The sequence below is a fragment of the Heterocephalus glaber genome, unplaced genomic scaffold (genome assembly GCF_053883595.1).
Source record: "Heterocephalus glaber isolate CG9 unplaced genomic scaffold, H.glaber_assembly_v1.0 deba00001472, whole genome shotgun sequence".
Taxonomy (NCBI): Eukaryota; Metazoa; Chordata; class Mammalia; order Rodentia; family Bathyergidae; genus Heterocephalus; species Heterocephalus glaber.
This window is the reverse complement of record NW_028258315.1, coordinates 24,730,058-24,851,953: the sequence shown is the minus strand read 5'-3', so window position 1 is coordinate 24,851,953 and position 121,896 is coordinate 24,730,058. Positions and strand designations below refer to the sequence as shown.

General features: G+C 39.8%; 3 protein-coding genes and 1 pseudogene across 18 annotated transcripts; 1 reads left to right on the top strand and 3 right to left on the bottom strand.

The window, feature by feature from the left end:
- Positions 1-6,323: 6,323 nt before the first annotated feature.
- Positions 6,324-7,944, bottom strand: LOC110349742 (cell division control protein 42 homolog pseudogene; annotated as a pseudogene).
- Positions 7,262-23,287, bottom strand: Tatdn3 (TatD DNase domain containing 3). Of its 6 annotated transcripts, none has more exons than XR_015439391.1 (7): positions 23,179-23,287; positions 21,204-21,236; positions 20,343-20,416; positions 20,049-20,133; positions 14,929-15,080; positions 11,468-11,548; positions 7,262-8,852 (listed from the first exon to the last, which is right to left on the bottom strand). XR_015439391.1 is itself a non-coding variant. In XM_087181877.1 (6 exons), the coding sequence occupies exons 1-6, from the start codon at positions 23,242-23,244 to the stop codon at positions 8,709-8,711; spliced, it is 483 nt and encodes a 160-aa protein (XP_087038003.1). In that variant the 5' UTR covers positions 23,245-23,287; the 3' UTR covers positions 7,262-8,708. The 6 variants fall into 6 exon arrangements, 2 of the variants coding, with proteins under 2 accessions (XP_087038003.1, XP_087038004.1); XR_015439392.1 differs by having other exon boundaries at positions 11,468-11,545; XR_015439393.1 differs by having other exon boundaries at positions 7,578-7,684.
- Positions 23,288-23,306: 19 nt separating this feature from the next.
- Positions 23,307-71,103, top strand: Nsl1 (NSL1 component of MIS12 kinetochore complex). 11 transcript variants are annotated; one of them, XM_087181868.1, is made up of 6 exons: positions 23,364-23,645; positions 26,581-26,659; positions 30,545-30,675; positions 32,513-32,567; positions 55,963-56,152; positions 60,573-71,093. In XM_087181868.1, exons 1-5 carry the CDS (start codon positions 23,403-23,405, stop codon positions 56,055-56,057), a joined length of 603 nt encoding a protein of 200 aa, XP_087037994.1. In that variant the 5' UTR covers positions 23,364-23,402; the 3' UTR covers positions 56,058-56,152; positions 60,573-71,093. The 11 variants fall into 11 exon arrangements, with proteins under 11 accessions (XP_087038002.1, XP_087037994.1, XP_087037993.1 ...); XM_087181871.1 differs by lacking the exons at positions 55,963-56,152; positions 60,573-71,093 and adding exons at positions 33,005-34,021; positions 34,496-34,593 and having other exon boundaries at positions 23,365-23,645; XM_087181873.1 differs by adding an exon at positions 54,146-54,236 and having other exon boundaries at positions 23,366-23,645; positions 55,950-71,095.
- LOC110349743 (butyrophilin subfamily 2 member A1-like) lies at positions 41,954-44,094 on the bottom strand. Its single transcript, XM_021260485.2, is given in 3 exon segments — positions 41,954-42,524; positions 42,526-42,628; positions 43,372-44,094. Coding segments are annotated over 3 exon segments (510 nt in total). The 5' UTR covers positions 43,454-44,094; the 3' UTR covers positions 41,954-42,199.
- Positions 71,104-121,896: the final 50,793 nt, after the last annotated feature.

The window sequence follows — 121,896 nt, the reverse complement described above, 5'->3', positions numbered from 1 at the left end:
GGTCAGTCATTCTCCTTCTGAGGCCTCCAGCAGATTGGATGAGGTCTTCTCACACTGTGGGAAGCAATCTGCTTTCCTCATAGTCCACTGATTTAAATGTTAATCTAATTGAAAACACATCTTCACTGAAACATCTAGAATTATCTTTGACCAAATGTCTGACTTCTGAGGCCTAGCCCAAGTCAATACATAAAATTAACTGTCACAGAAGCTGTCCCCCAAAATAGCCCTTTATCTTACTGGGATTTTGGGGCATCCAAAGGACCATGATTCCCACTTCTCTACTCCTGAAATCTCTCTAGTATGGATCCGGTGGAGTGTGGCCTTACACATACACTGTAGAACCAGGAAGAAGAGTGGACCCCATGGGAATCCAACTGTCCTCAGCTCTGGAGGTGGCTTGGGAGTCCACAGGGAAATCTTGGAAGGCTTCTGGGTAAACAGGTAAAGACCAAGGCGGAGGAACTGTGAGAAATCAGCTATCCATTTTACTAGTGATTTTAGATTTTTCAGAGATAGTTTTTAGACTTCTTAACTTAGGTCATTCATAAATACTTGAAGCGGACCCAAGATAAGAAAGGTAGAAGAGGCAGGTTCATGTGGCATTTGGAGGTAGAGTCTCTCTACGGGAAGCTGATTTCAGGCCTGTATTAAAAAGGATCTTCTCTGACGTGTGTGTCCACCAAGCAGTAAATATCTGTCTGGTGACAGCGCTGTGTTAATGAGCCTTGTAGTGGCATTGGTGGCATAGAGCTCCGCATCTAGAGAGGCACCTTGGGAAATGCGTGAATGCAGAGCTCTTATGAACTGTGGGGACCAGGGGGAAGATTTCTGTTTTGTATGAGTTTGTCAGATACCATTTTACAGGCTTGATCTTTAGTCTAATTCCAAAGTTGTGTTCTTTCCAGCCAATTAATTCGTGGTTTTTCTTGTGAGTCCCCAACAAGAGGTCAAATGAAAGGACTATTAAGTAGGCAGTGAATTGTGGCTCCTGAAGAACAGAAAGGCCTAAGCACCCCAACTAAGTTGAGCTGACATCAAATTTTTCTTCTGACATGAATTATACAATTTCAAACCATTTCCTTCAGTAAGGAAGGTCACCATATGTTGTGCGGAATGGACTGGATTCCGCCTTTCAGCTGAGGGGGAAGGCTATACAGAACTACTTGTGCTTCAAGCCAAGAGGGTTTATTCCTTTGGTTCAACATGAGAAAATATCTGAACGGTATTAGTACATTTATAGACAAAAGGTGAAAACTATGTATCTCAAAAAAAATGATCAGAAGCAAATAATATCTAATATGTATTTCAAGTAGATTGAAAGATGAAATATTTGACATTTTCAGCTGTAGTCAGGCTTACTGCGTTCATGCCCTTATTTTTAAAATATTTGAGAGCAGATGACATTATAGACCTGTTTCAGTCCGTGTAGAAGTTGTAAAAACAAACAAGAAAAAAGGGTTGATTCTCAAAAGGCCTGCAATTTTATTTATTTGTTCATTGATTCATTCATTCCTGTACTGGGGATCGAACTGAGGACCTTTCGCTTGCCAGGCTCAGCACCACTGAGCTACATTCCCGGCCCCAAGGCCTGCGATTTTAAAGGTGTAAAACACACAAACAATATCTACATTAAAAAGGAATATAAGTGTCATCAGACTAGTTGATAGCACTGTTCATTGTTACAGCATCTCTCATGCTGAGTAGAAATGATTTGGCATTTGGCTGTCTTCTTTATTAAGTGTAAACTGAGGGTAAACTGTGTCTTCTGCCTCTTGTAATCCATAGTCCTGGACTAGTGGGCCACTTACAGAGGGGCCCAATAACTGTGATTAAGGTGGAAGCTCAAGCCTCTCTCTCTCTCTCTCTCTCTCTCCTCTCTCCTCTCCTCTGTGGTTCAACAGAATTTACTTGTATATTTTCCATTTTCTATACTATTTGACGGCACAGGATAGCTTGTATTGGCTTTCTACAATACAGTACCATGTTTTAAATTTATCCATTTAAAGTAACATGCAGTACAACTTTTATACAACTTAAGGAGATTAAAAAAAACCCCAAAAAACCAAAAGCCTCCACAAGAGAAATTAACTCAGCAGGCTCTGGCATTAACATTTTTCTTAGAATGTAACAGATATGCAATTCCATTAACAGTAGTTTTCAAATATTTAAATTACACCAAGATTCCTTCTAAATATCTGCCTTGCTCAAACTTATGTGACCAATTCATTCTAATATTGGGACATGAATTTTGGTAAATGCTTGTGGTTTTACTTTCTTTGCTAATCAAAAGCCTTTTAAAGTGCCACCAAGCAGCAGAATAGGTTGCATCAGTTCTGTACTCACAGTAGAGGTGCTAGTGTGAAGTTGCAAAAGGCGCAGTTTAACAGTAACAATGCATGACGAGACTGTAGCAAGTGGCCTCAGTATAGTTGGATACAATCAAACCAGTTACGGCTATAATTACTCAATTGCAACTAAGTCAGGTACATTCACAATAAAGTTGGAGATTATAATTGGTATTTACAATCAAATCTGAAGACTTTCTTGATAAAATAGAAACATGCTCTTGGGATTAGAGATGAAAAACCATCAATTGGTGGAGAGCTGGACATATTAACCACTTCTACACAGATAAAGAAATAAGTGACAAAGTCTCTTGCACTGAAGTATGCATGTTACATGTATTTTAACATTTTTACACGTACTTACATGAAGTTTTGTGTTGTTTCTTTTTTTGGTACCGGGGATCGAACTCGGGATCTTGTACTTGTGAGGCAGGCGCTGGGACCACTGAGCTAAATCCCCGACCCCTAGTTTTGTGTATTTTAACAACTTTACGTGTAACAGTCCTATAAAAACTTTAAAATGCTTTTCTTCAATTAAAAAATCTGAGGAATTAAAAAGTAAGGCAGTTAAATATAGTAATCAATAAACAAAGGTTTTGTAGGTTCTGAATGATTTTTCCTTCTTTTTCTGCAGAATCCTTAAAACTTATGGCACTTAAAATCTTTTAGCTTGTCTACTTACTGGGAGGTGAATTATACACACCAACCATGAAAAAAGACTAAGACCATTGTCTATTATCAATCATCCCAGCTTTGTGCAACAATGGCTGGAACTCTTTTCTCGCTCTCATTTGTTTTCCTGATAAAACTGGGCTGACTGGCTACTGGTTGGAGTATTTGGATTTGGTTTATCCAGCAAAGGTTAAACTGATGCTAGGCAATACATCGTATGTTGGGCTCCATTAATTCTGAAGGATATCCAAACACGCTCCCATCAGGATGCATATTTGGATGAAATATTTTGGACAAAACCCTAACAGCTCACAGTTTATTTCAATATTCGCCAGAAAATTCTATTACCAGTTTCAAAATGCCATCTCCAAGGTGTCCCCTCTGGTTCAGATATAACCACATTCCAGGCACGGTGTTGTTTTCAGATAGTGCACCACTGATGCCCACAATTGCCTGAAGTCCCACAAGCCTCCTCTGTACTGTGTTGACATTCTCCTCAGCTGCTCCACAATTGGTTGGAAAGAAGGGTCCCATGGCACACTTCTGAATGTGTCTTGGAGGATCGTAGAGGTGTGACCGTGGGGTCTAGTCTGGTCCCTGACCCCTTCCTCTCTGGCACTGTTCCCCTGCTCGGCTTCCTGCCACCATAAACTGAGTATCTTTTCCCCACCATGAGCTAACACCACGATGATCCTGCTTTGGAGCCTGTGGATCATTGACTGAATCCTCTCAAACCATGAGCCAAACATAAGGACTAATCTGAAAAGATAGTGTGCATTTAAATAAAAAAATTTCACAGTAAAAGTCACATTACTATTACTCCCCCTCAAGATATTCCCTCTTGCTTCAAACACACTTATCTCAACATTCTTGCCATGTTCTGAAGCAGTCCTGAAAATCCTCTTGTCTTTTCATGGGTGCCCAATGTCCTGAATTGATTTGAAACATTTACATCAGTTTCAGTTAAATAAAAACATTACTGTGTGTCCTCATCCACCATATGCATGAAATATGACACCATGCCAGCAGTTCAAGCTGTTCGCCAAAGTCAAAATGACTATGAACAATAAAGGTTTTGAATTGTTTCAGGACACAGAGGCAGACACCACAGTGCAATTAAAAATTTTCAAGATAGAAGACTTGCAGAACTGCTTTAGAAAGTAGCAAGAACAATGGGATGTGCTTGAAACAAGGGGGAGGATTTTGAGAGGGATTAATGGCAGTGTCTTTTACTGTAATATAACTTTTATTTAAATATTCACCATATTTTTAGATCACATCTCATATACCTCTTCTCCTTTAACAGGCTGGGTATTGTATCCTTGGAATGGGAAAGCTAGTAGAATAACTGTTTATGGAATACACAAAACAAACAACAGGTGGGTAAATGAGGAAAATGGCCGGACACTCTCGTGGGCCAGGATCGTGTCTGCCTAGGGTGACCAGACAAGGGGAAGCCATTTAAGTTGAACATTTACAGACTCAAAGGTGAGAGTTTGACAAAGGGAATGTGGACAAGGTGGTAGGAAAGAGGGAAAAGAAATGGAGAGTTGAGAGCTCACAAGACTGGTTTTAACATAACCTCCTGGTAGACGTAGGAATTTTGCCTGTAATTCCTACAGTGATGGGGATGGGGTGCTATGTCATCTCATTGCTATAGTTTGGGTCTTAAGTGTCCCCCCAGGGCCCATGTGTGGGAGACCTGGTCTCCAGCCTGTGGTGCTGGTGGGAATGTTAAGAGGTGGAGTGAGTGTAGGGGAGGCTTTAGGTCAGTCTCTTCCCCTCTTGCATCCATGAGGTGACTTCGCTGCACTACACACTCCTCAGCACGATGGGCTGCCTCACCCAACATCCATCGACTGGAACCTCTGAGACTGTGAGGCAAAATAAACCTTCTCTTGAAATGGTGATTGTCTCAGGTATTTTGTTACAGTAACAGAAAGCTACATAATATACTCATGAAGTATCCTATTCTGTTTCTTAGTTGCTTTGGTTTGGACAATGTGCCCTAGCACTTCTATAAATGAATTCATTTTGAAATATCTACTGAAGATCTGTTATATAGAATTACTTTCTTAGGAAGCTGTATTTTCCTCTAAGTACTTCTCCAGCATTGGCTGCCTGTGCCAACTAATCCTGCCGTGTTGACTAGATTACGAGACTCCTGGAGAGCTGACTGGATCACGGCCACCATACTCCTGTGATTAGCCCACTGATGTTCACAGCAGACTGTGCTGTTGGGGGGTGGGCCCAGTTGGAGGTGGGTCCCTGCTGGGGTGGAGGGTGTAGATCTCACTGGTGCTCTTCCCCTGTGCTGCTTCCTGGCCACCATGAAATGAGCAGCTTTGCTCCACCAGGCCCTTCTGCCATGAGGGTCCTGCCTTGAAGCCAGCCAGCCATGGACTAAAACCTCTGAAAAAATAACCCAAATAAACTACATCCTCCCCTTCAAACCTGGATGTTAGGATTTGGTCCCAGTGTTAAATACCCGGTGTTTGTATGATCACAACACCTGGTAAACTGCAAATATTGATATACATTTCACCATCCGGTCCTTTCCAGCCTGGGTCTGGCAGAATGGCTCCCACAAAGGAGGGTGGTAAGATGAAGAGACTTGCTGCCACCAACGAGGCTGTGACCCAAGCATATTATCATCAACGTTCATTGACAAATTCATACATGGAGCAGGCTTCAATAATCAACATGCTCCTCGGGGACTCAGAGAGACCTGGAACTTTGCCATGAAGGGTATGGAAACCCCAGATATGAACATCAATACCAGGCTCCACAACGCTGCCTGGCCAAAGGAATAGGGAACGTCCCACATGGTAGCCAAGTGCTGCTGTCCAGAAAAGGCAATGAGGGTGAGGATTCACTACACAGCTCTGTACTCTGGTCATCTACGTTCCTCTTACCACTTTCCAAAATCTATAGTCAATGTGAGGGGTGGGGATTTAGCTCAGTGGTTCCGGCACCTGCCTCAAAAGTGCAAGGTCCCGAGTTCGAGCCTCAGTACCAAAAAAAGAAAGAAAGAAAATATAGTCAATGTGAATGAGGACTAACCACTAATTATCAAAGAAAGTTTTAAAACCATAAAAAAATTCACCATCTTGACCATTTTTTAAGTGTTCAGATCAGTGGCCTTGAGTACATTTGTAGGGCTGTACAACACTGCCACCACCAATCTGCAGAACCGTTTTTACAACTAAGATTTTTTAAATGTAAAAACATAAAATACTATTGCATAACAGAAAAGTCAGATATTTTCAATAAAGCCATTTATATTTTAAATATGGGACAATATTCAGGTTGGAACTTAAAATCAGTTTATTAACTAAATGTTTAGGCCTGGTATTTAATAATGATTACATAGAGTGGCCTCCTAACTCAAAATCAGAGTGAAAACTTTGTGTATTTTTCTCTTAAAGAAAAATAACTGAAAGTATTAAATGTTCAGTTTTACAGGCTCAGAAGAGATTTCTTTTTTTTTTTTTTGATGGGGAAAATTTTTAAATTACAAACTCAATCCATTTGGTGTATTTCAAAAGATGCAATACTTTTCTTCATTTATCAGTGAAAGAAGTTAAAATTAACTTCAAAAAAGAAATTAGCAAGTGGCAAACAAATTTCCTTGAAAGTCACAGTCACATACAGAGCACAGCCTAGAAAAGAGGAGGGGCAAGACAGCTTCCACCCACTTTCATGAGTTTCATCAAATACTGGATCTACTCAAGGGTGGAGAGAAAAAAGGCAACTTTCAAAAAGGAGTATAGTATTAAATGAGGCATTTACTATACTCCTTCCTAAGAGCACCAGGTAGGGAACACGTTTTTCTAAACTAGATCTAGGAAGTGGAATGTGGAATCAATCCATCCTCCTCCCCTAAGGGCTTTCCACTACTTAATGAATTAAAAAAACAAGACTAAAAAATAAACCCCCCACACACTCCCCCCAAAAAAGAAGGGGAAAAAAACCCCCTAAGATGTCCCAGGTTATTCTCAAGTGGAACCAGGGAGCAGCTTCACCAATTCAAATTCGTCTGTTACAGAGTCACCACAAGCATGCCTTACTTTTTAAAAAACAACAAAAAAAGTTCCTTTGAAACAAAACAAAAACTAGTACTGATCACTTTCCTGACAATCACAATTACTCAAAATTAACTAGTACTGGGAGGGGTGGGGGGCATACCTATTGGCCTTGTCTCACACGAGTGCATGTGGGTAGGTGAAGGGCATCTGTCATTATTGCAGAAACAAATTTTAATTTTTAATCTTTAGTTTGATTTAAACATTGCTTTTAGTATGATGACGACACCAGCTGTGCAAAGGGATCTGGAAAGATGTTCATAGCAGCACACATCTGGGGCTTTCTTCAGTTCTGGAGGTTCCAGGGCAGCCAATATTGCTTCATCAAACACACTCTTCAGGCCTTTCCGTGTGAGTGCAGAACACTCCACATACGTGACAGCCTTCAGATCTCGGGCCAGCTTTTCAGCAGTCTCTGGAGTGATAGGTTTGTTTGTCCTTGGCAAGTTTCTCAATAGTAGAGGGGTCATCTCTGGGACCAATTTGGGTCCCAACAAGCAAGAAGGGAGTCTTTGGACAGTGGTGAGTTATCTCAGGCACCCACTCTTCTTTCACGTTTTCAAATGAGGATGGAGACCACTGAAAAACGGACCAGAAATACATGTTTGTGAATAACTCAATGGTCGTAGTCTGTCATAATCCTCTTGTCCTGCAGTATCAAAGAGCCCAAGAGTATATGGCTCTCCACCAATCATAACTGTGACTGCATAGTTGTCAAAAACGGTTGGCACATATCCAGATGGAAATTTGTTTGTTGTAAAAGAGATCAGGAGACATGTTTTACCAACAGCACCATCGCCCACAGCAACGCACTTAATTGTCTGCACTGTGAAAATAGTTTAAATATTTCAGATTTGGCGTTGACCTCAGCTTCTCTGCCTCAGCTTCTCTGCCGGGGCGTTGGCAGCAGTGCGCGGGGTCTCCTTGGCGGCTGGACAGGGGCATGTACCTAGAGATTTCTCATAGTGTAAGAAACTACAGTGGTTCCTCAGTTCTTGAACTCAATTCATTCCATGATTCTGGAAAAGAGGGCCACGTCTGTGTCTGTCCAGGAAAGATGGCTATGGTCATGTTCATCACCCCAATGCTGAGTTTGCAAACAAAAACAAAATTCTGCCAAATACTTCTGTGTGTGAGCCAAACTGTTTGCAAATGAAGGTGTTCATGAACCGAGGCATCACTACAGATGTGTGGCATGTGCTGGTTCAATCCCATGGAAACAGAACTCACAGAGGACCAGACCTCAGCCTCCTCGGCCCTCTGACGGCACGGTGGCCCTGGCCTGCAGGAGCCCCCTCTCCTAGAAGCAATGGCTGTGGTTCAGATGGCAGCTCTAGTTAGTGGCGAAAGGTGGGAAGTATCAGGTAGCATTTTCCTCATCTCCTGCCAGGACTTGGCTAACAGAAAAGGAGCACCGGGAGAGAGTCAGAACCTAACCTTGATTCAGGACCCCAGCCCAGTTTAATTCCCCCTCCCCGTTACTTTATTTCTAAGAGAAATACTTCTCTATCCCTATGCACAGTTCAGGTTCCTAATCAGAACATTTCTTTTTCTTAAATGTTGCCCCACAGCTGACGTGGCTCTGTGATGCATGGCTCCGAAGCTACTTTGGGAGCAGATGTCGCAGGTTGGGAAACAGTTTCAGTGCATTCTGTGTGGTCACTCGGATAACTTCTTCCACTGGGACCCCTTTCACTTGGGCAATGTATTCTGCAGAGATGGAAATGTTGCAGGGCTCATTTCGTACCTGAAACAGAACAAAGCAGACAATAATTCAAACGAGACACTCAAGGGAAGAGGATCTTTGGAGACTATGGCTGAAGCAGAAGAAAATGACTGATGAGCTCCTTTGTTTCTTTTCTCTTAAAATTACTTTCTTATTTTAATTAGTGCTTTCTTAAAAGAGAGGGATAGGCGGGCCTGGGATTCAGCTCAGTGGTTCCATCACCTGCCTTGCAAGTGCAAGGTCCCGAGTTCGACCCTGATACTGAAAAAAAAAACAAAAACTAAACTAAAAGAGAGGGATAAAGGCAGGGACGGGGGATACGGCTGCAAAGTTGATTCGAGGTCTATGTCGCCCCTGAAAAGAACTCGAGGTATGGACAGCTGAAGCCCAAGCCAGAGCACAGGAGGCCATCTGGGAACGGACCACCTGGAGCCTGCTGCCTGACGGATTAAGTGTCCCTGGGTTTGTTGCTTAAGTGACCTCAGAAAGGTCACTGCACTGCTGCAGGGCCCCTTACCTACAGCTACGTGGCAGTTTGATTCCAAAACACCATCAGGTGGAGGAAAGACTAGATGATGTATTTGTAGTTCATTGATTCTAAAATACCCCCATTTCAATATCTCTGAAACTGATAGGCATTTTACTCACACTTGGTGGGATGTCTTAGTATAACTGACAGCGATTTTTCTTCCTTAATGGTCAGAAAATAATGGTGTATCCATAACCAGTAAGATTTAAATTTGACGAAATAAATTATCACTGTGAAGAAGTATCTACTCAGGATAATACTTGGAGCAATAAAATTACTATTGAGGTTAAAAAAGAAAAACAAAACTCTTTGGCCTAACAAAACAATGAAAAGTGTACATAAGGGTTTATGTTCAAGGATGTATATCACATTGTTTATAATATACTCTAAGTGACCAATATCAAGTTTTAACACTGGGATATTATGTAATTATTAAATATTATTTATCATATATGCAGACACTGTATGAAAGCAAGTTATGAAATAACATGCTCAAGCTAATCTTATTTTTATGAAACATACATGTATGTAATATATAGATATAAAACAATCTGATAGGATGTAGAATTTATATTTGCTTCATGCTTTCTTTATAGGTAAGGCTTTGTTCTAAGCTTTACATGGACTATCTTATTTGCTCCTCAAAACAATTCTATGAGCCAGGTACAGTTTTAGCTGTATCATCCTTCATAAGCAAGAAGGGATCCTAAACAGCCAGTAAGTAGCGTGGCTGAGATTTACACCCAAGCAATCTGATGTCAGAGTTTATCTAGCTATTGTAGTGCAGGGATAATCAATCAGAGTGGCCGATGGTTTTATTTTTCTTATTTACGTAAACTGTGTAACTTTCTAGGGCATATTTAACTTGGTAAAAAGCAGATCTGGCTAGAAGTGCACTTATTCCATAAATGTTTATTGAGTATCTACTTTGCGCAAGGCGCTGTGCCTCAAGCTCACAGTTCTGTCTGACCAACTAGATACAAAGAGAAAACTAGAGTTACAGCAGCACTTCAAAATTATTCTTGTTTAGAGAGAAGAATGCTAAGTTCTTTTCCTTCTATTTCACACTCATCAGGACAATTCAATGCCATTCTATGCCCAAACAGCAAACAACGGGGTTTTGATCCTTTCCCATTCTTCTATCTTTTATATTCTTATAAAAGCTGATTTCTAAATATATATAATTATTTAGATATCATCACATTGAAATCACAAATAATGACAGTTTGTTAATAATCACACAATAATCTCTACTGCTTCTAAACCTCTGAATTTTGAGTGCCTGCTCTCTGAATTTGGCAGACATGGAGATGCTGGGCACTTACTAAATTATACATAGGCGGTAACAGTGACAGACGCTGTCTGAAAGATACTGAGGCTTCCCTTCAAAATATTGTAATTTAAAACAGTAGCAATATGAAAGAGTATATGAAATTTAAACTATGATTCCTTGTGATTATAAATAATGAAATGAGATACTACAGCAAAGGGTACATAAATATATGGTTATATCACTACTTGTACTTTAAGAAATAAAACCCCATTATAACATGCCAATTAAAAGAAAAATGAATATTTATTGATCACCTACTATATATCAGTCACTGCTATGCACTTTCACATACATTACTTCATGTAATCTTTAAAGTATTTTATTATTTAACCTATGTTTTATTAAAGAAAGAAGAGTCTCAGAGAGATTTAGTTTGGTTAAAATCAACAGTGGATAAGAAACGGAGTCTAAGTCTTTCTGATTTCAGACACTACTTTTTTTTGTTTTTTTGAGACAAGGTCTCACCATGTAGCCCAGACTGGCGTTGAACTTGTGATGATCCTCCTGCCTCAGCCTCCCAAGTGCTGGGAAGACACTACTTTTTACTACACTCTCATTACTACATAAATCAAGATGTGCTCCTTATTAAATATCAAATAATATTCTCAGCAGCAAAATAGCTATGTTTAAGAGAAAATACTCAACATGAACTCTCAACCTCGCATTGTGATTCCACTGTATTTACACTGTACTGCACTGGCAAACACAGATAATTGAAAACAGCTTAAATGAAAGATACAGTCTAAGTAACGTAGAAATTAGAAAGTCGTGTACCTGTTTTTCTGGCCCTAGTGCAGGTGAATCTGTTTCTAAGCAGATAGATGTCAAAGGCAATTGTTTCACGAGTTTCTGCTTCTTAAAGAAAAGAGAAAGCTAGTTAGGTTTAAAAGCCGAGAACATGAGAACCTACACGCGAATGCATTTTATTCTGCAAGAATCTAAAATTCATGTTTCATATTCAATTGATTAATGCTATCCAGGTGCCTAACAGTTATGTTAAAATATAAATACTCATTGCCAAAAATTATCCAAAGCTTCCAGGGAGTCAAAAAAATAACCATAGCAAAAATGAAGTACACCCAACAAGAAAGCCAAACACCTGACACCAAATGCCCACTGGAGGATCCAAGGAAGAGCTCTGTCATTTCCCTACCATTGGTTCACTCAGTTTCTTTCTACCATTCGCTTTAAGTCACTCAAGGGTTTATGTATATATAAATCTAAAGTTGTTTTGGACATCTCAGTTTTAGATCAGGTAGTGGATGCTTTTATTTCTTGTTTATAATTCTTGAAGTATGGAGTTTAAGGACTGCAGTGAGTTCAATCAGTTTTATGCTAAAAATGCAACTGTTTTGCTGACACTGCACTTGAAAAAATGGTAAGGGGACACATGCTGCACAGTGGGACATTGTTAAAATTTCTTAAGATTATATTTCAAAAGCACACAAATGAGTACTCTCATGCGCTGTTGATAACGGTGGAACTGCTACAAATTTCCCTGCAGGAAATATGACCATTTAGATCAGAATTTTAGAAATATATTCTCAGTGCTGGGCGTGGTGGCACATGCCTGTAATCCCACACTCTGGGGGGCTGGGGCAGGAGGATCTCCACTAGTCCGAGGCCAGCCTGGGCTACACAGTGAGTTCAAGGCCTGCCTGAACTACATAGTGAGACGGTCTCAAACACACACACACACACACACACACACACACACACACTCAGCTATTTCATTTATAGGAGACAACTGGTCAATTGTGCCTATGTGTTTGTGTGTGTTATAAACCTTGTTTATACCAGAAAAAAAGTGGAAAAACTCCAATCTTTTTTAAAGGTAATATTTAAATTATGGTACATCCACACTGTGATTCAGTAATCCCACTGCAGTTAATAACATGAGAGAAATGCAAATATATGTCCAAAGACCTCCATGGATATGTTTATCGTTGCTCTTTCCCTGATAGTCCCAAACCGGAAACAACCCAAATGTCCATCAGCTGGCGCGTGGGTAAATGACGGTACACCCATGTGTCTATTACCCAGCAATCAAAATTAAAAGGACTACTTATTCATGCAACAGCACACATAGGTCCAAAACCATTAAGTGAAAGAAACCAGATCACAAAGCACACAAAAAAGCTTTCATTTATACAATGTCCAAAAATGCAACACTAGGGGAAGAGGAATCAGAATGGTTGCCAGAGACAGGGAGGAGTGTACGGACTAGAAAGATGCATGGGCGGCTACAGGGATGACAGAAGTATTCTGCATCTGGGATGTGGTGGTGTTCACAGCAGTACACATTCGTCAGAACTCACAGAACCACACACCTATAAGGGGTGAGTCACCATGGATATGGTCTTCAACATATCTGCTTTTAAAAATTACAATTTAAAAACAACAACAAAAAAGATAAATGGTTGCTAACAAAGATGTTTTTAAAATCTTGACTGTTTCAGTTCTGCACTCCCAACCTACACTGGTTTTTCTATACTGACAGACCACTTACTGCACCTCATAGAACCTTAAGTCACCATTGATTGTAACATGCATAATTTCACAGATAAAATAGGAAAAAGTGATTATCTTAAAATTGATGAAGTACAGTAAATTACCTTAGTTTTTCTAAGCTATAATTCACATGCCATATTTACTCATTAAAATGTACAATTCAGTGTTTTCACTACACTCACAAGGCTGCACAGACTTGGTCATCACCCCCAACAGAAACTCTTTACCCATCAGCAGTCATTCTCCCTTCTCCCCTCCAAGCCCTGGAAACCACTAATCTACTTTATCTCTGGATTTGCCTAGCCTGGGTATTTTGTATAAATGGAATCACACCACACCCAGTCTTTTCTGTCTGGCTGTCTTCTCCTACCACAGTGTTTTCAAGGTATATCCCATGTGGTAGCATGAGTGGGCAGTTCATCTCTTTCATGACAGAATAGTATTCCACTGTATGGGTATATCACCTTTTGTTTACCTATTCATCAGATGAAGGACATTGTTTTGGCTATTATGAATAATGCTGCTATAAATATTCATGTATGAGTTTTTAGGTGGACATGTTTTCCTTTCTTTTGGGTGTTCTCCTAAGTGTGGAAATGCTGAGTCCCATGATAATTCTGTATTTAATTTTTTGAGGAACTGCCAAATTGGGTGGATATGAAGTGGTGTCTGAACATGCCTGTTTGTGTTTTGTTTTAGTACTGGGGACTGAACTCAAGACCTTGCACTTGCAAGGGAGGCACGGCCACTGAACTAAATCTCCAGCCCTGTTTGTTAAGACATGGTCTTGCTATGTAGTTCAGGTCGGCCTCAAACTCACAGTGGTCCTCCTGCCTCAGCCTCCTGAGTGTTGACACTACAGGCATGCGCTACCACTCCTGGCTTCAATATGCCTTTGATCTGCATTTCCATAACAGAAAATGAGGTTGCACATCTTTTTATGTGTTTATTGCCTATTTGTATGTTTTCTTTTCTTTTCTTCTTTTGGTATTTTGAGACAGGGCCTCGCTATGTAGCCCAGGCTGGCAATCCTCTTGCCTCAGCCTCCCAAGTGCAGGAATTATGGGCATGTGCCACCATGTCCAGCCTATTTTCTTAAGTATCTACTTAAATCCTTTGCCCATTTTTAATCAAGTTATGTATTTGTTTTCTTATTGTTGAATTGTAATGGTGCTTTATAATATTCTGGATATTTGACCCTTATTGAGTACATGATTTCCAAATATTTTTTCTCTTTGTGTGGATTGTCTTTTTGCTTTGATAGTGTGTACTAAAATATAAGTCTTTCTCTCTCTCTCTCTCTCTCTCTCTTTTGGTACTGGGGATTGAACTCGGGTCCTTGCGCTTGTGCAGTAGGTGGTGAAACCACTGAGCTAAATCCCCAGCCCCTCAAAGTCTTTTTTTTTTAATTGTGGAAGTTTTAAATTTAGATGATACCCAGCTTACCCATGGTTTTCTTTGGCTGCTTGGGCTTTGCTGTCATATTTCGGAAACTATTACCTAATCTCAGGTCAAAAAATGTAGACCTGTTTTCTTCTGAGAGTTTTTGAATTTTAGCTCTTATATTTAGGTCCTTGATACATTTTTTAGTTAATATGTGTGGGATAGTGACCTAAGATTAATTGTTTAATGAAACTAGAGTAGTATCACAAGTACACTGTCAAAGCGTATACTTTAAATTATATTTCTCAAACAGTTAGCTACATTTTAATGAAAGAGCCTACCTGTCCACTCCTTATGATAGATGGTGGAATCGAGAAGAAGTACCCAGCTCTGACGCCCTCCATGGCCACAGACGGTCGACCGTCAAATGCATGCAGCAGTACCCTGTCAGCATCTCCCAAAATTCAAGAGAAATCCGAGTCCATTTTATGTCCTTAACAAGAGGCTTTCCCATTACTTAGACTGAACACAGATCTGACATTTTAAATAAATGTTGGACACAATGATAAAGATGAGATTCTATGATAAATATCATAGAGGTGGATAAAGATATAGTGTTCAAAGAGTAGGATAAAAATAAATTCTTAATCTTCAGAATAAAATTATTAAATAAAATTCAAATACAAAATTTAAAACAATTGCTTAAACTTCTTATACCATTAGATCTTTTCTAGAAGTCTGTGAGCTCTCAAATGATTATTCCTAATAAGAGATTTTCAAGCAAACTGATTTTCCAAAAAAAAAATGCTAGTGGAAAATGAAATGGAAAATTAAATGACTCATAAATTAAGAACCCAGAGTTGGCTTCACACAACCAACTCCAGTTCTGAAAGCATGATTGCTCACCCTGCATAAAAATTACACTTTCAGGGCTTTAAGAAGGGTTCAGTATTCATCACTGAGAAATACAGTGCTTTCTAGTTGCAGGTAATTAGTATTTATTTTTTAAAATTATTTATTTTTATTTTTTTACAGTATCTTTTCAAATGGTAAGTGTGACAATTAGTAGGTTATGATACTATGAGTCTTGAAACCAACTTAGTGGGTCATAACCAACCAATGTGTGCTTTTATCTACACAAATACCTACACTTAAACATGCCTATACACATATACACAATTATAATTAAACTACTTTGTGGATTTTAGTTTAGGACATGTAAATTGCAAAGTACTTCTGATGATAATCAGAATAAGAGAGAATTAAAAGGGAGATAAAGCAGATAATAGAGGGACAGGAGGAGAGTTGGGGGAGAGAGAGACCCTGAGAGAGCGAGAGACCTTAGAATATATTCTAGTGGACCTGATGAAGAATTAACACTGTCATGAGAAGCAATGGGTGTATGTCCATAGGTATCAGAGAAGTTGTCTGACAACAAGGTGGGTTAGTGAAATCATGTCAGACAAGCTTTTTCCAAATCAAATATCCAAATTAGTCCATATCTCTTAGATTTGGAGAAGTGGGTATAGTCTTTATCATTTATTTTAGTAAATGTAAAAATATTTATAAGGATACTTATATCTATTGTTTGTTTTTGAGACAAGAGTCTTGCTATTTAGTCTTGAACTCACTATGCAGCCTAGGCTGGCCTTGAACTCAGTGATCTTCCTGCCTCAGCCTCCTAGTGCTGGGATTATAGGCATGGGCTACCACATGTGAACACAAGGGTCTATGTCTGACCTCATTTCTATTCCCATTTCCCTACTCCCATAAGGTCTCAAGTTCCTTAACTACAGGAGACCAGATAATGAGGAGCGAGGCTTAGCTGACATTCGCTGGGAGCACAAAAGAAAAAACAAGAAGAAGCGCCTCCTTGGGCGATGTGCAGGCTGACCAGCATGTGGCAAGTCCCAGAGAAAAGTCAGCACAGGTGAGAATCTGGGTGTTTACCTGGGCACGAGAGGCAGATGAATCGTCTCTTAACCCAACTGTTTGCTCCCATGTCTAAGTGAATAAAAGCGATGCGAGGGCCAGGGTTGTAGCTCAGTGGTGCCTCCCGCTGTCTGCCTCACAAGCACAAGGATCCAAGTTGGATCCCTGGTACCAAAAAAATAAAGTGATGTGAACCAAACGCTCAGGGTTCTTTGTCCACTAGTAGCAGAGGCCCCTGGTCCCCTCACTGTAAATTATCTTTGTGTCTTTTGTCTTTCATTCCCCACCCTGCATCAGGGATAAACTCATAGGCTGGTTCTCACACTTAACAGCTAATGATTCTATTATGGGTTTTTAAAAAATTCTTTTCTCCATACCCTATGCTTGAGGGGTAATAAAACTACATAATTACTGAAGATTTATAATTTTGGAAGTTGAGACTTGGCAAAGTAAATGCCACAAATCACAGAAGCCAGGAAACCAGGCCTCTCTGGCTTCAAAGCTCATGCTGCTGAAGGGAGGAGGAAGGTAGAAAAAAGGGCAGTCAAGAAAGAAGGGGGAAAAAAAAGAAGGAAAGAAGGAAGGATGCGAAGAAGGAAGGACAAAAGGGAAGGAGGGAGGAGTGTATAGTGCATTCCCTGAAAGCTGAAATCCATCAGGGTCCTAATGAGCTCTCCACCCAGTCCCTCTGACCCACCCACCATCACTTTGCCTTTCTTCCAGCCACACTGGCTTTCTTCCCACTTCTTGGTCTAATCAGGCTTGAGGATCTTTGTGCTTTGAGGCTTCCTTTATCTGCGACCCTCTTAACCTCTCTCTGCACTGTCATATCCTTTGTGGCATTTGGGTTGTAGCTCACAAGCCTTCCCTGATGACACCATTATTTACATGTGTTTGGGTTTGGTTTTCGAGATAAGGTCTCTTGCTCTGTAGTTCAGGCTGGCCTTGCTTGCACTCACTATATAGCCCAGGCCGGCCTTGCACTTGTAGCAATCCTTCTGCTTCAAGTTCTGGGATTACAGGTGTGGAAAATCATTAAAAATCAACAACCCCTACACATAATCTTGTTTTTGGTTTTTTTTCTTCAAAGCACTTAGTGCTATTACACAGAAAGTTAGTCATTAGCAGGCCTGGAGACAGGCGGCTGGGCTAACTGAAAAGTGAAGACCTGCCTTGGCTTTCGAATTATTAGCTGTAGATAAAATCCATGGAAGTTTGTGGTTTCAAACTTTCTCTTAGAGTCTGTGTCAGCCTCCAAGTCTGCTGATCAAGTCCAGACCACGGGTAAAGGGTTAGAAAAACCTAAAGGCTTCAAAACCAACTAAATGGAGACATTCACCTAAGGAGTAAACAGGCACCCACTTCTCTATGAAGTAGGTCAACAGGGCCCATTTTATCTGCACAGGAACAATGACCTCTGAGGACATAAAGGACAGTCCTTGGAGGACTCAGTCAATCACATAAATGTAATCTCAAGGGTCACTCAGTGCCACTGCCATTTTGGCATCTGCCCACCTTCATGCTTGAAGGTGTATCCTTTCTTGCTCTCTGAAAATCTATCATTTTGCAATAAACCCTACCTATATTCTATATGATAGTCTATGTGTCTTATTTAAAATCTTTCATCAAAGACACACAGAATCAAGGTGTGTGGCCAGTTCTTTGCAATGTCAGGACCCCACCGTGTTAGGACCCGGCTTCCGAGTAACACTGTCTCATTTTCCTTTTTGTGTGAGCGCTGTCTGCCCCATCTAGAATCTTGCTTCCAAGAGAAGGCTCTCTCCATGCTGAGAGCAGTGGCTGGCACATAGGAGATGCTCACCAAACACTGGCTGACCAAATAATGGATGCTTATGAGCATAAATGTCTACATAAACAGTACAGGGACTGCCGAGTACATAGTGTGCTCCTGCCATGATTCTCAACATTTTGCGAATTGTAACTCTGTGGCAATAAAGCTAATTGTATCACACTCAACAACTCAGGAGGACAACAGCATAAGTGTTTTTTCCCTGAAGTGAATTACAACTAATTTTGTTTTGAAATAAGCAGAACTAGCCAGACATAATGATGCATGCCTATAATCCCAGCACTCTGGGAGGCTGATGCAGGATTGTAAATTCAAGGCAAGCCTGGACAACTTAGCAACTAGTGAGACTGTATCTCAAAATAAAAAATAAAAATGGGCTGGGGATGTAGCTCAGTGAGAAGGCCCTGGAATCAACCCCTAGTACACAAACAAACAAACACAGAGCTGTCCTGGCTATCGTCACAGAAGGACAGAAATATATTATATAAAAAAGTGGCATGTACTTTAATTTATTCATAGGTAACAAACAGTAATTACATTTCTGGAATGGAACTATCAAATCCATTACATAATAAAGCACCCAAGAAATTAAGCATCTTTGTGATGCTAAGTCAGGACATGAGCATGAAACATAAGCCATATTGATAGCTGTCTTAGTTACTTTTCTCTTGTTGCTGAGACAAAATACCTGACACCTAAAGTTAAAGGGGAGAAGGTTTATTTGGCTTGTAGTTCAGAGAGGTTTCAGTCCACAATTGGCTGTCTTCAAGGCAGGGATGGCAAACAGGTATCACAGAGAAGAAACAACATGGCACATACAAGCAAAGGTAACAGGGACCTTAACAGCGCCTTCCTGCCCCTTCTGTCTTAGTCAGGCTTCTTAGGGCGGGTAGCACTGATGCCCTTATTCCTAGTGCCCTAGGGCATTGCCCCTCCATGAGTCAATTACACACTCTAGATCCAGCCACTTCGGAGAAAGCATGAGGCTTTGGGGGACATCTAGACACAGCCCTAACAGTGGCTGAGGGTCAGTGACACCCGTGGGAGGTTCTGCAGAGTACAAACCCAGCGCATTTTGGCAGACCAAGCGCACTCCGGCAGTGATGCCTCTACCTGCAAAGAAGACACCCCTGACTTGAACTCACCTGTCCCCTTAACGTACAGCACCTATGAATCCGTATCTTCCTTTTCCCAGATCACTTTTTGTTTTGTTTGCAAAAGCAATATGACCCCAGGACCAAAAAATGTGAAAAAAGTAACCTATAATTACCATCACTTCTGTGTTTTATCTCCAGTCTTTTCCTTCATAAACTATGTTTTCATGTGTGTTTCTAATATTCTAGAAACTATTTGGTATCCTGCTCTTCTCCCTGTTACGACAAGCATTTCCTATTAATGTATTATATTTAACACTGTGAGTTACATAACCATTCCTTTATTTCTGAAGCCCTAGGCGGTTTCCATTTTTCTCTATTACATTTATCTCTACAGACAATGTTGCAATGAACATATTTGTAAAAGAAGGTAGTGCTTCTTTTGGGTTATTTTCTTAGAATATAAATTAGAGGAGGATTATTGGGCCAAAAGTTATCTTTTTTTTGGTACCGGGGATTGAACTCGGGACCTTGCGCTTGTGAGGCAGGTGGCAGAATCACTGAGCTAAATCCCCGGCCCCAAGAGTTATCATTTTTAATGGGTTTTGGTTTACATGACTGTTACCTTTAATGTGACACTTCTTTGGTCTTCTGGTGAAAGCCCCTGCACTGGATGAACACCTAAGCATGGCAGGATGAACCCACTATACCTAAACATGGAGAAAAAAAGTAAGAGGAATAATAGACAAGGAGACTGTGATGTCATTCTGAAGAAACAGCAGAAAACAATCTCTTTTCAGGGCTATGTTAATAGGTTTTTTTCCTCTTCACCCTCTAAAATAGGTGTCTGATATTATACATCTAACATCATAACCGTGTCCTTATTAGAAACCCTTTAAAAACTTAACTAAAGTAGCACCTTTCTGAAAGTTGAATAGTCTTTTCAAATTCTCTCGAATGTTCAGCAACTGCTACAAGGGCCACAATGTTAGCCTGAAAAAAATACAGATAGTTAAGAGTCCCAAATAACACACACAGTTAATATAAATCAAGTGAAATATAAATATTACCTCATTTAATCTACATAAACCTATGAATTAGATTTAGAATGTAATCAAACAACTTGCCCAAGATCATGAGGCTTATGTGATCCCAAAGTCCATACATCTAATTAACCTGAAAGTTGCTGTACGTAAAAGTGCATTAATATACAACCATTTCTGGCTCTATATATCAATTTCTGAGAAGACTACAAAATGCTAGTTGCAATAAATTTCATAAACACTTCCAAAAATAATTTTTCCTAACAAATCGAAATGTTTCAGAAAACTTTAATAATATAGCCAGAATTTTCTCCAGAATTTTAAGGACAGAAGGACCAATTTGTTCTGTACTGGTGATAACCAGGTTGGCTTCAGGAACACATTCTGAATTCAGATTAATCTGTCTCTGTCACTTCACTAGCATGTATCTTCAGACCCATTACTGATTTTTAGGCCTTAGCTTCCTCACTTAGTAAATGGAGGAACAGCTGGCTATAAAATAGTAACTTCTTCAGAAGACTGAAACTCTATAAGAAATAAAGTTTAGAAAGGGCTTAGATCAGTGCTGGCACACGGTAAACACTTAGTAAATGCAACCTAATATTAACTACAGATGCAACATCACCATAGTATATATAAAAATTGCACAGCTAAACAACATAGTATGCCAAGCTAAGACAACTTGATGTTAGCAGGAAAAACAAACAAAATGAGGGCCATTAAAGATACTGACTTACCTTCTTGGCTTTCTCCAACACATCATCCAGATCCTAAAGTAAGCATAGGTCATCACCATTATTTAGATGAGTAAGTAACTGCTCTCTGCATACATATATCAATGCAATTGAGGTACCAAGATGATAATGTTAACATAGAATGGGGTGGTGGAAATTCCCACTGTGTTAAAACAGAAACTTCTCTGTCAAATATAAAAGATATTGGGCTGGGGATTTAGCTCAGTGGTTCCGGTGCCTGCCTTGCAAGCCCAAGGACCTGAGTTTGATCCCCGGTACCAAAAAAAAAAAAAAAAAATAGGGCCGGGGATTTAGCTCAGCGGTTGCGCCGCCTGCTGTGCACAGTGCACGATCCCTGGTACCAAAATAAATAAATAAATAAATAAATAAATAAAAGATATTTCTCTGTCCTCCTCTTATTCTGCCCCTCAGCAACATTTGGTCCCCCTCATTTGCCTACTCTTTTTAAAATACTGTCCATTCTTGGCTTCTACAACACCACTCTCTCGCTGCTGGCTCTGTTTTACTCTCCTCCACTGGCTCTCCCTCCCCTTTCAGACCTAAGGACCCTCTCCTCTTCTCTCTGCACTAGCCTTAAGTAATCGCTTTTGGTTTTTTGGTACCAGGGATTGAACTCGGGTACTTGCGCTTGCGCAGCAGGCAGCGAAACCACTGAGCTAAATCCCCGGCCCAACCTAGCTTTAAGTAATCTCATCTCTTCTCATGGTTTTAAATATCACTTTGTTGAACCCCTAATTTTTATCTCCAGCTTATAACTCTCCTGAACCCATGACTTACATTTTAAAATGATCATTTGACCTCTCTACTTGGATGGAAACAGGCTTTCCAATCTGTTCCAAACACAAGTCTGTTCTCCCCACAACCTATTCCTTCTGCCCATTTCCCCCCTCCCCAAATCTTGTTCTTCACTTATCTCAGTAAACAGGACTACCATCTTTTCACAGCACAAGCTAAAAATGAGCTAACCTCAATTCTTCCCTTTTTCTTGTTCTCCACATCTAATTCCTTAACATGTTCTGTGGATTCCATCTCTAAACTGTCATCTCTAGTATCCCATGGACTCCATCTCTACAATGTATCATGACTACATCTACTTCTCTCAGACTCTCCTGTTCTGCCATCATAGTACAACTCACCTCCCTCTTTATCTATATACTGCAACAGCCTCTAACTCCCCTCCCCTCCATTTGCTGTAGCGCAGCTGAACAGTCTTCATCCGGTTCTCTGATCTTGTCTTTCTCTTAAAACCCTCACCTTTAATCGATCAAAACTGTGTGTCTTATTCAATCCAAATTCCTTACTGGCCTATCTCACTGATATTCCCCATCCGGCTCTCCTGCAAACTTCTCCAGTCTTGTTTCATTCCTGCTCCTAAGCTCATCAGGCTCCTCCAGTCTTTTGATAACAGGAACGGCCCAAATTCCATTCCTTCTGGGACCTGCAGCCTACCTGCTTTCCTCACCACCCTAACTCACCCCTTGCTCAGCTGCCTATTTTCCTAGCCTCTTAAGAAAGTTTTCCCCTGAAACTATGACACCTACTCTTCCTTCTCTATTATTAGTGTTTAGCTTCCAATCAAGCGTGCCAAAACACTTTGTAACTGATTGTGTGTGTTCCTGTGCGTTTTGTCTCTCTCCCCATTAGAACTGGGGCGCGCGAAAGCAGTGGGTGACCAATTCCCGGGGATAAATAGCTCAACCCCCAGAGGGTAAGAGAAAGGACTAGAGGAACCAGGAACGGCCAATACAAGCTTTGTGGAGATAGACACTTTACTGGGTCAGAAAGAAAACTCAGTGTGGTTGAGGTTAAATACGAAATCAGGGAGGTCACAGAGGGCCATAGACAAGAGCCTGAGGGGAATGTGGGGCAATGTGGTAAAAGAACACAGAAAAGAAAATCTGCAGGGAAAAGACGGGGACCTCCCCACTCCCCTAAGTCCCGCCTCGCCCTCACATACGCTGTCGAAGTCCGGGTCGGAGAGGTGGCAGTGACAATCCACCAGCCCCACGCTCGCCGCCCCCATGGCCGCTGCTGCAGCTGCCGTCCTACCCCCACCCCCAAGTCTACGGAGCAGGACCCGGAACTCTTCTGTGGCAATGCCCGCCGTTTCCGACCGGAAGTGTGCTGTTGCACCAGCGAGAACACGCCCTTCCGCTCCCAGAGTCCCCGCCCCCAGTTCAAATGGGAAAAATGGCGGGGTCTCCTGAGCCAGTTGTCATCGCCCCTCCGCTGGACGAAGCGTTAGCAACAGCGACAGCCAGCCAGGCCTCCGTCCCCACCACTCCCCGAGAGGACTTCCGAGTGCGCTGTACCTCGAAGCGGGCCGTGACGGAAATTCTAGAACTGTGCGGCCGCTTCGTGCAAAACCTCGGAGACGCGTTGCCAGAGGAGATTCAGGAGGCCGCGCTGCGAGATTTGCAGTGGGTATGGACCGAGCCGCACCTTTATCACCTCCCTTACCCCACAGCCCGAGACTCAGGGCTCAGTTAGACTATGCCAGGCCTTGGCAGAGTTAACGGTGTTCCTGGCTGTTGACGAAGCAGCTGAGAATCGCGAGTGGAAGGACGAAGCAGGTGTTCACGCTCGCTGTGTGCGCCCAGTGACTTAGACCAGTGCTGCGGGTGTAATGTTAAAAGCTAGAGAGGCGAAATTAGCATTTTTTGAAATAAAATAGTTTAACCCTGTATATCCAGTATATCATTTTAACATATAGAATAATACATAAACGAATGACCTATTTTTACATTCCTTTTTCGTACTAAGGTTTTCAAACCTGATGTCACAGTTATGGCACATCTCCTTTCGGGTGAGGCCGTAGTTTAAACCTTCATTACCTAGGGAGTGGCTAGTGGCTGCTGTGTTGGACAGCGTGGGCATGTAGACTTTATGACAAATTCTCGTGGAAAGAGTAAAATCCTGGAAGTCAAATCATTCATCAGCTTTTGGTCTTTCCCTTGGTCTGTTTTAGACTCTTACAAGTAGAGTGAAAATATTTTCCTTACAAATCTAAAATAAGTGAAAAAGCTGTCTTGTTATAAACTTCACTACCTAAGATCACATGTTGACCTTTATAAAACATTTCCTCTTCTTTTCTCAAATATTTTGAAGGTGATAGTTTTGAGGGGAAAGACACAGGAAACTGAGGGATTCATAAGGAAGCACACAATATGTAGGGGGGAATGTTTAAAAGCTTATAATGCATCTTGGTTGTGAATGTGAATGATCAGTGCAAAGAGTGAAAAAATAGAGGCTAAGTGGAAGAAGAATGAAAAAACACTCTTTGGGTTGTAATTCTGTACTCTAATTTTGAATACAGCGACTCCTGTGTCGTTCCCTCCTTGCAAGCAAAGCAAGAGTAGAGATGTGCCTCTGGACATTTTTAGTAGCTTTTTTGGGAGAAGGCTGCAATATTAGGGTTTGTTGGATTCTAGGTACCGTTAAAGTACTTAAGACATAAAATTACAGAAAAAGAGTATGGCTCAACCATTGTATCCTATTTAATGAGACCCTAAAGTGAATCAGAAGATAAAGATCTGAAGACTTAGACTAAATATCAAGGAAATTCACTTGTGTTCTGTTTTAGACTTTAATTATGTTGATGTATCTTTATCAAAAACTGTATAATGAGGGCTGGGGATTTAGCTCAGTCGTTTCGCTGCCTGCTGTGCAAGCTCAATGACCCGAGTTCGATCCCCGGTACCAAAAACAAAAAACCAAAAAAAACCTGTATAATGTTGTAGCATATATTTTAAGAAAGAGTACTGGTAGGACTGTGTAATGAATATTACCAATTTGTATTGTAAGATAATCCTTGGAAGTGCATGCATACATACAGTACATAGTTTATTTTAAATCATTTAAGTATAGAATATAAAGGATAAAGAATAAGTGTACTTTAAGTCATAATGTCACTCATTTGATTTATGCTTATTTTTAATAATACAAATGGAGGGCCAGGGATTTAGCTCAGTGGTTTCGCCACCTGCTGTGCAAGCTCAAGGACTGGAGTTCGATCCCCGGTACCAAAAAAAAAAAAATACAAGTGGAACAAAATACATACTCATCTTAAAAATTTAAATGATAGTATAAAGCAGAAGTTGTCTTTGAATTTCCCTTCCTCACCCTTCTTCCAAGCTTCCTAAAGATAAGTTACTAGTTTGGAGACTTGTTGCCCACCAAGCAAACTTTCTATTCCTTCTTACCACTCTCTATCTTTGCCTATTTATTTTCGTTAATAGTGTCATGCTGATTGGTATGACTTGCATTATTTATTTATTTATTTTTTGCTACCAGGGATCGAACTCGGGTCCTTGAGCTTGCGCAGCAGGTGGCGAAACCACTGAGCTAAATCCCCGGCCCGACTTGCATTTTTTTAAAAACCAAATAAATGTCTTTGACTATGACTTGTCAGTGTTTTGTATAGTTATTCATTCTTTTTAAATACCACATGATATGGATTTTTTTTAGTTTGGATTTTATTTTTTCCTCAATTTTTCATTATTTGAAACTGCTTAAATGTGCTTCCTTCCATAGAATCCATCCTCTGCATGTTTTTATGAGAATAAAATAGGATACATTCCTATAACTGAAATTGTTGGATAGTAAGGAATCCATATTTGAAAATTTCATGATATTACCAAATTCCTTTAGTTCTTTATTTTGTAATATATTATGAACATTTTTGATTTTCCAAAAATAGATTAGTACAGAAGATATCCATATGTCCATAACCAAATTGACTAATTGTCAAAATTTGTTGCCCTTGCTATTTTAAAGCACATTTCAGGTCATTGCATGTGTACATATTTCATTGTACATCTCTAAAAAAAATATAGTCCTTTATAAAATAGAAATAAATTTTTCTTTATTTTAAGCATGTATCTTTCCACTTGTTAAAGCTGACAGTCCTTCAGTAGTATATAAACCATTTGTGCTCCTGAGATTCAACTGAACCCAAATTTGTTAGGTTTTATTTTTCTTTCATTTATGAAATTCATTTTTTACAAGAATATTTTAAATTTGTACATCAAACTTCCTCATGGGTAAGTGTAATGGCTATCAACTAAAATATAGCTAGAATCAGTGATTGAAATGAAATTTTAGGGCCAGGGATTTAGCTCAGTGGTTTCACCATCTGCCTTGCAAGCAGAAGGTCCCAAGTTCGATCCCCAGTACCAAGAAACAAAACAAAAAAACAAATGAAATAAAATCTTCATTGAAAGGAATAAATTTACTACTAGGCTAAGTCGGCTATGCTTCTTTATATCTCTCACAAGTTTGAAATTGTTATCTTGTCAAAACACTTGAATTCACTATTTCAAATTGTTTGTAGTGACTTGACTACTGTGACTCATTGCAGACTTTTGAATCAGCTGTGCAGGAGAACGTCAGCATTAATGGGCAAGCTTGGCAGGAAGCTTCAGACAACTATGTTATGGGTATGTGACTTAACCTTTTCCTTCATCATCAATTTCTGAGTTACTTTTTGTAGGTAATTTTATTTTGAATGCTGCTTTTAATCCCCATTTTTAGTACCACTTGTTTAAAAAATTCTTTATTGGAGGAATAAAAAGTTAACATACAGAGCACTATTAAAATCACAATCTGAGAGAAACACAGTAGGTGCCTTGATATATATGCAATCTGGCATTTTAAGCAGGACTTAGATTTGTTTAATTCTGAAAGTTACCTTTGTCAGTAATTCAGCGGGAAATACTGTAGAACTGTGTATCTTTAGATGAAGAAACAGTTCCAGAAAATTCCAGTCATTCTTTCTAAAGCAAGTTATAGTTTTGCAAGTTATCCCTAGAGTGAATAGTGAGGTACTTTTTGAAGTGTGAAGTTAAAGCATACAAGTACCATGCAAAGGATCAGATGAAATATCTGTCAGTCTTCTTAAAAAGACAGAATATTTTCTTGGGCCAAAGAAGATTGATTGTACACTAACTAATGGCATTGACATAGCTAAAGAAATCAAAGCTTTAGTAAAAAGAGATTGACCAGTGTAGAAAGGAAAAAATTTAGAAGAAAGAGAGTGATGGATTGGTGTGGAAAGAGGCAGAATTCTCCAGTGGTCATGCAGCAGTGTCTAGAGAAGGGCTACCTTGATAAGAAAGCCATGGATGGTGATATTCCTCATATCTGACCAGCATTCCCAGATATAAGTGCTTTATGTTCAGATTAACCAGTTATGCCCTTGAGCTGATTCCAACACCACCAAGCAACCCTACTTGGCCCAGAAGATGTTACTGTCCAATCTTTGGAATTGTTATATTTGTCCCTTTGAAGTCACCAAAATTCACTCTATGGTTTACATATCAAAACTAATTAGTTTTGCCAAATATTAACAGAATAATTTCTAATTAGTAGGAGAGAGTATAACAAAATTAGCTAGGAATACTTTCAGGCTATACAACTTTTCGTTGTGTCTTTATCTGACTCCTGTTTTATGAACTTGCTTTGAAATTGCCTTATTGCTCAGTTCCAGACTTCTTATAGTAACATAATTCATTGATTTATAGATTAAGAGATGAGGTTTTCAATAGGTTAATAGCCTAGAGAAAGAGGCTACTGATTTATTGGAAACACTAATAGGTTAGTTGCTGTACTTTTTCCCTTTCCCCTATGACAATGAAGAGAAATAATTGAGAGTACTGCAGTGTACTTCTACTTTTTTCCATGGTTACTGTTAGATGAAAGGTCCTATGCCAGATGCTGGGAAATAGGTGGAAACATGTGGCCCTTCCTATTTAGGAACTTATTCATGGGAAGAAGTGATCAAGGAATCTCTCTACTCTTTGGAAAGTGGGAAAAGACCTAAAGATAGCTTAAGTTAAGTGCATTTAATAAATGGAAGTGTGCTAGAAAAAAAAGATTTAGGAAGGATGTTTGAAAGGAAGAAAACAGCAGTGCAAAGACACAAAGAAGTGATGAGTTTCAAAAATGTCAGAAGTGAATTGGGAAAACTGATGGTAGGTGTGGCCAGAGAGATAAATTGAGGCCAGATTGTGAAGTGGCTGAGGGATTTGTACTTCATCCTGTAGACAGGACATCTTGGGTATCTGGGAAGGGTTTTGAAGCAGAATTACATGAAAAGGTTTATGTTTGAGGAAGCTGACTGCTGGCTGTGCGAAGGATGGGCTGGAGAAGGGAAAAATTCAAGGCGGCCAGACGTTAGGGAGTTTATTGTAGTATTGCAGCAAATACAGTGAAGACTTGCGCTGAGACAGTGGAACAGAAAGAGATCCAAGAGATATTTGAAAATAGAATTTGTTGCTGATTTAGTACACAGGCGGTAAACTTCACAAGGCAGAAGTTTTCTGTCCTGTTTACTGAGATTCCCTGGGACATGAAGTCATTGTCTAAATGAGTGAAGGAATGAACGGACAAGAATGAACAAATGAATTAATATATGAATGAAACCAACCTCTTCTTTGGCCTGTAACTACCCTGAAACGATCTGATTATAGACTTGTCAGGCAAATTTAAGATTTAAAATGTGAGTCCTTTGAAAGCCGGGAATATATCTGTTTTTCTCATCACTGTTCTCAGCTCAGCTTGGCATATAATAGGCACTCTTTTTTTTTGGTACCAGGGATTGAACTCAGGACCTTGCACTTGTGAGGCAGGTGCAGTGCCACTGAGCTAAATCCCTGACCCAGCCCCCATTAAATATTCACTAAATTAATGAATAATTTTTTGCTCAATGTTTGTTTATACATTTCAGTTTTGCAGAATTATCCTTAGGTGTTGCTAAGAAACTATTTTCTTATATAGAAGATTCAGAAGGGAGATTTTAAAAAATTGTTGTAAAATAGTACATTATTCTTTTCAGGCTAGTGATCTAATTTTTTAATGGATATATTAAAATTTAGAGTTGCTTATTTAAATGAGTATTAAAAGTAAGAAATGATTGTCTCATAATACCTGCAAAAGAAGTAGTTTAATTGGGTTCAAAGAATATTTGTTATATGATTGAAAGACTATACCTGACATACTTCATTAATCTTTCTTGCTATATATGTATATGCTGGTCATATCAGCAGTTTCTCAAAATATTTCAAAAAGTGTTTCAGATTTCAGACTTCTCTGTTTTTTGGTACCAGGGATAGAACTTGGGACCTTGTGCTTGTGAGGCAGGTGGCGCTGCCACTGAGCTAAATCCCCGGCCTGTCTTTTTTTTTCTGGTACTGGGGATCGAAGTCAGGACCTTGTGCTTGCAAGGCAGGCACCGGAACCACTGAGCTAAATCCCCAGCCTTACCCAGCCTGTCTTTAAAAAGATTTTTAAAATAAGATTGAGTGAATCACCTGCATTCATTTCATTTGGCCTATTTCATTTCTGTGCCCCACCCTAGACCTGCTAAATCAAATTTATGTACTCCTCATACTTCCTAGGTGATTATTTGTTTGCTAAAGTTTGAGAATCATAATTTTAATCAGGCGGCTTGTACCACTGATGATACAAATGACTCTAATCACTTTTATCAGTCTTTTTACTAATAAAATTAATAAAATCCACCCGGCGGACAGTCATGCATGTACCACCAGTGGTTCAAGGCTCCTGGCAGCGAGACATGAATTACGGCCCCATCATGACTGTGCTAAAACATAGCAAAACATCTGATTTTAGCTAAATGAAAGAAACTCTAAAGTCACCATGTCTTTCATCTTTTCCTACCATCTATCCAGTTGAGTTCTGTTTCAGATCTAGCCACTTCACTCACTGCTACTGCTCTAGCTTTGATTTGGCACATAATAAAACTAAAACTTGTTAGTGTCTCTGATACAAAATGCCTTTTACGGTCTAGTTCTTATGTAAATATTTTTATCCCTTTTTCCTTTAGGTTGTCCTACAGCCATTTAAAACTTTCCTGTTTCCTAAATATTCTGTGATCGTACAAATAATATTTACTCTGCCTAAAAGACTTCTCCCTATAATTTTTTTCTGACCATTTTCCCCCAGTGGATTTACATTTATGTTTGAAGCTCAAACTTTACTTCTTTTTTAAAGTCTTAAATTCCCTAGGATTATGTAGTTCCATTGCTTGTCTCCTGATAACATTTTGTTTTGACCTCTAGCGCATTTATTGAGTTGCAATTACCTGTTTTTTGGGATCATCTTTGTATTTCTCTGTTTTAGACTTGACTTCCCATAGGTGCTCAATAATTGATTTTTCAGTGAGTAAATGAATTAATCATCAAAGTAAGGACATCTATTAATTTGCCATATTTGTTTTCTTTATTTCATGTTTTCTAAATTTAGTTTATGGATATCCTATTTCCATACAAATACAATGAGTTTTACCTTTTTTTTTGAAATAGATTCTGACATCAAAGTACTTGAAGATCAATTTGATGAAATCATAGTAGATATAGCAACAAAACGTGAGCAATATCCCAGAAAGATCCTTGAATGTGTTATCAAAACCCTAAAAGCACAACATGAAATTCTGGTAAGATGACTTAACTTTAAGTTTTTGTGTATATTTTACCACAGTAAAGATGTTAAAGTTTAAGAGCCGTATGGAGATAGATGACATTTTGTTGTCTTTATCTTTTTTGTTTAATTAGTACTGTATTTTGTAAGACCTTTTCCTGTTTTAAGTCATGCAAAGACTTGAACACAGCTGATATTAAAATTGGAGATGGGAGACTGACAGTGACTTATAAGATTCTGAGATCAGGAAGGGAAAGGAAATTCATCTTTCTTTTTTGCTGCTGAGGATTGAACCTATGGCCTACATCCCCAGCTCCAGAAAATTTATCTTTTAACCATTTTCTGTTTCATTATTTTGGCACATTATTTGTATATGTTTGTGTATTTCGGAAGACTTTAAGTAGCTGGAGAAAATTGTTTGAATGCTTGTTCATAACACTGAAATTTGCTCTAGGAATTGTGTGTAATTTGTTTTGCTTTAAAAATCAGAACCTTGGGCCAGGGACTTAGCTCAGTGGTTCCAGTGTCTGTCTCGCAAGTGCAAGGTCCCAAGTTTGATCTCTGGTACCAAAATAAATAAATAAATAAATAAAATAAAATAAAAATAAAAATCAGAACCATCTGGGTCAGAAGACCAGGAAGTCAGCTCCTTCAGCCTGAGCATTTTGTAGGTGCAGAGCCTTAGGCTTGCTTCTTAAAATTACTGTAGAGATCAGTGACCAAGCAGGTCACACCCCAGTCTTTCAGGGTTATTACGGCTGTAGTAAATCTAAAAAAGCCCACAGCAAATCAGATCAAAATCTTTCCTTGCAGAGTGTGGAGGGCGTTTGTTTGTTGACAATGATAGTGCCCCCTGTAAGGGATATGTGCTGCTTCTAGATTATTCCATAGTATTCACCGTTAGTTTTTGAAACTAGAATACTTACATATATAAATTTTCCAGTTGCTTCTCTTTCAGGGATTATTTTAGGGAATTAAGGCTTTATACTTACAGCTAAAATATTTAGTTACTCTATGTAAAAATTCATAATGCAGAATGCTTTATTTTTTTCCTTCCAAAGTAGTTAGTCCTCAGAGAAATACCCCACTCCCTACTGTTCTACAGTTTCTTCAGGAAAAACATTGAAAGTATATTTACTCTCCACTGCCTCCCTCTTTACCCCCTCCCCAAAACCCCTCAAAGCAGTGACTACTGTTGCATGCAGTAAAGAAGGTGGCAGGCCTAGGTGAGTTACCCCTGTACTAGTTAAAAAGTGAACAAAAACATGGGCTTAGGACACTTACAGAGTCTTTTATTTCTGTGAACTCTTTGGCTCCTGTTGGTTTTAGGCAAGAATAAGGAGGAATATTTTCCCCTTTCTTTTCTCCCAAGTGTGGGGTCTGTCCCGGTGACTCTGCTGGGTTTCCAGGGCACCACAGGGCATACAGGCTCCAGTGTGCTGCTGTGGAGCTTGGCCACTGGTCTAGGACAGAGTCTCTGTGGAAATAGGAATATTGAGTTTTGACCACTTGTCCTAGATGAACTCTTGAGCATAGTTCATAATTTGGAGACTACCTTGTACTTTAAACACAATTCAATCTCTGTGCCTGTAATTCGTGCTATTTTGTTGTTGTTGCTGTTCCATAGTGTTTGCAGTAGGTGGCAGTACGATAAAAGAATAATTCAGTAGCCTGTCCTAACCTTTTTCTCTCCCTTCCCTTCCCTTCATATTTCTGAATCTTAAAAAACCAGCTTTTTCCCTTGAAAGAATTGTACCATGGCATTGACTACATATTATATTTGCTTACATTAGATGACAGAAATTGAGGCATGAAGTGATTATTAACTCCGTTTTGATCTGTATTGTGTTTAGAAGCAGTACTGCCCTGTTGTACATCCATTGGACTTAAAGTGTGACCCTGATCCAGGTGAGTCAGTGTTCATTCATGGGAACAATGAAGTATCACTTTGATTCTCAGGAGTTCTTGTCCTTCTGAAGGTGTCAGCATCGTCCTTCTGTTTGCTGCTTTAACTCATTCCCAGTCATCCATATTAGTTCTTCATTTAGAATTATGAGAACTTGCTCTAAACCTCCTGCCTCAGAATCTCCAGCCATGAGACCTGGACTCTGAACCCTCTCCTGACCTAGACTATTATAACATTCTCCTTCTCTGGCTGCTCTTAGACTGTTCGTTCTTTGCATTACAGCCAAAGTTATCTACTAAAACATTCTCTCATAGGGTCATGCCCTTGAATAACCTTCATTGGTTTTGCCTTGTTTGTAGTCTAATAAAAACCATAATGTTGAATTTAGGAGATAAGTATATTCAAATATACCCTTGAAAACAGTTCTGTTTACATTTAGATGCATCCATTAGGGCCGGGGATGTAGCTCAGTGGCACCGCTTCTGCCTGGCAAGTGCAAAGTCCTGAATCCGATTCCTGGTACTGGAAAAAAGGGAAGGGAAGAAAAAAATTAATAACAGCTTACATAAATCTGTCAACACACCTGGTGTTGGTAAAAAAAGATCATATTTATTTTAAAATGGCTCTGTTGTCACATTTAAACATTTTAACAATTTTCCTAAGAGACCTTTTGGAATTTGTCTTTGGCACTAAAAATGCCATTTCTAAAATAAAGATACAGTTAATCTTATAAAAATCATATTTGTACACCTTATTTACACTTGTAGCTTTGAAAACCTTATTGTTGATGGATTCTGAACTATTTCTTTTAATGGTACTGAGTATTGAATATAGGGCCGTGTACATGCTAGGCAGGTGCTCTACCACCAAGCTCTGTCTCCCTGCCTTTTTAAAAATTTTGTTTGAGGGCCAGGGATTTAGCTCAGTGGTGCCGCTGCCTGCCTCACAAGGGCAAGGTCACAAGTTCGATGCCCTGTACCAAAAAAATAAAAAATAAAAAATAAAATAAAAATTTTGAGACAGGATCTCGCTATCTAGTCCAGGCTGGTCTCAAACTTACAATCCTCCTGCCTCAGCCTATGAAGTAGGTGTGATCACAAGCATATGGCACCACTCCCAGATTCTGAACTGTTTTTTAACACAACCTCCATGACCTAAGCCAGAAGGATAAACTTGAGAGGGGTAAGTGCAAGCATCAAAGCCCAGGTTGGTTAAATCACAGCAGTCTGACCGAAGACTGACCAGTGGCCTTCCTGCTGAGTTAGTTTTCACGGTTCACTAAAAATGGATGGACTCCAGAATGCAGTGCTTGATATATATTTGTTTCAAAATAGTAATTGAGACTTATGGCATCATAACATACTCAGGTATAACTTTTTAGGCAGTTAATTTTCTCTAAACAAACTTGGTAACTTTATCTTAGGGCAAGCAGATTTACTTGAATGATTCTTTGAAGGTATGTATGATTTTACTCTCACCGTTGTGGTTTTGTAGCATTGGTAGAAAAATCTGGATCATGGTTCTGATTTCAAAAATGAGCAAAGGGATAATTAGTATATATCTTTTGGATACATTTGAGATATTGTCATTTTCATAATCTTTACAAACTTGGAATAACATCGGTTTGTTAAGGACCACAAAATTAACTTACAGTTATTAACTTCATATCCTTGACCAAACTACTGTACTTTGTTAAGCTTCAATTTCTTTACTAATAAAATGGTAAATTAATTTATTTAAAACGTGATGCTTTAGGTATGAATTCCAGTTCTGTTACTAAATTACAGAATTTCTGCTTACTTGTTGAGGGTGTTTTCTAAATCAAATAAGGAGTTTTACAAACAATAGCTAAAATGGTACATAAGTACAGTTTATGAGCTATACTATATAATAACCTAATTATAAATTTCTTCCCTGGCTGGGGATTTAGCTCAGTGGTTTTGCCGCCTGCTGCACAAGCGCAAGGACCCAAGTTCAATCCCCGGCACCAAAAAAATTAAAAAATAAAAATAAATAAATTTCTTCCCATTTACAATAGTATATCTTACAGTATTGCAAATCTTATAATATACCTAACTAGTAAAATTATATGAAACTAATTAAAGTGATTTAGGATATTGTATAAATTTCTGTGTACATAAAAATCTGAAAAAGCTACATGGGAAATTGTGGGAACTTATCGAAAAAAATTTTTTCTTTTTGTTATTAGAATATTAAGTAATATCACATTTTTTGAAAACTGTCACTTTTAAAGGAGGTTGTCTGTTTTTTTTTAAATGCACTGCTTGAGCACTGTGTATAACACTGATTCGCATAGTTATCTTAGGAACTTTGAGAGATACAGAGATAAAGCAGACAAGAATCCCCCTACGAGCTGAGGTGTAGGGAGCAGAAATAAGAGATAAACAGAACAGAATTCTCTCATCTCCCCAGCTGCTTTTTTCCTAGTTTTATCCCCATCTGAGTAAATGGCACCTTCACCTATGTATTATGTTAGCTGAAGTCAGTTTTTTTTTTAGTAGTATGTGTTTGTAGTACATTGTGTTTACATCCTTGGGTGGCTTTGGCACACGTAGATAACACATCTTCATTACTTTTTTGTCCCTTCCCTCACTCCCTTCCCCCTCCCTCCATCTCTTCCCATCTGAGAAAGGTCTGTCTCCCTTGATTGTTTGCTCTGCCACACTCATGTCCAGCCCACTGATGTCTTATAAATTATCCCTTGGAATGTAATGTCACACTCATCCACTTCTCTTCGTCTTGGCTGTTGTCACCTGTGTTCTAGATCACCATCTCTCTAGCCAGGATTTCTACAGACAGGAAGACTTCTTTTTTTTTTGGTACCGGGGATCGAACTCAGATCCTTCCGCTGCAAGGCAGGCGGCGGAACCACTGAGCTAAATCCCCCGTCAGAAAGACTTCCTTCTGACTCATTCCATATACATTTTCCGTTTCATTCCATATACATCAGGAAGAGTGATTGCTTTTGATTATTAAGAGTGATTATTTCAGGCATTTGGAAAAGATGGACTATAACATAATAAACGCCTTTGTACCTACCACTCTTATTTAGGAGTTATCTATGTTTTGTCATACTTGCATCAGATCTTTTTAGGAATTAAAATGTATGGATGCAGTTGAAACTTTGTGCCACCACCATCCCATTCTACTCCCTCTTTTCTCAGAAGTCAAACCACCATCCTCAAGTTGTTTGTCTCCTTTCTCTAGAGACATGTACCTACAATGTATGGTATTTATTTTAAAATGTTTATATAAACTGTATCATACTGATCATACCATTTTGCAACTTTTCCCCCCTTCTACAATGTAGACTGAACAGTATTCCAGTGTAGGAATACACCACTATTTATCCTTTCCTCTAATGAGGAGCACTTACCCCCTCCCCCCTTTATATCTTTCTCTGGATTTCTTTATAGTTTTTTTTTTGAAGTTAGCTTTTAGTTTTGCTGAGTTTCTCCATTGTCTTTTTAAATTTTTTGATTCCTTGATTTCATATCTTCAATATGGCCTCCTGCTTTAATGGGTTTTCTGTTGTTTTTAGTTTCTTGGAGTTGAACACTTTAATTCATTTATTTAAGTCTATTTTGGGGGGGTGGTACAGGGATCAAACTTGGGACCTTGCAATTACGAGGCAGGTGTCGGAACCACTGAGCTAAATCCCTGGCTAAGTCTTATTTTTTAATATGTGTATTTAAGGCTAAAATTTTCTCTCTTAAGTTCTGATTTAGGCACATATCACAAGTTTTGACATATAGAACTTCCATGGTTCAGCTATAACTATTTTTTAGTTTCCAAGATAGGAGTTTTCTTTTACCATTTCATACTTTATAGCCTTCCATTGTATTGGTAAGATTTTCTTTATTCTTTCCTTTCCCAGTTCAGAAGCTGTATACTGTGTTTCTATTCCTTTAGTGTTTCATATAAAATTTGAACTACTCTACTAAAGTTACATAACAAAGTATAGTGTTATTTAGCATTTTAAGCCCTTCTGAGCAAGACAGGGACCTTCATACACTTTACCCACTGTATACGCACCTTTTCCCCCATTTTCCTTCTTGTTTTTCTCAAGAATTTTAATTCTCTTGTTAGAAAAGTTTTACAGTTACTACTTCTTTTTTTTTTTTTGCACCAGGGATCGAACTCGAGTCCTTGTGCTTGCGCAGCAGGCGGCAAAACCACTGAGCTAAATCCCCAGCCCAAGTTACTACTTCTTTGTACTCAGTGAACAAACATATGAGATTTTCCCAATTCTGAAATTACTGTTGTTTCTTGAATTTCATGCCTTTTTGTAGGTTTACTTTTGTTTTTGCCAAAGTTCTTTAGTCACTTTAAGTAAAAAGCTGTAAGTAGCAGACTTTTTTATTTCATCTTTGGATTTTTTTTTGTACCGGGGATTGAACTCATGATCTTGCACTTGTGAGGCAGGCACAGAGTTTCTAAGGCCAACTTGACTAATAACATTCAAGGCTGCTTTTAAAAAAACATCAGTTTTTACTCCTTGCTTAAAATCCTAAGGTCCTCCAGTTTAAACACATGTATGTATAATAAACTTTAAACTTCTCAGCATTCCCTCCCATGAACTGTGTTTCAAGCAGTTTCCTTTTTGCTGTAGCCCCATCTTTCATTTCTTGCAAAGTGCTCACTTATGTGGGCCCACTTCTAAGACTGCTGTCTCCTTAAGTTTTCTTCCTCATTACTACCACCTCAGTTTTTTACTAACCACCCCAATTAAAACAGACTGCCCCTGGCTCTTTATCATAACATTTATTTATTTCCTTAATAGTGTGTTACAATTTAGTTATGTGTTTGTTTCCTTGTTCATGGTCTGTCTCATACACAAAACTCAAAGTTCCGTGAGGTTTTTTTCCCCAACATATTTACATTATGTGTAGCCAGGATTATTGCATCACGCTTAGTAATACTTAGTGAGTGATTATTATTCATCTGCCCATTTATTCCATCCCACGTGCTTGCCAGACCGTTCCCCACATGGAGGTTGTAATGGTGAGCAAACTCCTTGCCTTGTGGAGTTTACATTCTAGTGGAAAAGAAAAATAATCAACAAATGTAAAAATGAATAGGTGATATTGGTGCTAGGACAATATGTTTAGGTGATGAGAAATACTTTTTGAGGTAGTACAGCATCTGGTGATGATAAAGTCGAAGAGCCCTCCAAGCAGAGATGAGATGTGGAGCAAAGTTCCTAAGTCAGGAGTGAGCTTGGGTAGTCTTGGTGTACAAGACCCTGGAGCAGGAGTGGGTGAATAGAGGGAGAGGGCATCAGGAGAGCAGACCCAGGACTGAGGCCCCTGAACTAGGGTCAGGGAGTTGAGTGCCTCAGGGAGGGACCCGCTACACTGCAGGGGGCACTCTGCCTCAGTGGGAGTGGCTGCAGAGGATGAAGTCTGCCACATGGTGGGCCCAATGGCTCTCCAGTAAAATCATAAATCACTGCTTAGTTTTTTGCTTTTTTGTTTTTCATTTGCATCGGGATGCTGTTTTCTCACTCATAGTTCTAATTCATGGCTTTATTTACCTCTTTAGAAACCAGTACAAGAGCAGCTGTACCTTCTGTGCATGGTCACTTGCTCATACTCATAAAATGCACGGGGAATGGGAAGTACTCAGTTAATACATTTTTGCTGAATTTCTGAATTTGTGCAGGCCTTCAAAAGTTCATGTTTCCTAGTTTACTCAGTGCGGAGACCCAAAAGCCAAACTGGGCTGATTACTCAATCTTTCATTTCCACTTTTTCATTTCCCCATGTTTAGAAGGCAAGTGACGAGGGAAGGCAGTATTCTCAAGGGTGCCTAACTTCCACATTTTTAGGAGCAGATTTTTGTTTTTTAAATATCCTTGCAGCAGTCTACTGGTGAGTTGTGTACCAATAAGACCCAATAAGATGTGGTTCTCATTTGTCAGTAGTAACCTTTTATAATCCTATTAATATAATAATTACTTCACATTGTCTTCTCTTTTGTAAAGTCCTTGAAATTAATTGAAGAGATTCTCGTTTTTGTTTTCTTGTCCTTCACTAATGATGTAGTGATGGCAAAGAGCTATTTTAAGTTTTTCTGCAGTAGACTTACTGATACTTCCAGTTCCTTGCTGATCCTACTAGCAGAGGATTTAAGGCAGTTCCTCTTCTTTACTGATAATGTGTCCTGCTTGACCCACTGCTGTAGTATTTGTAGTAGCACCCAATTATAAGCAGTTGTGTTTCAAAGCTTATATGTGTGTCTGAGCTTTGGAATTTGAAATGCATTTCTTCATGAAAAAACCATAAATGGTATAGCTGGGCAAGTTTCCAGGCTGCCCTTTAAAGGCCTACTTAACGTACATGAGTAAAGGAGAAAAAGAAAAAGGTTTACATATTTTGAAATTTCCCAAGTAGATATTAATGTTGGAAAATGACGTTTATGATGCGTTTACAAAATCATATTCTCATATTTAGTGATCATTTTAAATTGTGTGCCTCATCTCTATTTTTAAAAGTATTTTTCTTTTCCTAAAATTATTGATACTTAGATTTAAATGCAAAGGATTTAATTTATTTAAATAAGAAGGTATTACAAAATTGATACTTAAAATAGCTATCCCTAGACTTGTTCTACTGTTAATTCTCCAGGCTTAATTATTTTTATTTCAAGAGATTTTCATTATGTTGAAGCTAATTTTCTACCATTAGTTAGCTTATATTCTTAGGAAGATAGTATAATTCCTGGCAAAATAACACTTTGGAAAGTTATATATATAGAATGTAGAAGAATGCATGCTTTGGATTCTAGGAGATGGGGGTCCTAATTCTGTTCAATTACAGATTCATTTCTCGCATCTCTTCATCTATAAAATGAGGCTGATGAAACCTGCTCACCTCACAGTGCTGCTAAATTCCCACCCAGGTGAATTTGCTGGGAATGGATGGTGACCGTGCTGCTAAAGGGTCGGTGAACAAGTGGAAGAGCTTTCATGGCTTTGTATTTCTCTCCTCAACTCCTTCCTTTCACAGCCAAGTTTCTCAAAAGAATCATCTATACTTGCCAGCTTTACTTTTAGTCTTTCAGTCATTCTTACTGAAAAACCGGGAATATTCAGTATTTACATGACATAATTAGGACTATGTAAATGCTTTTCTTTTTGAGTCAGGTGATTATTACTGTATTTTCTTGAACAGCTTCCCACCACCTTTTGGAATGATAATTGCTTATTTTTCTGTTTGCCTTTGTTCCTGTTGTGCCTACCACTGCTTCTTTCCCAAACACTTCAACGGAACTGTAAAATCCCTCCCTGTGGAGTAAGCATTTCAGGTTAGCCATCAATGCATCTTTGAACCCTTTTTCTTTTTCTTGAAGATACTTCCTATTCCAGTCTGGACCTGCTGCAGGTGAGGCCTGCTGTAGAGCTTTCCTGTCTGCTCCTTTCATCATCTGGGAATTTCCTTTATTTCTCTCCTGTTTTGGGTCATGTTTCCTGGTTCCTGTTTTCTCCTGTTTCTTGATTTATTCCCTTGTTTTGTTAAAGCACATCCTCTACCATCCAACTCCTACCCTTACTCCGCCGCCCCCCCGCCCAACAAACTCTTAGAATGCCTGTGGTTTTCCTCTACCTTTGATTCTCTTCGGGATTAATCTCACCATCCTTTTTGCGTCCACACCACCCTCCCATGGCTTGCTGCAGCATAACTACTGAGTACAAACTCTATATGCCAGGCACTGTGCTCAACATTAGAGATCCTAAGATGTGCGAGCGAGTGAGATTCCGGTGCCCAGGGAAGTTCTGGAAGATGCTCAAGAATTCCAGAGTTCTCGCTGGAGTCCACACTGCCCCCTAGTGGCCCTTTCTAGAAAATGAGATATGTATCTGATGAATATATATTTATCTAGAAAAAGACTCAAAGTCTTCAGTTAAAAAAAGTATTGGAGGGGGGAAGAATATTGGAGGAATACTCAGGAGATGGAGGCAGGAAGAGCATAAGTTCAAGGACATTGTGAGCAACTTAGTGAGACTCTGTCTCAAAAAAGGGGACAGGAATGTAACTCAGTGGTAGAGCACTTGCTTAGTATTCATGAGACCCTGGGTTCAGTGCCCAGTATAGCAAAGAAAAAAATAAAGGTTAACATGGTAAATTTAATGTTGTGTGTTTCTTATTACAATAAAAGTAAAACACTAACAACAACAAAAGAATACTGAGTGTGTGAAGAAGCTGAAGGTGCATGGTCCTGGGCGATTTCTGTCTCTTAGCCTTGTGTCAAGTGATCATCTAAACTTTTATGGAGTAGTTCCTTTGTTAAGTCTATCCAACAAATTGTACTAAATTCAGAAAATTAAAATACTCATGTCCAATGCTTCCTACACAATTTAATTTTTTTTTTTTTTTTTTTTTTTTTTTTTTTTTTTACCAAGGTGGGAGGAATTAGCTGTACATTTGGAGACTTACACAGAAAACTGGAAGTAGAATAAGATTTAAAACAACTTGGCAGGGAGAGGGGGGCCGGGGGCCGGAGATTTAGCTCAGTGGTTCCACTCCTGGCTCTCAAACGCTAGGTCCTGAGTTCGATCCCCCACCACCACCATAAAAGGGGGGTGTAGCTTAGTGGTACAGCACCTGCCTCGCAAGTGTGAGACCCTGAGTTGGATTCCTGGTACTGGGAAAGCGAAAAAAATTGGGAACAGTCCTATAGAACATTCTATGGAGTTCAATAATCATGAGACAATGAACCCAACAAACAAAAAAAATCAGGGAAAGACAGGTTAAAAAATCCTACAGAAACCTAATTTAGAGTAGGGCAGGGCCAGCAAAGATAATTACAGGGAAAGAGGAGAGTTCCCGGTACACAGAAACCCTCAAGAGGCAGGAGGCAGGTTGTAAACATCAGGAAACCTTCCCTCCTTTATATTCTGGGTTCGTCAGAAACAAGACTCCCTCATGAGTTATGAAGGTGAGGTCTATGAGGTCTACAGGGGAGTCACACTCTCCTCAAACATCATCCCCACAGGTCTGAAATGTCCCTATGAGTTCAGGTTCTCCCAGTCTTCAAACCTTTCTTTTAAAGCGTAATACTCATATACTGACCCCAGGTAGTGAAGTCATTCCTTAAAGCTATTATTAATACACTCCTAGAAATCCCATTTTCATTGCCACTTCTATTCTGAAGCATGCCAAATCGCTCTGGTAGAATTCTCACTCAGTTCTCTGTTCAACCGTCAAGCTCAGTACACAATTTTTCTCTAGTCATGGCTTAATGAAATGATCTATTTACATGTCAGCATTTTCACTACAATCAATATTTGGAGAAAGGGAAAGAAGACAAGATTAATATTAATGATATATATTGTAGTTCTCTGTTCAGTTCTTTTTTCCTCTAGTTGTCCCAGTGCAGTTACTGACATGGCTTCTCTCACTTTCAGAAGTGCCCAGTTTCAATAATAAAGCCGGCCTGGGAATTATCCTCAGGAATTACTTGTTCTCTCTGCTGAAGTCCATAGCTAAGTTCTGTGTGCCTCTCAAGAAGCAATGCCCATAGCTTATCAGAGCAAACACATTCATGGAGCCCCTGAGCAAGAGGAAGCTACCTTCTTTGTGTAGAGGGATTGCAACAAAAATTGGCTGGTTTACAATGGCCCAGGGTTAGGAGATAAACTTTCCCCAAAAGTCACACTGGGAAGAGGCAGCAGAGCAAAATGAAGTGACTTACCTGCCACTCTGAGGTGCATGATGGCCCTGTCGTAGGACCTGCCCTCCTGGAAGTAACAGCGGTACATACCATTCTCATGTGCTGTGACATTGTGGATAACCAGTGCCACCTTCCCCTGGCTGATGTCTTTACTCATAAAGGTGGTTCTTCCTTGGTACTCCTCCATCTGCTCTTCTGTCCTCTTTCTCCTGCCCTTATACAAAAGCACTGCAGGGGAGAACTGAGACCAATACCACCGTATCCATGTCCTCAGCATTTTTGTCGGGTGATAGGTGGCAGGGTAATGTGGTGTTTTCTCCCACCACGGCCAAAATTGGACCAGCTGGCCCCACGACAGTAAACTGACCTGTCCAACAAAAGGAGAAAGTCAAACAGGGACTCTAGCCATGAAATATCTGAGGTAGTAAATGGATACTCTAGGGGATATACAAATTCTTCCCAAACAACAAAGGCTTCCTGGGCTGAAGATTCCAGGGACCAGGAGCCTTAGCTGTGACAGCATTCTGGAAGCCATTCCTGTCGAGGCTGCTAATGTTCCATGGACAGAACCCCACCACCCTCTGTGCTCTCATAGCTTCTCTACTCCCTGATCCAGCCCAGTGCCTACATGGAGTATAAACTTGAACTGTCTCATCAAGTACCCACTAGCTAGTTCCAATTAAAATGAGTTGTTAGGGCTGGGGATGTAGCTCAGTGGTGCTCCACTTGCTTGGTAAGCACAAGGCCCTGAGTTTGATTCCCGGTACTGGATGAGGGTTTATAATCTTAAAATGTTAAATATCTCATTGGCAATATTTTGCATTAAGTAAGCATATAAATAATAATTTTCAGTTATTTGGGATTAAACAAAATACTAAACTTTTTTTTTTTTACTTTTTAATATGGTGGGACTTGAAAATTTATAAGGGTATATGCAGCTCTCCTTACAGCCCTTGAGCATTTCTGTTGGACAGAACTGGTATAAACTCAACAAGTATACTCAGAATCAGTTGCCACACAGGCCGGTCCCTGTGGCTCTTCCTCTGCAGATTGCAAGCTGATAGTGCTTTCTGACCAGGAGTGGACAGAGAAAGTAGCCCCCAGCCCTACCTGAGACCAGCACAAGTAGGCTGAAGATGGGGAGGATCAGGGAGGTCGCCTGGCTGAAGTGCAGAGAAGCTGGGGGCTCCATAAGCACCCAGCATGGAGTCACCAGGGTGAGAAGGCACCAAGCCTGGGGGGAAAGAGGGACAAGTCAACCGAGTAGACTGGGCCCCTCTGTTCTCATCAAGGTCAAGCTTTCTTGTGACATGTTGATCTCATGAGCACACCAACTCTGTCTGGGCAGACTACCCCAAGGCTAAGGTACCCCCCCTTGATGGAAGGGTCCGTGAATGTGCCCTGAGATAAAGCCACAGGCCACCACCAGGCAGGTGAGTCTCTGTCTGCCTCGGTTTTCCTCCTCTCCGGAGTCCAGTTTCTCAGCTATCACCTGATACTATGCACATCTGCCTTCCTACCCAGACCCAGGCTGCTCCACTCAGGTGAGATCAGGTGCAGGGTGCCTCCCCTGTCCCAAAGACCCCACTTTTCTCCCCTACTCACCATCCGCACTGGCCCTGTGGCATTTCCCCTTCTTTTCCTACCTTCTTCAGTTTCGTACCTCCCAGTTTCCTCTCTGACCCTCAGATGATGATTTTGTGGCTGCCATTCTTCTCTGTAAGCTGCCCATGGACACAGCACCAGAAACTATTTACTTCAAAAGAGGGGCAAGAACTTTCCTTTTCCTCTGTAATCAGTTTCAGTGTATAGACATTTGAATCGTGGGCCTCAGACCCGGGCTCCTCCGCCAAGTCTTAGGATTTCCCATGAGTGGTTCTGAGCCCATGACTGGCTGACTGCAGATCAGGAGCCAATGGTGTCCCCAGCTTGCCCATCACCAGTTACTGGGTAGAATATACAGAAACAGTTCTAAGGGAGAAAACAGCACAATGTACATGCGCCTATAAGCCATTTGCTAACTTTTTATTTTCTTGCTCAGAAATAAGGGACAGTACTGTTGTGGCAAGGTGAACAGCTATCTGGAATGGAAAGCCAAAGTCTAAGAAAGTAAGATTTACAGTATTTGTAAAAAGGAAAAAACGGGACAGAAACAAGCTGCCCTGGAGAGAGGGCAAGGGGTCCTGAAAAAGATGGGTATCCCTGAGCCCTTGTCCCTGTCTCTGTATCCAGATTAAGATTAAGAGGCCTTTCCTTCCAGGTGGATACTTGGAACTTGTCACAATCTGATTGGTTTCCTGGGCTATCTTGGGACTGGTCCAAGATGCTCTATCCTTTTGGTGGTCCTTTTTCGATCTCCTCCTGCCCTTTTGTCCTTGTCTACCCATATTTTTTATCTTGAAGCAAGGTCTTTTTTTTCTTTTTTCTTTTTTTTTGGTACTTGGGATCAAACTCAGTACTAAGCAAGGTCTTTTATATCAAACTGTCTGGACTTAAACTACTGATCCTCCTCCCTAAACATTATGAGTAGCTGGAAGTACATGTAGTTGCCATCTCACCCAGGATGTTTTCTCAAATTATCTTTATGTCATTAAGATTTTTCTTTTCTGGTGCCTGGGATTGAACTCAGGATCTTGCACTTGTGAGGCAGCTGCAGGCATCACTGAGCTACATCCCCGACCCAAGATTTAATTTTAATTAAAGTAACCATGTAATACAATGAAAGAATATTATGCAATTTCTTTCTACATTTTTGAACTTTAAGTATCTTTGTGAGAGTCCATAAATGATGAGAGATCTAAGCAAGGACATCAAAGGAAATTTATCCTGACAATTGCATGTACTTCAAAATCAACTTTCTGTAACCCAGCAGGACAATCCTAAATCCTCACATAAAAGACTGAAAGTTCCTCAGTTTCATTTTGCAACTACATCATGTCCAAAATTCAATTTTAGTATATGTGCTGCCAAAGCGAGCACCATCATATCCAAAATTCAATGTAAAACTCGTGAGACTTGTTACAAGACTTTAAAAGCCAAGCACAGTGGCACATGTCTAATTCTAGGATTTAAAAAAGCTGAGGCAGCAGGGTCACAAGTTCAAGTTCAGCTTGGGTAATGTAGAAAGACCCTATCGTAAAATAGCCAGATACATAGACTGGCAGGTAGATAGACAGGGCTAGGGATATGGCTTAGTAGTAAAGAACGTCTGAATTCATATATAAAATATATGAGAAGTGGGCCGGGGATTTAGCTCAGTAGTTCCAGCACCTGCCTCACAAGCACAAGGTCCCAAGTTTGATCCCCAGTACAAAAAAAAAAATTATATATATATATACATACACACATATGAGAAGAAAGCACCAAAACAAGATTTAGATATAGAAAGAATGTTGGACTCATCAGACCATAAAATTAAAGGAGACCAACAAGATTAATATGCTGATGGGTCTAAAAGGCATAATGACAAATATGGATGAACAATTAAATAATTTCAAGCAGAGATAATATTCTAAGAATCACAAGGAAATACAAGAAATCATACTTCAACAGAAATGAAGAAGGGACTTTAAGGACTCATGACATCAGTGCAATGTGTGAAGAAACACTGATTGTTTTAGTCACTTTCTTGTTGCTGAGACACAATACCTGGCACAACTTAGAAGAAAGGTTTAATTTGGCTCATGATCTGTAGATGTTTCAGTCCAGAGTCAGCGGGCTCTAGGACAGAAGTAGCATGGTGGAAGGGCCTGCTAGGTTGGAAAGCTGCCCAACCCATGGGGGTCAGGAAAGCATACAGGGAAAGGAAGGAAACAGGAATGAAGTCACACTCCCATTGAACTGTATCTTCTAACCAGCCGCTACCTCACAACACCAAGCCAGCTGAAGTGCTCCAATAATTCAATCACCTAGCATAAATCCTGCCTTTGAGCTCATATGAGCCCCCAAAAGACCCATGTAAATCTTTTTATGCAAAATGAATTTAGTCCATCTCTACGAGCCGATAAAGTCCTAACAGGCAGTGAGCACCCATAAAGCTAAAAAAAAAAAAAAAAAAGTTAAACAATGTTGATGTTCAGTGGCACAGGGAAAATATTCCCAGTTCAAAAAGGGACTAACGTGGGGGGTGGGAACAAAGTAAGACAAAGCCCCAGGGCAAACATTAAAGCCTATAGCTTCATGTCCAGCACCCAGGGCAAGCTGTTATGAGACAGGACCTTCAGAGGGCTTTGGTGGACCCACCACTAAAGTATTATGATTGTAGCCCTCACAGCTTCGCTTCTCTCTTGGGCTACATTTGCTCACTCCTTGTAGCTTTCTTCAGACAGTCCATATTTCTGGCCTTTCCAACTTTCACATTCACTCTCACAGCTTTACACACTGCCCTCTCATGGGCACACCACCCAGCCTCCCAGACCTTTTTCTGAAATCTTAGTGAAATCTTCCACATCCCCTAACTCTTGCATTCTGCATACTTATAAAACCAGGACCACATGAATGATGCCAAGGAATGCCACTGACTCCAAAAGTACCCATGCCCTTTTGCATCATGGCTGCACAGGCTTCCCAGTGCCTGGATGGTTGAATTAAATTCTCTAGGCAGCCTTTCTTCTCAGAACAGTCTTTCACTTTCCTTCCTTCCTTCCTTCCTTCCTTCCTTCCTTCCTTCCTTCCTTCCTTCCTTCCTTTCTTTTTTTTTTGTACCAGGGATCGAACTCAGGACCTTGTGCTTGTGAGGCAGGTGGCAGAACCACTGAGCTAAGTCCCCAGCCCTTGTCTTTCACTTTTGCAGCCAGCAAGGTGGGATATTGCTATTTCCTCTGATGCCATCAAGACCTTATTTCTATTGTCATGTTGTAAATAAAGTACACCCTTGCTTTTTTGTTTGTTTTTGTTTTGTTTTGAGGGAGTGCATTGCTATGTAGTTCAGGCTGGCCTTGAACTCACTGATTCCAAGCTGGCCTTGAACTCCCTGACTCCAGGCTGGCCTTGTGGCAATCCTCCTTCCTCAGCCTTCTGAAATGCTGGAATTATAGGCATAGGCATGTGCTACCATGCTTGGCTTCTGATTAACATAAACATTTTAAACAACCAAGCTCTCCTCTGCCAAAAGTTTATAACTTCTAACTCTTTCAAGAGCTTACTTCCTGAGGAAAATGAAAACTTTAAAAATGACTCAGCCATGCAATGTCCTTTTGATTCTCAGGTAGAGCTGGCTAAAGGCATCCAACCACACCCATGGAACAGCCTGGACATTGTACAGCTGTGAAATTTCCTCCACCAGATTAATTTGTCTGCCACCCTTAATCTCAGTATCCAACAAAGTCCAAGGACATGTACAAAATGTACACAAATTTTTTGCCAGAATGTAATACATATGGCCTAAAATCCAACTGCCAATGCAGCTCTTGTTCCCAACTGAAAGCTCCTGAGCCTGGTCTTTACTGGCTGCATTATGGTCAGCTTTCTGGTCTTCTGAGCTTTGACTAGACTCTACCTTCAAGCTCAACTTACAGCACCAAGACTTCTCTACTTGCATCTGCAAACCTTTCAAAAGTCTTCCTGCAAACCAGTTCCAAAGGCTTTTGAACCACATGCTCAGGTAGTACCACAGTGACTACCCCTCTATTCTAGTACAAAATCTCTCTTAGTCACTTTCTCATTGATGAGATGCAATACCCAATACCCACAACTTAAAAGGGAAAGGTTTATTTATTCACAGTTAGTAGAGGTTTCAGGCCCTGACCCAGGTGGAAAGGCTTATTGTGGAAAAAAGCTGCCCAACTCCTAGAGGTCAGAAAGTAGAAAGTGAGTGGGGAAACCAGGAAGAGAGAAACACTCTACTAAGTCATGCCTCCAAAAAGCATAGTCAAAAGCCATCACCTTGACACCAATTCTGATTGGAGAGAATTTTGTGATTTTTTTTTCCTGTCTGTGTGTCACAGTCTTCTTAACTATGGGGATCAACATGAATCTGGAGACAGCATTGTGCATTTATTTGGAAAGTGACACTTTTTTTTTTTTAATATAAAAGATGCTTTATTTGAAGGTGGGGAAAGAGACAGAGACAGACAGCTACTTTGTATGAATAGGATGCATTTGAAGGTGAAATACTCCAGCAAAGTGACAGTTTTGCTATTCTTCAGTTTGTAATTCATAAAACCTTCAGTATATGAAGGTATCAAGGCATTTGTGTAAGGCTGTGTAACATGTAGTGTGAGACTGAACAAAAGTTACTCCATTTTGTAATAAGGCCCCATCTGGTCTGCTTCTGTTACACTTCACCATGGGGACGTCGAGTTCCCAAAATGTACTTGTTGCTGTTCCAAGGAAACCACAAGTTAGCCTTACGCCTGTTATGTAAAGATTGGTCACTACACTACCCCAACCGCCAATGTCTTGCTTCTGTACTTTTGCTTGCCAAGTTCCCTCTTGCGACCCCTATAAAAAGACCTCAGTCCCTGAGCCAGGCTCCTCTCTAAGCTTGGTACTTAGAGGGTGCCGTCTGGCCAGACTAATAAAGGTCTGTTTTACTTTCACAACTTGTCCAGTATGTTCCCTCCCAGGTGATCCTCACTATAGTCAGCTCCTCGGAGCGTTTGGTGAGACCCACGGTCTTACAGTAGTGTATTTTTGGTCTGTCAATGAAGCCATTTCTCTTTCCTGTATTCTCCACTCCTGTCACCTTTTCTACAGCACTCAAACTTTCATTCACTCTGTAATCCTCGCTGGGCCAGGAGCTTAGAGGGCTTTCATGACAGACAGTGTTGCAAAGTATCTCTTAATAAGGTCTGTAATAAAATGAATTCAATGTGGACATAATAAAATCAAATGGCAAATGATTCTACTTTGCAGAATAAAAAGAGACTGAAGGAAAGACCAGAAGGCAGAGAAAAGATTCATGAATCATGGCTCCTGGGCCCAAGAAAGACAAAATAGGGGCAGAAGAGAGGGAAGTTATAGACAAATGCCTCAGTGAAGAGTACTGAGAGGCATGTCAAGGTGCATAGAATCGACCCCATGCTTTGTCTCTCCAATTCTACTCTTCAAGAAACTACCCTTCCTATAATATTCTTCTATAGAGTACTTATGTCTTGCAAGGGCTTTATAAAGATGCCTTAATAAATAAAGCATGTATTGCATTGTATTCACTTCTAGCAAAGATGCACACCAGTCTACTAAAGTTTCTGCAGAGTCATTCATTAGACAAACCCTTTTGGCATTCACAGGCTATATTGGTTCTTTTCACTCAGTCATTGTATTTTTGTTTGAAATGTTGGCTAAGTTTGTGTAATGTACTGAAAAACATATATTTAAAGTAAAGAAAAGTAACACATACCAAAAATTGGATCCTACTCAGGTTGTTGACAATAAAGCTATAAATGGACACTGACCAGAACTGAGGTTTCTGTATCTAGGGATGTGGCTATTCAAGGTTAAGTGCAGACATCCATGTACTGTGGACTTTCTACTGGCTCAAGTCAGGGATTTCAAATCAGTCACCCATTGTGAGATTTACTATGTTTCCTAAATTTCATATATTGGAAACTGAATATCTAATGAACAGCATTGCCTTATGGGTCCACTAATATGTGATAAGCACATGAGTTCTTTGCCCACATAAATAGAATGATGGTATCAGAGTGAAAGTAGATGACTTATGACTAGGGCCAGAATAATCTTCTTTTGCTCTTTTTTACCTCACACATAGTTAGTTGCCATTCAACAATGTATCATGTATCACAAAGGCCTTCACTAGATTTTTGTGCCATGCTCTCTGATCTGAGCTCTCACCAGAATCTCCCATACTGTACAGCCTAAGGCATTTCAGCTCTACTTTTCAGCCAGCATCTCCAAATCTTTCCCAAGTCTTTCCCCTCCTTCAAGCCAGTGCCAAAGGCCCTTAGGCCACATAGCCAGGTAATGTCACAGCAGCGACCCCATTTCTCTGGCCAAATTTCTGTTTTGGTTACTTTTCTCTCACTGCTGAGACAAAATACCCAACACTCAAAGTTAAAGGAGGAAAGATTTATTTAGCTCACGGTTTGTAAAGGTCTCAGTCCATAGTCAGCTGGTTCCAAGGCAGAGTGCCACAAAGCAGAGGGGAATCATAGAGGAGAAAGTTAATGGTGCCCACAAGGTAGTAAAAGTAAAAAGGGGCCTTAGCAGCTTTATTCTGCCCCTTTTATACTCTATCTAGGGTACTGAAATTAGGGCAGTTCCAAACCAATCAGTGGATTGATTTAGTAATCACACATCCTTAATCCCAGCATTGCACTATGAATCAGTCACACTCTAGATCCAGCCACCTCTGAAAAAGACTGTGTGAGGCTTTGGGGATCATCTAGATACAAGCCATAACACCCTCTGAAATTGTTTCTTCAATGTTTATTGTTTTTATGTCCTGTGTAACAATTTTCAACTATGATTTTGAGGGCTTAAACTTCTCAAGAAGCAGTAGCTACTGATAACATCAGAAATTATTTTATGAGCCAGGCAAAGATCTTGCTTTATTGTTTACTTTTTAATATATGCTTTTCAGGTTCTCAAAATTCATGGTGGTCAAACTTGTCTTTCAGCAATACTTTGTGCTTGATTCAGTTCATAACATCTACAACTGCATTATTTTTTCTAAAATCTAAGTGCAGAAGCTTGCTTAAGTTTTTATCCTTCAAGAACTTATAAGTTTGTATTGTGTATCAGCATATAAATTATTGGGGATAATAAAGACTCACGCAATCCACAACACTGTTCAACACATAACATAACCTCATATAATGGTTCCTGTGCTCTCAGTGTTCATGTACCCCAAAATATATGTTTTGGAACCTAATTCCCAAGGTGATAGTATAATGAGGTGGCATCTTTGGGAATTATTAATGTAACTGAGTTGAGAACCCTCAATAATGAATTACATATATGCACTTTAAAAAGAGGCCAAAGACACCTTGTACACCTCCTTGGCATCTGAGAAGTCGCACCATCTATAAAAAATGTTTCATTAGATATTTAAGCTGCCAGTGCCTTGAGGCTGTATTTCCTAGCCTTCATCACTGTAGAAAACAATTATTTCATAAAGTGAACAATTGTTCGGTATTTTGGTTAGGTTGGCTGCAACCTAACCAAATACTAAGTGTCTATAAACAATTTTTGGTGAATGATATAGTACACGGTAGCCATGATAGGAGCCAAATAGCAAAAAACAAAACAAACAAACATTATATATTGATTTGCTCACTCAATCTGAATGATGTACATGTCCCAGTGCATGTGTATACCTACATCCTCTCCCTCACATAGTCATTGCTGTGAGTAACCAGTGGAAGTTCATGCAATGGATTGCTGCTTAACTCAGTCAGTGTCAATACATTCAGTTGGAGGATATGACAAAGATAGATCTTTATATGGAATTCAAAACTAAAGAAACCAGCAACATGCAGATTGGTTCCCAGAGACCCATGGGCATAATTACATAATACTTTTAATACATCTGCTGAAAAATCATTAGGATGCAGAAAGAAGTATGAAATATCTCTAAACAAAAATATTTATGCTTTTATTAATTTATTAATGTGTATTTGGAGTACATGATGTTTACATCACCTTAGGGAGTAGGTATATATACTTAACATATCTTGATTCTTTTTATTACCCTTTCCTGCCACACCCACCACCCTCCCTCTGCATCTAGTTGCTCTTCCCTCATTTTCATTACTATTACTATTATTGTTTAGTTCATGCTTGTGACATATAAATATTACATTCATTGTGGGTAGTTGGCACATGTACATGACACATCTTAAATATTTTTTACACACCCTTCCCTTTCCCCTGACCCTTGGCCTCTTGGTCCAGTGCCTATGTGCCAAAATTCTGTCTCCCTCTTTCTTCCTGTATGTCCATCAACAGATGAATGGATAAAGAAAATATGGTATCTGTACATAAGAGAATACTACTTGGCTATAAAGAAAAATAAATTTAAGACATTTATAGGAAATGGATACAATTTGAAAACATGTTAAGTGAAATAAACCAATCTTAAGTGCCTTTAAAGTGTAGAAATTTTCTGAACACATGTATAACATCTTTCTGTCATGAATGGGAGAAACTGAAGTTGTGATAATGTCAAATGTTTATCAATTTATATCCTCAAAGAAATTATTTTACATTTCCAATGAGCTATGTATAAATTTTATGAAAATACTAAATCCTTTCAGAAATAAATACACTGCAAACTAAATTATCTTTGTAAAAATTGAAGAAAGGCAAGATTCTTCAGACACATCATGGAACCATAGTCATGTTAATTTTGCTTAATTTGATATTTTGTGTTTACTTAAGCAAAAAATAATAAAATCACAAATATTGAAAGTGTACAATGGAATTTGTTGCTATGCTTATCTTGTGAAATGATTACAAGTGTATGGAGAAAACAATAAAAACAAACTTCTTAGCAAATTGTAATGCTATGTGTGGGTCACTACATCAATCACTGTCATCACTATGAGATCTACAGCACTTTTTGTACTGTACAAGGGAAACATTGTGTTTTCTCACTGACATCTCTCAGTTTCTCCATGTCCACACATGGTAACCATCATTATACTCTCTGCTTCTGTAAGGTTGTCAATTTTACATGCTAAATACAAATATGGTCAAACTTTAATTTGTTTATGCATGGCATATTTCACTTGCTGATCTTTTGGTTAATCCACATTGTCACAAATGAAAGGAGTTCCTTTCTCTTAAGTCTAAGTAAAATTTCATTGTATGAATAAACTTCACTTTATCCATTCAACTATTGTGATTTGAGTATAAAAGGCCTTAAAGGCCATGCATTGAAGGTGTGGTTGCAAGGTGCTTTGTTTTTCTGGATTTAACATTGTCATACACTTTCTGAATCATCAGTGTATTAATCCATAGATATATTGGAGGAAGAATGTTCCTGGGCTGTGCTCTGAAACAATATATCTCATTCCTAACCCCCCTTCTTCTATTTCATCTTCTTTTTCTACTTCTCCTCCTATTCCTCTTCAAGAAGAATCTTGACTTCATGAGATGACCTGCTCTTTTTTTTCATGCCTTTTGTAATGATGTTTCTGCCTTGCCACTAGACTATTATAATTAAATAAGTTGAACAAGGATGGAAACCTCTGAATCCAAGCCAAAACAAAACTTACCTTCTTTTAAGTTACAGGAGCTATTTGTGACAGCAACTGTGTCAAAACTGTCTAACACAATATTGATGATGATTTAGGTTGTTTTTACACCTTGGCTATTGAGGATAGTGCTGCCATTCACGTGAGAGTGCAGTTAAGTGCACATATATGTTCTCCAGATTGATTTCAGTCCAATCCACTTTTAATTTAGCTCAATTATTTTTCTTAATCTTCCTTCTTCCTTCCTTCCTTCCTTCCTTCCTTCCTTCCTTCCTCCCTCCCTCCCTCCCTCCCTCCCTTCCTTCCTCCCTTGCGATAATGGTATTTAACCCAGGTCTTGCATATGTTGGGCAGGTGTACTGCATTCTTCAAGCTACACTCCTAGTCTTCGACTCATTTTGGAAGTAAAAATCATAAGATTACAACATGGCACTCTTTAGCATATTCACACATATAAGGCCTGACTCAGAATCATGGCTGGCCAAACTCACCACAGCTCTCATTTCTCTCTTACTGACTGGTCTTTTCTCCTCAAGTTCTAAGAACAGTGTATTTTTAACTGAGCTCATGGTATTGATGCTGGCTCAAATTTGGCTCATTTGTCCAAGTATGACTTTTATTTCTGGGATAGTCTGGCTTTCCCAACACATCAGAGGTAGAAGCAAGTGCTTCTGATCCTCAGCTTCAAATTAATAATTGGTTAATTTTTACACTTTCCCTTTCAGGTGGAGGACAGTTACTGAACTAACATCATATCTCTTCTCTGTTTCCTCATCTTTCACATGGAACCGATAATAATCCTATCATCTTTGGGAGGTAAGAATTTATGTGTTTGAAATTCTTAGAACCATGTCAACACATCAGGTCACAATAATACCAGGTTAAAGAATATTGCCAGGAACAGTCACAACTTTTGGTGAGGATGTAAAGAAAACTCACAAACTGATATGGCAAATATAAAGTGGGGAGTCATGTTGGAAAATGATCTGACAGTTCCTGCAGTAGTGAAATGTAAAGTATTGTCAATCCATTTCTTTTCATCAACACAATATTCCACACTCAGTAAGTTATAAACAGGACATTTACCTTGGCTCATCATTTTAGGTCAAGTTTGAAAACTTATATCTGGTGACAACATTCTTGCTTAGAATCCTGATATCATACAGAATAAAAGATAAAGCGTGCATATGTATACTCTGTTCCCTTTTTAAATCTATTTTTGCATTCAATAACAGGAAAGCCCACTAAGCCAACATGTCTATTTGTCATCACCTCTGAAGATTCCAGCTGTGCATATCTTAGATAATAAAGTTTTAGTGTCTTACTATTTCTCCCTGGAGTTTAGATTTCAACATGTGCATTGAATGGAAATTTCCAAATACATATTTAAAAAATTTTCATGTTGCCCATCATTTCCTCTCCTAGGTATACCCATTAAAATACAGAAGTATTAATCAAAACAGATGTTTTGTTTTTTTGAGACAGGGTCTCACTATGTAGTTCAGGCTGGCCTTGAAATCACTAGGTAGCCCAGCCTGGCCTTGAACTCGTGATTATCCTCCTGCCTCAGCCTCCCAAATACTGGGATTACAGGCATGCGGAGGGTGGGGGCACCACACCCAGCTAAGCATTTGGTTTTTTGGGTGTTTTTTTTTGGTACTGGGGATCAAACTCAGGACGTTGCACTTGAGAGGCAGAACAAATGTTTATATGAATGCTCACAGCTTATTTTTCATCCAAGCTAATAGGCAGTAAGGATTCAAATGTGAATAAATTGCTGAATAAACAATAATGTAAGGTATCTATGGAATAGAAATTTAAACATAAAAATGAGGTTCTATTTCATGATAAAACATGGAGGAATCTTGGAAATATGATAAAAAGACAGATGCAGAGATAAATGTTGAATTATCCAACTTTTATAAAATGGCAAGAATAGGAAAATCTATTGTGAGGCACAGTATGTTAGTGGTGCATACGACTTAGAAAAAGTGGAACGCTGGTGAAAGATGACACAGTTTCTTTAGAAGGTGATGAAAATGTTCTAAATCAACTGCGGAGATATTTATGTATATTTTAAATGAGTAAATAAGGGCCGGGGATTTAGCTCAGTGGTTTCGCCACCTGCTACGCAAGCTCAAGGACCCAAGTTTGATCCTTGGTACCAAAAAAAAAAAAAGATTAAATGAGTAAATAACAAGGTAAGTGGATTATACTTTACTAAAGTGGGCTGAAGAAACAATCTTCAACTGAAGAGAGAATGCACAAAGAATCAGAGAGGCTATTATCAGTGTAACTAGTTACTATAAGCCAAGGAGGAAAAGTAAAGAAAGGGTGAGATTGAGAAGAAATGGTTAGAAGAGATAGTTGATTGTAGTTGCAAATTCTCACACAGAGTTAAGAAAGGCAATTTATGAATTGTGTATTCTTATGTACTTTATATTCAGACATTAGATATATTAAGAACGGAAAAATAGAAAAATGTTTATTCTGACTCCGAGGTAACTTTTACAAAATGTTCTGTTACAGAGAATTCCAACAGCAATGGAGGTGACTGACAAGTTGTGTCCTGGAGCTTCAGTCAGTGTGCCAGGAAGCAACAGAGCAGCCATGAGGGACAGGCCCAGTACCTTATAATGACTGTTTGAAAAAGAGGACCTGGGGCTTTCCATCATGGCCAATTTGGGGCAGCACTTCATGAGGAAGACTCCCAAGATACACTGTGGAAAACAGTAAGTGGAAATGGAGGTGAAAAAGAAAGACTGATATGGCAAGACAAACTGAAGGAGAAACCCACTACATCCAAATCCAGAATCAAGGGTTTTACAGAAGAAGCTGGACCATCCTTGGTCCATTTCCCAAATATAATGCACGTCTGGCATACACACCATCTCGGGAGAATATCTAACAATCTGAGGAAGGGAGCCTGAAATTCATCAGAGGCAGGCCACTGAAATAGGCTTCTAATAGGCACTAAATAGGCTCCTACCTTCCCGACACAAAATAGGAACAGTAAATGAGGTATTTTCAGACCAGAGTACCAAAGAAGCTGAAAGCAAGACAGAAGTTTGATGGGTCTCAAGGAAAGGTAAAAATTAGAGGATATGCTGGTTAATATCCCAATTTGAATGCAGAGAAAAGTCAGGGCCCTGTGTATTATGTGCGTAGCGACAGTAGCAAGTGACAACCCATTAGGGAGTAAGAAAAACAAATCGTCACTCATTCATTCTTCCCCAAACACCAGGAGGGTTGTGCTCCCAGGATACCCTGCGCACTTCCCCACCACCCATCATTAGGCACTCACCAGGGAGCCCTGCTCTCCCCCACCTGGGGCCTGCTGGATTCAGTGGTGGACCCCAAGGAACCACCAAATTTATGGGCAGATGAGAGATGCTTTTCTGAAAGTGACAAAGGGACCACTATGAGAGGAGAGCAGAGTGGTAACTTAGCCAGAGAGCAACATGCAGTGTGTTTATCAGAAGGCTTATGGAAGAACACAGAAGCAGCTTCAGGATTGGTATGCAGGGAGGAAAATGGAAATCAAGAAATCCACATAGAAATCAGCAGACAGCTGGGTGCTGAGCCTATCATACAGCATCTTTCCCTCTGTGAATTAATTGAAGGAGTCTGATTTTAGATCAAAGGCAAAGGTCTGAAGTTGGTCATGCTCAAAGAACAGCTTGCAAAAGAGTGGAAACTCAATATTCAGTTCAGATCACCAAGCCTCTGCACACACAGACAGGCAATTGAACAGATCAAAACAGGAACCAGGCCAGAGACCAGCAGGAGCTAGCTACAGATGAATGAAGTTGAGGAGGACCACACATTGGTTACTGTGACTAAGGAGGGTGCAGGTGGAGGAAAGAGTCAGTACAGAAATCCATCCAGATGCCCCTTACAGATCAAAGCTTTCACAGTTTCAATGTGGGGCAATAGAAACTCAGAATGCAGTATAAAGAGTTCTGTCACAAAGCTTTAATTGTATATTTTGCTGTGGTGTAGGTTTTGTTTTGTTTTTCTGTCTTCTTTCTTTCACGTTTATCTTTCTTCTTTTTCTTTCCCCCCTTTCATATAGCATATATATGGGAGATCTCTGTATATGTGCAAAGGAGAGCAAGAAATAACCTGTGCCATATTATAAATAGTGCCTTTCAAGGGCAAGTCAGTATAAATTCACAAATATTGTGGTTTTTTTTTTTTACTTTAACTTAGTGAAATTTGTTGTACAAAAGTATATCTCTTTAAAGCTGGAGAAAAAGGGGGTATTGATATAGGGCAGCAAATAATCCAAAAATTATATAGGGCACCAAGTAAAACAAATAAGCAAAAATAATCCAAACAATGGAAATATTATAACTCCCAACATGCTAGGTATTTAAAATGCAAGTTCATGTTCTCTGAAATAGATGAATGAATTGCAGGAACAACAGAGGTTAAGAGTAGGAAAAGTTTATTGAGAGAAAGATAGCTTCTGTCTAAGAGAGACAGAAGGGGGACTGGAAAGTGGGTTGCCCACCCACCTAGCTTCTCAAAGGCGTTTTAGTGAGCAAAGCCATGAGGTGAGGCGGGTTTAAGGTGGGACAAAACTACAGTCAACTGATAAGATCCAATAGGAAATCACAAGGTGGGCACAAGGTGGGACAAAACTATGATCAACCAATAAGATTACAAGTACAGTCACCCAGGTAATATTGATTAAATGAGAATCAAACGGGGAAGCTAGTCATGTAGCAAGCATACTGGGAAAGTACAAGGAATTTCAAGGAATTCCTATTTAGAATATCAATCACTGCTATTTATCCCCAGGGGAAGTAGGTGGGTGCTGTACCTTCTCTCTCTCTCTCTCTCTCTCTCTCTCTCTCTCTCATTTTTTAAATAGCAAAACATTTATTGGTACATTTTAGGCATACATAATGATAACACTCATTATAGGGAATTTGCACCTGTCCATGGTACATCCTGCTCCTTTTTTCTCATTTCCCCCCTCCCCTCAACTGCCCTCTTCTCGCTATGGACAAAAGCTTTGTTTCCATTTTTCCCTTTTATTTTCACTTGTTTTTCTTGTCCCTTCCTTCCTTTCTCCATCCCTCTAACCTTGTTCCCATTTCCAGTTGAACATTTTCTTCCCATTTCCCAATATCTATTATATATTTTAGTCCTTATTTCCACTTTTGGTTTCTCACACCAGAGAAGGAGTGTGATAGTTAAACATGTGTGTCTGTTTTATTTCACTTACAAGTATGGTACCAAGGTCCATCCAATTAGCTATAAATGCCTGAACCTCATCCTTCTTTACGGCAGAGTAATAATCTATTGTATTAAAAACCCACATCTTCTTTATCCATTCGTTGGTTGATGGGCACTTGGGCTATTTCCAAGATTTAGCTATTACAAACTGTGCTGCTATAAACATGAGTGTGCATATATCACTGTGGTATGATGCTTTTAATTCTTTCGGGAAGATACCAAGCAAAGGAATAGCTGGGTCAAATGCAACCTCTAGTTTTAGGTTTTTGAGAAATTTCCATTCTGATTTCCACAGTGGTTGCACCAGTCTACACTCCTACCAACAGTGGAAAAGGATTCCTTTTTCTGCACAGCCCCTCCAGCATTTGTTATTGGTTGATTTCTTGATAGCAGCCATTCTTTCTGGTATGAGATGGAATCTCAGCGTTTTTAAAATTTGCATTTCATGAATGACCAGTGATATTGAATATTTTTTCATATATTTATTTGCTGTTTCTACTTCTTCATCTGAGAAGTGTTTGTTCATTTCTGATGCCCATTTTTGGACTGGGTCTTTAAATTTGGGGGGCCTGGTGGGGTTTTTTTTAGTTCTTTATATATTCTAGATAATAGTCCTTTAATGAACAGCTGGTGAAAACTTTTTTTCTCATGCTGTGGGTTGTCTCTTCACTCTGTTGGTGGTTTCTCTTACTGTGTAAAAGCTTATTAATAAGATGAGGTCCCAGTTGTTGATGCTTTGTAGTATTTCCTGTGCAGTCTGGGTTTTGTTCATGAAGTCTTTGCCTACCCCTATGCCCTCAAGCATTCTCCCTATTCTCTCTTCCAGCAGATTTAGTGTTTCCACTTTAATATTTAGATCTTTGATCCATTTTGATTTAGGTTAGTGCACGGTGAAAGATACAGGTCTAGGTTCAATCTTCGGCATGTGGAAAGCTGGCTTTTCCTGCACCATTTATTAAAGAGGCTATCTTTCCTCCCAGTGAAGGGTTGGCTCCTTTGTCAAAGATTAGGTGGGTGAGTATGTCTGAAGTATTTTTCTGCGTCTTCTAGTCTGTTGTGTTGATCCTAAGGTCTATTCTTTTGCCAGTACCATGCTGTTTTTATCACAGTAGCTTTGTAGTATAATTTTAGGTCAGAGATTGTGATATCCCCTGCCTTGCCTTTGCTATTCTAGGTCTCTTTTGCTTGGAATTTTTTTTTTTGTACCAGGGATTGAACTTGGGTCCTTGCGCTTGTGAGGCAGGCAGCAGAACCACTAAGCTAAATCCCCAGCCCTGCTGTTGGAATTTTAATCAGGATTGCATTAAATCTGTATAACAATTTTGGAACTATGGCCATTTTCACTATATTGGTTCTTTCTCTCCAAGGACAAGGGATATCTTTCCATTTTATGATATCTTCTTTGAAGATCAGGTTAACTTAGACTTGGGCGTGGAAGAGTGGCTCTTCTTGAGCAATGTAGATGCTACTTGTCTTGGAACAAGTTGATCAGCCACATGTCTCTGCTCTCACTTCTGTCCTGTCCCTTTTCCTCTTGATGCAGTGCAGACTGTCTGACAAGAGTGGTATACCTCTCTGTTTTAATGAAAAATAAACACAGTAGTACTCCCTTATCTTAGAGGGATATGTTTTTGTTTGTTTGTTTGTTTTTGGTACCGGGGATTGAACTCAGGTCCTTGTGCTTGCAAGGCAGGCGGCGAAGCCACTGAGCTAAATCCCCGGCCCTTAGAGGGATATGTTTCAATGTTCCCAATGTTTGCCTCCAACTGTGCATTATATTAAACTATTCACATCCATGGTAAAATTTAATTGATAAATTGTATACAGATAGAGACTAACAATAGTACTTAATACTGAGATACTAGTAAAGCACACTTCTGGGTATGTTTCTGATGGTATTTCTAGAGATAACTCACATGAGGATCACTGACCTGAGTGCAGAGAACTTCCAAAGAGCAAAAATTGGCACCTCCAGGAGGACTGGGAATGGTGAGTTAAAAAACAAGTAGAAAGGAGAAGCTTCAACATATTTGACCCTTCTTAAGCAGGTATGATTTCTGCTGCTGCCATGGTCCATAAACTTCAGACTCTGGACAGTCAATTTTTTAACACATATATTTGTCAGTAGCTCCCTAGGGGGCTTCAAAGTCTTCATGTTTGGACAATGGCTGAACTATTGCTCTTTCTTGTTCTGAGGATTCTAGCTCCTTCATTTGAGCAGTCACTGATCTTCCCAGCTTTCAAGCCCTCAGACACACACTGAAGAAGTATTCGGCCCTGAGTGCACAAGGAAGTCTAAAAGTCTCTCTTGTAACATGAGACTGGTAGGAAAGACACACACATATACATTCATATTCATGTGTTCCCCTGGAACTGTTCCATGATACCACCCTCACAAACATAGCATTTAACCCAGGAAATATTATAATGAAGATAGTGTTTTGTGCACAAAAGGTTCACTAGAGTTGAGTTTACAGAAGTTCCTTGAAGTACAGTGTGGCTATATTCTATCAACCCAAAGAAAGTTGCAATAAATATGCAAGCTGGATATGCATAATCTAGGGAGTATTATAACCAAGCCCTTTCTATATAAACAGGTTTAGTACACTTACATTGACCCATAGTTAGAAAAAAACTGTGTCTATTTCATAAAAATACTAAATATTACATGTAATATTGCATACAGTACACTGAAGAGGACTTGTTATTTACTCATAGTAACCTGTAGCTCACAGGGCAGAGCTTATTGCTACTGCCCAACCATATGAGTATTTTGTAACGTCACTACTGAGCAAAAAGGATAAAATTTAAAAATCAGAGTATGCTTTCTGAAGAATGTGTATCGGTTCTTCCTTCATTCTGAAGTGTTGGAGATTGAGCTCATGACTCTGGACATGCTAGACAAGTTCCTTAGGGTGGAGATACATTTACAGACCTTTTAATTTTATTTTGAAACAAGGACTTTCTCAGTTTCCCAGGCTGACTTCAATCTTGCAATCTTTGTATCTCAAAGTCCAAAGTAGCTGTGATTACAGGTGTGCACTACCATACCCGACTGTATATATTACATTTACATTGTAAACAGCCAATATATTGTGAGTGAAATGAATATATCTCTGCCCCATGTGATGAGAGGAAATGGTACACTATTAGATATTATACTCTACACTATACAAACTTCCTGAGAGTCTTCCTCAGGAGGCTAGAGAAGAGAAATATGATGTTCTGGTGCTTTTGGAAATTCATGGAATAATTTTTCAAAGTTGGGGTATCAGAGTAGAGCCTCTGACAATGAAAACTAGCCTGGTACTAATGATACCTACTGACCTGGAAGATTCACTGCCTTTTCCCACATTGCATTCTTCTCCAAGAAGCTGACTTGTAAATACCACAGCATTCAGTCTGGCACAATCTCTGGATTCTGCTTGCTTTAACTAATGGGGAGTACCAGTTGAAAAGCAGCCAATAGGAGGCAAGAGAAGGCAGGGTATTTATTCTCCCGCCAACTACCCTGCTATCCTGAGATGATGGCAATCCTCCTGTCCTCTATTGGCTATATAGCCTGCTGAATTAACCTCTGCTAGCTCTAGGGTTCTGGCAACTTCAGATTTTGCCCCTTTAAGTTCACTGCATATTTCTGCACATTGATGTTTCTGACATTGTCATTTTTCACATGACATACAGGTTTCCTCTATCACCATGTGTGCTTTTGTAACTAAAACTTCATGAATCTCTCACTATAGTTTTGAATGCATCATTCAGTTTTTACCTGTACTCTCTGCAAATCATATTTTTGTTTTTATTTATCATTATTATTTTTTGGTACCGGGGATTGAACTTTGGACCTTGCCCTTGTGAGGCAGGCGCAGTTCCACTGAGCTAAATCCCTGGTCCCTCTTTGCAAATCATAAAGGTATTTATGTTAGAGTTGTGAGAAAAAGTGTAGTACTTGGTATAACTTCATGTAGGTCTACATGTAAAAGTTATATATATATATATATATATATATTGTTGTTCTTGTTTTTGTTGCTGTTGTTAGTACATTTGCGGTACATATTGATTACATTCATCATAGGAAGTTGGTACATGTACATAACACATCTTAATATCTTTTTTATCCCCTTCTTCTCACTTCCTTCTCCTCACCCTCTACATCTTAACAGTCATACAATATAATAGATGTTTTAGTTAATTTAAAGAACAGTGGCTGGAGGGGATAGAATATCAAACAGATGTAACAAAATTTCTTGAGCTGAGGAGCACAATGAACATTTTATTTATGTTTCTGAAGACTCAGAAACAGTGCAAGGCATGTTTGTTGACTAATCTGGCTTTTGGTGAAGGTTATCTTCTTGCAGATGCCTCTCTCTCTCTCTCTGTCTCTCTCTCTCTGTCTCTCTCTCTCTCCTAGTAGGTATTACAGGTACAAGCAAACATAGCTATGTGATCAGGTAAAAATCTAATATACTTGAAGATATAATATCCACATAATATAATATAGTTGTTCAGGGCTTCAACACATGATTTAGGGGTGTTTATTCCATTCATCACAAAGCCAGAGTAACTAGAAAGACATTTATCAAAGATGATTTCAGACCATGATATGAAGATAGGATTGTCAACTAACAATTGATGAAGCTTCAGCAGAGGAGAGAGGTAAAAATTTATAAACTGGTAAGAAAGGGACTGAGGGAGCAGTATACTTTTAGAAGGACCAAACATTGAGATATGCTAAGTCAAAAGTTAGTGTTTTTAATCAATATAAAAGGAAATGCTAATCAATGCAAAGAGTGGTATTGAAAATGAAAAACAAAAACAGAAAAGAAATACTTTTGATCAAGTACAACCTCAAAAAAAAAAAAGTACAACCTCATTGGAATGTAATATTTAGCAATTCAATCATGATGGAAATTATGTCTCTGGAATCTTTACTTAAATATTACAAAATATGTTCTATGACTACTTACTCAGTAACTATTAATGAAGTAATGAATACAGCCAACCTGGTCAAAAATAGTCAACAGATTAGAATTAATCATTCTTTTCTTTTATTCTTATTTTACCCCTCAGGATGACTCTTTTCATCCTGCTCTATGGTCACAGCTATCTCCCATGGCACCTCTCACCCAGTTACTATGGGAATGTAACACTAGGAGCCCTGCAGTGGAGCTGGGTAGCTCTTCTGGGTCCTAGGTTCAAACAACCCTTTACCAGGATGGTGTCTGACCAAGATCTCTCTCTAGGGATGTAGTAGGCACTTGTACTAGAGTCATTCACCAGCCACTGCTTATAGAATGACTCACTAGGAGCAGTGTCTCACATTCTTGCTATAGATCTTAGCAGCTGCCAATCCAATCTGTTCTACCACCTACCTCTCTGAGGTCCCCTTTGGTCTACAGCATTCACTTGGTCTCAGTATTCACTGATGCCTTGAGCCATCATGAGTCATAAGCCACAAGCCCCCATGGGCTATGAGCCACCATAAGCCACAGAAAAAGTACAGATAGTCTCCTCCTTTATCTGCATTGTTTTCTTTTTCTTCAGTTTCTCTGTACCTTTTAATTTTCCTGTCAGATCCTTCTGGTTCCTGGAAATCTACTTCTCTCTTTTGTTTTTTGGCAAGTGGTTTTCCAAAGTCTGGATTCCAAATCTCAGAGTGGTTGAGTTGTTGTTGCACACTATTCTGCCATATTTTTTCCATCCCATCTAATTTATTTTATTTAACATTATGGTCCTGAGATGCATCCATATTGCTACAAATGACTCAAATTTATTCTTCTTGACAGAAGAGAAGTACTCCACTATGTATAAATACATTTTCTTTACCCGTTTGTCTATTGATGAATATACAAGCTGCTTTCAATTTCTTTTTCTAAATCTACATATTCTCTTATATTTCCTAGATACCAACATTTTCTGGTTTACAGTGATATGCGACAAAGTTATTTATTTGTTTTCTTGGATGCTGGAGACAGACATCTTTATTAAAGATACTACCAAAATTTTGGCAAACATTTCACAAACAGATTTGTAAACATAATGCTTTCCTTTTCAACTGGCAGCACTTTGAAAAGAATATAAGATAACACAACTTGAATAACATTAGTTAAAAATCCTATGTTTTTGACCATATAACTTGTGTTCTCACATGATAAAACAAGTGATAGTTTAAATCAGCATCAACAGATAAACTCCATGAAATGAAAGTTTGTGCTATTTGATGAATCACAGTATGTTATGGTTAAATATATCTGCTTTTTAATATTCCTGGAAGCCAGAATGAAAAAAAATCTTTAAATATACATCTCATGTAGGTAATAGCTTCTTTGCATATCTCTCTTCAAAAAATACTTTATAGCAGTATATTAATAGGTTACCTACACATTTAATTTTATAATTTTGCCTCAAAACTATAGATCTGTTTCATTTTTATAACATCAGTTTTTGTCCAACATTAATAAAGCTGACAAACTGTTGAAATGGAAATGCTTTTGTCTTTCATAATAGAAGTAGAAATTTGACAGGAAAAAAAAAAAAACCTACAGTAACACTCGACAGTTGTTTAACCTGAGTGTTTGGCCTACTCAGAGTGCTGCTTCCAATCTTTAGCTAGTATGAGTTGTGCTCCTATGAACATGGGTATGTACTTATAATGAAGTTCTGAACACTTCTGGGAAGATACTCAGGAGGTGAATAGCTGGGTTAAATGGAAATATTATTTTTGGTTTTTTGAAGACTCTCTATACTGATTTTCATACTTGTTGCACTAGTTTACTTTTCCACCAGTAATGTAGAAGGGTTCTTTTTTCTCACATCCTCACCAGCATTTCATATTATTTCATTGTTTGATAATTCATTCTGGAATAAGATGGAATCTCAGAGTTGTTTTCATTTGCGTTTACCTTATTGCCAGAGGTATAGAATATTTATCCTCCAACTCTCCAGCCAGCTCATAGATAGCCATTTTGCAGTCTTCCACTTCTTACTCTGTAGGCAGACATTATAAGCCTACTTGATAAATCCTTTATATATTGTATATGATATGAAACTCTACAGAGAGCATGTGTGGTATAAAAAGAGAGCTCATGACTGAAGGCCAAGGAACAGCAGTACTTAAGGAGCTAGTAGAGCAAGAATTCTGAGAAGCAGGTCCCTGAGTGTAAGGAAAGACCAAGAGAAGCCCTGGGACTTGGCAAACAGATGCCAAATAGGGAAGAATACTTACTCAGGGAGGCAGGTTTATGAAGAAAGGACAGTAGGTTTGATGGCTGGGAGACTATTCTTAATAACGGGAAGTTTAAGGGCTGGGTGGAGCACTAGTATATCACCATAACCAGTAAGGAGAAGAGGCTTTGTGGCTCTCTTTTCTGAGACTTTATGTGTATGGAATGAAGACCTAGGGAGAACCAAGTGGGAGCATGTGCTCAGGGAAGGGGAGAGCAGGGTCTTTGGGTTGGGAGAACATTTAGCTTGTTATACAGTAGAGAAAAGTCTCTAGTGTGGTGCCCCCAGGGACATGCCCTTGAATGTGGACTAAACCTGTGACTTGCTGCTCACTAGTGAAAGTGAGATGCCCTCCATGATTGAATATTGCTTTGTAAGACTCTGCCTTGCTATCTGACCTGTTCTGGAGGCTTTGTTTCCCAACTGGCTTTGAAGGGGAAAGTAGTCATGTTGGGACCCAGCATGGCCAAGAGCTGAGGGTGGCCTCTGGGAGTGCAGTACAGGATCCAGCAACAGCCTGTGAAAATTTAGGGCCTTCAACCCTACAACTGTGAAGACATAGATTCTGCTAACAACCCAGTTCATCCTGGAAAAGGACTCTTCCACAGCCAAGAGTCCAGGTAAGACTCCACCCTGGCCAACACCTCAGTTGCAACCTATGAAACACTGAGTGGGGGGTCCATGAAGCTGTGCCTGAACATCTGATCCATAGAAATGGAAATATATAGGTTGCTGCTTTAAAACACTTAGTTTTCAGTAATTTGTTTTAAAGCAATAGACAACTAATGTATCAGGTAAATGAAAAGAGACTATTACACAAAGGTGAAGATACAGAAGAAGAAAAAGAATAATGATATGTCTGGCCCTGGCCCTTCTCCTTGGCTGGGCCTTTGTTATTCACTTGCCTACTCAACATCTCTATGTGCCTCCTTGTGGGCTCTTCAATATTCATGCATCCAAAACTGAGCTTCCTGTTCTGTGCCACTTCCTCCCTTTCCTGCCCCTCCACAACCTACTTCTCTCTTAGTTTCCCCATCTGAGTCAATGGCTGCTCCATCTGTACAGTCTTTTAGGACCACACCCTAAAGTTATCATTGACCCACTGTTTTGTTCATGCTCCCCATCTAAGTCCATGAGCAGAGCCTTTTAACTCTGTTTTTAAACTAAATCCACCATCTGACCACCTCTCATCACTTCCTCGACTTCACACTGGTGTAAGTCACCCTTGTCTCCCAGCCTTGGGGCTCCAAGCTGGCCCTGAGGCTTCTATCTGTGCCCCTTTCCTTGACACAGTAATCTCAGTTACTAGCTGAAGTAACTTCTGAAAGCATGAGTCAGCTCCAGTCCCTCCTCTGCTCAAGAGCTTACAATGACTCCCCTCTCATTGGCAAAGACAAGGAGGGCACAACAGCTTTCAAGGCCACATGTGGCCTGGCGGGCACTCAACCCCTCATGATATTGTCCCCTTACTATGCTCCCATCACACTAGCTTCTCTGTTATCCCTCACAAAGGTCAGGTATGCTCTGGGCTTTGCCATGCTGTTCTCTCTTTGTGGAATGCTTTTACCAGGGATTCCTGTAGCTTGCTCCCCTACTTCCCTACTGCATTCTTTTAAATAGCAACTTCCCATATTCCTTAATCTGATTTATTTCTCTCCTGAGCACTAATCCCCATCCAACTTCCAATATATACTACTACTTATTTTGTTTTCTGTGTCTCTGCTGCCACAAGTTATATTCATTGTGAGGAGTTTATCGTTTGTTCACTTCTGAGACTCAATCACCTACAGCAGTGACTGACTGCCACCTAGTGCTTGTGGCTCTTTGATGAATGAATGAATGGCCAAATAAAAGAATGCAGGCTCAGGATTAGACTCAGATGGAAGAAAGTACACCTGCCTTTATGAGGTAGGAGGAAACAGATCAAGAGGGGCAGGGGCAGGAAGTCAAGACCTTCCTGGGTCCTTTCTCTGTGGGGAAACAGATGCTGATCATCTGAGACTTGGGGAGAGGATGTGGTAGGGATGTGGAAGGGATGTGGAAGGGAGTAACAACCACATCCACCATCATATCCATGTGCTCTGTGTCCTGTACCAGGTGTCTCCATACCTTACCTCATTTCCTCACATCTGCTCAGAGAAGCAGGCATAATTAGCTCAATTTCTAGGTAAGGAAAATAGCTCCACAGAGGTTAAGGAAGTCGTCCTGGTTTGAAAGAGCACAATAAACAAGGGCTAACCAGCTACAAGAAGCAGGCAGAGAAGGTGGGCACAGATCCTTAGGGCTATGTGGTGCACCTGGGGCCTTGCAGACAGTGCCAGGGAGGATCCAGAGACAGTTGAATACAAGGACTGGATGTGCGTGCCTACAGGCAGGAAAAAGTTGAGGGAATGAGACTATTTTAGACCAGTGCTTCTTCAGCTGGGTTATGGAAAAACTCTAATTTCTAGTATACAAAAATTTCCAGGTGTGGTGGTACATGCCTACAGTCCCAGCCCTCAGAAGTCTGAGGCAGGAGGATTGGTGTGAGTTCCAGGCCAGCCTGGGCTCCATGAGTTCAAGGCCAGTCTGAACTACACAGAGAGACCCTGTTTTGAAACACTAAATAAATAAATAATAGAATACACTTCTGGGCCACCATACCACCACTCCCAGTGCAGAGGAGGCTTCCAGGCTGCCATACCACCACTGCCAGTGCAGAGGAGGTGAGCCCCGCAGGTGCCAGCAGCACACACACACCCCATGCCCCCACACTCCCACCACCCACCCCATCAAAATGAGAAGACACATAAATAAGTCTCAAAAACAGGCTTCCAGATCATATAAAGCAACCCCAAAGGGAAACAAGAGAAACTCTGATACTCAATCACCTGGACTCCCTGAATTGGCAACAAAAGAGGATCTGGAAAAAATGAAAACAGAAATAATTTCTCAGATAACAGCAGAGACTGTGGTCATAGTGCAAAACATGATTAATAAATCTAGAGAGGAGCTGAGGAACATAATGGAATCCCAACATAGGAAACAAATGGAATCCATAAAACAGATACAAACAGATTTCCAGGAGATTAAAAACTCCATTGAAAGGCTACACAGCAGAATGAGCCAATTTGAGGACAGAGTTTCAGATATAGAAGATAAGATTGCAATTAGTGAACACGAAAAGAAAAATTGCTTTAAAATAGTAAGGGACCATGAGAAATCAATGCAGCAGCTGCTAGATGATGCGAAGAAAAATAACATAGACTGATCAAAGCCAATGAAGAAACAGGAGAGAGTGCAGATGACATAAAAAACTGTTCACAGAAGTGATGGCAGAAAACTTCCCAAGCAGGGGAAAAGAACTTGACATATAAGATAAGTGACAGATAAGTGAGGCATATAGGACTCCAAATAGCCTTGATCAAAAAAAAATCTACACATAGGCATATAATTGTTAAGATTCCAGAAACTCAACAGAAGAACAAAGTTCTACAAGCAGTTAGAGAAAAGAAATCACATACAAAGGAAAGCCCATCAGAATCACAGCAGGACTTCTCAACACTAACCCTCAAGGCAAGAAGAGCTTGGAGTGATGTATTCCAAGCCCTAAAAGAAAACAGCCTCCAACCCAGATTGATGTACCCTGCAAAACTATCTTTCAAAATTGATGGAGAAATAAGATACTTTCATGACAAAGAGCAGCTTAGGAATTTCACGAATACCAAACCAGCACTCAAAAAATTTTTAGACAATATCCTAAGAAAAGACAACGAGGATCACAACCCCAGGAAGGCCAGCAGAATGAATCTATCAGGTGTAACAAGAAATTAAATGCAAAGGGGGAGAATCCAACAAAAAGAAAAAGTCATGACAATGATAAGTCAATATGTATCAGTTATAACCATCAATGTTAATGGTCTCAATTCAGCAATCAAAATAAATAGACTGGCAGAATGGGTCAAGAAGCAAGATCCAACAATATGCTGCATATAAGAAACACACTTAATTCAAAAAGAAACTCATAGACTGAAAGTTAAAAGATGGAAAACAATACTCCATGTGATGGGAACCCGAAAAAAAAGCAGGAGTAGCTATCCTCTTTGCAGATCAAGTAGATTTCAAACCAACAGTGATTAAGAGAGATGAATAAGGACACTACATCCTTGTAAAGGGAAGAATCCAAAAGGAAGAGATGACAATCATAAATATCTACGCACCAAACACTAGTGCACCCAACTATATATAATAAATACTAATGGATATGAAAAGTCATATATGCACTAATACAATAATAGTGTGGGACCTGAATACCCCACTCTCACAAATAGATAGATCAACTAGATAAAAAAATAAGTAATGAAGTTCTAGAACTCAATCAAACTCTTGAACAAATGAATTTAACAGGTGTTTTACATAGTGTTCCACCCCACAAAATCAGAATACACATTTTTTTCACCTTCACATGGGTCATTTTCCAAAATAGACCACATACTCACACAGAGAACATGGTTAAGTAAGTGCAAAGGAATTAAAGTTATCCCCTGTATATTATCAGACCATAGTGCCATGAAATTGGAGATCAATAGCAAAAGAAACCTCAAGAATTTCATAAACACATGGAAATTGAACAACACACTTCTGAATAACCAATGGGTCACAAAGGAAATTAAAGAAGAAATCAGACAGTTCCTTCAATTAAATGACAATGACAATACAACATATTGGAATCTATGGGACATAATGAAAGCAGTCTTATGAGGGAAATTCATAGCAGTGAAAAAACAGAGTGAGCCCAATTAAACAACCTGATGCTGAACCTCAAAATTCTAGAAAAAGAAGAGGAGGACAAACCCAAAGCTCATACAAGGGAGGAAATTATAAAGATCAGAGCAGAGGCAGAGAAGCTCAGCCTGTCCCAGCACCCGGAAGGAAGCTCCCTGCCTCCATCCCAGGCTCCTAGGGCAGAGAAGCTCAGCTGGTCCCAGCACCCGGAAGGAAGCTCCCTGCCTCCATCCCAGGCTCCTAGGGCAGAGAAGGTGAGCCGGTCCCAGCACACAGAAGGAAGCTCCCCCACCTCCATCCCAGACTCCTAGGGCAGAGAAGCTCAGGCGGTCCCAGCACCCAGAAGGAAGCTCCCCCACTGCCATCCTGGGCTCCTAGGGCAGAGAAGGTCCTTTGTACTCCTACATAACTTTTAAATTTCAATATCCAATTCTTCATTTATAGCAAGTATACACAGACCTGAATTTTTATATATACCTTGCGTTTTCTAATCCTGCTAAATTCAAGTACAAGTTCTAGGGGCTCCTAGAGATTTCTTAGTATTTTCTCTGTAGATGATCATTTCATTTACATATAAAGATTTTGCTTCTGCCATGCCAATCCTATCCTAGATGTGTCATTTTATTGCCAGACTATTTTGGTGGGGACTAGCTTTCAAAGTTTAATGGACAGATAAAGAGTAAGCTTGTTCCCCACCTTAAGGAGAAAGCATTGTATCTTCTCCATTTATATAAGGCATTCTCGCTGGAAGTATGGAGTACATGTCTTTAATCTGTTGAGAAGGTTCTGTTCTACTTTTAGTCTCCTGATAGCTTTTACCATGAACAGCTGTAGAATTTAGTTCAATACTTTGTCTCCAACTAGTGACAGGATCATATGGCTTTTTCCTTTCCTCTGTTAAAATGATGACTTTTGGGGGTGGATCTTCCAATGCTGAACCAACACTGCCATCCCTATAACAAAACCACTTTCTACATCCTGCCAGATCTGACTTCCAATAGTTTGTTTTGTTAAACAAATTTCTATCTATGTTCATACTTTTTTCTTCTATTATCTTTATCCAGTTTTAGGATTAGCACAATGTTGAGTTCCTAAAATGAGGGGAGAAGTGTTCCTTCTTTTTTCTGCTTTAATTGTTTGATATAATTTATGAGTTAAAATGTTTATGAGCCTGCTGTTTTCATATAGGTAAGTTTTCAAGCTAGGAATATACTTTCTTTAATAGGTGCTATTCAAATTTTCTGTTTCCTCCAGAGTTAGTTTCATTAATTTGTCTTCCAAGGTACTTCTTAGAAGTTGGCAAATTTATTTCAAAAAGGATTTTTGTAATATGCTTTCTATATCCTTTTAAATTCTGTAAAATCTGTGGTAATGTCTCCTAGATCTTGATATTGTAATTTTAAAAATGTAAAACTGATATTGTGTAACAGGAAGAAAAGGTCTAAAAGAGCGGGGGAATTGGGAAGGGTAGGGGAAGGGAAAAAAGGGAAAGGAAAAAATATGAGAAGAGGAAAAAAAATGGAAACCAGGTCTTTGCAAATAGTGAAGGGTGGAGGGGGTGAAGGGAGGGCAAGAGAAGGGGGAAAAAAATAAGAACCAAGAGACTCACGTAATGGTGCAAGATCCCAATGATGAATGTATTTGTATTGTATGCCGAAAATGTACCAATAAACTAAAGGGGGGGGGGAAGTTGTCAAATTTATTTTGAAACAGATTTTGAAATATGCTTTCTATATCCTTTTAAATCCTGTAAAATCTGTGGTAATGTCTCCTAGATCTTAATATTGTAATTTAAAAAATGTATAACTGATATTGTGTAACAGGAAGAAAAGGTCTAAAAGAGCAGGGGAATTGGGAGAGGTAGGGGAAGGGAAAAAAGGGAAAGGAAAAAACATGAGAAGAGGAAAAAAAATGGAAACAAGGTCTTTGCAAATGGGGAAGGGTAGAGGGGGTGAAGGGAGGGCAAGAGAAGGGGGGGGAGATCCAAGATACTCATGTAAAGGTACAACATCCCAATGATGAATGTAACTGTATTTTATACCTAAAATGTACCAATAAAATTAATGGGGGGAAAAAAAAGTTCAGAGCAGAAATCAATGCAATGGAGACTAAGAGAATGATACAAAAAAATCAATGAAGCCAAGAGTTGGTTCTTCAAAAGAATAAACAATATTGACGCACCCTTAGCCAACTTATCAGAAAAAAGGAAAGAAAAGGCCCAAAACCATGCAATTAGGAATGAAAAGGGTGAAATTACAATGGACCCAGAAGAAATCCAGAGAATCATCAATACCTACTTTGCGAACCTATGTGCCAATAAGATGGAAAACACAGAAGAAATGGACAGATTCCTAAATAAATATGAATTACCAAAGTTGAACAAAGAAGACCTAAAAATTCTAAACAACCCAATATCAATCAATGAAATTGAAAATGTAATTAAAAACTTACTAACTAAGAAAAGCCCAGGTCCTGATGGCTTCATCACTGAATTCTACAAGACATTTAGAGAGGAACTACTGGCACTACTGTTTAAACTCTTCAATGGAATTGAAAGGGAAGCAATATTCCTGAATTCATTCCTGGAAGTAAGCATCACCTTGATCCCCAGAGTAGAGAAAGACCCAACCAAAAAGGAGAACTATAGGCCAATCTCACTAATGAACATAGATACAAAAATCCTTATTAAGATACTGGCAAATAGAATGCAGAAGATCATCAAGAAGATCATACAACCTCACCAAGTGGGATTCATCCCAGGGATGCAGGGATGGTTCAACATACGCAAATCAATCAATGTAATACACTATATCAATAGAGCCAAGGACAAAAGCCATATGATCATCTCAATTGATGCAGAAAAAGCATTTGACAAAATCCAACATGCATTTATGATAAAAAACCTACACAAAATTGGAATAGACGGTCTCTACCTCAATCTGATCAAAGCCATCTATGAAAAACCAACAGCCAATATCATATTAAATGGTCAAAAACTGAAATTCTTCACACTAAAATCAGGAACAAGACAAGGATGTCCACTATCACCACTCCTGTTCAATATAGTTTTGGAAACAGCCACAGCAATTAAACAAGAGAAAGAAATAAAAGGAATAAAGCTAGGAAATAAAGAAGTCAAATTGTCATTCTTTTCAGAGGACATGATGCTCTATATAGAAGACTCCAACAACACCAACAGTGTTCTAGACTTAATAGCCAAATTCAGTAGAGTAGCTGGATACAAGGTTAACACATCAAAATCAATAGCTTTCCTCTACATGAACAACAGACTCACTGAGAGAGAAATAGGGCAAACAATTCCTTTCACAATAGAATCCAAAAAACTGAAATACCTAGGAATCAACCTAACAAAAGAAATCAGAGACCCCTGAAAACTATAGCACTTTGAAAAGAGAGATTGAAGATGATATCAGAAAATGGAAAGACATCCCCTGCTCCTGGGTAGGGAGGATCAACATAGTGAAAATGGCCATACTTCCAAAACTGCTATATAGATTCAATGCAATCCCAATTGGAATCCCAGCAGCATACTTCATGGACCTTGAAAAAACAATCCAAAAATTCATTTGGAACAAGAAGAGACACAGAATAGCAAAAGCAATTCTAGCTAACAGAGACATGGCAGGGGGTATCACACCCCATAACTTGAAACTATACTACAAAACTACTGTGATAAAAACAGCAAGATACTGGCAAAGAAACAGACCTGAGGACCGGTGGAATTGATTAGAAGATGCAGAAACAACTCCAGACACACTCAGCCACCTCTTCTTTGACAAAGGAGCCAAACACCCTCACTGGAGGAAAGATAGCCTCTTTAATGGTGCTGGAAAAATTGGGTTTCAACTTGCCAAAGATTAAAACTAGACCTATATCTCTCACCGTGCACTCAACTAAAATCGAAATGGATTAAAGATCTAAATATTAAAATAGAAACGCTGAACCTTCTGGAGCAGAGGTTAGGTAGAACTCTTGAAGACATTGGTATAGGAAAAGATTTTATGAACAAAACCTCAGTTGCCCATGAACTAGCAAAAACAATCAACAAGTGGGATCTCTTCTTATTAAAAAGCTTCTGCACAGCAAGAGAAACCACCAGCTGTCTGAAGAGACAACCCACAATGTGGGAAAAAATTTTCACCTCCTATTCTTCAGACAAAGGTCTACTATCTAGAATCTATAAAGAACTTAAAAAAATCAGACCTCCAACCAAGAGAGTATGTAAAGGTGCATATCTCCAAGGATAAATGTCATTATATTGTACACCTAAGATGTACCAATACAAGGATATAAATCACAGATAAAAAATAAAATAAAATAAATAAATAAACATAAAAAAATTCAGACCTCTCAAATTTAAAGACCCAGTCCAAATATGGGCATCTGAAATGAACAGACATTTCTCAGACAAAGAAGTAAAAATGGCAAATAAACATATGAAAAAATGTTCAACATCACTGGTCATTTGAGAGAAGCAAATGAAAACAATGCTGAGATTCAACCTCACTCCAGAAAAAATGGCTGCTATCATGAAATCAACCAATAACAAATGCTGGTGGGGCTGTGGGGAAAGAGGAACACTGCTCCACTGCTGGTGGGAGCGTAGACTGGTGCAACCACTGTGGAAATCAGTATGGAGATACCTCAAAGAACTAGGACTGGAAGTCCCATTTGACCCAGCTATTCCCCTGCTGAGTATTTTCCCCAAAGAATTAAAAGAATCATACCACAGTGATATATGTGCACCCATGTTCACAGCAGCACAATTTGTAATAGCTAAAACTTGGAACCACCCCAATTGCCCATCAACTTGAGAATGGATTAAGAAAATGTGGTTTTTAAAAATCAAATAGAGTACTACTCAGCCATAAAAAGTGAGAAATAGGAGACATTTATAGCTAAATGGAAGCACATTGAAGCAATAATCTTAAGTGAAATTAATAGGACACACATGTATAAATACCAAACAGTTTCTCTAGTGTGAGAAACTGAAAGTGTAAATAAGGACTAAAAGGTATAATAGATAATATGAAATAGGAAGAAAAGGGGCAAGGGGGAAGGGTAAGTGGGAGGGGTAGGGGAAAGGAAAGAAGGGAATGGAATTAATATGAGAAAATGAAAAAATGGAAAGAAAGTCTTTGTAAATAGGGAAGGATGGAGGGGTTGGAGGGAGGGCAGGGGAATGGGGAAAAAATAAGAACCAAGAGAGATTATGTAAAGGTGCAAATTTCCAATGATGAATGTCATTATATTGCATACCTAAAATGTACCAATAAAATAAAATTTTTTAAAAATACAAAAATTAATTTCTAGAATATCTCTAAAAATGTATCTTCAAAGTCCTGAGGGAGATGGGAGCCACTTTAAAAATGCAACATTAAAAATTAAATCTGGCTTTAGAGAAATTACTTGTCACTGCTGTAACTATTAGCTTAAAAATCTTGAAAACTGGAACTGCTCCCCAGTCATTTACTATAGGATGTCAACTAAATGACAGAGGGTTTGCTTAGACTGTGTTTTTTACATTAAAATTGACATCATGATGATGATGATGATGATGATGATGATGATGTTGATTATTTGCAGTACTGGGGTTGGAACCCAGGGCCTTTGCACAGAGCTACATTCCTCAACCCTTTTTTATTCTGAGAGTGTCTTGGTAAGTTGCTCAATTGCCCAGACTGGGCTTGAACTTGCAATCTTCCTGCCTCAGCCTCCCAGAGTGCTGGGATCACAGGTGTGCACCACAATCCCTAGATGATATTAAAATAAAACTTAGAATTCTTGCACTGAGGGGTAGCTTAGTGGTAGAGTTTTTGGCTAGCCTGCATAAGGCCCTGGGTTCAATGGCCAGCACTACAAAATAATAATAATAATATTTTAGAACTTACAAGGGAAACTGAGTTCAGTTTGAACACAGGATTGAAAAACCTTCAGAACCTCCATGAGGTGAGAAGTAGGGAATATTGGGATATATAGGTTAAGTCCCCAAACTTTGTAAAAGTCAGCAAGGCTTTAGGGAAGAGTCAAGATAAAGTCATCTGTTAAATGAAATCTTAGATTTAAACAGACAAACAAACGCCTAAATTTGCTCACCATTCACTTTCTAAAATTACCTCCAGCCTGAAGCAGAGCAAAGAAATCCCATGCAATAATAGGGGTTCCATGTAACACACAGAGCCCAGAGAAACACAGAACTTCCTGAGAGCTCTTTGGAGGTTTTCAGCAAATGGACAAAGAATTAATCAGCAGGAGCCACGGTAGAGGAGCCAGGTCTCTCTGGAGCCAGGCCCTTTGTGATACACCTGTCAGGAGTCTGGGTCCTGTGAGCTGATGTAGAACGAGAGACTAAAGGTCATGGTCAGAGCAGTAGCTTGGGGAGAGTAAAGTTAAGGTGTGGAAGGACTGCATTGAAATTTGAAAAGGAAATCCCTCTGGATCCACTGCACCCTTATTTCCTCTGACCATCTTCTTCTGCACATTTGCACCTCTCTGCTTCTTGCCCTGTTCTCCTCAAGTTTTCAGATGAAACCAAGTGCACTCACCAGGCGAAGCAGCAGAACCAGCGCGTGTGAAGTTTGAGAGCGGCTGCCCAAGGAAAGCCTTCCAGCACTGGAGTTCCTGTGGCTTAACTGCCCAGCATTGCTCCCCTGGAGCAAATCAGCTCAGGGCTTGGGTTGCAGTGCTGGAGCTCCTCAGGGCCCTGAAGAAGGAGGGACCTGGCTGGGACAGCAACCCAAGCTTTGCCCTGTTGTTTCCCACAGGACAGTTCAAAAACCAAGGAACCTGAGAATCATTGAATTCAATGCATAAATAAAAGCCTCTGGAACTCCAGTGTTAAATCAAGGAGGCAAAATCAACCCTGGAATATCTGACTGAAACTAGGATCCTGAGGAATAACTGGAAATTGTTACCTTTTCCTCAGTCACAGAAAGAGGAACCTTCCCTTGAAAATCACCTCAAACATGGAAGCCCCTGGAGTTACACCCAACTGTTGAGCACAAAGTGTTTTAGTAGGGAGAGGACTATGGTAGCACATAGAAGCCCCCAGCATTCTGTTCCATCTCTACTGCTTATTCTACCTGTGCTTCCAGTCAAGCCAGTTAGCGCCTCTCTCTCTTAATTTCCTACTTATAAAATGGAGAGTTCAGTATCACCTGAAGAGATGGAAATGCCAGCACTCTGATCAGTGCACACTGTATACATGTATTGAAATATCACACTGTATCCTGTACACACAAAGTATGATAAAAATATGGTGAATGTGTAAATTAAAAAATTATTATAGCAAAATACACATTGCCATTAATTCCCCTCAAAATACTTCCCTCACTTTGAACATACTTATCCGATTGTTCCTGCCACTTTTGAATCATTTCTAGAAGTCCTCTTTCATAATTATTTTCAGTTGTGCTGTTGTTGTTGCCTTGATGTCCTGAAGTGATTCCAAATATTTATGCTTCATGGTAATTTTGACTTTGAGGAAGAGCTGAAAGTCACACAGTGACAGATCTAGTGAATAAGGTGGATGACAACACATTGTAATGTTTTTACGAGCCTGCCTTTTTATTGGATGGTACTTAGCAGAATTCAGCATGTTTTGATCACAGCTTTGAGTGGACTTCCAGAACTGCTTAAGAAAGTGGCAGGAACAATGAGGTTAGTGAGTTTGAATCAAAGGAGATTTTTTTTGAGGGGGAGGGGGATTAATGGTAATGTGTCTTTTACTATAATGAATTTTTAAATTTAAGCACTAACCATATTTTTGATCACCTCTTATATATACAAATATTACATGTTAATCAAAAAATTTTAAATTATAGAGCTGGAATGTAGATCCATGATAGAGAGCTTGCCTTAGCATTCATGAGGTTTGATCCCCAGCACTGCTAAATAAATAAATAAGTTTTAAAAAATTACCTGTGCTGCCAGGTGGCACATGCCTGTAATCCCAGTATTTGACAGGCTGAGGCAAGAGGATCATGGGCTCATAGTGAGTTCAAGACCAACCTGAACTACACAGCAAGACCCTGTCTCAAACAACAACAACAAAAATAAAAATTAAAAAATTACCTGTGCTATAGATCCTGGTAAATCAATAAGAAAACAACTGAGAGGACTTCTTGATTGCCTAAGAGAACTTGCATGCATATATTTCCTTTGAATTTTCCTCAGCTAGTCATTTAGTAAGAATACAATAAATAGTGTGGAGTTTAAAAAAAAAGAATGTAAAGTGATAAATCCTATTTGTCTATCAGAAAAAGGATTTCATGTAAATGGAAAGATACCTTTTCAAAGAAATATCTTTTCAAAGATATTTTGAAAAGTCAGTTATAGATCATAGGTAGTAGAAAAATTAAATTAAGAAATGAAAACAATCCACACAGCCAGAGGAGTTAAAAATGGACACAAATGTAATAGCCTGGGCCAAGCCACACCCCATGAACAAATTTCCCCCAAATATTTGTCAAACATTGCTTGAAGATTAAAGAAACAAGCAACAATTTGTTATTTTTGTAATGCAGTGAAATTTTATTAATAAACTAGTTTTTAGAAATTTTTCCTGAAACTCAAGAACTGTATTTTTTGCTGGGTAGTCATTATCTTCCACAGCAGCCCATACAGGCTTCCCCGTTTGCTGAGTTTGTGTTCCTTCTCAAATTTGCTGAATTTATGTACTTTCATAAGACATAAACCCAGACGTTGTACTGTTTTGTATTATTCATTACATGCCTTGTAGAAGATGGAGGTGTGGACTGAGGTTACTAAATATGGACACATCTTTCCCTGGAGGATCCAGAGACATCTGCACCCGGGTTGATATTTACTCCTAGCTGTCCTCATGCTGCACACTACTTCCACTCGCTGAAGACTGCCTGCCTCCCTGCTCTTGATTGTAAGCTTCACAGAGGCAGTAATTTTGTCTGTTTTTTCCTCTGCTAAATCCCCAGGACCCAAAGCAGATAGTAAGGAGGATTATCTGATAAAATATCCTGTGTTTTTATTTACTACACTGAGCAATTTGAAACATAAAAGACTCTCAATAAATATCTAGAGAAAGAATGAACATTGTATTCTTCTTGGGGCACAGACAAGACAAGCAAGGCTGGGGCAGAAGGAAGCAGAGAAGGAAGCCTTGGCACCCCTGCTACAAACACAGAGGCTGCAGTGGCTGCAGGAGGAGAGGGCAGTGGATGGGACAGAGGGATCTGCTTGGCAAGAGTGGCTGCTGGGGAGATGAGAGAAGCTACAGGAAGTCCCTTCTACAGTGATTCTTGAGCAGTACAAAGTTCTGCTGCTGTAATTGTCCTCATTTGGCTAAAACGTGCTGTCCCCTATGATAGTTTCTATTTTCCTCATTTTCCAAGATAAACATGAATTTCTTTTAAAAACAGAAAATCCATCATAATTCAAATAATTATTTTTAAAGATTAATAGCTGATCCCAGGGAAAAACCTAGTAGCTGGGTATCATCCATAGGCAAGTCAATTCCTATTTGAACACCAGTGTTTGAGAGGGTTGGACCACAATGATTTATAGAGTTTTCAGTATGTTTGGAAAGCTTTTTTTGTTAAAGCATAACAAACTATATAATACAGAGCCTATATATATGATATCTCATCTTCGTGACTTATCCCACATGCTTCTCAGAAAATAAGGTAGTTCTAGGCATGATGAGTAGGAGTAGCTTTCATCAGATCACTGGTGTCTGACAATTACCAGTTAAATAAGAGGTGTGGATTAAGTAGACATAATGATTACAACTCCCCTCCCACCACCACCAGATCAATATTTTGTGCATTTAAACCCTGTCTTTCTGACATTAAATACTGCTTTAAGTGCTCAAATGTGAGACAAATGAGGGCTTTGCATTGCAGCTTGTCTGGTGAGGAATAGGGTTAAAAGTCTGCAGGCCTTGGGCATCTGAAACTGGATATCACGAAGTGGGACTTCTTGAATTTCGCAGATAAGCTTCAGGTACAGTCTCTTTTTGAAGCAAACAGAGATGGAGTTTAAAGGTTTGCACTGGTTTGTGGGATGCATGAGCCTTTACAAGCACTTTGACTTTCTCTGTCCATTGGAAATCACTGTCCCTGGAGCCGAGTCTCACACTGCTAGAGAAGGCTTCTGAACTGAAAGAACATGCCTGATGCATGGTAGGTGCTCTATGAATATCTGTGGAAAGGATCAGTGAATGATGTGTTTTTCTTCCCAAATGAATGCTTCATGTTTTGTGGTCATTTTTTATGAGTCAACAGGATACTAAAAAGATAGTCTTGTCATTTTTATCTATTTAAACTTTTTTTTTTTTCTGAGACAGGGTCTTGCTATGTAGTTCAGGCTGGCTTTGAACTTACTATGTAGTGCAGGCTGGCCTCAAACTCAGAGTAATACCCCTGCCTCTGCCTCCTGAATGCTGGGATAATAGATATACATCACTATGCCTATGAATTTTACCAAATATATTTACCAATATATAATTGTCATAATGCTAGACTTTTTTTTTTTTGGTACCAGAGATCAAACTTGGGACCTTGCGCTTGTGAGGCAGGTGGTGGTGATACGGAAAAGTTTTAGATAACTTAATAGATTAAATATTAAGGTAGTTGTAGAAACAAAATAAGTAATGTGTTGTTTTAAGATTTGCTTTTCCCATAACTCCTTGTTTAAGGTGACGATTATCTGACTCTAACCTGTAACTTCATTAACCTAACAAAGTTACCATGCCAGGGTGAATTTACAATGTATATGTGCCTATCTTGTGTCCCTGACTTGTAAATAGGAACTGGAATTGTATTTACACATCAAAGACCACTAGGGATGAGATAATGGCTAAAAAGGATATAAAAAGGGAAATGCTGAAGAAAGGGGGCTAGGATACTGACCAGACTGATTTCTGGCGTTCCCGTCTGTTCGCGAGAAGAAATTTTATTATTTTATCCGAATTCTGTGTCTCTGTATATTTCTTTCTGAGATTTCCGTAACAGTGGCACCACTGAGCTAAATCCCCAGGCCTATTATGAACATTTTCAACCAACGCAGTGGATAGTTGAGATAGTACATGCATTAATTAGCTCGATTTAGCCATTCTACAACGCATGTGTGTGTGTATTCAACTTTTCTATTCTGGGCAGTTTAGCACCTTAGCAAGACCCTGTCTCAAAATAAATCATACAAAAGGGCTGGGGACATAGCTCAGTGAAAAGGCCCTGGATTCAAGGTTCAGTGGTCGAGTGTTTGTTTAGTGTGCATGTGGCCCTGAGTTTGTTCCTCAGCATTGTAACTGAGAAGTTAAAATCCAATTTTAAAAAGTAAGAATTTTGGGGCCAGGGATTTGGCTCAGTGGCACCACTCCTGCCTCACAACCTCAAGGTCATGAGTTCGATCCCTGGTACCAAAAAAAAGTAAGATTTTCTCTTTCTTCTGGAGACAAGCTGCTTTTCCAAAGTTACTCATGCGCAGGATGTAAACCCCTACTCCCTCCTTCCTCAGCTTAGATGAATAGACAGAAAACTAGTTTCTGTGTCTGAAAGGATTATGCAGATGCTGGTCCCAGGACCCCTTACAGATTCCCCATCTCCTCTCTGTTTTTGCTTCATTTTTCTCTGTAACATTTAAGTCACAGTGTGATGCACTCAGGTTATCTATTTTCCCTTGGACTCTCATTAGCAGGCCTCCTCCTGAGGACAGAATGGTGTTGAATACTGAATTCTGCTTGCCCTCTGTCTGTTTGTCAGAGCTTAGGCATGATTGCATCACTCAGTGACATATCATTCCCAGATCTCAGAGTCACTGTAACCGACACTGCACATGTGTTATGGCTTGTGTCTATATGTCCCCCCAAAGCCTCGTGCAATTGTAGGTGGGGGTTTTTCTAAGGTGCCTGAATCTAGAGTGTGTGATTGATTCATGATGGAATGCTAGGCTCAAGGGTACTAGGATTAAGGGTTTGAGTGCTACCAGCCCTAAGTAGTCGGGATCAGGTAAAAGGGACAGAAAGATACTGTTAAGGTTCCTTGTTGCTTTTGCTATCCTATGGGCATCATGAACTGTTTCTCCTTGCTGATCAATCCTCTGATCTGCCTAGAGAGGGGGGCTGGGAGGGCTAAAGAAAGACAATAGAGACATAATTTCAAAGTACATGATGGGCTGGGAGGTCAGTGCCAGGGTGGGCAAAGACAAGGACATTCCGAGCTAGCCACTATTTATTGGGTACACATAATAATTGGAGGGAGTATGGGGTGACTCACAGTGGGACAGTAGTCTTATGTTGATGAGGATGGTGAGAAGGGCAAAGCATTATTACAATAGCAGGTGGGACCAGATAGCAGGCTAATAAGGAATTTGTCCTTCCCCCAGGTAAAACCTTTTTTTTAAAATTACTATTCAGTTCTCAAAGAACCAGGATGTCTTCAACTGATGTAATCTTGCCCTTGAATGTTACAGTATCACAGGACCATTGAGGCCTCACCTTGTGACCTGAGGTACACAGAGTTACATTTCCGAATACCATAGCCAGCTCTCAGGCAAGGACATTAAGGCTCATACAACCCTCCCCCAAATTATATAGTATGGCTCTCAACAAATCCCCCTTCCTTTTTATTTGCTTGTGGAAGTTGAATCATTGTGACTTGTGGTTGCAACATCTTCAGATATCGTTTGGTTTGAGCTCCTCCGTGGCAGACTAAAAAGAGAGCAAGGAGACATAATCCAATTACTACCAGCACAGCAATATAAAACCAGAAATGATCCTTGAGATAATTAACATGATTAAGCTGATCAAGTATATCAGAAAATTTATCCCAGTTTTGAATGTCCCAATTTTCCATATCTTCCTGATTGGCCCCTACATATATTCCGTGGCAGAGGTGCATATTTATGAAATCCATTCCATGTAATGTGAGCCTGACAAATCAGATATTTGGGTAGGAAGGAATATATTTGTTCTCCAGCCACGTGAATGGACCTCAGAGTTAACATAACAAAGTTTTCAGGGGTATAGGTGCCTTGGCCTACGAGGCTGAAGGGTCCATGGAGGGAGAATGGCGGGGGATGAAGAAAAAAGACAGAACAAAGAGATACAAAAGAACAAAGAGATACAAAAGCTGTGGCCAGGTGGATCTTTTCCTCCTGATGGGAGAAAAAGACTGCCAGGCAATTCAGTGTTTTTATTAGAGTGATAGAGATAAAGGAAATGCAGGAGGAGGTAAAAGGGACTGGTCTGTAACCAGAACTGGAGAATAGCTAAGGTCTGCAGATCATCATGCTTGGATGGTTTTATGGGGAATGGACTGGGAGGAAGACATGTCCTCTTCTTGGCCAGGCCTTGCTCTGCCACACCCTCTTGTTTCCTATTCTCCTCCCACGGGGCCCTGCCTCATCCATGGGAGGTGGTGAGTTAGGCCCAGCCATAGTGATCTACAGCACAGCACTCTCAGCATAGGGACAGACCAGGTTGGAGATGAGGTGGCATAACAATAAGTAGACTGTATGGAAGCATCTTCTACCCATAGAGGAGGATAAGTAAAATGATAAGTATAATTAACAATTGCTTTATCTTTTATATCTATAGGGATGACTGGGTCCAATACCAAATCTACATTCACCCATAAGTGAGATGTGTCAGTTTCATGATAAATTTCATGTGGGAGATCCATCCAGGTAACTGGTCTAAGCAAGGGAGGATTGGGGATGTAAGCCCAATATTCTATCCCTGACGCTGGAGGTATACATACTGCATATGCTATGATAGCTACCATAGCAATGAACAATGTCAGGAGTCTGTGGCAGACTCTGATGTTCTACCCATGCCTTGGCTGGGTGGATTGTTGTCTCCAGGCTCTTGTTCATAATTGGTTTTGCCTCCATCACTGGTGGGGGTGGAGTTGCTGCCAGCTGATCATTGAGACTCATCTGTGCAAAAGTTGCTGTTGGAAGTCTAGCTGGCAGGGAAGTTGGCCAGTGCCATCATGGGGATTTCCATCTTCCATGATCCATATGGCTGCTTTTCCTTTAGAGGAGCCATCTGTGAAAAAAATAGGTGCATTAGAAATAGGCTCAGGGCCAGGGATTTAGCTCAGTGGTTCTGGAGCCTGCCGCGCAAGCACAAGGTCCCAAGTTGGATCCCTGGTACCAAAGAAAAAAAACAAAACTCATTTGTGTGGGCTGGGGATTTAGCTCAGTGGTTCTGCCGCCTGCTTGGAAACCGCAAGGTCCTGAGTTCAATCCCTGTACCAAAAAAAAAAAAAAAAAAAAGAAAAGAAATAGGCTCTAACTGGGTTATTCTAGGTAAAATACAAGGTTATTTAAGAAAGAATTGGAGAAGGGGATCGTTAGGAAAGTTATTTTCAATCTATCCAATGAAGTCTGCAAAAGCCACCTGCTAATATATAGCTTGTTGTAATGATATAGCATTTTGAATCAAATCTATGAGTTAAACTATTATAGAGGGATTGGCTAAGTAGAACAGATTCTTCCATTTATTAGAATTTTATTTTATTTTTTTCATTTATTAGAATTTTAGCCATTTGTATATAACTGTAAAGTTTTCATCAGTTGTTTAGGAAGACAAAGCCATTCTATGAGGAATAATTATCATAGAATTGACCCAACAATCTTGTAGGAGAAAGTGGAGTGTTGAGTACATACAGGATAAGAGGATATTGGATGTTAACACAATACTCCTAGTGTTGGTATAGCATTGATTCTACTAGCTGTAACTCCTGAGAGGCCTCCATGCTCAAGGCGTGTGGAGAGTCAATCTAAGACACCTTGTAGGGTTTTATAAAGACATTTTAATTGATAAGTAGCTTTCCCTAGTTCAGGGCAGATCCAACTGATATCACCTAACAGTTTCTGAAAGTCATTTAAGGTGAGCAGTTGATCCTTTCTGATCTTGATTTTTTGAGGCTTTTAGTTCTTTTGGTTAGTAAGGTTCCCAAATAATAATAAAGACTAGAAAGCTGAGCCTTGTCTGGACCTATATATAAACCAAACCATTTAAGATTCTTTTTTGTTAGAGCAAACAAGTCATATAAATGAGACTTAGAGCTATCAGCCAAAAGTATACCATCCATGTAATCAATTACATAAGACATTGGCTATATATCTCTGGCATTCTGTAATGCCTGTCCTACAAAATATTGATACAAAGTTGGACTGTTCACCATATCTTGTGGCAAGATTCTCCACTAATATCTCTGCATAGGTTCTTTGATGTTAATACTAGGCACTGAAAAAGCAAATTTTTGTCTGATGGGTATAGCAGAATTGTAAAAAAATAATCTTTAAGATCAATCACAATCAAGTGCCAATCTCAAGGAACAGCAGTAGGGGATGGGAACCCTGGCTGGAGGGTACCCATTGGCCATAAATTTGCATTAACTGCTCTCAGGTCTTGAATTAATCTCCATTTACCAGGCCTTTTTGGAGTCACAAACATAGGAGTATTCCAAGGGCTCACAGAAAGCTCTAGATGTTCTAATTGAACTTGTTCTTTTATGAGCCTATGTATTTGAATAAGCTTCTCCTGTTTAAGGGGCCATTTATCAACCCAAATACGATTCTGTTTTCCATTGTAAAGGTAATGCAGTTTTGAGGGTAAGAAACATCAACGGTCCCCACTAAAAGGGGATTGAGGGCCAGGGATTTAGCTCAATGGCGGTGCAACTGCCTTGCAAGTGCGAGGTCCTGAGTTCAGTCCCTGGTACGGGGGGAAAAAAACCTAACAAATAAAAAGGGGTTTGATACCCAATTCCAGTGCAGTCTAACTTAATTTTAACATCTAAGGGCTGGGGGTTTCCTTGAGCATTTTTTCCCCGTTCTATACCTTGTATATATCCCATTTTACTCATAATTTTTTGAGCAACTGAGGATTCAGTAGTTAATTTCATTTTCTATTCTTTTAATAAATCTCTTCTGCACAAGTTTACCAGAATAGAGGCTAAACAGGAAAGAAATAAACCAGTCTGACTCTCAGGCCCATGATATGTTAAGGGAGACTTGCTTTATAAAACTTGTTGTGGTGACCCGAGTCCCATCAATGGTGCAGAACCTGGCTTAGTGGCCCAGGGGTCAGGCCATTGATTGACCAAGACTACTGAAACATTGGCATCTGTATCTAATAGGCCCTGAAAATTTTTCCATTGATTTTACTGGAGCACATGGTCATCCCTCTACCAGTTCTTGTGTAAAATAAATTTCTCTTTTTGAAGTTTCTCCAATTTTTCATCCTTATTGAGGGTCCTGTGTAAAACTGGTGTCATTAGATTGGGTCATATCAGTTGAGCAATATATTCTCTGGGCTCAATCACCCAGTTATCCATTGTCTGTACAAAGACCTGAATCTCATTCACATAGTCTCTATCAATAATACTGGGTATAACAATAAGACCTTTTAAATTTAAAGAGGATTTTCCCATAATAAGTCCAACAGTATTTTTAGGTAGAGGTCCTCAAATCTCAGTGGGAATGACAAGTGGTTTGTCACTCCTAACGAGATTTACCTTGAGAGGCTGGTAAATCTAATCTTGTGCTCCTTGAAGTTCCTCAAGTGAGGAAGGCAATGTTCCTCTGAGAATCCAAGCCTGTTGGCCGGACTGGACTGGATGTCTGACGGAGGTTTTGACTGGAGGTCTGATTGATAGCCTGATTCCCCACTGAAGTCCCTTTTAGTATTTGGGGGGTCCAGAGTTGAGCCCCCTTCGCATTTCTCATCAGGGGAGTTCCACTTCTGTGATATTTAGACCAATAATGTCTAGCCCAATGATTACGCCTTTCACATTGTGGGCAAGGATCTGGTTCAGTCTCATTATTTCCCAGATTAGAATTAGTAGAAGTTCCAGAGATGTTAGAATTATTACCTTGGCTTGCAGATAGATGTATATTGTCAGTGAAGATGTCCCATTTTACAATTAAAACATTAACATTTGGAGCATTATTTTAACCTTGTTTTGTAAAAGCCATTGTACTTGACGTACACAGACCCTCTATGAGTTTCTGAACTGATATCTTGACAAGCCTTAATATAACTGTTTAAATTTTTAGAGGCTTGCGCAGTGGCCAGAGCCTGTTTATAGTCTTCATTAATGTTGTCATAAGTGAGTTGCAGAACAAGTATGTTGGCTGCTTGAGCATGAGGAATTTGTCTGTGCATGGCTTCCTGTAGTTGGGCCACAAACTGTGTGTAAGGTTCTCTTAGCCCTTGTAAGATATTAAGAAAAGACTGGACAGGAGCCTGGTCTTTGGGCACAGTAAGCCAAGCTCTTTTCATTATAAGACCTATTTGTTCAAAAGTCTCAATGGTATACTGCAACTATTGGGCTGTGTTTGCAAATTGTCCCATTCACAGTAACATTTCTGCAGTTCTATTAGCCCTATCGCCCCATCTGTTTCTGTCAGCCTGATTCACAGCTTGGTGTTGTAATTGAACATTAAAATATAAGTGTTGACTAAGAGACAGACAGCAGCGGGTAAGATAATCTCACATCGTCAGGCATTAAGCACTAAGTCTCCACAATAGAGTCTAAGATCCCCAAAGTAAATGGCCCTTGGGCTCCAGTCTTCATTACACTGTTTTAATTCTTCTAACAACTTAAAGTCAAAAGCTTGATGATCTGCTATCAGCTAATTTTGATTATCTGGGTCAGGTCTATAGATCACTGGAAAGCAACAACATCCAAGAATTTCTCCCTGCCTGGCTGCTTCTTGAACTGCTGCTTGATAACTAGACATGCAAGGTGCGGGGTATTTCTGACCTATATGGCCTGAATGTGCAGGCCCTGAAATTTCCCCATTGGCCATATCTACCATTAGTTCTTCCCCAATCATAGGGGGAGCACTTGGAGTTTTTATCTTTTCATGTATTGATCCTTTTTCATGTTGTAATGTTTGGCTCCCTTTTCTATCTAATTTTTCTTCTCTATCATCATGCTCCCCGATTCACTCTAGGATTGGCTTCCTTCAGTCACTAGAGGGCTCCTTATTGTTGATGACAAAATGGGCCTTGTATAAATTTATGTCTAAAGTTGGTAAAACAGAACTGTCTGAATCACAAAAATTAATCAATTTCTTATTTTACTTATTTGAGCTTCCCAGGTAAAAAATTATTTCCAAAAACTGGATGTTATTTACAGCATCAGGGAATAAAGGATTCCATGTCATTATGAAGACTAGAAATCATTCTCCCCAAACAAATTTCCACCCTGTCAGAATGTCCCTTGTGAATGTTCTCAATAAGTCATTTCCTCATTTATAGTTTGTGAAGAGATTAATCAGTATAATTCCATTAAATATTGTCTGAGAAAAAATTATGGTCCTGCTGAACTCTGGCAGTGGAGGCTCACAGAAGTGTATTTTGTTTAGTGTGATGACTGATAAAAAAATTACCACCAAAGTATTTGGCCATATGAGTAAGAAAATTGTATGTGGCAAAAAATATCTAAAGTTGTATACACATGGATATCACTCTGATATCCAATAAAAAACAGCCATAAAGGGTCTGGGGATTTAGCTCAGTGGTTTCGCCGCCTGCTGTGCAAGTGCAAGGACCCGAGTTCAATCCCCAGTACCAAAAAAAAACAGGCATAAAAAAGGCATAATTATTATATACTGCATATAATCTGTAATTATGTTGGGAAATATCTTCTCCAAACATGGAAAACACATTTGCTAATCTACAAGGTGTTTGAAAACAGTTGAACTTCATCTAAAACATGTAGAAAAACATTAAAAAATAGATTATAATTGTTAATCCAATTTCAAAATTCTTTTAGAAAAATGGACTAGATGCATCAAAAATTTAAATAGAAGCCAGTGGAAAAAATAATAATTAACAAAAATTCATTTTGGGGGTCATATTACCTCACAATTACTAAAAACAAAAGCAAAGAAAACAAAAAATAACTACAAAACTACTAAGCCTCCAAGCATATAAGTAATATTTATCAACTCACCTGTAGAGTTGGTACAAAATAAACAACTTAAAACCTAAATAAAATCAATAACTTAAGATCTAATTTGACTAAAAGCCAATACTAAACTCACACGCTATTGCTTACAATAACATATAGAATTTCAGCACAATGTGTATTCTTAAGAGTCACTTCCAAATGTGTAATCCAGAGAAATACTTTAACAGTGAGTTTACTATATTAGGATATCTCCTGTTTGTATATTTTCTAGAGAAATAATAGACACCATATTTTTACATGATTTACTTGTATATGTTTGCATTACATGAGAAATGTTCAAAGGATTTTGAAACTATGAGTTATAACTGAGAACTTTGTACATTCATGGGGATTTAACCCAATATATATTACTGTATGTATGACAACTGAAGACTTGTGTATATTACATTACGTTTTATATATATAATATATTAATGATTTCTCACAATACTGTGTTTATTTGTAATATGAAAAAAACCAAAATGACTAGAGATATTCCCCTAAAACATACATTATATGTATTTCTCTGCTATGGATTGACGTGTTTACATGAAAGATCATGTGAAAATGAGGACAACTCAAATTCTGTATTTATAATCTCCCTTTGAGTTTGTGCATGTTTTCGGAGGTTATGGGAATCACAAAATGTTTCTGGAAATTATCTACCTAGGGTTTCTCTTTAGTGTGTTTCTTCCTGTATTTCAATTTAAGTGGGAAAATTGAAAGGTAGCCACATTAATTGCATATGTATGGCTTTTCTCCCATGTGAATTCTTTAATATATGTGAATGTATTGAGAAAAATAAAATCTTCCCCACACTGCTCATATGTTCAGACGCTCTCCATTATTCTTTCATTTATGTAATGGTATCTCTGTGTACTGATTCTTTATATTGCTTACAAAGAAAAGGCTTTTCTCCACTGTCTTTTAATGATAGTGTAAGTTACTTTATATATTCACAGTTAATTTTCTTTCTTACTATCTTTTTTTTTTTTGGTACCAGGGATCACGCTTGTGAGGCAGGCGGAGGAACCACTGAGCTAAATCCCAGGCCCGCTCTCTTAGTTTTTAAAGCCTATGATTACTGGATTACTGAAGGCTTTTGCCCATTGCTTACATAAACAGAATTTCACTCAAGTGTGATTTCTTTCACAAATTTGACAATACCTTGTGGGTAGTTTATGCATTCTATCACTGTTTATATACATAGCCTTTCTACCCTGTGAGTCCTTTCATGTTTTTGACAATTACTACTTGTACTGAAAGCTTTCCCACATTGTTTACTAACATAGGGTTTCTCCCCAGAGTAAGTTCTTTCATGTATTTGACAATCATTCGGTGTGCCAAAAGCTTTCCCACATTGCTTACATGCATAGGGTTTCTCCCCAGTGTGACTGCTTTCATGTCTTTGACAATTCCCGTGTATGCTGAAAACTTTCCCATGTTGCTTACATACATAGCATTTTTCTCCAGTGTGAATACTTATGTGTTTGACAATCACTTTGTGAGTTGAAAGTTTTCCCACATTACTTACATGTATAGGGTTTCTCCCCAGAGTGAGTTCTTTCATGTATCTTACTGAAAGCTTTCCCACATTGCTTACTTACATAGAGTTTCACCACAGTGTGAATTTTTTCACATTTACAAAATGAAATGTTATTAGTGAAGAATTTCCCACAGTGTTTACATACATAGGGTTTTTCTCCAGTGTGAGCTCTTTCATGTATCTGAATACCATGGTGAGAATTAAAACAATTAAAATTAAAATTTCCACATTGTATACACACATAGGTATTTACTTCACTGTGATTTCTTTCCCGAATTTGAGCAGAGTTGGGTGTATTGAAGGCTGTCACGTCTTGCTTATATACAGAAGACTTTGCTTCAGTGTTACTTCCTTCAGTGCGATCAGAGTAAGATTGTTTTTTTGTGTGTGTTTTTTTTTGGTACCGGGGATCAAACTCGGATCCTTGCGCTTGTGAGGCAGGCACTAGAACCACTGAGCTAAATCCCTGGCCCGAGAGTAAGATTTTAAATTTTGCTTATATTCATAGGGTTTTTGTTTGGATGGTTGTGAAAGGACTGGAAGTCAGTGGAGGTTTTCCCATCTTCAAATCCCTGATGTACATATGATTTGAGTCTAGTGTTACCTATGATGGGGAATGTTTGGCAATAATTTACCAGTCAAGGGCTTTCTGCAAGCAAATCTTTCACCTGGTTTTAGTTTCATGTTCATATCACTATCTGGAGTGCAAATCCCATTTCTTCATGTTGATACTGTGGACAGTATTTCTCTACTTCTTCACTTCTGTAAAAGAAAAAAAAAGACAATACAAGCAATAACATTTACAAGTACCTTTTTACTATGATTTACCATGAAGAGATCTGGTTTAATGTCCTCTAAGAATATTTGATCATGAATTTACTGTACACTTTGGATGATGGCTTGAAAACAGCATTTACCAAAACAGTAATATACATTTGGGAGTTTATAATTGACATGACTGCGGTAAATGACACTTTTATTTTGAGGAATTAGAAAATATTTATACCATATGTGGGTTACTTTTTTCTTTTTTTTTGTAGCAGGGATCAAACTTGGGTCCTTGCACTTGTAGGGCAGGCAGCAGAACCACTGAGCTAAATCCCCAGCTATGTGAGTTACTTTTGATATTCATTCCTCTCTTAACTCACTATGTGGCCCAGGCTCAGTTTGTACTGATGGCAATCCTCCTGCCTCAGCCTCCAGAGTGCCCAGAAAGCAGGCATACACTACCACTCCAGGAAAAATGGAAATTCTCTTTTTACTTATTTGAACAATCTCTGTACACATTTCCATAGATATTATACTTTATGACATTCTTACCAAGAATAAGGGATGGTGCATTCTAATATTTTGGATCATGAATGGACTGAATGGTTTGGAAGATTGCTTGCAAAAAAGCTATTATCAAAATAATGGCATTCATTTGCATTTTGAATACTTCCACATGATTAGGAATTAGGCAGATATTGAATGTATTTACCACTTTTAAATACATATAGCATTCTTTACATGATTTGTTTGATATGAAAGTGGTCTTTTGAAAATACATGTATATATAATTACATATCCTGAACTTGGCTATTAGTCAAAACACAAGATTTGATTTATATACACCTATGCACAATGCCTGAATGTAATTTCATACAACATATTTATAATCTCGAGCATGGAAAAGAATTGTATTCTTATATATTAGATAATGTCACTTGTAGCATAATGTCAGTACTCCCTAAATTACAGATATTGGAATATTTCAAATATTCAATTTTCAGAGTATAGATACTCAACATGTATGCAATGCATCTTTGGAAAAATTTCATGAGATTAAAGAAATTGGAACATGGCCTCACTTGTATAGTACGCTTGGTTTTAATATTTCTGCTCACATCCTGACTCTTGAGGAGTATCCTTACTTTTGAGAGTAAAAATTACCTTACACTTTTGTAATTTTTATATTCATGTTCAATTTGCTGGTCATCCCAATTTTTTCTAAAGTACAGAAACAGAAATATAATGATGACGGACTACATTACATAAAAATAAATAGATTCCAGTTAGATTCATGGTATTATGTAATCTACTTGGAAGATTCATCTAATTGTTTCCATATTCCAATTAAGGAAACTGCATTGATGTGCAACAACCAATGCTCTCTGATTGCATGAATGAGAAAATGATATTTTCCTTACCTATAGCAGCCACATTCCTAAAGTTTTCTCATATCACATCTCTGTAGATTCTTTTGGGATGGGTCCAGCAAAGTCTATTCTTCCATGGTAAAGATGACAGCCACATCCTCAAAGGTCACTGCCTTAATCATCAGACATGTATTTCCAAGAAGAATATTGAGACTCACAACAACATGAAATGTTTTAAGTCATAAAAATCTGAAATGAGGCTGAGTCTTCCAAATGTTTAGTTCATGTATTGATCATCTGACACTTATTATCCATCCATATGCACATCTCACACAGGAACTTTTACGTTGGATTGGAATTCATTGCTGAAGCAATGGCAGAATGGGATCATTGGTTCTCTTGTTGCTTAACCTTAGTTTTATTTGTACATTTTCTCTAAAGCATAGTTCACAGAGGGAGCCTACAAGATCAGCATCCAAGTTAAAAAAAAAAAAGAAAAACTGTGGTAGATGAGTATCTGATGAATTGCTCTGGCAGATCACAGAAAATATCACTTTTCCCAACTTATCATTTGAGGAATTGATTCCTTCATTCTCTCATTATATTTAAACAGCATTTTGAAACTTTAACCTGGTTTCATAGACAAAACCTTAATGAAACACTAAGTAAAATTCATGAATGATAAATTGAAATTCTAATAAGAAATATTACAGTTTTTATTGGGAAGTATCTAAGAACAATTAAGTTATATTAAGGAAGACATTATTATTATTGTTTGTTTGTTTTTAGAGACAAGATCTCACTATGTAGTTCAGGGTGGCCTTGAACTCACTATATAGCACAGGGTGGCCTCAAACTCATAGCAATTCTCCTGCCTTAGCCTAGTAAGTGCTGGGATTACATGTGTGCAACACCACACCCAGCATAGAAGACACATTATCTTATAGCTGAATGATATAAAATGCTCATCTTTCACAGAGATCTAAAAATTTCTAAGGAGGCATAAAGGAGAGAAATGTGGGGATGGATATAATAAAATTATATATTATGTATGGTGAACACCAATGTTTTGCAATGTTAACAGGCACTAATAATAAAGGGGAAAATTTTAAATATTGGCACTTCCTAATCACACTTTTGATTTGTCAAAGAAAATTATAACTGTTCACTATAACAATGTTCAATAACGTCCTTAATGTAGGGGAAACAGATTCAAAATCCACTATTTGGGGCACTATTCTACTAGTAAAGAGAATGATGAATAGATCACAGAAAATGAAGAGAGTCATCAATGGGTTCACATGTAAATAGAACATTGATTCATGAAAGTCTTACTGTATAAAGTGACAGGAATAATCTGTTTAATGCAGGAGACTGGGACAAACACGTACACAGGGTAATACATATGTTTTCTTTCTTATTTCATGTACAATAGTTGAGTTACATTTTGAAATGAGAAAGATATACTTGAATACTTTAAGAATTCACAATCAAGTATCTTTTGTATGTGAAAAAATGTTTCCACAGAAAATCATGAAGCTGTCACAACTAGAGGGAGAAATTAAAGTCTATGTAAATCTTGGGGTATAAAAGAAACAAGAAAGAAAAAAATAGGGGCTGGGGATTTAGCTCAGTGGCACTGTGCCTGTATCTCTAGTGCAAAGTCCCGAGTTCAATCCCCTGTACCAAAAAAGAAAGAAAAAAAGAAATAACTTGCAGTGTATACAATAAAAGAATTGGTGTAAAAAGTAAAAATCAATCAACACATAAGAAATATGAACAAAACATATATAACTCAAGAGAAAACACCAAACATAAAACAAAATCAATGACTTTGGTTGAGGAAATAGCCAAAGAAAATAGAAGTGTGGAAAGAGACAACTAGTAAACAGACTTATGAACCAATCCAGGATCAAGTGATACACTAGAAGAGGGTATGTCTGTGGAGTGTATCAAAATCTATAGACTAGTGACTTTATTCCAAAATCTAGAAAATATTTTCTGCTGTTCTTTCTGGAGATTAATGCTATTCTTCTCACATCTATAAAAAGGAAACTTGAAAAAACTTCCAACCATGGGACCATTAGAATGGATGAGAAATGACTTCCCCTGACTCAGACATGAGCACATGTGAAACAGTGAGACAAAAAACCCCATCTATATTGTTTTTCTGTGCAGTTTTTATAGTATTCACTTATTGGACATTCCAAGGGGGCAACTCTAAAAGAATACTGCCTAATGACAATGACACATGATGGAACTTAGGAAAACAAGACAGTGGTTACCCATATGGAAGACAGGCATGAATCAAATGGAGTTTCACCTGCCCATCTTCACCACCACCCTGGGCCCAAGTATAAAGCTTTCTGAGGGTTCCCATGATAGTTATACTGTTATTGTTAAATCTCACCAAAAATTTTTTTTTAAGATTAAAATGTATAGTGATACTGTATAAACACTAAATTACCATGTGGAAAGAAAGAATTAATTTATAATTTTTAAATAATTTAATTCATAATTCATTTATAATGTTTGCCCATATTTAAGTATGGAAAAAATGAAAGATAATTTATGGATTTGGCACAGTAAGCAAAGCAGCACAGTTGTAAATAGACTTCCAGACACCCAGCAAACAGTGGTCATATTGCATGCTGGCCATCAGGAGGAGTGAAGGTTAGAAAGTCAGATAAAGAGAAGACACATGTTCAATCTGATTAATGAGTACATATCCTATCAATGGTGCAAAATCCTGTTATCATTGAAAGGAGTAGCTTTTATTTTCACACTTGTGGAGATTTGGCCAAGAGGACATGCAAAGGAATATTATTCACAAAATTGAGGACTCAAACAGATGGGGGAGGACTCTCAATCTTGTACAAAGTATCTTGAGAGAGTGAAGGAAAGAGCCTGGCCTTAGAGGTTATTGAGATTAACAGGGAATGCACAGTGAGAATTCACTCCCACAAGCAGAGTTTTGGGTTGTCAAAGTATCTGTCAGATCCAACGTTGTGAGCACTTTTGCTTTCGATTACATTGTTTTCAATTGGGATAAAAATGGAATGAGTGTTGTGGGTTGAATATTGTCACTACAAATCAAACAAGACCACACACTTCTACTTTCCAGTTCAAACGGAAGGACATAAAAGAAATGTTTCTCAATAACAAAAGTGCAAGCTAACTTAAAATCCCAAACCCTTGAAGTCTAAATTGGAGATGGAGAAGTATAAATTACTCTGATGAAACTTAGGAACAAAAGAAGGGTAGGAATATATTAAGTGTCGTGGTGAACAAGAATAAGAGAAATTTGAGAGGCAAAAACTCCAGGGGGCAGAATTTAGACACCTTCAAATTTGGTGCATTTTACGTCCACACCACAGCCAGATTCTGACAGTGATACTCAGGAAAAATGCTTCAGTCTTTCTGAGAGTGGGGTTGGGAAAGCAAAAGCATTTTGACAATTCTGATATTTAAAGAACTTTTAACTAGAAAAAAAAAAAAAAGCAGTGTTTCCCCAAAGCCTAAACAACTGAGACTTTTCTACACCCAAATTCTTGTCAGCAAGTGAAGTAACTAATTTCAACCACTCCAGTCAATCTCCCTATACACTGAAAAAGACAGAGGATATGATTTTGACTTTTATGTCCTTAGACTAATGAAATGTTCGCTATGACTAACAAGTAACAATAACAACAACAGCAGCAGCAACAACTACAACAAAACTTCAAAGAATACAGAGAAAGCGAAAAGCATGGCTAAAAATAAAAAAATATGAATCAGGAAAGAGTATCTGAAAAATGTCAGTGAATTAATTATCTACACAAAGACAACTGGGCAACTATTTAAATTATCTAAAAAGGGGTAGAGGCAACCAAAGAGGAAGAACCAAAAGACAGCATAAAAAGGCTGTGTGTATAAAATAATATTAGTAAAGATTTAGATATGATTGAAAAGATCATACAGAAATTACAGAGGGGCAGAAACAGCTGAAAAAAATACTGGTATAGACTCTACCTATTTATAAAAAAACCCCAAAACATTCAAATGAACAATATCAACAGTCTACTGAGAGACTGAGGGTTACCTTATCTTTGACAAAGGACCAAATCTCTTCATTAGAATATAGCCAGCCTCTTTAAAAAATGGTGTGGGGGTGTGCTCACTTTGGCAGCACATATAATAAATGGCGCTGGGAAAAATGGCTTTCCACATGCCAAAGATTGAACCTCATCTCTCACCATGCACTAAACTAAAATTGAAATGGTTCACAGAGCTAAATATTAAAACAGAAACACTTAATCTGCTGGAAGATAGAATAGGTAAAACTAGAAGACATAGGTGTAGGTGAAGACTTTAGGAAATATTACAAAGAATCAACAACTGAGATGACATTAAATTAAAAAGCTTTGCACAACAAAAGAAACCATCAACAAAGTGAAGAGACAACCCACAGAATGGGAGAAAAAGTTTTACCAGATACTCCTCAAAGAACTAACATTTAGAATATATAAAGAACTAAAAAAAAAATCAGACCCCACCCCCCAAATTTAAAGACCCAATCCAAAAATGAGCAACTGGAATAAACAGACATTTCTCAGAAGAAGAAGCAAAAACAGCAAATAAATATTTAAAAATGCTCAACTTCATTGGTCCTTTGAGAAATACAAATTACAACAACACTGAGATTCCATCTCACTCCAGAAAGAATAGCTGTCATCAAGAAATCTACCAATAACAAATGCTGGATGGGCTGTGGGGGAAAAGAAATACTTCTCCATTGCTGGTGGGAGTGTAAACTGGTACAACCACTATGGAAATCAATATGAAGATTCCTCAAAAAACTAAAACCAGAAGTTCCATTTGACTCTTTTAGGTATCTTCCCAAAAGCATTCAAAGCATCATACCACAGTGATGTGTGCACACCCATGTTTTTAGCAGCACAATTTATAATAGTTAAATCTTGGAACCACCCCCCATGCCCATCAATGTATTAATGAGTAAGTGTTGAGTGTAGTATTTCAGAATATTTAGTGAAACTTCTTTGTTGAAAATTGATTGTTTTCTTCTACCACCTCCATTCTTTAGCAAGAGAAAATAGAGAACTTTTACTACTGATGACTTGCCTTTGTGTTTTTCTTGGTGAAGAATATTATTCTTGAAATTTTTTCAATACTAGAAGCCTTGAGAAATGAACTTCTGACCAGCTATATCTAAATTTTACCATAGTGAACAATGTCTTGAAACTTCGGGCAGAAGTATTCAAATTGACAAAGACCTATAAATAAGTAAAGGCAGAAAAAATAGCTTTAAAAAATTAAAACCCTTTTTAAACTAGGCTAGCAATCTCCTTTCAGGTGTATATTTTTCACCTTGGTACCACCAGGAATCTTATCTTCAGACATGCAAATGTGAGATTAAGTATTGCTTAGGACTATAAGAAGAAAAATCATGCCAGTAGTATAACTAGTGAATGTATGTATGTTATGTCTATGTGTGTACTTGTGTTTGTGTATCATTTAGATGGTACCAGATTAATTTAAAAATAAGAGCACTAAGTGACCAAAAAAAGCATAAACCCAGATGCTTTTTCTTTACATGACTGAAAAAATGTGTTAAAGGTGTACAAAAGTACCCTTAACTCTTAACCATATGCATTGCTGGTGCAGGTCAATCAGATTTATATTTTAGGTGTTTGACTTTAAGAAGTTCATATGAACTTAGATATCTGCTTACAATTTTGTTTTACAATTCTGGTTGTGCAAACTATCATGTAATTTTCTTTATTTTAAAAAATGTCATTCAAATATGATACAATTAGTCATGATTGTTATAATACGCTGTAAAAGTAACTAAATTGTTTTGCTACATTACTGCTGTATGTATTGCTTATATATGTATGTATTGCTTATAGACATATTATTGTAGACAGCTAAGCTAGGTAAAAATATTATAGGCAGTCAGATAGGGCTAGGCCCCTCGGGGAGTCAATACAGAGGATGAAAACACATTACACCTGTGGCCAGAAACACATCTGTTGGAGGCCAGGCCTCAAGATAAAGACAAAATGACTAGGCCTACATGGGTCCTCAAGAGATAAACAATAAATTAACAATTACATCAGTCATCCCAGTGTGTGACCAGAACCCTGATTCATCTCTTCCTAAAAAAGGTCCTTGTTCTTTTCATGTACTTGCTACATGAACTGCTTCCCCATTGGATCAGTATTACTGAGTGATTAAACTTGTAATCTTACTGGTTGATCATAGTTTTGTCACATGTTGTCCCCTACCTCATGATTTTGCTGCATAAAACTTACTCTGAAAAATGAGGTCTGTGGCAACCCATTTTCCGGGTCCCTTCTTGTCTCTCAAGAGCTGTATCACTCCTCCTCAATAAGTATTTTCTACTTTTAAGCTCCGTTGTTCCTTAGAATTCCTTCTTCAGTCTTGGGGAACACGAACTCAGTGTATCTGACATCTAGCAGATTGAGAGTTACATTTATTTCCCCTATATTGGTACAATTGACAAAAGCTATATATATCCTCTTGGATAAAACAATCTTGCTCAAAAATGTGTGCTTAGTCAATAAAATACACATTAATTTTTACACACTGTCTTAAAAATTATTTACAGTTCTGGGCTGGGGATTTGGCTCAGTGATTCCATCGCCTGCTTCGCAAGCACAAGGTCCAGAGTTTGATCCCCAGTACCAAAAAAATAAAACAAAACAAAACCACTCAAAATTATTTACAGTTCTGTATATGTACCTAAAAATCCTAAACATGCTGCGAGACTATAATTCTTGCTCTTAGCATTAGTAAATCATGTGCTTTTTCCCAAATGATGGTTAACATTATAGCAGCAAAGTGCCAGCCAGGGTATATAGCTCTAGTGTTACAGCTCCAGTGTTTACAGCTCTAGTGTCTACAGCTTAATGTAGTCCAGGAGAATGGAAGACACACCCAGGAGTCTCAGAGGCAAAGTGTGCAGCTTTATTTTTAATGCTAGAGGGTCAGTCTGGGACTTCTCTGCAAAGAGACTGACCCCCTACACCATTCAGCCAGAGCTGGGTTGTTATGTACTTAGGGAAGGAGTGGGTTTAGAAGTTTCAACCCTTCATTTACATATAGGCCCAGCAACCTTATTGGTTAGTGTCAGGTAAAAGGCCGAAGACCAAGACCAGACCAGGCCACAACAAGCCTTTATTAGGGGAATAGATCTGCCAGGCTGTCTCTGAACAAAGGAGAGACAAAAGCAATATGGCCGGGGCAGGGACAGTCTTTTATAGAGACTGGGGTGGGGTTTGTAGGGGCTGAGGTGGGGTTGAGTGAGGCAGTGACTAGGGAATGGAGGAGCCAGTGATGTCACTAGGTGGTAGGAGGTGAGCGAGTATTAGGTTACTCTCTAGGCGGGAAGAGGGGCATGCTGGGAAGAAGGGTTTGTTCTTTGGTGGGAGCAACCATCTTGGCATGACGTCACACAGGGGAGGGGGCAAGGCATGATAGGAAGAGGATGGCTACTATACATAATAGCTGTTGAGGTAGTGGGAGACCTATCAGTTACAGAATTTCACATATAGCAGGTTCATTGGTTAACATAGGGTACTGAGTTTTATCTTATTTGCATATGGCAGGAAGGCAGAACAAAGAAAATTCCTGAGATGTTTGAGGGAGCCAGCCCAGGCAGGCCTGGATATGTTAAAAGAATTGGAAGGAAGTCATCTTGTCCTGTTAGCAAGTCCAGCTTTAGCTGCAGAGAAGTTTATTTCCCTTTCATTCCCTCCTCTTCTTGATCCTAGTTGATTCTTTATCTGGAGAGTCTATATTTTGGCAGGTGTACGCATAAATGTCTGATTCTGAGGTCACCATGAGTTGGTAAGATTCCTGGATCTTTGTAGAATTGAGGTGTTGGGAGACAAAGCATATTAACCAGTTTCCCAAACAGGGCCCTATTGTTAGGAGTAGGATAATGACAAACAGTGGTCCTAATATGGATTCTAGCCATGGTCTCCAGTTACTTAGAGTGTCCCACCAAGATTCTTGTGGTTCATATTTCTTTTTGTACTGTTTGACCCTTTCTTTTAGTTGTTGTATAGTTTCTTTGACTACTCCTGATTGGTTGGTATAATAACAACATTCTTCTCCAGGAACAGGCAGATGCCTCCTTATTGGTCTGTTAACAAGTCTATGGCCCTCCTGTTTTGGAGGACTATGTCTGCCAAAGACTCTACTTGATTTTGTAATGTTCCCAGAGCTCTTGGACTGCATCTAGGTCATCAGCGATCTCCTGTCCAAGGGTATTATAGTTTTGTTGTCCCAGACCAAGAGCCATGGCTCCTAAAGTGAGACTGCCTGCAATAACCAGGCCCAAGACAATGGGTAATATCACAGGATCTTGTTTTTTTTCTAGGAGAAGGGGCCCAAAGATTAGTGGGGGCCTGTGACATAGCATCTGATGTATACATGAACAAGTCTGGGATGAGGGTGCCCAAGGCACAGGACTCCTGATAAGTCAGTGAGAAGAAGTGGTATGGTCCATCTCCACAGACAAAGGAAGTTCCTGTTGGGGCAACAGCGGTAGTTTTGGTAGTGAGAGTTTCTACACAGTGTGCTCTTACATTATTTTTGGTGGGATTTCCCATATAACACGTACTGTTTCCTTGTACTTCAGTGGGATGACTTAAAAGTCATCTAGGGGCATTAGCAGTTTGATTTAGTTGTGCATGATTGGCAAATATCCCTAATGCTCGATAGGTAAGGGGGGACAGGGGTGCACATAACCAACAATTAGAGGCAAGGATAGGGTCTGCAGCCAGCAGCACTTGTGTACTATTTATCATATCAATTATATCGAGTTCTGTGGTATTTCGATTGTGAGTTTTTCTTTTTATAGCCTCAATAAGAATGGGGTTTCTGGGGCCGGGGATTTAGCTCAGTGGTTTCGCCAATTGCTCTGCAAGCGCAAGGACCAGAGTTCAATCCCCGGTACTAAAAAAAAAAACAAAAGAAAAGAATGGGGTTTCCGAGCATGGGCAGTCTTACTTTGTCTGATTGGGATAGGACCTTCCATTCTCATTTAATTTGGAGGATCTACCATGGGTCTTTTCCTTGGGTATCTACCCTTATATCTGCAAATTGGCCTAGACTCCATCTCAGGTTTGCAGGATTCTTGATTATAAACTGTAAGGGGTTATATTTACCTTGTTTACAATTAGAACATCCTGCCATTGGAGGGTGTTTGAGTAAGGTGTTTGAGTCAGTGTAATAGTGTGGGCAATTCCAATGGTCACACTATAATGATGGTGTAGATACCAGGGGACCAGCCCAGTACAGACTACAGCGATGATCAGCTGGTGGGTTTTTCCATCTGGAACATAAATATTTACTGATGTTTTCTGCGCAGTATTCTTGTTCCCACCAAATTCCTCCACAATCAGTTGTTATATGGGGCCATCCCTAATGTTGTATGGGGCAAGCATCAAAAAATAGTAAAACACTCTTTTGTCCTGGCTCCCATTTCTGGGTATCTAAGACCTGATATTGTGAGTCAAACATCAGGTCTGGTGTATATTCTAGCTTCAAGCACCCATTATCCAGGTTGGCTACCCAGTACATTTACATTGGTTAGGACAAACAAAATAGGACAGCAAACACCAGCATGAAACCCAACATATGGCTAAAAGAAAACATTTTTGGGAATTGTTCCAGTCCTTTGGAGTAACAGTCACTAAGCCTATTCCAAGAATAAAGGCAGTCACTATTGAGTTAGGCAAGAATAGAGATGTCAGGGAAAAGATCAAGTCTGGAAAGCGTGGAAGTAGTTCATGGATTGAGGTCCCTAGCTTTAGCCATGTGTTGGCCTGTCAGTGTCCGGAATAACAGGACCAGGGCTTTGAGTGCATTGTCTCCTTGGGGTGATCTTTAAGGGAGTTGTCTCGTCGGTGTGGGCCTCTCAGGAGTCATCATGATGGGGCTTTTTGACTCGAGAGTGATGAATCCAAGGCTGGATCTCTGAAACTTTAACAGCTTCATCTAGTAGTCTCAATTGTTTACCATGTTGGCTCCTCACTGTGTTGGCTCCTGGACGGCTGGTGCTGGGGGGCCCTGTCTAACTGTCTACAAGATATCTAATTAACTTACCTATAGTATTTTTCTCTCCAAAGAAGTACCCCTAACTAGTGTGAGGGGGAAAGGGGCGAAGACTGTTCTGAGTACTTTCAGCTGAGGAGGGTCATAGTTGTGATCAGCAGTCAGAGAAACTCTATAGAAGGTCTATCTATAGGCCTCCATTAGGTGTCAGACATTGTCATCTTGGGTAGCTTTAATTCTGGAGGAGACAAACCAAAGAAACAGTTAGGAATACGTGGGCTAAATAATAAGGTCACCAGGGTTGTTATGAATATAGCCAACAAGTGTCTTCACCAGGAAGAACTAGTAACAGCCTTCCATAAAGAAGATAAGGAGAAGGTCTGATCCAGGGGACTTTAGAATCCAACACAGAAGTCTTATTGTAGTTTAGCAGTTATGAACTTTTTACAAGGTCAATCTGGTGGATCCTGGTAAAAGAAGTCTAGCACATTGGTCTTTGGTTCAGTTTGTCTGACCATTTGGAGTTTGGCAGCCTATTTGATCTTAGACTCTTATTGATGGAGGTTATCTGTAAGTCTGACATTTTGTCATAAGTCTCTCCAGTCTTAGCTGTAAGATAATTTGTATATGTGCTGCCAAACAGAGCACAGGATAGCGATAATTTGAAGGACAAATTTAGCTAAGATATTTAAAATGCTAGTTGAGCTTTTATAGATTTTACCATAGTTTTTTCTAATGAACCATAACTGTGGTCAGCTGCCAGTGTAGCTGGAAACTGCTAGAGGGGGTTAGCGATTAAAGCCCCCTTTTATATCTAGCTTTATTATTATGGCATTACTTTATACCTCTTTTGGTTATTCTTTTCTGCTAGGTGTTTAAGACCAAGTTAAAGTGAGACCTGTGTCAATCCGTATGAACCTCTTGTTGTCTATCAAGGTCAGTTAAGTCTCCTCAAGCATTATTTTGGAATCATGTATAGAGCCTCTCAGCTCCTGTCAGTTTCAGCCATCAGGATGAGTCATGGCCTTGCATGACCATAGTGTTTTCAGTGAAAGCATGGGAGACGTTTTTCTTTTTGTGACCCTCCTATGGCGCAAAGTACATTTGTCCTCTGGTCCCTAGCAATCTCCTTGTTCAGGAGGTTGAGTGACTGACCAAAGATGTAGGACCCTGTAGGAAAGGTTCCTTTGTGTCCTGGATCTTTGTTGACCTTGAGGGGCCAGGGCCAAAATATTGGTTGTCCTTTTACCCCAGTTAGCTTTTTAGTTTTAGTCTCCAAACTTTAGTTGTTGAACACCCAGAAGAGAAGGTCACTATTACAATTTTGTTTGGGCATTAAGCACTTTTGAAATGTAAAGTACAGTTAGAGGACTGTTGTTTTTGTCAACCATGGTTGTTTTATTTTATTTATTTATTTATTTTTGGTACTGGGGATCGAACTCTGGATCTTGCGCTTGTGAGCCAGGCGGTGAAACCATTGAGCTAAATCCCCAGCTGACCATAGTTGTTTTAGTAGTTGAATCCCGGTAGAATGTTAACAGATAACAGTTATACATTATATAGAAAAACTTAAGATCAAGAACCACACGTAGTATTTTAGCATGACAATCACGATGACATTATCTTTGTAACACACTCAAATGTGTATCTTAGTGTAAAATAGCCATTGTTAAATGTACTCATTCCCTTCCAAAAACACATAAAAAACCAGGAAACTCTTACTTAAATTATTACTTTTTAATAGGACATCATCCAAAGAAAGTGTATGAACCTATAAATGTACCTGTTATTGTGAGTAGCTGGAGCATAAGAGAAGGGCAAATACCTGGATCAAAAGGAGGTTGTTATCATAAACAATCTGTTGGCAGAGCTGCACAGTCAGAAGACATGAATACATTTTGTACACCAGAAAGGTAATGATAATTATTATTACAATTATATGAAACCTTATGTCCTATAATGTAGCTTGGTACTAAAAGGATCTTTTTTAATAACACCTAGTTTTTTCCACCAAAAATTTTGTTTTGAAGATGACCAATATAAACATATTACAATAACATATTTAGAACTTACCCCTTTGATGACAACCAATGCAAACATTTTATAATAATATATTTAAACAATGTTTATTGGGGGTGTGTCTTCCCATAAGGCTGTGAAAATTACTGGGGCTCCCATTATTGAACAAAGACCAGAGATAACTTTTCTGAGCACCTGCTTCTTTTATTTATCAAGGGGAGTCCCATAGCCATCTCCCCAAACCTAAAAGCCTCATTTAATTACCTTGACAATTTTTACTTAGCCTGTAAAAACCAGATTGTAACAACTAACAAATTATTTATAACCAATTATATATATATGTATACTTTTTGAGTTATTGAATGTAGACAGCAACATGCATTACAATCAAAATTAATCTTTGATGACCCTTTGATTAGCTAGCTAGCAACCTGGGAGAAAAGGAAGACATTTCTTTAACTTTAATAACATTTGTTCGGCTGGGGATTTAGCTCAGTGGTTCCAGCGCCTGCTGTGCAAGTGCAAGGTCCTGAGTTCGATCCCCAGTACCAAAAAAATAATACTAATAACACTTATGTGTAAGTCAATTTAAATTATAGGCAAATGTTTTTAAGGAAAAAGAAATTTTGTTGGGCTGAAACAATTGGACAGACAAACACAAACATATAAGACAATTTATGAAACGAGTACACTCAAATATATTTGGCCAATTTGACTTATAACATCTCTTGTAATTAAGACTAGTCAAAACTTTTGTAGGTCAATTAATAGAGATCTCTTGTAATTAGAATCAGAAGGAATAAAGCACTTTATACCTGTAAGTGTAATCTTTTATAACAAGATAGTAATAGAAAAGTAGCATAATCTTGTGTTATAGTTATTGTCAGAAGTCTGTAAGCAGAAAGTAGAGAGAAGAGCAAGTTCATCCTATAATTACAATTTAAGAATTTGCAATGTAAAAGAAATGTTTCAAATACACCAATAAAACATCTGGAAACCAAACACCAATTAAACATTACTTTAAGCTGGAGACGAAAGGTACATATGTCAATTAGCCAGAATTTAGAATTTGATTTTTTTGTTTGTTCAAGTTTCCCCTGCCTGGCTGCCTACGCACCAGGGCATAATGTAATTTCTTGTTAGTGTAGCCCGCCAAGCAAGTTGTTGATATGTAAATAGGCAGAGCCAGAGGAGAACCCATTCTTGGCGGGGGCGGTGAGTCAGTAAAAGCAGGCAGCACCTTAAAAGGCTCCCCCGCCTGTCTGTAAAGAATAAGGAAGCTTGTGCCATGTGGAGAGTTGGAATTTCTTTGTTCTCACAAGGCAGAAGTTCGAGCCTGCAGCGGTGCAGAAAAAGTTGTGCATTTTACTTTCAACCATGCAGACAAAGAAAGTGCTGTAATATTTTCCTCAAGGGTTCTGCCATCATCCTCCCAATTGAGGCCTCGCATACATTGTGATGGATTTTTTTCCTTGGACCTGCTTAAGAGCCTGTAAATACTTTAACAAGGATTCATCAGTCACCTCTTCCAAGGTGGGGTCCTTGATTCAGGGAAGCAAAGGAGGAGGTCTACCAAACATGATTTCAAAAGGAGTGTAACCTGCTTTGTAGGGAGTACAACATGCCTGAAGGAGGGCTAGGGGAAGGAGGTTGAGCCAGTTTTCACCAATTTCCAAGATTAATTTGGATAAGGTAGTTTTGAGAGTCTGGTTTATCCTTTCTACTTGCCCTGAGCTCTGGGGTCTATAAGCACAATGGAACTTCCAGTCTATTCCTAAGGCAGGTCCATTATCTGATCCTATGCTAATTGGAAGCCAATACCTAGTGATAGGTCTCCCACCACCTCAGCAGCTATTATGTATAATAGCTGCCCTCTTCCTATGGTGCCTTGCCCCCTCCCCTGTGTGACATCATGCCAAGATGGTTGCTCCCACCAAAGAATAAACCCTTCTTCCCACTATGCCTCTGTTCCCGCCTAGAAAGTAACCTAATACTCGCTCACCTCCTACCACCTAGTGACATCACCGGATCCTCCATTCCCTAGTCACTGCCTCACTCAACCCCACCTCAGCCCCTACAAACCCCACCCCAGTCTCTATAAAACTCTCCCTGCCCCGGCCATATTGCTTTTGTCTCTCCTTTGTTCAGAGACAGCCTGGCAGATCTATTCCCCTAATAAAGGCTTGTTGTGGCCTGGTCTGGTCTTGGTCTTCGGCCCTTTTACCTGACACCTAGGAACAATCTCCTGTAACAGCTTCTTGGCTACCACTTGTGCAGTTTCCCTCTTTGTTCGCCATGATTCCACCCATCTTGAGAATGTGTCTATCATCACTGTTAAGTACCTGTATCCTATTGTAGGTGGCTTTAGTTCAGTGAAGTCTACTTCGTAATGCTCTCCTGGGCTTAACCCATGTAGCCTGATTCCCACTTCCCTATTCCTACCTTGTTTGGCATTCACCTGAGAACACTCTGGATACCTCATGGTCACTGAGCGAGCCAAGTCACAGAGGCCGGGGTTTTGTAAAAAACTGGGAAGACAAGAGATCAGTTAGTTTGGTCTCCCCTAGGTGGGTGGTAGAATAGAGCTGCTGGACTGGCTCTTTTCCCAAGGTGGCTGGTACAATGATCCTTCCATCATATCTTTCCCATCACCCCTGTGGTTGAGGAGGGTCCCACTTTCTTTTGCTTGATTCTCCACTCCGAAGGTGTAAATGGGGTCTTTTGGCAGAGTGGGTGGTGGGTAGACAGTATAGTCAGATCCTTGATGGCCTCCACTGGGTCCAGGGCAGCTTCTCCAGCTGTCCTATCAGCCAGGCGGTTCCCCACAGCCTCGGATGAGTCATCATTGTGGCACCCTCTGCAATGCATCACTATTACCTCAAGGGGGAGCCACACAGCCTCAAGGAGGGTCAAGATTTCCTCGTTCTTAATCTCTTTCCCAGCTGATGTCAAGAGTCCCCTTTCCTTAAGGAACATCGCATGGACATGAATGGTGGCAAACGCGTATCTGCTGTCTGTTTAGACATTGATTTTCTTCCCTCTTGCCCATCATAGTGCCTATGTGAGTGCAATAAGATCTGCCTTCTGAGCAGATGTACCCGTGGGGAGGGCCTGAGCACAGATGATTTCCTTTTGAGTGGTGAATGGTTGCCCCAGCTCTGTGGACCCCTTGATCAATGAAACTACTCCCATCTGAAAACAGTAACCTCGGCTTTGTCCAGGGGAGTGTCTCTGAGGTCAGGCTGGCAAGCCTGGGTAAGATCTGGGAGGTCCTAGCAGTCCAGGTTGTCATCTGGCAGCAGGGTAGCCAGGTTGATGGCCTGGTGGGGCAGAAGGTGAGCCTGGGCTGATCTAGGAGGAGGCTCTGGTATTGAGTGATTCGATAGTTTGACATCCAGAGGCCAGTGGCCCCCTTGGAGCAACACCTCTACAGCATGAGGGGCTGTTATTTCCAGCTCCTGGCCCAATGTCAACTTATTGGCCTCTCAAACTAGGATGGCAGTTGCAGCTACTACCCTTAAAGAGGAAGGGCATCCAGAGGCCACAGTCTCTTTGACAGATAAGCCACCAGCTTCCTCCATGGCCCCAGATTTTGAGTCAGGACTCCTTTCACTATGCCTCAAGCCTCGTGTACAAATAGTCTGAAAGGTTTAGTTACATCAGGCAAAGCTAAGGCTAGGGCTGTCACCAGGGCCTCCTTTAGCACCTGGAATGCTTTTGGTTCTTCATCAGTCCATTTGAATGGCTCAGTTCCCCCAGCCTTAGCTGAATACAAGGGCCTGGGAATCTCAGCAAACCCCAGTATCCATAGCCTGAAGTATCTAGCAGCCCCCAGGAATCCAAGTACCTTGGTGGTTGGAACAGGTGTCTGTAAGATGGCTTGCTTCCAAGCCAAGGAGAGGCTATGCTTACCTTGATGGAACTTGTGGCCTAAATAAGTCACTTCCTTCTGGCATAATTGTGCTTTTTCAGCTGAGACCTGATACCACAGTCATTGTAAAGTGCCAATCAAGTCCCTTGTTCCATCTAGACAGTCCTGGGAGTTCTTGCTGCAAGAAGCAAATCATCAGCATATTGAAGAAAGATAGTTCAGAGTGAGTAACTTGGAATTCAGTCAGGTCCCACTGGAATGCTTCTCCAAAGAAGGTAGGAGAATTTTTGAAGCCCTGTGGTAGATGAGTCCAGGTGAGTTGACCTGTCTCCCCTGTCAGGGGATCTGTCCATTTAAAGGCAAAAATAAGCTGACTCACAGACGCTAGTGGGATTCTAAAGGACATTCTTCAGATCCAACACAGTGTATACCTGATGGTCAGGAGGCAGCAGGATTAACAGGGTATAGGGGTTTGGCACAATGGGGTGCACAGTCTCTACCCACTTATTTACTTCCCTCAGGTCCTGCACCAGCTGATAGTCTAAAGTTCCTGGCTTCTGGACCGGTAGAAATGGGATGTTCCATGAGGACCTCCATGGAGTTAGTATACCTGCTTTGAGAAGCCTCTGGATGTGTAGGGCAATCTTGAGCCTGGCCTTCAGACTCATAGGATACTACCAATATCCTAACTGGTATGGCCGTTCCCAGAAGCATCACTACTGGAAGGGGTGTGTGTGTGTGTGTGAAGGGCTGCTAGTCCCAGTGGGTTAGTCTCGGCCTAGACACCAGGATACTCAGACTGTACCTGCTCTAACAGAGAACTAGAAGAGGGCTTCTCTTCTGTATCAGGAAACAGCAAATATTTTTCAGACAAGGCAATGGTGAATACCAACTTGGGTTGGGGGCTAAGGCTAGCTGGGATTCAGTGGGGGTAAAGGTGATGGTAGCCTTTAGCTTCTGGAGTAGATCTCACCCTAGTAAGGGGAAAGGGCACTCCAGGACCACCAGGAAAGGGTGTGTAACCCATTTGTGTCCCAAGTCCACAGTTCTTTCAACAGTCATTGGATATCTCTTGTTATCCCCTGTAGCCCCCAGATAGTAACAGTTTGATCAGAGAGGAGCCCAGATGGATCCTTCAGAATGGAGATCTTGGGTCTTGTATCCACTAGGAACTGGGTGGAGTGGCCCCCTACCATTCCAGTGACCATGGGCTCCCAGTGGCCAAGGGTGAAGGAGCCCCCGGCCCTGTCAATCTTCTTCTTCACCCTCAGTGGGGGAGGACTAACACCTTTTTCTTATCTCCATTCTTTTCTCCTACTCTGCATTCATTTTTCCAGTGTCCAAACTGTTCGCACCTAGCACATTGATCCTTCCCTGATTGGAGGCATCTCTTCTCAGTCCCTCGCTCCTGTCTACTTGGCCCTGCTGGTGGTCCCCTTATGGCTGCAGCCAAGATCTTTGCTTGCCTTCTAGACAAAATTTCGGCCTGCTTTCTGGACGCTAGTTTGGCCTGTTTCTGTTTTTCTGAGTCCCAGTTATAGTAAACTCTTTGAGCTATTTCCAATAGCTGGGAAGTATTCATCCCTGCAAACCCTTCAAATTTCTGTAACTTTCTCCTTATATCTGGAGCAGATTGTCTGACAAAGGCCAAATTTACCACCCAGGTATTTTCAGAGGCCAATAGGTCAAAAGGAGTACACACCCAGAAAGCCTCCAGAAGTCGCTTGAGGAACACTGAATTACTTCAGTGGTTTTGGACAAATTAATTGGCTTCTGAGCTGCCACTCAGAGCCCATCCATTACAGCCTGGTGGTACCGCTCCAATGCCTCCTTTTCCTCTTCCATGTTGGTTTCCCAGTTGGGTTGGGTGGAAGGAAAAACCCCATTAATCCTTGCCCAGTGGGTCTCTCTGATACCCCAGCCAGGACCAGGGAATCTCCGAGTGGGTTTAATCTGTTCCCACTCCTCTCCAGTAAATAGCATCATCTCAACTGCTGACAGTCATCCCAGGTGGGTTGGTGGGTTTGTAGAACAGAGTACAAGAGCCCCAACAATGCCTGGAGTTTATCAGAAAAAGGAGGATTTGGGGACTTTCAACTATACAAGTTGGAGGAGGAGAAAGGAATGTATACCAGGAAGCAATGGTCAGAGTCTCCTGCAGGGGATGTGCCTGTCTTAAGGGAAGAACAGCAGGTGGATCCCAAGATATCAGTCAGGAACTGGGAGGTGACAATGCCTCAACAGGGCTGAGGGTTCTGAGGAGAAAACCTTGGAGGAGGCCACAGGGCCAGGTGAGTTATAGGGGGGAGGCAATTCATCATCCCCATTGTCTGAGGGGGGGGCAGACCAAGTGATTAACACCGGCACCTGTGGCCAACTCATGGCACAGGCCCATAGCCAGGGTGGTGGATGAAGCATCAGCGTCAACCATAAATCAATGTAAGGGTACTGGTCAGGGTGACCTGGCTTCCCTGTTACTAATTCCCAGATCTGGTGAACCACCTTGGGGTCTAAAGACCCTGAATCTGGACATCCCACATCAAAGGTGAGCCACTCTAGTTCACACAGAGTCCATAATCGACCCCTTTTCAGAGGGAAGACATGACCTAAAACACTTGGAACCTGGGAAATAAGTTGGACACAAAAGGAAAAGACCACCCTTGTAGGTCCCAGGGACTCTAGAAACTTAACAGATATGGCACCAGGAGAGTCTGGGGAGGGTGACCTTCCAAATTCTGGACCAGATAACCTCTGTCAGTAACTGTAATAGTAGTGGTGTTGCCATTCCTCAAAGCAGAAAAATTCCTAGAAAGACTGATCTTGGACTTGACCCAAAATCATCAAGAGACACAAATCCTGGAGAGAGCAGATGTTTTGGAATCCCAGAAAGAAATACACGGAGACACAGAATTCAGGTAAAATAATAAAAGTTTACCTGCAAGCAGGCAGGACCGCCAGAAACTGGTCTGGTCAGAGTCCACACTGTCCTTTGTTTTAACATTTCCTTTTATATCTTCTTTTAGCCATTACCTCATTCCTGGTGGTCTTAGTTAATAAAATTTGTTTCCCTTTTACAGCTAGTTAATGGTTATAGTCACAGACATATAACAAACAGATGGCACTTAAAACACATACATTGTAAACTACCCAAACATTTCTACTTTGTTTTTCTCCAGGTTAAATGTTATCTACAGCTAGGTTACAGGTCAAAGGGTCAGTTAGCCATCACCTTAAACAACCAGAGTTACGGGAAAGGTAAATCTTAAAGGAATGCATTGCTTATTCTACTTCAGCTACCTTAATAACTAACCAATAGTTTAAATTTTCTCTATCACAGAGAGTCCCTCTTTTGAGTCAGAATTGATGGAAGGTACAAATCACATCAAAATTGGGGAGATAATTCCAAACCTATAAGAGTCTATGCCCCAACCCAGTGGGAGCCTGGGATTGATGAGGGCAAAAATATGAAGTCTGAGGAGAGGACTGCACACAAAATCCTCACGGTAAGAAATGAAAGAGGGTGTCTGTCCCGGAGAAAAGACAGGAGAGTGGCAGAACAAATGAATTATGAGGGAAATCTCATCCTTTCCTGAAACACAAAGACCACTGAAAGGATTTGTCTCTTGACAGGTGAGACCAAGAGAACAAGTTAGAAATGGAGGTGGTGCTGAACACTTATGACCAAGACAAAAGGGACATTTCTTTTGACCAAAACCAAGCCTCTGAATCAACTCTATCTGATTCCTTCCTAGTGTCTTCCCACCAAGTGTCGAAAAGAATTCAGGCCCCAAGTGACGAGGACACAAGACACAAGACATGAAAACGAAACCTTCAGCCACCACTTGGCTGCCTGTGACTGCCACTACTGGCCACTGAGGGTCGTCTGCCAACCTCTCATCTCCAGTCCTCTATCACCCCGGGACTTCCCAGTCAGTGTCCCAACCTTATCTTGGGAGAGTCCGTGAAGGGCCCTTGTCAGGGTTATCTTTCGTCCTGAAACTGAAAAAGGAAACCAAAAACAGACATTAATAAACACTTACTTCCAAGTGGAGGATTCTTGAGGACTCCAAAATTTTCTGTCACCGTTGGGTCCAGTGGTCCTTCTACGTCCCTCTGGCTTGTGTCCTGTATATGAGGGCCCTGGAGCGTCCCAGGGGGCGCCTCCTCCAGACTCAGCCGTTTGCATGGAGAGACATGGTAGGAGGCCAGCCTGGGACAGCGGCTGAGTTATCTTGCTGGGGCCTCCAAGAAATGTTATATTTAGCCCAGCAGCAGAGACTTACGCCACAAGGAAGGCCGAAATTATGAGTTCTTTATTATAGATGGTGGCCAAGGGCAAGCTCACGCTCCCAGCTCCCTTGACCCCAAATGAGCATTTACAGCAAGCTTATAAAGGCAAAAACCACGCACAGGTGGCTGCTGTGGAACATTCTGACCATATCTTTTGTAAGCTCAGGGGTACAGAAGCAAATCACCAAATTAGATGAAAACCCAATTTCCAACATCTGACAAGAAATGCCTATATTTATGGCTACAGCTGTAGTATATTATGTCCTTTGTTCTTAGCCAAACAGGATATGGTATGTTCTGGTATATTGAACACACAACTCAGAGGAAGGGGAGCAGAGGTCAGGCATGAGTCATCATGGAGATACCCTGGCTGAGATCCCTTATTTCAACTACAAAATAAGACAAGATGAAAGTTGACAGTTGACTCTAGATAAACTTAACCTAAGGGCCACTCTTTTTAAAGAAGGCTTTTTTTTTGCGATACTGGGATTGAACTCAGGACCTTGCAAATGCTGTACCACTGAGCTAAATCCCTGGCCCAGAGCTACTCTTTTTGAAACTCTGACATTGCTCAAATTTGGCAAGATCTTAGGACACTGACTTCAATTGTCTGTTACATCCACTTCAATGTGAGTATGTTCTGACTGACCATCAACAGGGAACATTACCATTGCCGCTGGGAATAGGCTCCAGATGCTAAATTGGCAGTGACTTCTGAAAAGGAAAAATACATTCACAGATGAGGGTAGGGGCTGGAGAAGTTGTGAGCATCAAAGTTACCTGTGTGTCAACAGTACCAAAACATGTAGATCTGTAAAGCTGATAAAAAGGGTTCTTGCACATGATTTTCTAAAAGCAAAAAAGTCCTTCTAACGGGTGTGATGGTTAGATTGCCTGACTTTGACTTTCTTTTCTATTTGACTTCACAATTTTTGGTGTGATGCTTTTTCAGGCTCAAGCATCAGGCTTCCCTTTTGCTTACACTCTAGGTACCATTGATGATAACACACCAGTCCAACCTGAGACAGCCAGCCAGGTGATGGGATACCTCAAGAGCCTCAAAATTGAGGGCTGAAGTAATCAAGGGGGAATTGTATCCTGCATTGCAAAATAGAACTTTAAAAGTTAGGTTTTTCCTTTAGAGATAACTGGCCTCTTGAGGCCTGGGGCATAAACAGCTCCCCTCACTTCTCCTCAGATGAATAAATAAAATATGCAGATGCTGAAACCTGGAGGCCTGGAGCCTAGTTTTCTTTCCACAAGAAAGGGAACAACCAAGCTAAAGATGGGTAAAAGTGATAAAAGGAAGTGTGGAGATTTGCATTATCTCTGTACTCCCCCTCCCTTTTGCTCCTTACAATAAGACTCCTGTCCAACTGTAGGAGGAGAAGAGATGGTTGAGAGGGAAACAGGCTCCTCCATTACCTCACAAATAGCTCCTTTTTCCTTTTTACCCGAATATAGTCTGATTTGATCACTGGCCAGCAGATGAAACTGAGTCTATGAGCCTAAATGGCAGGTAATGGTTTCTTAATAATTCTATCCTACTGAACAACCTTTTGTGCATTACTGTCTCTTTCCTCACCTATTTAATAATCATTTAGCATTCACTATGCTGGTAGAGTAAAATGAGACCAATATACTAAGGCCTTGAGCCAGATGTTAGCAACTAATTTTATTTTTAAACTAACTCCCGGAAAGTGCATGCATTTGGGGCCATTGCAGACAGGCACGGATGCTCAAGATTAGAGTGTGTGTGTTTTAGGAAATATATCTGAATTGGGTTCTTATACAAAATATTTGTTTTGATAGTGCTTATCTCTTAATTATTTAAAATATGTTGTCTTACATTTTTCAATTTGTATTATTGGTGTTCACTTCAGACATCTTGCTTCCTATTATCTAAAAAAATAAATGGAGAGAGGGATGGTACTTCACATATACAAACCCAGCATACTGGGAGTCTAAACCAAAGGGTCACAATTTCAAGGTCAAAATGGACAATTTAGTAATGGGCCGGGGATTTAGCTCAGTGGTTCTGCCACCTGCCTTGCAAGCACATGGTCCTGAGTTCAATTCCTGGTACCAAAAAAATAAAATCAGATAAAAGAGCTGAAAACCAAGACCAGACCAGAACAACAAGCCTTTATTGTAGGGACGATCTGCCAGGCTGTCTCCAAAGAAAGGAGAGGCTGTCTCCAAAGAAAGGAGAGAGAGCAGTATGGCTGGGACATGGAGCGCTTCTTATAGGAGTTGGGGTGGGGGTTTTAGGAGCTGGGGTGGGGTCGAGTGATGTAGTGGCTAGGGATTGGAGAAGCCTGTGACATCACTAGTTACTAAGAGGTAGCAAGTATCAGGTTATTCTTTTGGTGGGAAGAGGGGCATGTTCCGAAGGTTGTCTTTTGGCAGGTGAAGCCATGTTTTTAAGTGGGAAGCAGTGTATTATGGGAAGGAAAAGGCTGCCATTTTATGTAGCAGCCATCTTAAAGTGAGGGAAATCTAACATTCCAGGCTTTTTGTTTTATGGTTGGGCGAAGCTCTCTTCTTCTGGAGCTGCTTCAAGCTGACAAAGGGGTGAAAGTTGGGGCTAAACCTGGATCTGATGGGGGCAGTGGTAGATGGGGGCTTCTTCCCTCTGCTGCAGTGGCTGGTACCCCAGCATGATGAGGTCTCTGACTGTCTGGTTGGTAAATGCCCTCATGCGTCCCTGGAAGAAATTTTGAAAACAGCAAAACAAGCATGGTCCAAAGCAGAGGATCAGACAGATAATACTGAGGGGTCCTAAAAGCAGTAATAGCCAGGGAAGCCATGAGCTCCAGGAACCAAATGTATCCCACCATTGATTAGCACCTTGAGGGGCATATCTGGCCCACTGAGTCCTTAGTCTTTCCCTCATTTGATGTGTAATTTCTCTCACCACTCTGGATTTATTGGCCTAGTAGCAACATTCTTCCTTTAAAAAGGCACAGGTTCCTCCCTGTTCTGCTGTGAGGACATCAATGGCCCTTCTATTTTGGAGTGTTACTTCCACCAGGGAGCCTATCTGTTGCTGCAAGGTATTGATGGCCTCCTGTGTGGTGTCAAGCTCCAAATGAATTTGATACCCCAGATCTGTAAGCTGTTTTTGTCCTAGTGCAGTGGCACTCACTGTTACACTTCCTGCTATAGCTATTCCTGCCAGTATGGGTAGGATTATGGGATCCCTTTTTTCCCGGGAGAGTGTGGGAGGGGGTAGCCCTCCTTCCCCAGGGTATACATCAATGTCTGGAATTAGAAAGGCTATAGCACATAGTCCCATGGTGGGACTTGTAAATGAGGAATAAACCCCATCATAGCATATTATGAAGGTTCCAGCTGGAGGCACTAGTGAACTGTGGGTGACATTCTGGACCTCAAAACAAGAGGCTATTACTTCTGCTGTATGGCTTGCCCCCTTAAACATGAGGCATTACCCCAGACCTTGATTGAGTGGAGCTGAAGTAACTTTCCAGGAGAGTTAGTCTGATTGAGCTATTGATTTGGCACCGTTATCCCTAGGGCCCTGTAATATAGTCTTGTAAGGGGCACACATGGCCAGCAGTCATGTCCTAGCTGTGGGTTTACCGCCTGGAGAATGCCATGGGTGGAATTTAGGAGTTGTACCAGGTCTGAATTTAGAAAAATGTCTTGTTCAGGCAGAGTATGTGAATTATTGTGTGCTGGCTCTGGTTTTGGGGGAGCTAGGAGAACCACCTGAGGCCTGGGTTGCGGTACCCTTATTTGTGGAGGAGGGTGCCAGACCTTTTGTATGGTAAAGAGTTGTCCTGGATCGCCCTGCCAGACACTTTTTATTGAGACCCGAATGCCCCCATGGCATCCTATGGCCCAATCAGGGTCTTTGGGGTCTTTAATAGTGTAAACCATTGGATTGCAGGTCCCCTGTGAACAATTTGGTGGTGTTGGAAGGGAAACCAAGGGAGAGACAGTATCTCCCTGATATTCCCTATAGCACTCACTCCCTTTGTGGCACTAATATCCTCCAGGGCTATAACACCCCTCCTCCCTGAGAGGGTAGCATTTACATCCTGGTCCCGGACGTGGGTAGCAACCAGGATACCATGTCTGGTATCTACAATAACTCCTTATTGACTGTTTCCATTCTGGACAGAAGTACTTTTTTAGTTTTTGGTAACTGCGTTCAACATTTAAGTTTGTGCATCCAGTTGACCAATGGCCTTTGACCTTTTCAGGGCATGCATCAAAATAGACTGAGACTTGGGATTGGGAAGGGTCCCAGTGAGACTGGTTGATGATGATAGGGGGATCAGTTTTATATAGCTGTACTTGGAATGTCCAGTGTCCTGTTAGGTCTCTGGTTCAGTTGCATCCCCCTCAGTTAGAATAAGCAATGTAAAGCACCAAAACAGAAAATGATAATCCAGTATATAATTATGCAAAGACATTTTTGGAAAAGACTCTAGGGTTTTGGGGGAAATTATGGTATGGATCCCAGAGCACATGATCGGATGGTGATAAGTCCTGCCAGGAGAAGAAATAGAAGGGCAAAGAGACTTTTTTGTGTTTGAGACCAGTCTTGGAGTGAGACAGAAAAAAGCCCAATTGCCCAAACAAAAGACAAGGCTATGTAGAAGGCTAGAAAGGCTGGATAACAGGTTAACTTGTGGGTATCTCACAAAAGTGGAGTGAGGGTATCTTTAACCAACAGAGGTGGAGGAATGTTAACAAGCAAACTTCATCAGATGAAAAGTCTGAGAGAGTGCCTTGGAAGCAGAGGTCTTTGATCCAAAGAAGGATCTCTTCAATCATGTTACTTTGAGGGTCAAGCCAATGAAGGTTTTGTAGTGTAGAGATGAAGTCAGAGAAGTGGGATGTCAGTCAGGGAAGGAACATGAGATCATTTACTCTTCAGGGATGTGAGTGAGCTTGATCTTGGTGGGTCCTGTTAGAAGAGAAGAGCATCTGGAAGTTTTAGGTTGTTTTTTAAAATGGTCACTGGAGAGCCAGAGGGGCTTTTTATCCTGGAGAGGTGAAACCAGGGAACCCTTTCCTGAAGCTTTACCACTGTAGGAGTGGTTAAGGAAACAGTGAAAGGTCCTTCCCAGCGAGGTTGGAGGGGCTTTGGGGAAAGGGTCATGAGATATACCTGGTCAACTGGGGAAAGAGGAGAATGTAGAGTGCCTGATGAATCAGGAGAGGCAAGTTTTATCCGCTAGGGTCTGAAGGAGGTGACAAGTGTAATTAAGTGTTGGCATGTAGTCAGGAAGAGGTGGTGAGGGATCAGATAAGTTAGGAAACAGGAGAGGTCGCCCATACATTAACTCAAAGGGAGTTAAATTTGCCTGGGTCATCATCCTGGTAAGTCCAATCAGGTTGGGTATCTGGTACTGCCTGTGTGCCCACTAGCTTGGTTGGGTCTGTGGCATGAAAATCATCTGGTGCTGCCTGGGCTGTCCTCCAGACCCTCTGGTGCTCCTCTGGGGAGACAGTGATTGAAAGAATCATGTAAATATCTCACCACATCATATCATAGGACTGAATAAGGTAGTGGAATTCTTTAATATAGACATCAGGATCAGAGAAGAAAGAGCCTAAGCATTTTTCAATTTGAGAAAGATCAGAGAAAGAGAAGGGGACATGTACTCTAAATTTTTTTTGGTACCAGGGATCAAACTCGGGTCCTTGTGTTTGGGCAGCAGGCAGTGAAACCACTGTGCTAAATCCCCGGCCCGGGGACATGTTCTTTAATAATGCCCTTGGTCCCGGCGACCTCTTGGAGAGGCATCTGTGTGGCTGGGGCCAATGTTGGAAGGGTGGGGTAGTGAGAATGGGTGCAGGGTGGGGAAACGCAAGTCGGCAGAGATGAGGGAGGGTCACAAGATGGTGGAGGTGAAGAAGCACCAGAGGAGATGAAAGAAAAGCTGACAGGGTTACAGAATGGGCGAGGTGTGAGCTATGAGTGATTGGCTGGATCAAATGTGTCAGAGTCAGGAAGGGTGGAGTCAGGAGGGGTGGATGACGGAATTTGGGCTAGAAGTAACTGAGAGGGTGAACAGGTTTGACAGGAGGGTCGAGAGTGTAGGTAGAGAAGGCTGCCATTTTATGTAGCAGCCATCTTAAGGCAAGGGAAATCTAACGTTAGGTAACCAGCATAAACTCACAAATATATTTAAAAAGATTCTGCAAATTTCAAGAAGTAAATAGCACAACTTCATTGAGACAGAAGTAGAAATTGCTAAATCAATAATACATAGGCAGGGAGAGGAGGCAGAGAAGAGAAAAGATGACTATGGCTGGATTTTATTACTTTGTTTTTTTTTGATACCGGCTATCAAACTCAGGACCTTGTGCTTGCGAGGCAGGCGGCAGAACCACTGAGCTAAATCCCTGGCCCTTACAGCTGGATTTTAAAGGGGAAAAGTAGGCGATGAATCTTGGACAGGCCAAAGCCAATTTTGAAAAAGAAGAAAGGCGGAAAGAACTTAAACAACTTCGAGGTTAGGATACATGGATGTTACCTGATGTGAATGAGCAAATCGAACAGTTCTCAAAGGAGCATTCTCTGAAGAAAAAGAAGGAAAAAGAAAAGCATTCAAAAAAAGAAAAGAGAAGAAAAAAGAGCAAGAAACAGAAATATGAAGTGAATCAAGTGATAGTTCATCATACTCCATTTTATAAAAAAACCATACAAGGTACTGGCAAAGAAGCAGACCTGAGGACCAGTGGAACAGATTAGAAGATGAAGAGACACTCAGCCACCTCATCTTCGACAAAGGAGCCAAACACCCTCACTGGAAGGAAGATAGCCTCTTTAATAAATGATGCTGGAAAAATTGAGTTTCAACTTGCCAAAGATTAAAACTATGCCTATATCTCTCAACATGCACTAAACTAAAATCTAAGTGGATCAAAGATCTAAATATTAAAACAGAAACACTAAATCAGCTGGAAGAGAGGATAGGTAAAACTCTTAAAAACATTGGTGTAGGAAAAGATTTTATGAACAAAACTTCAGTTGCCTGTGAACTAGCACAAAGAATCAACAAGTGGGATCTTTTCTTATTAAAAAGCTTCTGCAGGGCTGGGGATTTAGCTCAGTGGTTTTGCCGCCTGCTGCGCAAGCTCAAGGACCCGAGTTCGATCCCCGGTACCAAAAAAAAAAAAAAAAAAGCTTCTGCACAGTGAGAGAAACTACCAACAGTGTGACGTTTCTCCCATATTGTGGGATTTTTACCACCTGTTCCTCAGACAGAGGTCTACTATGTAGAATCTATAAAGAACTTAAAAAAAATCAGACCTCCTAAATTTAAAGACCCAATCCAAAAATGGGCATCTGAAATAACAGACATTTCTCAAAGAAGTAGGAATAGCAAATAAATATATGAAAAAAATGTTTAACATCACTGGTCATTCAAGAGATGTAAATAAAACAATGCTGAGATTCCACCTCACCCCAAAAAGAATGGCTGCTATCATAAAATCAACCAATAACAAATGCTGGTGGGGCTGTGGGGAAAGAGGAACCCTGCTCCACTGCTGGTGGGAGTGTAGACTGGTGCAACCACTGTGGAAATCAGTATGGAGATACCTCAAAGAACTAGGACTGGAAGTCCCATTTGACCCAGCTATTTCCCTGCTGGGTATCTTCCCCAAATAATTAAAAGAGTCATACCACAGTGATATATGTGCACCCATGTTTATAGTGGCACAGCTGGAAATAGCTAAAACTTGGAAACAGCCCAGTTGCCCATCAACTGGAGACTGGATAAATGAATTGTTGATTCTGCAGATTTTTGTGTATTTTATCAGTTATATTTTGTTATTTAATTTGGGCCTGTATATTGGCACATGCCTATAATCCTACCACTTTGGATGCTGATTTAATTTCATTATTGTTATAGAACATACTTTGTATAATTTTAATTAAAAAATGATGGAGAACTATTTTATAAAAAAAATATATTAATAATACATAGGCAGGGCTGGGGATTTAGCTCAGTGGCATTGCGCCTGCCTTGCAAGTGCAAGGTCCTAAGTTTGATCCCTAGTACCACACACACACACACACACACACACACACAAAACCATAAGCATATTATTACAGTTCCAAATTTTAACAGACTTCAGAAATGGAAAGTACAAATGATTCATTCAAATTCATTTAATATTATTCATACAGTTGGTTTATATTCAAAAAACAGAATAGATGTTTTCAAAAAATGGGGTGGGGGGGAGAATGAAGAGCTTTACAAATTCCATGTGTGTTCTTTTCTCAGTATAAGCTGGGTGACCTCAGTGTCACTAAGCTGTGCTCCTCAACTGA

Coding starts and splice junctions, on each gene's coding strand:
- Tatdn3 (XM_087181877.1), bottom strand. CDS start 23,244: ATGGGGGCGGCGAGCGTGGGGCTGGTGGATTGTCACTGCCACCTCTCC. Junction 20,134..20,342: donor ACTATTCAACTTTCAGAAAG/GTGCTACTTTAG, acceptor CTCCATGTTTAG/GTATAGTGGGTTCATCCTGC. Junction 8,853..11,467: donor CACTAGGGCCAGAAAAACAG/GTACACGACTTT, acceptor GTTCTGTTTCAG/GTACGAAATGAGCCCTGCAA.
- Nsl1 (XM_087181866.1), top strand. CDS start 23,403: ATGGGAAAAATGGCGGGGTCTCCTGAGCCAGTTGTCATCGCCCCTCCG. Junction 26,660..30,544: donor TTCAGACAACTATGTTATGG/GTATGTGACTTA, acceptor TTTTTGAAATAG/ATTCTGACATCAAAGTACTT. Junction 32,568..39,939: donor AAAGTGTGACCCTGATCCAG/GTGAGTCAGTGT, acceptor TTTTTCTTGAAG/ATACTTCCTATTCCAGTCTG.